The sequence below is a fragment of the Peromyscus maniculatus genome, chromosome 1, assembly GCF_049852395.1.
Source record: "Peromyscus maniculatus bairdii isolate BWxNUB_F1_BW_parent chromosome 1, HU_Pman_BW_mat_3.1, whole genome shotgun sequence".
Lineage (NCBI taxonomy): Eukaryota > Metazoa > Chordata > Mammalia > Rodentia > Cricetidae > Peromyscus > Peromyscus maniculatus.
Genome location: NC_134852.1, coordinates 133,701,965 through 133,846,143, shown reverse-complemented (window position 1 = coordinate 133,846,143; position 144,179 = coordinate 133,701,965). Strand labels below are relative to the sequence as shown.

At 42.7% G+C, this 144,179-nt stretch overlaps 1 long non-coding RNA gene across 2 annotated transcripts; it reads right to left on the bottom strand.

The window, feature by feature from the left end:
- Positions 1-59,140: 59,140 nt before the first annotated feature.
- LOC121831542 (uncharacterized) lies at positions 59,141-142,757 on the bottom strand. Of its 2 annotated transcripts, XR_013044736.1 has the most exons (5): positions 142,689-142,757; positions 104,375-104,441; positions 85,911-85,973; positions 84,620-84,732; positions 59,142-62,392 (listed from the first exon to the last, which is right to left on the bottom strand). It is a non-coding gene; the product is annotated as an uncharacterized LOC121831542 (long non-coding RNA). The 2 variants fall into 2 exon arrangements; XR_013044739.1 differs by lacking the exon at positions 84,620-84,732 and having other exon boundaries at positions 59,141-62,395.
- Positions 142,758-144,179: the final 1,422 nt, after the last annotated feature.

Genomic DNA, 144,179 nt, shown 5'->3' with positions numbered 1-144,179 from the left:
CTGGCTGAAGTGTGAGTGGCTGACTCCTGCAGGTATCAGTAACAGATGGAACCAGCTAATTATGTCTCCTCCATGTGAACAGAGATGAAGCTGTTAATTGCTAATTGTACACGTCTCCTGTTTCCCACCACAGGGTATCGGGCTGAGGCCACTTCCCAAAGCGAACACAAACATGGCCCCTGCTCATGGTCTGAAGAAACATGAGAGCAATTGGATAACTGCACCTCAGGCCCTTCTCAAGGGTTGTCAACCAGCAAGACTACTGGAGAGAAGATACTGGGAGTGAGCGCCAGCTCCCATCTTTTGAAACCACAAGGACCCAGTCAATGAGGCCCCACTAATGGAACTCAGTGCATGTAGCAAAGCCCATTCCCCATCAGTAACTGGCATCTGGTCCTTGTTTCCAGTTTACCTTGAGGTGACTCGCCTCTTTGGAATGCTTACAATATTGAAGGGTCTCTGAACACCAGCCAGCATGCACTTCTGGAGAAAACACTGGTAGGGGTTGTTTTCTAGAATATTCTTCCATCTTCCAAGTGAAAAGAATGTACAGGAGTGACCACAAATTTTTCATCTAATCAGTGCCTCCATTAGAGAGCTGTTCTTGCTCTTTTCTCAATAGATGATTTGGACAGATGGCCAAGACATACCTTTAATGTGCCAGAGCACTTCATTCCCATAACCAAAAGGACTGACTCAATGGTGGTCATAGGACCCATGGTCATCCAATCAGAGGCACCCTGAAGTTTTTGATGGAATTCTTAAGAAAGGCTATATTCATTGAAATTGCTGACCTGGACATACTGTGGTTTTCATTCATACTTCCTCCTTCTCCTCACCTCCCTCCCCTTTTCTCTCCTGTGTCCATTCCTCTACACACACACACACACACACACACACACACACACACACACACCTCACAGATGCTGCTGATACCCAGAAGCACATCTACTGCCTACAGCTATAACCTCTCTTCTTCACCCAAAAGCCTTCTCTGGTAGTCCAGAAAAGCTCTTTTGCAAGGCTAAGGAAGTTGATGCATTCAAGCAACTGTCAGCCAATGGGAAGTGGAAAACAGTAAAGAAATCCGCAAGTGACCTTACCTGCAATGGGACAGTCCCAGGCATACTTCACACAGTTGCTAAGGTCTCAGTACAACTTGCCTGCCATGTCCACCTGCTGATGAATACATCTATTGAGTTTTCCCTCATCTCTAGCTCACTCTTCTTATTTCCTCCATCTTGCTTCCTAAGAGCACCTTCTGTGTTATTTCAGCTTTTGAGGAGCAATTGTCCACATGAGAATGAGCTCTTTACTGCAGAAATTCCCATTCTCATGATGGATAAGGAGATGGTGTGAGAGAAGGCAGGATGGCTTGCCTTTAGAACACAGTAGAGGATTCACACTGTGAAGGGGAGGGGGAAGTAGGAATAGTTGGGCAAGACTTTAAACAGCTCTAGGACAAGTTTAGCCAGGACACTGAAAGGATCTCAAACCAAAGCCACTGGCCAGTTTTCGGTTCTCTAACACCTTGAAAGAATGTGTCTGCTTTGATGGTCTCACCGTGCTCACTTAATAGCAGAGGGCAGCCAGTGATGAATATGTCTCTGGCCTGAATGTGGCAGTGGACCCAGAATGGTAAGGGTAGAGCTGTCAGTCAATTGTGCTTCCTGCACAGAATGTCTGGACACTATACTTCCCTGACTACGGCATCTCCCAAGTGACTACTGTTTGAAAGATCTGCTGCGGAGAGGGGGAGATAGGAGCAGTGGTAGTGGGTGATGGGGATGGTAAAAGTGGGTAGACAACACAAGCTAAGATGTTAAGGATACCTAGGAATGAATCCCTTGTAGATGAAGGCAAAACCAACAGCTGTCATTTAAGTACCTGGATTCAAACACTCATGCTACCAAATAGTAAGTTTCATGTCAAAGTTAAATAATTTTATACTTTTCTGCTTTTTGTCTATGGCTTTTGTCTTTGTGGTTGATATTTAAATTAGATGGACACAGATCTGTAACAATGACAATGAAAATGGTGCGGACTAATCCAGATATCCTAGGTCTTAATTTTTCTAGTATTGAACTGAACTTTGTGTTTACTTCCTTTATAACTGGAAAGCTGGCCTTTATGGAGGTTGACATCTTTACACTTGTATTATGATAAGTCTTGATGGTCAACTTTCTCTTTGTTCAGATTATCTAGCATGTGGTCCAGCTCCTTAATTATGATGAAATACATGCTATTCATCCATGGATGAGAACCTGGCTAATCACTCCATCCTAATGACTCATGAAACAGATTTTAGATATTAAGTAGAAGGTTAACATGAACCTCAGAACCGTGTTCAAATGCTCAAGACTCTGCTATGTTGGAAAGCAAAATTTTACTCCATTTTTCTTGAGATAGTGTCCTATATTTTCTCTGTTTCACATTTCAGCTGAATAAAGGAGCAATTTAGACTCCCTGCTGTTCTCTCACAGTACAGTGCTTGCTGACCACTTTCTAATCTGACTTCCATCACTCTATGTAGGTCTACTGGCAAGAAAGATTTAAATGGGCAGGCACATGGGAAGGTAAAGTAAAGGGGAGGTAGCTAAGGGACCGCTAACACTAATGATGTTTGGGAAATCCATATGGAAATCTACTATTGTATGTGTTCACACACACACACACACACACACACACACACACACACACATTTCATTGCCTTTACCTTACACAAGGAGCTAGTGCTCCTCCAAGAAGCCATAATGTAGTGAATAAAAAGACTGGTGTTAGATGTGGGCTACCTACATTTGAGTTGTTGATCAAAACGTTTCCAGAGATTCCATAAAAAAAAAAAAAAAAAAAAAAAAAAAAAAAAAAAAAAAAAAAAAAAACAGGCTATTGCCACTGCTTTTGGTTGCTGAAAAGCACTTGATGGTAAGACATCACATGCTTTGACCATAGGACATGGAAAATCATGCTGGTGCTGACCTATAAGCGTCCCCTCCCTACTAGCTATCTTTTATAATGCCAGAAGGTGCTACGCAGGGTTGTTGGGGGGGAAAGGCCATCAATAGTCTTAGTCAACTGTGAACCCCACAAGCTACAAAAATGACTAGCTTGGCAAAATGTGCCCCCTGGTGCAAGAGTGGCATGAAGGTCATGCGGGTACTCAACAGCTTTCTTTTTTTAATTATTATTATTCATTAATTTTATACCCCAACCAATTTCCCCTCTCCTCCCACCCTCTCACTCACCTCCCTTCTACCCCCTCCAATCCACTCCTCCTCCATTTCTGTTCAGAAAGGGGCAGGTGTCTCATGGGTATCAACAAAGCATGACACATCAAGTTGTGTAAGACTAAGCACCTCTCCTTGTACTAAGACTGAGCAAGGCAATCCAGTATGAGGACTAGGTTCCCAAGAGCCAGCCAAAACATTAGGGACAGGCCTTGATCCCATTGTCAGGAGTCCCACAAGTAGACCAAGCTACACAACTGTCACATATATGTAGAGGACTTAAGTTGCTCCCATGAAGGCTCCCTGGTTATCAACAGTCTTAAAAACTGCTCCATAGGAAAGAACTTATGCCTGTACTGTATACTTGCCCAAGGTCCCATGGCTGAGGAGACCACAGATCCTATGGGAGACTCTACTACTATTATTTGGCTAAATGAACTTAGTATCAAATTGCCTTCTAAATACTTATCTCTGTACTCATAGGTTAGACCAATTCCCAGTCCTCATCAGAGAAGCTTGTTTGTGTAGTGGAGGGAGGTTAATACAGAGACCCACAAATGGTCAAAGTGTGAAGAATAAGTGATGGTGGAATGCTCAACCCTAAGACACTAAGTGGGACATCTATATTGCACTCCTTCCCACAAGGCTCAAGGTACATAGTAGGGGGAGGGAGTGGAAGATAATAAGAGCCAGCAAATGGGAAGGATTACTACAAAATGGTTTCTTCTGGACATGATAGAACTGCTTCATTCCTGAACTCACAACAGCTATGGTTGTCTGAACAAGATGGAGCCAGTCAACATGCCATCGTGGATGGGGAAGAGGTTTAGGAAGCTGCACACCTAACTAGTAGCCATTGATAGTTGATGATTGCTGAGGAAGAAAGACTCACTTTAGTTTTCTTCAAGGGTATGGCCTCTAGTAGGTTGTCCATGCTTCAGAGATGGTCCTTCCATCCATGCACTTATGAGCACCACTAATTACACTCAGTGAGTAATTAAAAACAAATAAGAGGAAGACATGAAGTTGGGAAGGGTTCAGGAAGAGTAACTGGGGGGAACTGGAGATAGATATGATCAAATTACATTATATACATGTATGAAATTCTCAAACAATAAATAAGTTTAAAAAGTGTAATCCCTGAACTCCATGTAGCCAAAACCAATGTGTACATTTCTCTCTGTAAATATTTTATTCATATGTGTTCATTGAGCTTTTTAATGGGGTTAAGTGTGGTTTTCCACACACACTGAAATACACACCGGTGAACTCTTGACTTTCCTGTGTACTTAACAGTATGAGGCAGACAAGAAAAGAAGTCAAGGAATTGGAGTCCATTGTCCATGTCTGGTTTCAAAATATAGCTAAAGAGGCAAACTAGTTTAGAAATCAAAGGACACCCTCTTCTTGGTCAATTTTGGAAACATCAACTCTACATAAAGAAAGGTCTTTCCCCAAGGATTCTATATGTAACCAACTAAGGATACAAGAGAAATGTCTTCTTTCAAGTCCACACAGAATCTTCCTGTTTGGGTCAGTATAGCCAAACACAGATCCCATTTCAATTTACAGAGGGCCAGCAACAGTCACAAGGCATCACACAGTCCATGACTTCTGACTGGAAGACCACCAGGAGTAAATAGGAGAGCACATAGTTCTCTGGGTTTTGTTTTCTTTCTTTGGGCTGTTGGATAGATTTGCCATATGGTTGTGAGAAACCAAAGTACATTTCTCCCAGTGCCCGAAGAGGACAGAAGCCACATGATACACAATGTCATTCTGCTCTGAGGCACATGCTTTCAGATTTGTCTCCTATAAAATAAGGACTACTGGTTCTAAACTGGTATTTGTTTGTCTTTTACACAGAACCATTTGCCTCAGGGCTCTGCCCTTGGTACAGAACTGAAAACATGCAGGTCTTGAACTTCCTGCTGTCCATGGCACTTAAAAGAAGCTGGTGTGGGGAAGTCAGGGAGGGAAGCTGCTGTGGGTGGCAAGAACATTGTTCTTGTGGAGAAGAGAAGGCTGGGTGAGAAAAAAAAAAAAAGCTGACTGGTCCTCCTCAGTCCCAGGAGTGAGGGTTATACAGGCCTTAAAATTCACAGAGATTGGCTCCAGTTTACAGTTCAGTTTCTAAATTTAACAAATAAATAAATAAACAAATAAACAAACCTCTGAAGGTAAGGCCAGGACCAATGTTAATGAAGCTATGAAGCTCAATTGTCTTAGAATTTCTCTTGATTAACCAGCAACCCTGCCATTTGCCCATTTGTGGGGCGATCCGCATGTAGGGGGGATGGCCTAATTTACAGTGAGCTGCATTTAAGTAATTTTGCTCTAATGAGCCCATATTTGATAGGCCTGCTGTTCTGTGACAGCTTCTACTGCTGTGATAAAACACCACAACCGAGAGCAACGTGAGGGGGAGGAGGGCTTATTTCCCTTACACTTCTACATCATAGTGCATCATCCAAGGAAGCCAGGGCAGGAACTTAAGGCAGGAACCTGTAGGCAGGAGCTGATGCAGAAGCCATGGAGGAGTGCTGCTTACTGGCTTGCCCCTCATGGTTTGCTCAGCCTGCTTTCTTATAACACCTAGGACCACCAGCCCAGGGATGGCACATGAATCATTAATCAAGAAAAGAAATCCCTTACAGGCTTGCCCATAGGCCAGTCTGGTGAGGATATTTTCTCAATTAAGGTTCGCTCTTCCCAAATGATTCTGGCTTGTGTCAAGTTGGCATAAAACTAACCAGCACCTTAGACAAAACTAAGCAGAAACTTAGACAGACACAGGGCACAAAAAGGTACTGGTAGAGGTTTCAAGCTGTGATATAACCAGAGGAACAATGTATTTGTGTTTCTGGCCTCAGTTTCCCCATCTGCAACATAAAGGGGATAGACTCAATGGCCTATGAGTATTATTATTCCATGGGATAACCCTATAACATGGGTGACAGATGGGATAAAAGTTTAATCCCTGCAGTCATCAGACAAACCAGGAAGGTCTCAAGGTATGCTAGGCCCTTCACCTTGGTCATCTCAAACACGAGAACCCTCTTACGTTTATCCCAAAGTGCTATTCAAGTTATAACATGTTTTCAAGTAATCTATGGCATGACAAAGATGGGAAACATAAAGAAATCAGATCATTTGAAAAGTCATGTCAACTTTTATTGAGTGCTTACTACATACTTGTTTCTGTTATAAGTACTTTTCCCAAGTTTACCTCATTTTATCCCTGTAACAATGTGCTGTATGGAGCATTATTTCAATTCTTCAGACAAGGAAACTAGGACACCTCCCCGCAAAAAAAGTCAAGTAACTAATTCATAACTAATAAATGGCCCTCGGGATGTAAGGCCTGGTACTCTGGTTAGAGATATGTGTTTTTGATAGTACACCCCACCACATTTAACAATGGGTTATGATGAATTCTGTAACACTCAAACACAAGCCTACATCCTGTGAATATAAGAAAGAAAGACTTATGACCTCCGAGGAGAACTGACAGGGACTTTATAGAAAACCCTAGATACTGGCTGATGGGAACAACATCAACCAGAGTTTAAAATAATATTTTGGAGCCGGGCGGTGGTGGCGCACGCCTTTAATCCCAGCACTCGGGAGGCAGAGCCAGGCGGATCTCTGTGAGTTCGAGGCCAGCCTGGGCTACCAAGTGAGCTCCAGGAAAGGCGCAAAGCTACGCAGAGAAACCCTGTCTCGAAAAACCAAAAAATAATAATAATAATAATAATAATAATAATAATAATATTTTGGAAAACAATAGGTAAAAGTGTTTGCCTTGATTGATAATCATTACAGCCCTAATATACTTACCAGTTAGAATAAGTGACTTGTTGATGATGACATGTCTGCAAGACCTTAGATTTCCAAGCCAGACCTACTAAGTCCTAAATGAATGAAGACCTAGCATTCAGTCACTCACTGCTCCAGCCTCATTTTGTGTGTCTACACGGTTGACGTCTCCATGTGACGATTAATCTGCATTTTGTTTTTAGGTTTCTGAGATGTGGGTTGATTTATCTTTTGATTAGCTTATTTTTCAAAAATGTATGAGAAATTTTATTCAGAATTGGGCAAATTGAAAAGGTACAGAATATCTTGTTCTGATTTCAAGCTCAATTTTGTGTGTGTGTGTGTGTGTGTGTGTGTGTGTGTGTGTGTGTGTGTGTGCAGTGCACATGCATTTTTTTAAACAGGGTTTTGAGTCAGGAGTTCACTGAATGGCTAGACTGGCTAGCCAGTGAGATCCAGAAGCCTATCTGGCTCTAACTTCCCAGTGCTATGGTTACAGGTGGACACTGCCATGCACAGTTTTTATGTGGGTACTTGGGATGCACACTGCCATGCACAACTTTTATGTGGGTACTTGGGATACAAACTCAGGTCTTCATGCCTGCATGGCAGAGACTCCGCCTACCAAGTCATCTTCCCGCTATCAAACTCAATACTTTAGTCCAATGTGTGAAGACTTCGAAAATGAACCCCACTTGTCTCTTCACCTCACTTGCCATCATTTCCTCTGACAATCCTAGTCCTCAGCTATTCCTCATTTCCATTCTTCTCACCATGCTGCATTCCAGGCTCCCAGAAGGTTCTGTAATTTTTACATGTTATCTATTCTATGCAACAGTGTCTTTCTGCTACACACAGAGATGGCTAATACAACAGCACAAAATGATATTTATAGAGAAGAAAGCTTTCCACGATCCACATATATCTAAATATATGGTATACACCTACCTCTGGATATGTGTCTATCTGTGTGTCTGTGTATACATACATATGTATCTTAGCACAGAGGCTGAGAAAGAACCAATTGATATCTGTTGGATTAACCTCCCTACAAAAGTGCAAGCAGTGAGAAGAAAGTAAAATATTGCTCAAAAAGGGAACTTAAGAACTGAGGCTTTAAGGATGGGGAAGATAAAAACATAAAGTGAGACTGAAAATCCTGCTGAACTCTCACAGAAATCTGCTCAATGGAAAGCAACTGAGAAAGAAAGAGAAAGGAAGACACATTTCCCCCTAACGCAAGCCTTGGGCAGAAAGGAAGCCTGCTTGGATGCTTCTGAGAAAGTGCAATCCTAATAACAAAGTGAGAAGAGTTTAGCTTTGAAGCAGAGGATCCAAAGCAAAAGAAGAGTTAAAATATTTATAAGTTTGAAAGCAAGTGGTACGCTATGTCCTAACCAATGGGCCATGCAGTGTGGGAGCCACTCTCTGGAGCCAGGATTTTGAAGCTCTGTGTGAGAAGGCAGGATGTGCACATGTATGGACTAAGGCACAATCTCTGGTAAAACTGAACACTCTCCTCCATCATTGTACACATTTGTCCTTGCTGTCCCCAGCAAATCCTTTGTCTGTTAAGCTTTAAAAAAACCCGAAAGAAAAAAGAGAGAGCAAGAGAAAGAAACAGGAATGAGAAACCCTATTTAACCAAGTTTCAGAAGTCGTCTTCCAATAATTGACTTGGATCAAGGCAAGCTGCCTCCTCTTTGCCAAGGTCATGGGTGACTGTTAGCTGGACCATGGATAAGAAGGCAGGATGGCGATGAAGCGGTGAGTGGCTTTTCTCAATCATGGCTGCATTAAAACCATTTTTAAAGAGACCACTTTCCCTATGGAATGCTTAATAATCTTCAGGGCCACGCAGATGACAACTAAGATTACAAATTCAAAGGGGAATCCACAAAAAACCAACCTGCCTGGCCCCAGCAATTCTGCAGCCATCCATTGCAGAGAAGGCACCTGGGAAAACAGTGCTCAATAAAAGTAAAAGAGAAAACCAGCCTCCGTGGTACTTTGTTGGTAGAATAAATAAATGCAAATGAGGAGCATTTAGTGGGATGTAATTGCAGAAGAGCCAGCCCAATGATCTGGTACATTCTATGTAGCCCAGCCTTCACCCCCCATTGATAAATGAGCTAGCATGGAAAAGGATAAATAATGTCATTTCAGAGTTTACAGTGTCCCAGGGGTTCTGACAATATTTGATTTCACTTCATTTTCACACACACACACACACACACACACACACACACACACACACACACCAAAAAAAATCAAATAGCCTTAGTTAGTTCTTGAGAAGTAAGTCTCAGAAAACTTCTCCCCACACAGCAAGGTCACTCAGCCAGGAAGCTGAGTCTGGATTTGAACACAGGTCTTCACTGAAAGAATGCTCAGCCTCTATGTGTTATATTGTCTATACTCCTGGCTGAATAATGAAAGCATAAAAGTAAAAAGCCTCAGCAAACTTAACAGTCTGGAAGAGAAAGAAGCCCACTGTGAATCACATGACAACGCAGTATACTGAATCTAAAAGTCCTACTAGAAACAAAGAAGGAGCCTATCGTCAGAGGGACTGTGTCCCAAGAGAGTGCTGGAAGGAGGTGGCTCCACCTTACAAGGTGTTCTTGGTTTTTCTTGTTTTTTAGTAATGTGCTGTGTTGTTGTTTTGGTTTTTTGAGACACAGTCTGTTGATCTATCCCAGACTGGTCTGACTCTCAAGATATTCCTGGCCTCAGCCCACTCCCCTTCCCCGCGCCCCTAGGTTCTGAACTGCTACAGAGCACCACTATTCCCAGCATGTGGGAAGTTGTAGCCTCTATCTTTGTGCCAGTTTTAACAAATGGAGAAGAAAATTAGTGCCATATAACATCTGAGAATTTACTGTGAACAAAATCAAACGCAAAAGTAGAAGAAAGAAGACAGAGACACAGGTAGACAGTCTTCCTCCTCAGCGTGGACCCTGGATCTCCATTGAAAGGATAACAAGAAAGAACACCCACATGTGTGCAAGCTTGGAGTGACCACACCCACTGGTGCCAGCCACCTACTCACATCGTGGATGCTAATGCACATGATTAGTGTACACTTTTCTCTAACAGTTCGGGAGCCCTCAGGAGACAACAGTATTAGGAGAATCCTCCCAATCTCCCAGAGTACCAGGAAACAGAAGCCACAGAGGTGCTGTTGTTGAGGAAATGAGATGCTCAGAATAGCTAACACCCTGGGAAATGTGGAGGTTAAGAACTGTATCAGGAGACAGCTTTTCCACTAAACGTCTACCAGGGAATGCTGTGGCACATCCTAGGCCAGTTCTTGGGCTCTGACCAAGATCCTCCACCATTCTTTTTTGCCTGCCAGGGGTCTTAGAAACTCAATGACCCTAGAATGTGTGCTGCTATCTGTGTGGACAGCTCCTCTCTCGTTGGAAGGCTCTTCCCAATCATTTAAGGCAGAGTAGAAGAGGCAGAGAAAATGGAGAGCTGCCTCCCTATCTCCTCAAACCTCTGCCTACTGGGATCTTCTCGCTTGGTTGAAATTCTGTCCTTCTTACTCCCAAATTCATCTCCCAAGTGGAATACCAGAATCAACCAGCTCATTTCCCATTTACTACGATTTTCTAGCAAAGAAACATTTTTAACCTCTTAAACCCAATGTGTCCTCATTTGAAAAGGAATAATTTCCATTAGCTTTTCCAGTACCTTCTGTAAAGCACCTCACATAGAGGCTGAAATCAACCTCCACTTATTGCATCATGATTCTAGGCTGGCAGTTGGGGCCTAGCTAATCTCAGGAGCTCTTCTGGTCTTAGTGAGCATCCCTCATGCAGCTGGAGTCAGCCACTAGTTGGAGGGGACTGGCTGGCTGGAAGCAAAGACAGACATTATCCAGCAGGGTGGTCTGGGCTTGTTCCCATAGCAGCCCAGACTTCAAAAAGCAGCGGGAAGCCACGTCCCATCACAGAAGCTCTTCCAAGTCTCTCTTCTCATCATGACTCTCAGTCTCCCATCAGCAAAACAGTCACATGATCAAGCCCAGCATCATGAGTGTGGGAAGGTGTCCACCAAAAGAAATGAATATGGAGCAACCAGACAAAGAGTGCCGGGCATACGCAAATGTGAACCATTACTAAAATCAACCCACTACCAGGATAATTGCAGGGTTTTTGTAAAGAACAAATAATAAATGAATGAAAGAGAAGTTAAGCACAGTTTCTGATCTATTGTAAAGACTCAATAAATAGTTACCCACAATCATGGTTTGTGGGGAGTGGGAAGACTGCTCCGATTCCCATAAATGAAAGAAGACTTCCATTTCCATTTTACAGAGGTAAACAGCTAGAGAGGAATTATGTAAATTGTGTGCAATGTATCTGGCTGATTGTCATGTTTCTCTATGCTAGGGTTTTCCAATATCACGTTCTGAAAGGGGGATCATAATCTCCATTTGTCTCACACACTTAAAGAGAGTCTATGAGCACATGATGGAGCATATCCATGTGATGTAGCTGTGCATCCATTAGCATTGTGTCGCTGTTTATTGAGCACTTACTATGGTCAGGAACATCACATGCATTATTTTATTGTAAACCCTGATCTTCGTGGCTAAAATGTCTTTCTCTGAGAAGCTAGGTGATTTGTCTGAGGTCACACAGGTGGCAAATGGCTGAGCCAGGCTTCCAGCAGCTTCCATGCTGCTCTCTCCTGCTGCAAAACTTGGAGACACCTGGGGTTTTCATAGCTGGGTTGGGGTGATGCCTTTGAAGGTTCCTAAACAACCTGTAACTTCCAGGACAGCTCCCCTGACAATGAAGAATTATCTGGCCAAGACGTAACTCCCATGAGGACTAGAGATGCAGCCTAGTGCAGTGGTCTAGTTAGTAGGTTCCCAGTCATGATATTTGACTCCACTTCCTAAGTGATGACATGAAGCTAGTCCTCCAATGTCCTCATGCTTACAGTTTGCTCACCTATGATGTGGGATTTGCAACAAACTACCACCACCCCTTTCTCCCAGGGAATGCTTGTGGAGGTTAAACAAGTCCTTGCACGGTTTGGCATTTAGCATAAGCTTACAAATGTTGCTGTTGGTGCATTAGAAAGTCATTCACAATGGAACCCCTCTCTACCACACCCTCTGCACACATCCTCCCAGCTCTGCTCAGGCTCATATATGTGGTGACTGAGAGCTTTAAATCCAGATGCCTTGGGGTTCCTGATCCCAGTTGCTAATTTGAAGTTCAAGTACTGGGGTTCTAAGTCTTCTAAGTCAAGGTCAGCATGAAATGAATTTTTGTCTTTAATACTTGAAGTGGACCTTGGACGTTGATACAATCTATTCACGGAGGAGGCTTTGGAGGATTAATTCAATTACCCAAAGACCTAGCTAGTAAGTGGGGAGTTAGACCTTAAACAAGACTTCAAAGCCAGTGCTTGCCTCTTTTCAAGGATCACAAGTAGACTTAGAGACTGCAATTCCATCTAAGGAATTTGAGTACAGAAATTAAATACTGACTGTACTGCTAAGTAGCAGACATACCTTGACAAAGTAGCATGATCTCTCATTTAAAAAAAAAAAGGGCCTCAATCTGACTAACTCAGTGTGACTCAGAGACCCAGATTAGTGCATCTAAAACCCTCAGCAGGGAAGCTTCCTTCTTCAGCACATGGTCAAGGTGCAGAGAATAAGAGACTGTAGAATTCCCAGCCAGAAATCAGATATCCATTTCATGCCCCTTCCTACCAAGGCCCAAGGTTCATTGCAGAAGTGAGCATAGACACAACTGATGACTTCAGGGAAACAGTATTTTCCAGACACGGCAGCAAAGCAACGGCACATACTGCCTCAGAGCTCTTGTGAAAGCATGTATAAGACCTGCCTAAGCTCTTAAGCCAGACAAAATTCCAGCATGGAGAGGGGAAGTGGGCACAGAGTCTCACCTCTAGCAGAGGACCTACTGATAACTGGTGGCTGCTGGGAGAGGTAGAGTCCAGTCATTTTCTTTAAGAGTATAGCCACCTGGTAGGGTCACCATGATCCAGTGGGATGCCACACCTCCAAGAACACATAGGCAGCAGAAAATGGATGTAACTGTTTGGGAGGGGAGAGAAAGGGGGAAGAGAAAGGGGGAAGAGAAAGGGGGAGATAGAGGGAGAGAACACAGTTTGGTGGATAGGGAAATGGCGTTGGATCTGGGAGGAGTTGGGGGGAAGTAATATGATCAGAATAGATGGTACAAACTTCTCAAAGAACTATTTTTAAGTACTCCAATCTTGTTGATGATTTATATCAGTCAATAATTAAGATACACAGCATTAAGGGAATATAGAACAACTCTCGCGGAGTAGAGTTCTTTTTCAAATGCCTCAGAAAATACCGACAGAGCCATGCATGGTGGCATACATTTTAACCCTAGCACTCAGGCCATAGAAGCAGGCAGATCTCAGTGAGTTTGAGGCAAGCCTCATCTACATAGTTCCAGGCCAACTGGGACTATACAAAGAGACCTCATCCACCCCCCCCCCAAAAAAAAAAACAAGAAAAAGAAAATCACATATGTGCTGTGAGATGGTCTGTAAGTCAAATTGCTCTCATTGGTCAATAAATAAAACACTGATTGGCCAGTGGTCAGGCAGGAAGTATAGGCGGGACTAACAGAGAGGAGAACTGAAAGAACAGGAAGAGGAAGGGAGACACTGCCAGCCGCTGCCATGACCAGCAGCATGTGAAGATGCTGGTAAGCCATGAGCCATGTGGCAAGGTATAGATTTATAGAAATGGATTAATATAAGATATAAGAGCAGTTAGCAGGAAGCCTGCCATGGCCATATAGTCTAGTCTGTAAGCAATTTAAGTCTCTGTGTGTTTACTTGGTTGGGTCTGAGCTGCTGCGGGACTGGCGGGTTAGAGAGATTTGTCCTGACTATGGGCCAGGCAGGACCAGAAAACTCTAGCTACACATATGCAGTTATGCATGCTTTTGAAGGGCATGCAGATGGTCTTTTAGCCATCCTTGAAATTCCTCCATCACAAACATGATCTTGCCCAAACATGGGGTTTATGGATCAGGGTTGATGGCCAGGTATGTGTCTACACGATGCCATGTGGACACCCACAGAAAAATCCTAGCCATTCTGCTACCTCTGTGTCATAGTACAGGACTGTGAGAGAATAGGAGAGGTCATTTGATAGGGTTATTGTCTATGTTTTGTCAGTTCAACAACCACCTCAGCATCCTTAAGAAACTAATATACCCAGCCTGCTCTCTGCTGGGGAAATCTCTGACCTCTGAGCTGTTCCTTAAAAGCTGCAGGTAGATTTCACTTATTCCATCTTCCCCTCTCAATCCTCTCTGGCTTTCTATTACTGTGTCAACATGGATGAGGCATGGCTCTCAAAGCAGAAAACCACTAGCTGTGGATGGCTCCTAGTGGGGTGACTCTGAAGAAATTACTGAAATTGCCAGGCAATGATGACTTCATTTGTAAGAAGTGAAACTAATAATATCCATGTCTGGGCTAATGTGAGGCTCAGATTGGTCTAGTTCACATTAAAGTATTTTGGAATGGGGATAATGCATAATGCCTTATTATGACTTCTTATTTTGTGTATTGCCTTTAGCATCATTGCTAAGCTGAGAGCTGATAAAAGCTGTCTATGTTTCATCGTAGAATGTCACAGCAAACAATCCTAAAACATAAGAGCCATGCAGGGAGAAAGGAGAAGAAGCATAAAGAGGTTAAATAATGTACTCAAGTCAGCAAATGCCCAAACTAAGACTAGAACTTGTATCTATCATGGTCCAAGTTCCAGTTCTTACACAGTAACACAAAATATCTGATGTAAAAAAAAAAAACAGTAAAGAAACAAAATTGTTAGTACAACACAGCTGCTCTTTCTGTTGAGCTCTAGGAAAAAACTGATCAGTGGTGAAGCAGACAGCTAATGTGTACCATCCAACCAACAAATGGCAAAATTATTTACAGTCCCCACAACAGCCCTCTAAGGTAAATATTTTATATCCCCTTTGATAGATTAGAAAGTTGAGGTTCAGTCATCTGAGAGGTAAGTCTCTGAATAACACAACTAGCAAATCAAAGAAACAAGACTGGAGTTTGTGTACCCTGGGACCCGATTCCTGCCATCTTTTCCATGATTCCGGTTGCACCGGAAGCTTGGTGTAGCCATTTATCCATTGTGTGACAAGTCGTTGAGTTATTTGACCTCTCTGAGGCTCAACGTCTACACGGGTAAAAGAAAGGGATATTTTGATCAAAATGAACAACAGATTAAAAATATGATTGCTGTGAATGTATTCGTATAGCAAACACTCAGTAAACCACTGTTTGGCTTCATATATTACATTACCTTAAAACACTAATGCTTCACTGTTGTGTTGTGAATATAAGTTACACACTTATATTTAAACCTACAAGCAAGCTGAAGTCATGGTCCTGTCTTTTGAACTATGACACAGAGATAGTGGTAAATAGAAACACTGGCTCAGACACCGTCTACGTAAAAGCCAAAGGTTGGAGCACACACTTGGAATCCTAGCACTAAGGGGACTGATGCTGGGATTCTGGCCCCAAACTATTCTCCAAAGTGAGATCCTGTCTCAAAACACCACGCACACAGACACACAGAGAGAGAGAGAGAGAGAGAGAGAGAGAGAGAGAGAGAGAGAGAGAGAGAGAGAGAGAGAGAGAGAGATTTGGGGATACAGCCCAGTCTTTTAATTTCAAATTTCTATTGCACTATTGTAGGCGTTGAATACAATACACACCACCTTTTACCTCATTTATCTATTTAACACCTATAAATTTACCCCTCAAATTTGTAAGTGAAAGATTAGTTCAACTCTATTTTCCATTAGGGATCACCTTCAAAGACCAAAAAAAAATCAGCTTTCTACTGGGTAAATGCAGACTTTTCTAAGATGTGTAAATTGTTCATTTCACAGGTACTATTGAGCACCTACTGTGTGCTAAGAAATGTGCTAAATACTGGGGAAACAGAGCACATGGCCCTGTGTTCTCTGCCTTTTCCATATCTGGGGAAACATCCAAGTAGAGTGTAGGATTATGTGTGCCACCAAATAAGTATATGGGAAAATTAAGCCACCAAACTCAGAGGGCCAGGAAACATCCATGGAAAGTGATGTCTGAGCTGAGGTGTGAATGATGAATAGATGTTTACCAGGAGTTCTTCAGAAGACATTTCAAAAGTTTGTGGCAGGGATGACAGTTATGTCCAGAAATATAAAAAGTCACCATCTCTCTCCAGATATAAAAGATGGAGCTAAGAGTTGAAGTAGGGGTGAGAGTTCAGAGGGCTGTGTAGGATGTGCCAAGGAACACTTGGAATCCCTTGGAGAATCACTAAGGTTTAAAAGAGAAAAAAAAGATGGGCTGGGGAGATGCCTCACTGGTTACAACATTTGTGACACAAGTATGAAGATCTAATTTTGGGTCCCCAGCACTCACATAAATGCTGGGTTGGCATGGCAGCCCCGCTGTAATTCTAGCCCCTGAAAGCATTGACAGGATGCCAGAGCAATCTACCTGTAGAGACAAGCCATATAGCTGAGTTGGGGTTTAATTGAGATCCTGCCTCAACAAGTGCAGTGGAAGAGCAGCTAAGAATGGTTCTTGACATCAACCTCAGGTCTCCTCATTCATTTACACACGTGTACACATATGCGTGCGCGTGCACACACACATACACACACAAAAAATGGGAAATATAAAATAAAACAGAAGTAATTAATTAAAACTTTAAAAGTGAGCAAATCCATTTATTGATGAACCTTCTTCTAGTGTTTTAGAAACATAGCTGTGGCTGACCTTTGGATAGATAAACTAGAGGAAGGGAAAGAGTGGACCAAATAAGGTGGGAGGTAAAGAAGATGACAAGTTCCTGAAATATCTTGGAAGGAGCATGCATGGTGCTTAGCAAACTACACAGTTAGACTGGACATAGCTTCAGCTCTGTGATGGCAAAAGAGTAGAGCCTGCCTCTGCCTGAGCTAACCTGGGTCTTAGAAAGCCACCACAGATGTGTCCTGGTGGAGGTAACTTGGAGGATCCCGCACAGAAATCAATTCAGACTATTTAACATCTTTCTATCAGCATACCAGACAAACCTCACGAAGGAAGGACCTACACAAAATGCTATAATGGCCAGTGAGGTCTCTATTAACACTGTTGTAGCAACAGAGCCAATAACAGCCCACAGTAAACTCTTTGGGTTGGAAAGTGGCTAAATTGGACTCCTGACAGCTTCAAACTCAAAGGCTGAGGCTGCATCTCAAACAGAAGAGGGAGAATTGTCTAAATGCTTCAATTCTTGTAATTGAAGCAATTGTACATCATCTCACATGCCAGCTTCCTGACAGGATAACCAGTTTGAGCTGAGTGTGGGAATTCAATTATGTATCTTCTGTCTGCATCTTTGAAAGAAAACAGCCCAGCCAGCCTGTCAAATATCTAGCATGTTTGCCTGTTGGAAATTGCTATCTCCTCCTGACACAGGAAATGTCTCTGCAGAAGAGAAACCTATTATATTTCACATAGCTCACATAACCCTATTACAAAACTTGACAAAGAAAACCACAAAAAAGAAAACTACAGACCAATTTCAACTATGAATATAAATGCAAAATCCTTAAATAAAATATAAGCATGTGAAATACTGCAGTGAACACCAGAAGCTGCTACATTAAAAATTGAAACAGAACAAGTATGCCCGCTAAGAGCCTAATTACTCAACATTGCCTTGGACTGTCTGGCCAATGCAATAAGACAAGAAACATAAATAAATAAAGGGTATAATTATTGAAAAGAAAGTGGCAACATTTCTCATTTGCATATATGATTATCTACCTGGAATTCAAGCAAATGAACCAACAATATTTTATAAAGTTGTCTCATCTTAAACTTAATCTAAAGAATTATTCAGAGAGTTCAGAGTCAAAGATTCATGACAAAATGTGTCTCATCTCAGCATTATTCTTATTAGTGAGAAAAATGAAAATAATCTGTCTTTAACAATGAATGTATGATCCCACACATTGCATCAGATCCAGATGTTGAAATGAACAACCCTTAAAATTATTTTTAAAAAATATTTAACAACATAGAGAAATGTATACATATTATCAGAACACAAAAAAAATTCAGACCTATCACTTGATTTGTTATTTATAAAATAAGCAAACAGAGCGCGCGCGCGCGCGCGCACACACACACACACACACACACACACACACACACACACACACACAAGCTCACCTATTTACACAGGAAACACACTGGGAGGAAATGGGAAAGTGGTAACCTGGCTGTCACCAGGTGAGGTCTTTTAACTTATATTAACCAGTCTGACCAATTGTACTGTGGGTGTGCTGTAAAGTAAGCTATAAACTGTCTAGGATTGGATGCATTGTTGTTGAAGATACCCGGTAGTCTATTTCTGATATAAATATGGTAATCTTCTATAAAAGCCTGATATTTTGATGTAGAAAAGTATCTGTAGTATCACTGAGGTTTAAAGACTTAGGCTGCCATACAACACTAGCAACTAGCTTCACTTAGATTTGGGAGGCATCTGGCCTTCATGAACACAGACCTCAAACTCATCAGCTGACAAAACTTTTCTCTTTCTTGGTTACCACTGCATCCCAGTGCATTGCATGACTCATTGTTTTTACACTTACTTTCTCCTCTGGGTCTCTCTGGTCAACACTTCTCAAAGTGCCACAGCATGGTAGCACCTGAGATAAGTTTTCAGGTAGATGTATCCTCTTGTAGGTCTATTTAGAACCATATGGATTCACAAATTATATAGTCTAGGTTTACAGGTGTCCTTCTATAATTAGTTCATCATTTGAATCTTCCCCTTTTAGATGATATAGCCATCCCAACATAGACACCAACCCAGTAGAGCAATACCAAGGGTCAGGTCTAGAAGAGCTAATTGGGTTAGGATGTTTCATTTTATTTTTTTTATTAAGAAAATTTTTCCATTCATTTTACACACCAAAGATCCCCCTCTTCCCTCCTCCCACCCCCCACCCCCAGCCTCTCCCCCAACCCACCCCCCACTCCCTTCCCCGACAAAAAGGCAAGTGGGAACTCATGAAAGTTGGATCAATGGCTATGGAGCCTGCATGGGACTGGACTAGGCCCTCTGCATGGCAAGACAATTGTGTAGCTTGATTTGCTTGGGGGGCCCCTGGTGGTAAATCAGAATCCATCCCTATTGCATGAGGGGGCTTTTTGGAGCCCACTACCTATGATAGTGGGCTACACCTACCTGCTTCAAGGCTACACTACCTACACCTCGTGTAGCCTTGAAGCAGGGAGAAGGGCTTGGACTTGCCCCTACTGGATATGCCTCCCCATGGGAGGCTTTATTACTGAAGGTAGCCTGAAGTGGGAAGATCCTGAGGCCCAATAGCACCAAAGTGAGAGTTAAACAGAGATGTCAGGTGTGAGTATCAATCCACCAAAACAAAGCAAGTCCACAAACTGGAAATAAAGACAGGCATAGGAGAGTCAGAAATGAGGAGGAAAAGACTAGACACATGAATGATATTCAGAATAGCTGGAACTGCAGGGATTAGCTGTGGACGGGCAGGCTGTGACAGACTAAAGCAGAGGGCATAGGAACACAGCTCAGATGTCAGGATCCAAACAACCACGGAAGGGTATAGCAGGCCAGCTAGACAGCACATCCTCATACAAGGAGGCAGCAGGTACTGATCCCTTCTGTGGTGGGTAGCCTTGCTTTTTGACTTAGTTGAATTTAGAGGTAACTAGAAGATGTATAAAGCACACTTTTTGGTGAGTCTATGAAGCCTTCCCAGAGAAAAGAAACCTCAATCTGGGTGGCACCACCCAATATGGAATAAGGTTCTCCTCTCCTCTCTTCCCCTCCCTTCTCTCCTCTCATCCCCTCCCCTCTCACCTCTCCTCACCTCTCCCCTCCCCTCTCCTCACCTCTCCTCCCTTCCCCTCTCCTCCCCTCCCCTCTCCTCCCCTCCCCTCTTCTCCCCTTCACTCTCCTCCCCCATCTTCTCCTCTCCTTCTTGGCTACCATGAGGTGAGCAGTTTGCTTTGCCTCACCTTTACCGTAATGCCCTGCCTCACGACAGCCGGTAAACAACAGAGCAAGCCAACTGTAGTCTAAAACCTCTGCAACCATGAACCAAAATAAATGTCCTCCTTTTAAATTGTCCCTCTCAGAGTTTAGCACAGCAATGAGAAATTTGTCTAACATGCATTAATTCCTACCAGGTGGACTGCTGGCCACAGCTACAAGATATGTTGACTTTATTTTTAGGAAAAGAAAAGCTAGGTATCAAATTTTTTGTGCAAAATATCCTATTTCAAAACAATGCTAACCAATTTTTCAGTGTTATAGAAGCCACATTTCCAGGCTGAATTTGATCAACAGGCAGCAACTCCTGGTTTCTAATGAATAGTTATAAGGTCTAAAGAGTTGAGAAATTGATTTTGGTAGCAATCACAACCTCCATCTTTCTCAGCATAAGAGACTTTCCATGGCAGGAGTTCAGAAAGGAGGCATTATGCTTCCTTCTAATCTTTCTTGTGCTTTTTTCCTACCCCAGGGAGAGGGCAATGGGAGAAAGTTACCTACTACTCCTAACTCCCACCTATTTCTCCTGTCCCTTGGAATCTGGTCAGTCCCCACAGTGAATACATGGATGCCTCAGGAGAGCAGTTTGAAAGACCTGGAAACACAGATGCAAAACTGCAGAAATCCAAATGCCTTCACCACTATTATAGGGACCCACTTTAAAGGCAGATCTGCACTATAATTGAGAAATATGTCTTAGTATGAACCTCCATGGGATCCAAACAATACCAGTTAAGAGAAATTAACCGATGAAATGCCTCACTGATGATTGAGATTTGTGTGCTTTCAAATTTACCTTTGTAGCTCAACTTTCCCTGTAGCTATTGGCCAGTGCATGATTTATCTCAGAAGTCTTCCAGTATGTTTGCAGCATCTTAAAAAGTACAAAGTATGTATCTAGGTGCTATGGGCATGAGTAAATAGCAATCTAGAAAACAAAAATGCATGCTTTACCTGAAAACATTTCCAAAATGAGAAACAAGTTTGACCTGAGGTGACATTAAGAAAGATACAAAGGCTAAAGATGTAGATTAGTGGAAGAGTGTCTATCTAGCATGCACAAGGCCTTGGGTTCAACCCCCAAGAAAAGAGGGACTTCTGGGAGGAAGGAGGGAGGGAGGGAGTGATGAGTAAGGAAAGGAGGGAGGGATGAGTGAGGGAAAGAGGAAGGGAGGGAAGGGGTAGAGAGAGGAAAGGATTTTAAAACACTCTCTATCAGTAGACTCCTGAAACACTGGTTTGTGCTCTCTCTAAACCTAGATGTGGCCATGTGATTGTGTTCTGGCCAATGAGGTATTAGCCCATCCCTCCAGGAAAGCTGCTTGCAGGAGCCTGACTCATCTTTTTTGTCTTCCTTTTTGCATTCTTCATCCCCAAAGTACAGACCTGATGCTTAAAGATCAAGAGGGAATCTTGGACCCTGCTGTGATCTTAATGTCAAAATCCAGACTTAGACTAGTTCATATTTACCTGAGAGCTAAAGGCAGCTGGGTCAGTTCTGAAGAAGCTCTTCACAGGTGGCCTCCAGACATCTTTGGCGTGAGACAGAAACTTGTCTTCTCCCATCCAAGGGCCAATTGGACCTGCTTGGCTTCCCAGATCAGAGATCGGACACTTTCTAGGGTGGAATGACTATGGATGAAACTTCTCTTCTTAAATCAACTTGACTTTTAGTTCCCTGATTCATCCAGCAAAACCTAAACCTAACTGATGGAGAAACTGCATAAAATATGTGTTTGATTTGACTACAAATGTCCCTTAATCGTTTAAGGAATATTTCTAAATAAACCCTCTTGGGAGATTCATGCTATGTAGAACTGAGGTTGTCTGATTTGAGAACCTGTCATAGTTAATTACAACGCTGGATGCTGAGTCTGTGGAGGAAGGAATGAAGGGCAAATAAGAGAAAATCTTTTCTGCTGGGTTAAGAAATAAGGGTTCTTTTACAACATAAGAAGACCGGAAATGCTGCATTCTGCATGTACATGGTTCTTCTGTTTTCCTTTTTTCCTGGAAGCTTTGATCACGTGGTCTCTGAAAAAAATAGAGCAGGAAAGATATAGATTGTGAAATTGTAGGAATGCGCTAATGGAGCAAGGGAAAGTGAGGCAGTGGGAGAGAAAATCTCAGTAGTGTGCTCAAAGCTGAGAAAAACCCCAGGAATGAGCTGATAAGGACTGTGGGAGCTCTGGTGGCAAGCCTGCCTGTTTGATGGAAATCTCGGTCGGTCCTGGAAGCTTGGATTGCAGGTAATGATTAACAGTGAATTACAGTGTTTGTAGAGACGGGCTCTGCGACTCCAACAGCCTAATATCACCACCTAGTGGCTACTCACCTCAATTGCAGGAGTGAAAACAGAAAAGGCACAGAACAAGAACAGTCTATTCTATTCATTCATTTATTTATAATTTATTTATTTATATGTGGTTGTGATATGTGCGTGTGCTTGTGGTGTGTGTAGGTCAGAGAACAAAGTTGGGTGTCTTCCTCTATCGCTGTTCACCTTGTTTTCTGACACAGCTTTGGGGCAGAGATCCCTCCCCACTGGATCCACAAGTCTCCGCCCACTCCTCACCCCGCCCATCACCGGGGTTACAGACACACATAACTTCACCATCTTTTGTGTAAGTGCTGCGGATCCTACCAGGCCCTTGACTAGTACAGCAAGCATTTTACCCATTGAACCTCCTTCCCAGCCCTTCTTTTTCCTTTTCCTCAACGCTCTTCTCTGTTATGCTCGGGAAATAGGTCAGCATGGCAAACAAGTTCCACCCCCATCTATCCAGATAACAAGGTTCATTTTGTTTATGCTTAATGTATCGTCAACTTGACACAATCTAGAATCACCGGTGAAGAGAGGTGATTCTGTGACGAGAATCAATGGCAGATTGTCCACATTAATTGACCTGTGGGTATTTCTGTGAAGAAAACTAGCAAGCAAGCAAGCAAAGATGCGTGTGTTCTCTCTGTTCTTGACTCGGGATGTGATATGACTAACTGCTTGAGCCCCTGCCTTGACTTCCCCACTGTTACATGGAATTGTAAGTCCAACCAACCTTCTTCCCTGTGATGGTTCTTCCTGGTTGTCAACTTGACTACATTTGTAATTAACTAAAGCCCAAGTGGTTGAACACACCTGGAGCGGACTTTTCTTGATTGCATCATTTAAGGTGGGAAGACCCACCCTAAATCTGGACCATACCTTCTAGTGGCAGCTTATATAAAGGACACAGAAGAAGGAAGTTTTTGCTTTTTGTCTGCTTGCCCTCACTCTTGCTGGCAAGTTCAAGTTCATTCCTTCACTGGTATTAGAGCCTACTTCTTTAGGATTCTGATGCATACTAAAGACCAGCTGGGACATCCAGCCTTGTGGATGGAACTATTATTGGTTTCTTAGACTTTCCATTGGAAAACAGCCATTGCTGAACTAGCCAGACCATAATTTGTAAAGTAATCTGGAGATGATGGATGGATGGATGGATGGATGGATGGATGGATATGACCCTGTAGTTGCACTTAAGGTATGATTATGGTTTGCAGAGCCTTTACACATACCATCTCTGCTGATTAGTGAGTGTGTGTATGTGAATTAATTAGACTTTCATGACTGTAACAGACTGTCTAATTTACTTTTGTGTTACTGTGACCAAACTACCTAATAGAAGCAAATTACAGGAGGAAGATTTACTTGGGCTCACGGTTCTCAAACGTTTTAGTACAGCATGGTGGCAGGGTATTACAGAACAGAGATGCTCTGTCCCAGTGGCCACATGGGGCCTTGGCCTATGGAACAGGGACTGCCTGTGCTCAGTGTGGGTGTTTCTCCCTTAGGTACTGTCCCAGATGTCAGTTCTCTCTGAAGAAACTTCATGGCACTTCTACAAGTATGACTTTACTGATCTTTTCAGCATCTCAATACAATCAAGTTCACAAGCAAGATTAACCATTACACTACATTGTCAAGGAAATGTAGAAAGCCAAGGCTGACAGAAGTTGAATGATGAACTAAATATTATGTCATTTATGCTCTTAAATTTACTATTGTATAATCCCATCTTTGTTTCTATTAATCCAGTGTTGACTAAACAGTAAGTGAAGAGGGGTTTGGTTCTGTTTTGCCGATCAGGAATCATTTTATTCTCTAATGTATTCTCTAAGGATAAGACAAGGAAAAGACTAAATCCCATCCAGGATGACTCTTGTGGCACATTGATAACAACAAGGCATTGGCTTCACTACTGACAGATCAGTATTATCCGACAAGTGAACGTACTTTCTGCTTGCTGCAATGATGCGCAATCCCCTGCAGGAAGTTCAGTGTGGTTTAAATCCTCAGACAATCATCTTTTCTTCTAGCCATTTAGTCTAAGATTATTATTTTTATGAAATGAGAAATGTCTTTTTCATCACTGCTCACAGAAAAACTGCTGAAAGATCTACTCATTACAAAACCATTTGTCTATTTCCTTGGCCCATCTAAGTCAAGTGTATTGTGAAATGAAGCATTAGAAGTGGATCCCAGAAAGACTGGCGACCAAGCCTGGAGTCAGAGCATGCTGTGCATGTGAGACAGCTTCAGCATCAACACTTATAACGCTTTTCTATGTGAGGCACTGTGGTTCTTTGATAGGAATGCCCCCCAGAGACTCGTGTGTGGGAATGCTTGACCCATAGGGAGTGGCATTATTAGGAGGTGTGGCCTTTTTGGAGTAGGTGTGGACTTGTTGGAGGAAGTGTGTCACTGTGGAGGTGGGCTTTGAGGTCTCATACATGTTCAAGTCACACCCAACGTGGGACAGTTTTTCCCTGTTGCCTGTTGATCAAGATGTAGAACTCTCCAGCACCACGTCCACCTGCATGCCACCATGTCCTGCCATGATGATAATGGACTAAACCTCTGAAACTATAAGCCAGCACCAATTAAATGTTTTCCTGTGTAAGAGTTGCTGTGGCCATGGTGTCTATTCACAGCAAAAGGAACCCTAACTAAGAGAGTCATATAATTTGATCTTTGCAAAATCCAACACAAATCACTTGTTTATGTCTAAGAAAACCGATACTGAGGGAGTTAAATATCTTATTCAAAATAAGACTAAGCAAAGCTGGAAATTAATCCAGGTCATTGTTTCACTGTAATCTTATTCTGCAGTGTCACACTGAATTAAAACATCTATATAGTGTCTGATAAAGTATAAAATCAAAGACAGAGCAAGCACATTCCCACAAGGAAGTTCTGGAATGAGTTTTGCTTCTGAGTTACTTGTTGGTACTGCTATGTCAGCTGAAACATAGGGTATGTTAGCCATGGAGTTGGTAAAATGCTATTTTGTTTGTTAAGTTTCTTTCTATTTTTTACATTCTTTTGAGAAGTTAATACTAGAGAATTACATTTACCTCATTTTAACCCCACTTTCTGCCACCTCCAACTCCTCCCATGTCCCCCTCACTCCCTCTCAAATTTATGACCTCTTCTTTTATTACTATTGTTGTATGTGAGCTACACTAAATGGACTCAGCAGATTGCTTATATGTGTGTATTTGTGTATATGTGTGTGTATGCTGAGTCCATTTAGTGTATTTATATATACATATGTGTGTGTGTGTGTGTGTGTGTAACACAAAATCTAATAGGTCTTTTAATAAAATCTCCCAGGAGCCTGATATTGGGGTAAATGCTGAAAGATCAGAGAGACAAAGGAACAAGCCACTACCATGTCTCACCTTGCCAACTCCACAAATCCTCTCACTGAATGTCTCTGAGTCCTCAGCCAAAAGGTCTCCAGCCGAAAAGCCTTTAGCCAACAGGGCTTCAGTTGAAAAAGTGTCCTCAACCAAAAGGCTTCGGCCAAAAGAGGGTTTAGTTCCTGTCTCCTCACGCCTTATATACCTTTCTCCCCCTAGTCATATTACTTCCTTCCTAGTCCTGGGATTAAAGGTGTATGACTCCCAAGTACTGGGATTAAAGGTGTGCCACTACTGCCTGGCCTCTGTGTTTAATCAGAACAATGGCTTGTTCTGTTTTCTGATCTTCAGGCAAATTTCATTAGGGTACACAATATATCACTACATATGTATGAGTGTGTGCATATACAGAGTGCATTTAGTGTTGCTTGTATGTATATGTGTTTAGGGCTGACCATTTGGGACTGGATAGCTTGTGAGAGGGATACTGACTTTTCCTCTCTTCAGAGTCGTTAATTGCCTATGACTCTTCATCTAAGGTTGGAGCCTTGTGAGATTCCCCCATGCAGGCTGGCATGTCAACTTGTGTTGTCATTGCGCAGGTCTTGTTTAAGCAACTGTGTAAGATTTCCTTGTCGCCCGTAGAAGACACTGTCTCTGAGCAGTTGTCCTCTGGTTCCCACAGTCTTTCTGCTCCTTTCCCATGATGCTCCCTGAGCCTTAAGTATGGGGGTCGTGTTGTAGACGTATCAATTAGGGTTTCAAAGTGTAGAGCACTAGCAGTGAGGTAAAATACTATTTCTGGTGGATCTGTGACAGTATTTGTAGGAGATATTAACATTTAAATCAGTGGACTGGGTAAAGAATATATGCCTTGCCAAGGTGAGAAAATGTTGTCTAATTCACTGAAGTCCCCATGTAGAAGCAAAAGGCAGAGAGGGAATTCTCCATCTTCATGTGCTGTGATGACTATCTTCTGCTTTTGGGCATCAATCAGCTCCTGGTTCTCGGGTCTTGAGACTCATACTGAACCCCACCACCAGAGCTCAAGATTGTCAGACCATAGATCAGAGGACCTCTTAACCTCCGTAAGTATGTGAGACAATTTTCCTAATAACCATCTTCTTATATAGCTTATCTGGCTTTCATGTACTTATTATCCAACATGTTCTATTTCACTGGAGATTTCCAAGTACACCCATGCTACAGAGACTATTTCAGTGACACTAACAGTGAAAGAATTCACTTTTAGAATCAAACCACCTATTAACTGAATGACCAGGATATCATTAATAAACAATAAACCAATAGACTCCGAGCATGGGAAGGTATATGAACCATCACTAAGTATCTGTGGGTGTGTAATTAGCACAATGTTCCTGAAATATAGCAGGAGCTATGTGGAAATATGGGTTCAAGGATTCCAAATATGTTCATATCAAGAGCTTCTGTACTAAATGTAGCAGTTGTCTCAATAAAATTTGAAAGCTCCCAATGGAATCCAAGCTAGCAGTGACAATTAAATTAGTATCATCATAACTCACCCCATGACCACATCTATTTCAAGCAGCTGGCTTTATTTATGAATCAGACAGCAGCTATATTCACTGTGTTTATGAGAGAGGGATCTGTGTTTATGAGACTTCATAGATGTAACCTCTTCTGACCTTTTCTAGGAGACACAACCTCACAGCAAATTTCCCGTTCCTCTGGCTCTTACAATCTTTCTGTCCACTCTTCCTCTATGATTCCTGAGCCTTAGGTACAGGGGTTGTGTTGTAGGTGTACAAGTTGGGACTGGGTGCCTCATGATCTCTGGTTTTCTACATTTTGATCAGATGTGGTTTTCTGTAATGGTCTCTCTGTTGCAAGGAGAAGTGGAGAAACAGGCAGAGAAATCTCTATTTAAAAATCACTATTGATGAATTGCCTATTCTAAGATGACAGCAGAGCCTTAATTAGCAAGCTAGAAGTTTGAAAAGGATGAGGACAAGAAGGCTGCTGAATACAGTGGAGGAAACAGGCACTGGGTGATTGTTTATGCTTCTAGTAAAGGGCTAATCCAGACACTACTTCCACTTACCATGCGGATTCTCAATGTATAAATATTTAATTAGACAGAAGTGAAAGTTCATTCTCAGCACATTTAAATTCCCTCTCCCACATGCCCATGAACCACCTCCCGGACCCTTCCTTCCCCGGGGACTCCGCTATCCCCAAGGGTGTTCTCTTGTTTCCAGTGCAAACCTCAAGTACAGATGCTGTGCGTGGGTTTCTCTTGAGAAATTCTCTTCTTTGTTGTGATGCTTAGTATGGGAGAAGTTCATTTACCTGGAACTTGTAGTACAGGCCAGCCTTACAATAATTAACTCACTCCCTGTGAGTGGCTTGGCTTCATTAGGAATCAGAAACCATCAATACTCATTGCATTTACTTTCTCCCAATACATCTACAGGCAGGAAAGAGAGAAGGGGAAATACAGAAGCGTACAGAAAACATGCTTTTATTTCTGAAATATCTATTGCAATAGTTAATTATGTTTCTCCTTGCTGGGTGAAATGTTCCCCATATAGTTGATAAAATACTGTTTCTGGTAAGTCTGTGAAGATTATTCTGGATGAGATTAGCATTTACATAAGTGATTGAGTAAAAACCAGACATACACACACACACACACACACACACACACACACACACACACACACACACACACACACACAGATGGGAGAGGAGGGAGGGTTCTAGCAGGTAAAGTTAGGTGACTTTAAGTTTTACCACACAGAATAAGAGGTAAGAGATATTTTTGAAAAAACATTCACTACAGTTATCAGAAGGTATTTTGGAAAATTATTATGAAAATTGAAACTGTCCAGAAATGCAGCCATGGGGGTGTGTGAGAGCACCAGGGGCAGCCAGACATGCAGGGGCAGGCTGCTAGAGCACAAGCCCTGTACTAACCTTTAAAAGCACACAGGTGAAAACCAGCCACATTTATATTTTATACATAACATTTGGCACCTAAGTTCAAACTACTGTAGGACATCCAAGTTAAAAATAAACCACTTTAAGAAACATTTTAGTGACCGAAGAAATAAAGCCTACTACAGTTTGGAATTTATGTTGGCTTTTCCTACATGCCTTTTATTAGCACAGCCTATGAGTATACGGTCACAGTAAAATTCCTGTACGTGGTGGTTCCCACCATCTTAAACACAGTTTATTGATTTTCATCTGACCACCTGAGTCAAGTTGTGTGACTGAATTATTGGTTTTTGGAAATTGAAAATAAGATTAAGATCTCAGAGGATGGTTAATGGGCACACGAGTGCAGCTGGGCAGGAGGCATCGCTCCTAACATGTCTTAGCACAGTCAGAAGATAACAATTAATTGAATATCTCAGTATGGCTAGTTGAGAAGATTTTAGATGTCTTCAAGCACATAGTAATAATGTACATCTGAGGTAACAGGTGTGCTGACTATCTGATCTTTGCCTTCTGCTCACACATTGAAATTCCATAATGTGCTCTATAAATATGCATAGCACTTATGTGCCCATTCCAAATATATTAAAGATAAAACCAAGTAAGAACAATAAGTATCTTCTACAAATGTTGAGTCTCCCCTCTCTAAGTGGATGGTGGGAACTACTGGCCCTGATTACTGTCAACAACAATCCTAGTTGTCCATTACAATGTGAACATAAAACTCTCAGAAGGCCGGGCCTACAGTCATCTGAAGGTTTGAATGGGACTGAACAATCTTCTTCCAACAGGAATGCTAGCAGGAGGCTTCAGCTCCTTATCACATGGCCCTGCTTTCAGAAATATTGGGCATCCTCATGACAGAGTTTCCACCAGAACAAGTATTTCAAGAGGGAAGAGGAAGAAGCCACCATGCTTTGTATGTGCCGTCTCAGTCAAAAACCATCCCTCTGAAATATCCTAATCATTGCAAGTAAGTCATTAAGTCCAGCCCACACTTAATGGGGGAAAAACAGGCTCTATCTTTAGTTTGTGTGTTTGATATTGGGTGTAACGTAGCCTAGACTGATCTCAAGCTTGTAACCTAGCCAGGGATGACTTTGAGCCCCTTGTCCTCCTGCTTCTGCCTTCAAAGTACTAGAATCACAGGCATCTGGCAACACACACAGAGAGACTCTGCCTTTTGAAGAAAGAATTCACAGAGAGTCCTGGTGGGGTATGTCTGTGATCCTATCACTTGGGAGTCTAAGCCAAAAGGACTCAAGTTCAAGGGCAGTTGGGCTACACAACCAGTCTCTGACTCGAAAACGGATATTGTCAAAGAATTTGAGAAAGTATTTTGATGTCCAGTACCAAAGCAAATACACAGAAAGAGAAGTAAGTGAGACAGGACTGCCTGGGTTTCTAGGCTGTGGTCTTACTGTGAGACTCAATTGCATCCATGCTACTGGAGTGGTTGTGTGAAACAGAAGTATACTCTTAAAAATACATTTTCTCAACATAGCATTGGCTCATTGCTATGTTGAGACACATTGATCAATGGAACAGAATTGAAGACCCAGACATAAGTCCACACATCTATGGACACCTCATTTTTTTGACAAAGAAACCAAAAGTATACCCAGAGAAAAAAGACAGCATCTTCAACAAATTGTGCTGTTCAAACTGGATGGCTGTGTATAGAAGAATGCAAATATATCCTTATTTATGACCCTGTACAAAACTCAACACTAAATGGATCAAGGACCTTAACTTAAAAACCAGATACCAATTACACACCAAATATAGGGTTTGTATCTTAAGTATATAAAAAACTTAAAAAAAAAACTTGGCATCAAGGAAACAAATAGCCCTGCTTTAAAATGGGGTACAGAACTAAAGAGAGTTCTCAAAATATGAAACTCAAATGGCTAAGAAGCACTTTTTTGAAATGTTCAACATCTTTAGTCATCAGGGAAATGCAAATCAAAACTACTTTGAGATTTCATCTTACACCAGTCAGAATGGCCAAGATCAATAAAACAAATTACATCTCAGGGTGGGAAGTATGTGGGAAAAGGGCAACACTCAGCCGTTGCTGGTGAGAGTACAAACTTGCACGGCCATGGTGGAAATCAGTGTGGCACTTCCTCAGGAAGCTGTAGATGTACAGCTGTACCACTCTTGAGCATAGACCCAAAGGATTCTACATCCTACTGCAGAGATAATCGCCCATCCATGCTCATCATCACTCTATTCATAATAGCCAGAAAATAGAAACAACCTTGATATCTGTCAATGTATAAATGGATAATGAAAGTGTGGTATGTTTACAGAGTAGAATATTATTCAGCTATTAAAAAAGCAAAATTATGAAATTCACAGGTAAGTGGGTGGAGCCAGAAAAAAATCATTATCAATGAGGTAACTCAGACACAAAAACACAAATATCATCCTATTCTCTTATATGTGGATGTTAGCTTTTCAGCCTTCAGTATGCATTCTATAATCTGTATAACCATAGAGGCTTGGCATAGAGTAAGGGACTGAGTTGGCGGAGGATATCCTGAGGAAGAGGAAATAGAATATGTAGTTATGTAGAGGCAGGAGGGAAACTAGAGCAAGAGGATTAAACAAGAGGAGAAGGGTCAGGGAGGGAAGGAGATGCCCAACACTAAGGGCCATTTCAGGGGTCACATGGAAACCTACTACTGTAGAAGTGCATATATATATATATATATATCTTATACATATAAATCTCATGAATATGTGTGAAAGAAACCTAAATGGGGTCACCAAATAATGGAGGAGACAGTGCCCAGCAAGACATCTTTTGTGAAACCAGTGTCAGGAATAGGTTATATCTAATTGAGTTGTTGGCCAAATGAACCTCACGGGAAACCCCAAATATCTCAGGCTCTTGATTGCTCTCCACAATGGTAAGGCCCTAATACTGAAGACAGCACTCATATTCTCACTGAACGCAGAGAAGTCAAGCTGGTGCCCAACTAGAAACTTTAACTCCTGCTAACTAATGTTAATGGTACTAGAAAGTCCTCTGTATGCTATAGAAGAAGAAAGTTAACCACCAACCCAGCTACCAACCCTGCAATCTACAATGGTGACCTGCTTGCAAACTATGCTGCTGCGGTAGTGGCACAAAGGTTGTGAGAGTAACCAACCACTCTCTGCTTGGATTAAAGACCCGCTCCATAAGATGCAACTCCATAAGCCTGACACTGCTCCGGGGGCCAAGAACCTTACATTCAACATGCCATATCCTAGTGGGAAACCAAATGACGCTGTTGTGCTAAAGGAACACAGCAATATAATGACTCCTCAAGGTATTCTGCTACACCTACAGATCAGTGTCTTGCTCAACCTTCATCAGAGACATGTATAGATGGGAACTAAAACAGAAACCCAAAACCGAACAATGGGAAGAGAGTGAAAGACCTTGGAGCACTCAATTTTAAATGGAATGTATTTGTGGAACCCCTTCCTCTCATGGCTTAGGAAAAGTCAGAGGGTAAGGATGGCCCCAAGTAGACAGTGTCTTCCAGACCCAGCAGGAGTGATGCACATATGAACTCACAAGGACTATGGCAGTATGCTCAGGTCTGCAGAGGTTCAAGCCAGACAGAGTTCCTGCAAGGGAGGTCAGGGGGAATTGGATGTGAGCTCCCATTCCTAACCAAAAAGCTATCTCCAACCGACACCCACTTGCAAAGGAAAAATTTGTTTTCTTTAATGGAGTTTCACTGGGTATAATAACCACACTTAAAGGTAGGACCGATGCCCAGGAATTGATGGCCAACACAAAAATGAACACAATGCTATTTTTGGAGGTATTTTTTGTCTCATTAAAAAAAATTACTTTGCTTGGGCATTGTTGTCTTACTGGTCTTTTGTACATGATGGTTTCTGATTATGTTTTTTTTTAATGTGTTGTTTCTTGCACATAGATATGTTGTCTTCCCTAAATTGTCATGGGCTTTCATTTATTCTCAACCCATAAAATCTAGACCATAACATGGATTCACCCAGTTAAAAGTTCCAATACTCCTGATAACTGTTTAGGCCACGCTGCTCTCTGATGGAGACTCTCATGCTATTTCAGCCCTGGACACTCCCTCATCATTTATCCTCCCCCTGGTGATTTCACCCACCAAAGACTTTCAAGAGCTACAGGTGCCAATGCCCTGTTGTTGCTCTCTTCAGACCTTCTCTGGACTCTGCTGAGCGCCAAAGGAGAAAGAATAAACAATAAACACTTAGTAAGGATGCAAAAGCATCCTGAAAGCATCCGCCCCACCGGGTAATGAATGCACATGGCTTCTGAGTGACATATCTCCCTGAAACTAAAGCTATACAGAGCTAAAGCCATACAGAGGTGACCCGAGGCTACTGAAGCTAATTTTTAAAAATTAATGTTTAATGAGTAACCTTAGTCATATCTCAAATGCATGCTTCTGCAGTTACCTTCGACTTCATGGCACTGCATTATAAAATATGTTGGCCAGGGGATAATGCAGTCGCCAGGCCCCACCGAGGGAGCAACGGAGGGAATAGTAGTAGTTACATGGCTGATGTAAGAGTAAACCTTGCCCAATCACTTTACCTGTGGAGAGGCTGTGGGTTCTGCGGTGACTGAAAAAAGCAATTAGATACTAAATGGTTTGTCGGTGTGGCTTTTGTTCTTTCCACGGCAAAGAAATGTTCTGGTGGACGTGGGGCTTTGAGCCACTGAAATGGGCACGTTTAGGGTAAAGCAAGGAAATCACCTCTATTCTTTTCCAAAGCCACTGAGAAATATTTCTCAAGTGGGAAAGAAAATAGCTGATATTTGTATTTATTTGTGTTTATATTTGCAGTCCTGTGGTGCTCCTGACAGTATGCATAGCGCTCCTATATTCCCTACAAACCTACAGAAAAAGTATTCGTAGTGGATACTGAAAGCCCAGATCAAAGCCAGTGCACCCCAATTGCTGGGAACACAAGTGGCTGGAAGCTCACAGCTGGACCTCTCACTAGACACTGCCCTTCAGCTATGGGGATCTTCCTCATTCAATGTTACACACGCACCCAGGAAATGGTACACAGCCAACTGTGGGTTGGGGTGAGTTCACAGACTCAGCCATTCTTTTTCAAATAGAGACTTTGCCAATGGGCCATCCCAGCTTTGGACGTCCTATCCAAGCTACAAAGGACAGCCACACTGCAGGCCAGGTGACCCCCCCACCTACATAATCCTGCAAATCTCATTTCTGTGCAAGCACAGCTTCCCCAGTAAGATTTAGCTTGTGCCTCATCTCAAAGTTTGTTTCTAGAATCCAATTTAAAGTGATTCTATCACCTCCATTAGCCAGATGCCAAATGGAGCCCCCCAGAGAGTTCATCCCAATATCTAGGGTGCTGTGGGATGGTCTGTATGTCAAATGCTCTGATTGGTCAATAAATAAAACACTGATTGGCCAGTGGCCAGGCAGGAAGTATAGGTGGGACTAACAGAGAGGAGAACTGAGAGAATAGGAAGGCAGGAGTCACTGCCAGCCACCACCATGACAAGCAGCATGTGAAGACGCCGGTAAGCCATGAGCCACGTGGCAAGTTACAGATTTATGGAAATGGATTAATTTAAGCTATAAGAACAGTTAGCAAGAAGCCTGCCATGGCCATACAGTTTGTAAGCAATATAAGTCTCTGTGTTTATTTGGTTGGGTCAGAGCGGCTGTGGGACTGGCGGGTGACAAAGATTTGTCCTGACTGTGGGCAAGGCAGGAAAACTCTAGCTACACTAGGGCCCATAGCTTATAGTGGAGCTCTGCCTTGGCCTGTTGCTTTCAAAAGTTGTTCCCAAAGCGTCTTTTGCAATCACGTGTCCCATGCCTTTTTTCCATTTTCCAAATTTCTATCTACAAGGCATCCTGAGGCTCAGATCTGAGAATTCTTTCAACTTCCTTGCAGAAGTCATGAATTTATTGTAGTATGAATTTATTGTGATTTGTAACAATGTGAGTCTGTCCCTAGAAGAATCCTTCTCTATGGAAATGGGTACAGTTTTTTCTGTCCCGCGCTTGGAGCTCTTGCCTGAGAACCTGCCTGCCGTCCCTGTGGCCACGACACCCTCCTTCCACGCATTTGACTAGCACATAGTGCTGCATGTTTTACAGCTTTTTCAGAAAACCTGTGTGTGCCGTCCACCGCAGTAAACCATCTCTGGGTACCAAAGGCGGGCTAAGGTTGGGGAGCAGGCATAAAACAGAAGAGGCCAGCCTGGACAGCAATGTCTAGTCCCAGCTTCTATGAACACAGTTCATTCAAGTCTGAGCCACAGGGATCAGGGCTAGTGGTGTCTGGGGAGCCACAGATTTATCGAGTGAGAATGGCATCTCCAGGCTTTGCATTTCTAACATAGCAACCAGCAGAGTGATTTATTAGACTGACCTCGTGGATCTATATCAGACAAATCTCACCTTCACATTAGGATCAGAAATTTCATTTATACACTTTCTATAACTGCCTTTGTGCACCAATATGTTAGAGTATGGAAAGAAGAGATGCTTGAGCGGCCTTACCTCCATTTTAAAGTCTAGTGATTATTTTTCATTTATTCTTATTTTTAAATTACAGAAAGAGTAAATCAATAGTAGATTTTCAGACCCTACAAAAGGAAGGGAAATGATAGTACAGTTACATTGTTACTCATAGTGTGTCTCAAATCCTCCTCTTTGGGGTGTTATCACTGCTTACCCATTTAGAGCATGTTCTTGTAGAATTGTCTCCATGTGTATAGTTACACACTCATACACACAAGCACACTCTCACACACACACATACTCACATACACACACACACAAGCAAATTCATACACATATGCACACTCACACACACACAAGCATTCCCATGCATGCAAGCACACTCATACACACACATACTCACTCACGCAAGCACACTCATGTACAGAAGCATGCTTGCACACATGTGTACACTCACACACTTATATATACATGCTCATATGCATAAGCACACTCAGGCACACAGAAGCAAAGCCATAAACATTTATATATGCAAGCACACTCACACACACAAATTCATACTCATACACACATGCATACTCACTCACATATGCACAATCATACACACATAAGCACATGGACATAGTTGTGATGTAGTGTGACTGTGTTATACAGACTTCTATTGTGTGGAGTAGTACATGATAGGTTGGTTTCTCACCTAATATGTACAACCCAAAGCCACCACGTAATTGCCAACTACACTATAGTGAAGTATACCATGAACAGCTTCAAGAGCTTTCTATCTATTAACACATCCCCTTTCTGTGCTTGGCTTATAGAGTGGAAAGCTGGAAGTGCCACTAGCCCTACTCAGTGACACACAAAGAATGACAATGCTGGGAGTTGACCTTGACCAGTCTCCAGAAGATTCTTCTCCTGCACTGGGGAGCATTGCTATAACCAGTTATACTAGGGAGCTGGAGAGCTCCTAAGACGGGGTGACACCTGTCTACAAGGTCTGTCCCCAAAATCTGAGATCTCCAGATGGTAATTTCAGACAGGCTGTTCTGGGTGGCTTCAGAGATTGACCTAACTGGGGTTACCAGAGAATGATGAATGGATAGACAAACATACAGATAAGCTGGAATCAGATGGGCTGTGCTTGCTTTGATGGAGGGCTCCAACTGTATGTAGCTCTGAGCCTCAGTGCATTTATTTTATACATCTGGATGGAGGAGTTGAGTTTATGCTATACAACTGAAAAGGAGACAGGCTTAGCCAATCTCTGTAGGAGCACTCTTTGTAGCTTGGCTGTTCTGAGAGTGACTCTTAGTAGACCTTATTGCTTACTCTAGAAGGGAGGGGCCTAGTAAATTTCGTCAAATTTAGGGGATTCCTGAAGCTATTTTTATTTGTTTACCTTCTGGCTTAAGGAGCTTCCCCAAGGGATGGATCTTAGAGGAAACTGCTATGTAAGAGAGACCACGGTGTGGAGGCAGGGAAGGAGCTCTAGAGAGGGGAATAATACAACAGAGGTGCTATGAAGAGAAAATGAGGGAGGACTTTGTCAGGGAGCAGAATGGATGGCACTACTTAGGGAGAAGGAGGAATGAAGAACATTAAGGATGACTGAACAAGCCATAGGAAAACATTACTTTATGTTTACTTAAAAACACATACATAATATTTTATTAACGAACACCTCAGTACCAGGCATGAGAAACTTCACTGTGAGCTCTTGGTCTTGGGAGTCCAAAAGACTCTCAAAAGGCTATTAACATTGCCTTTGGTTGCCTCCAAGATCTTGAAGGTGAGACCCTACTGCTGAAGACATCATGTAATTCAGACACAGGACTTGGAAGAATCAAGTGACAACTGATCTGGAAGCCCCTCCTCCCTGAGGACTAGGCCTCATAGTATCCAAAAGGGTTTTGCAATCTGTCAAGGAGAAAACACAATTAAAAGACCTACCCAGCTGAAAAGCCTATGAGCCACAACAGTGACCAGCATGACAAGATATATCCAAAGATGCAGTCATGGCATTTATATCTCGAAGACAACCAACAGCCACCTAACTGGACCCATTCAGTGAGAGAAATTCATGCCTAACACTATAAATCCAGTCAAGCATTAATGGTTGTTGAGGTCATGGACCCTAAAGGACAGCCTACTGCCGTCATTTTCCTAAATCAGAGTAATTCTCAACTGCATTCTAAATATCTATCCCTATATCCATGCATAAGTACAGATTTCACCTGCTCAAAGAAGCCTCTCTCTACATGATACTGACACCATCATAGAAAACCACAACTGGACAACATGAGGAAACCAAGTGACCATGTGGTGACGAAGCCCCAGCATGCATGCACAACACACCCTCGACACCTAAGACTCCAGGAGAATTGAAGATCAGGGGATGGAAAGACAGAAAGAGACAGAGGAGCAAGGCTTCTGCCACAAGACAATGTCTTCCATATATGACAAGGTGCTGCCTTCATGAAATCTTAGCCATATGGTCACCTAAACCTGACTGGCACAATGACAACACCAGTTGACATGCAGGCATGGAGGAAATTTCACAAAGGCTCACCCCTAGATGAAGAGCTGAAAGTAGCTAATAGCTGCTAAAAGAGGGAGAATCAGTCTTCTCCAGGGATGAGTGTTCTGATAGATTATCCTGTCCCTAAACACAAAAACATATGAGCAATGCTAAATAGACCCAGCACATTTCACACACACACACACACACACACACACACACGTATGTATGTATGTATGTATGTATGTATACATATATATTCATACATACATGTCTTTCTTTGTATTCCCTCCTCTACCTTGTCCTAATATCCCCCACCCCCATTTAACCACTCCAGATTCATGATTCTCCTTTTCCCCTTTATATCACTACCCAGTTAGCTCCATTTATTGGAGAACGGTGCTAATAATGCTGAAGTTGTGAGTTTAACCCCTGTAAGGGTCATAAAGCTCACCTTTTCTTTTCATCTTATCGTCACATTATTATTATAATTACATACATTGTTGTTACATATATGGAATTATAATAACTAAGGAGGAGAGATAGTCAAAGGTGGGCATGGGAGAAGCTGGTGAGAAATAGATGGTGATGTAAAAAACGGTGTACAGTACTCGTCTATGAAATTCTTTAAAAATAATAAAATACATGTGTCATGGTCTTTTAATTGCAAACATAGTAGCCCTTCAACAAATGGTGCAATGGATAATGAATTATGCAGGGTGGGTGGTAGATCCCTAGATACAGGGATGCAGGGATAAACAACTGACTAGACCTTAGCATTATTAGCTTCCTAAAATATAACTCTGTGGTGGTATTCTAATTTTACTGAAATGTGATTTTGATTGTATGTTAATAAATAAAGTTGCCTGGGGGTCAGAGCTATTAGAGCCATAGAAAGAGTGTGGTGATGGTGGCACACGTCTTTAATCCCATAGATCTCTGTGTGTTCAGGGATACAGCCAGCATTGGAGACATATGCCTTTAAGACCTAGGGGGCTGTACATTCAGACAGTGACGAGGCAGTCACGTATTTGGGTTTACAACCAATGAGAAGGCAGAATGACTTGGAAACAATTTACACACAGGAAATAGCTCTCTTTTGAGAAGCTGGGACACAGCAGGAGGAAGGGTGAGATTTTAGCTCTGAGCTCTGACCTCTTGGCTTTCTCTTTTACATTGTTTCTGTGTTTCTTATTTAATAAGACAGTTGGATACATCTACATAACTCTCTCTCTCTCTCTCTCTCTCTCTGTGTGTGTGTGTGTGTGTGTGTGTGTGTGTGTGTGTGTGTGTGTGTGTGATTTAAATGAAGTTACCCTATAATGTGGCAACAAAGCCCCTGCAAGGCATCACAGGCCAGGAATGGGTTTTCGGCTTTGGACTTGCTGGCCACTGAGGTTCCTTCCATAGATGCCCCCAAACATTACAGGCTATTGCCAATGCTACTGGTTACCTTTCAGAACTTGATGGTAAGGCTCTGTCACTGAAGACACTATGTATTTGAGTCACAGAACATGGAGAAATCAAGCTGGTACTCACATAGAAGCTCCATCCCTATTAGACGGTTTGCATAGTGCTGGAAGGTGCTATGCACATCTTTAAGAAGAAAAGTAATCATCCCTTTTGTGAACCCTAGGAACTGCAATAGCAATCAGGCTGGAAAGATATGCCCACTGGTTCAATAGTGGCACATATATTATGGGAGTATCTAACCACTCTGATTAGATTTAAGGACTGCTATATGAGATGGAAACTCTACTTAGATGTAGGTATCAGGCCAAGAGCTTAGCATGTCACCAAGCTAGACAGGTCATAGGCCCTAGGAAAAATCTTACTACTATTCCTCTCTTGAAGGGACATAGTATCAAAGCAAATCCTAAGGAATTCTCATTATACCCATAGACAGTGTATCTCTTCAACCTTGGCAGAGAAGCTTCTTTTTGCAGTTGTGTCTTTCTTAAGTAGGTTGCATTTAACTCACAGAGGTTGTGACACGATGCAGAATACCTGCTCAAGCTCAAGCCAGAGCAAATTCCATCATTGAGAAGTCACTGATAACTGTGGGCAGAGGGAGACAGAGCTTTCTTTAAGCATGTGGCCCCCCAGTAAGGTGAACACTCTGTAGTTGAATAGTCACAGTAAGGTAAACACTCTGTAGTTGGATAGTCACATGCCCAAGAGTTTACAGGGAGTACTAATTCTTTTTAAATGAGGACACACAGTTTGGTAAGTATGGAATGGGAGGTGGATCTGGGAGAACATGGAGTAGCAGGCAAACATGATCAAAATGCAATGTATGAAATTCTCAAACAAAATAACAAAAATATATTCTAAAAAAATAGAATATGGAAGGAAACAAAATTAAAGCCACATTTAAAAGAAAATAAAAGAAAGAAAAGGTTATAAAAGCCGAAGAAACTGCCTTGTGTCCCCTAAATGACAGCTTGTCCTCATTCTTAGGTCCACAGCTCTCCCTCAGTTCTGCAGCACCAACCTTCCTGACTTCCACATCTGATGGCCTTTTGACCCCTGACCCCTGTAATCCAGAGGTCACGTTTCTGTCAGTCACATCTTAGACCCTTGCCTTCTTTCCTGTGTGCTTCCTTTCTGGTTTTCTTCCACCTCTTCATTTTTCTTTATTAATTTTGCATCATTTTCTTTCTTAATTAAAAACATATTACTTATTCATTATAACCAATGGAATAATGCAAAAAATAAATGTGCAAATAAATGCTCTGAGTTTCCTCTTCCATCCCTACCTCTCTGGTAGAGCTACCTGGAGTGTGCTTCTACCTCTTATCATAGTCACAGAAACATGTTACAAACACACAATCCCATATGGAAAGGCTATTTTAGTAATGTGTGCTTACAAAAGTGGGACTGTGTTATACACTCCTCTCTGTGGCTAAGTAGCCTTCCCTCATATGAGGGTAGCCCAGTTTGTTCATATTAAACCAATGACTACAGCGTCTTCCATGGAGCACATACAGGACTGCCTCCTATCAAAGAATATTCAGGAGGGTTCCATTCCTTACCCCCCCCCCAAGAAATAAGTTTATAACAAACATCCTTGAAACTCTATCTTTGCAAAGAGAGATGCTTTTATTTACATCAACTGATCCATAAAGCAGGGCTGCTAGGCAAGGAGTGTGTGTGGTTTATTTCTAACAGCTATTTAAGTGCTCCCAGTATTATTGGTTGTATTTTATCTTCATACTAGCAATATATGGATGTATTTCTTTCCTAACATTTTGTCAGCGTGAGGTGGCTTCTGTCTCCTGTTCTCTTTCCAGTTAGACACTGCTTTCTCATCCAGCTTCATGTGCATCTCTCTGAGCACCCTCTAACCCATCAGCCATGTGGATGACAGCTTTGGGGAGGGAGGGACCAGCACAGAGCCTTCCCCCCGCCCGTTCTGCTGCCTTGTTTTCTGTTTCGTGTGAAATCTTTGCATATTGGGAGCACTGATATTTTTTCCTTGCTTGGGTGTTACAAAACTATCCCCAGTTTGACTCTGACTTCTTGGATTTTTTTTTTTTTTTTTTTTTTTGAGACAAGGCCTGACGCTGCAGTCCTCGACTAGCCTGGAACTTACTATATAGACCAGGCTGGCCTCGAATTCACAGAGAATTCTACCTACCTCTACCTCCTGGTGCTGGGGTTAAAGTCATGGGCCACCACACTGGCCTTTTCATTTATTTTTAACAGAACAAATTAACTTTCCAGCCAGAGAGAGGGCCAGCAAACAGAAAGCCAAGTTTCCTTTTACCTGGGCTGCACCAGATGGTGTCACCCAGATTTAGGGCGGGTCTTCCTACTTCAGACGATCTGATCAAGAAAATCCCTAGCCGGGCGGTGGTGGCGCCATGCCTTTAATCCTAGCACTTGGGAGGCAGAGGCAGGTGGATCTCTGAGTTCGAGACCAGCCTGCTCTACAGAGTGAGATCCAGGAAAGGCGCAAAGCTACACAGAGAAACCCTGTCTTGAAAAAAATCAGAAAAAAGAAAAAGAAAAAGAAAATCCCTCACATGAGTGCCCAGTGGTTTGTCTTTTAGTTGGTTTCAGATGCAGTCCTCACACCAATCTACAGTATTTTGTTGTAACATTACAAAATAAAGACAGCAGCAAATTAAAACATACTAGTTTTTTTTTTTTTTTTTTGGTTTTTCGAGACAGGGTTTCTCTGTGTAGCTTTGCGCTTTTCCTGGAACTCACTTGGTAGCCCAGGCTGGCCTCGAACTCACAGAGATCCGCCTGGCTCTGCCTCCCGAGTGCTGGGATTAAAGGCGTGCGCCACCACCGCCCGGTAACATACTAGCTTTAATACTAAAAATACATACTAGTTAGTCCCACCAAGGAAGACAGCATCCACTAGCCAAGGGTTTTAAAAAAAAAAAAAATGCAGGATATTATTTCCAAAAGAAAAAGAGAAAATATGTTTTGGCAAGAAAAAAGAAAAGGGTTGCTTCCTGATTCGGGGAGGTCTTAGCTTTCTCTGTGCAGACAGCACACTTTAGAATCGTCACCCAGTAGCAGGCGGTAGTGGTACACGCCTTTAATGCCAGCACTCGGGAGGCAGAGGCATGCGGATCTCTGTGAGTTCAAGGCTAGCCTGGGCTACAGAGTGAGTTCCAGGAAAGGCACAAAGCTACACAGAGAAACCCTGTCTCAAAAAGCTGGAAGAAAAAAAAAAGAAAGAAAGAAAGAAAAAGAAAAAAAGGAATCGTCATTGTCTGGCCAACAAAGCCAATATGAATCAATTCCTCTCCTAAATCCTCAAGGCCAGAGTGAGACCCTGAAAGTCAAATCTGAAAAAGAGACTTTAATACACAGTGGGAGGGCCACAGGGCAGCTGTAAATCAGGTGGCATTACCACTGTCGAGGGACAGGTGGAATGGATCTCTCATCCTCCACGAAGAGTAGACATCAAATTGTTCATCACCATGCTGGCCTCAGATCACTCAGGGGCACGTTCTGGATACCGAGTAGCCTGAGACAGTGTCTAGTCTTGAAGGCCACTCAGAGCACAGAATGTACAAAAGAATCCATGCCAATGAGAGCGCAGGGCGATAAAATCTGAGCTCAAGGAACCAGGCTCTGAAGACCCAAGGATTTAAGGCTGCCCTGCTTCTGCCTGAATATTCAATGCATGGGAACACGAACTGCCAGACAGTCCCCTGAAGAAACCTCCAATCCAACCCAAAAGAACGCAGTGCCTTCTGCTCACCTGGCCCTCAGTATTGCAGAAATGCTAATGGCGCAGGCTCCAGAGGGTTCACATACTGACTTACACCACGTAACCCTTGTGGAGCGGCACATGCCGCCTCTTTAAGTCCACCACCCACAGGTGAAAAGCCCTGGGGAGGGGTAGATTCTAAAAAGTCCCCGAATTCAAAACCTGGACTTGTTATAAGGGAAGTGCTACACTGAATGATAACAAATTGGAATGATTTGTAGGCGCACCCTGCTGCAGCCCCCATCACGGCACAGATGCCCAGAGGCTCCCCAGCGTGCTTTGCCTGGCATTGTTCACCTTGCATCCTGCTCCTGTAATGTGTAGTTCAGCCCACAGTGACTGTGTCTGTGCTGATTATTGGCAGACTTTTCTCTCCTGTCATTGTTCCCTAAACAATACAGTATAACAACTATTAACATAGCATTTACATCGCATTATGTACCATAGGTAATCCAGCAGTGATTGAAAAGCACATGAAGCACATGCATAGGCTATATGCAAATATTCTGTTTCACATGAAGGACTTGAACATCTGCAGACTTTGACACCTGCGGGGATCCTGCAGCCAACCACTGCAGCTACCAGGGACACCTGTATGAGCCGCACTTGGTTATTCATAAACATGCACTGAGCTGTTTTTGTGTAAAGTCTGTATCAAGTTCTTCTTTGTGGGGGCTGCTCTAGTCCCATATGTCAATTGCTTTTGCCTGTCTGTGAGCAAATATCTGACAGAAATAACTTAAGGGAGAACATGCTTGGTTGGGCTCACAGCTTCAGGGGATTTGGATTCATCATGGCAGAGAAAGCAGGGGAGATGGTTTCATCCATGGCCTTAGGAGTATGAGGGGACAGTTGTTCGCAAACCAGAAAGCAGAATCTGCATCCAGAACCCGGAGCTGACCTAAACTTATGCGTCACGCCCCTTGTGACCTACTTCTACCAACCAGGTCCCATCTCCTAGAGGCCTTCAAAGTGGTGCCACTAGCCAAGATATGACATACAGAGCATGAACCTACAAGGAACATTGCAGACTCAAACCACATCAGCTGGTTTGGATTCATGTGGCTATACTTATCTGTCATTTCTCAGGGATGTCCTAGGCACCTACAGTAATTGCAAGCATGCAGGGGAGCCAGCCCACCTACCTAGCGCAGCCCAAGCTTCTGTGTGAATCAGTTTCACTCACATCCAATGACCAAAGAACCATCAAGAGGCAGAGAATAAACCCCACCCACCATGAGGCCATAGCAGTGAATGTATAATACCATTACAAAGAAGAACGTGGAGCCAGTGACACAATCAGTCACAGCCTGAATAATGGGAGACAGCAAGGCTCACACAGAGTATTCCACAGCAGGAGAAGATAAGTGGTAAATGAAAAGACGAGCAACGAGCCAGCCTACAGAGGTCACCAGCAGCTTGCACACATTATAAAGGACTCTCTTGTAGTCTCTACTCTGGTAAATACCTACTCCTACACAGAATAAGGCTGAGCTATGGATGTACATCAACTGGACAAGAGGATCCGACATGCTCTCTGTGCCTTTTCTCTTTGTTCTCAGGTCATCGTCATGCCTACAGTGAGTGACAGAGTAGCCATCAAGAGAACAATTATAAGCAAAAAATAGGGACAGCAACTGAAGAAAATGAAAAGCGTGAGAATATGCTTGCTACAGTGTAGATGTGTATTCTGGACTCTCCTGCAAATGAGGGGGAGGAGGTGGAGAAGAGAAGATAGAAGAAAGGACCTCAGGGCATTGGCCCATGCTTTTCCCACCAGATCTCCACAGGTGACGCCTCCCTATATTTCATCTCTAGTTAAATTGCTGCCTCCTCAAACTTACCCAGACACCTCTGCTCCCATCCCAAGCTGCCCTACGCAAGTCATGTTGTAGTGTAACACACAGTTATCATCATTGCATTTGTTAGCATCTGTAGTTTAGCTATACTTTTCCTTTTTGTTTACCTAAATACTTATTATCGGTCCTCCTCACTAGAAAGGATTCAGGTAGTGGTGTCTTCAAAAGTGCCTGGAACATGACAAGGGTTCAGAATAATTGTTGAGTGGATGAATTGCAAGAAGGGAGACAGTGGGGATACTGGAAGGGAAGAAGAAACAGAGAAACAAGAGAAGTAGCAGAAAGAAACAATACTGGGGCAAATGTAAATGGAATACAAAAAAAAAGATAAGGTAAAAAAAAACAAACCCTTAAGATGAATTGCACTGGGGAATCAATGGGTTAAAATCAACAGCTGCTGCCTTGACGATCCAGATCTGAATAAGGTGACTGGGGGGGGGAGGTGCTTAACAAGGGGCTTGGGCCTCATTTGCAATCCTTTATCCATCAAAACCTGACCAGGAGGCTCTGGGCTGGAAATTGCTGCACAATTTACATTCTTGGTCCGTGCTGGAAACTGTTTCAGCAATAGCTTGGAATTGGCCCTGCAGGAAGGAGAGGCCAAAGGACAAGCTGTTTCTTGTAAATAAATAATAATAAATTACCATGTCTGAATATTCGCAAGCTCCCTCTGCGGCTTGCGGTGCCAGTCTGGATTAGGGTTCTTGGTGACACTGCCCGGACCTGGGCCTCCAAGGTCCTGTTTGCCTACACATCCTCTTACATTTTAATTCTGGAAAATTACCACCTGTACTCCAACCATTTTTTTTTTCTCCTTCTGAGATCCCTAGAGGAATTCTAGTCCCTAGATCCCTTCTCCCCTTTTCTTCTATAGATCTCTTACTCTCAGATACTTTCTGGAGAGTTCCTTCAGTTCATTAGTTTGTCCTTTGGCTTCTGCTCATCCTGTCATCGGCTATCTCCACAGGCAAGATGGTGTTCATTTTAGCAACAAGCTTCATGCCCCAAAATCTCCAATTGGTTCATAGTTTTTATTCCTCCTTCATGTTCCTAATAGGTGATCTCCTTCAATCTATCTGTTTACCTGATTTCATTTTTTTCCTGAAAAAATGTGTCTGAGTGGGTGTTTTGTTTTCCACGTATGTCTGCAGACCTAGTGCCCACCAAAGCCAAAAGAGGGGGTCGGATACCCTGAAGCTGGAGTTTCAGACAGTTGCTGGGCAAACCCAGGTCCTCTAGAAGAGCAGCCAGTGCTCTTAACTTCTGCATAACCTCCCTAGACCCCTGATTTTTATTTTAAATTATGTCTAACATCACATCCATTTCCTGTCACACACACAAAAAAAAAAGTTAAGTGTTTTGATATTTCTCCCATAAATTCATTCTTTTGGAACTGTGTTACACCTTCGCTACGCTTAATGAGGAAGGAGAACAGAATGAATTGATGACAAGTCCCTGGTCCTGCCTGCTTTGTACTACTGGTGTGCTGCGCTACAGGTCAGAGAGCCTCGTATAATCATTCAGACACACTGTTTCCTTTCCATCTCTGTAATACTCTAGTATAATAAAAAATATTCGTGGTGTTAGGTTAGGATTGATGGAGGTGACAAGGAATTAAAAGAAAGCTGACAGTCATCTCCAGAAGCAGAATTATTCCTTTAATCAGAACAACTGAAGTGCCCCAGTGGACGTAGAGATTGTGTGTGCATGGAACAGGGGGCTTGGGGTTACATAGGCCAGAAAGGGAGAACTTCGGGATGGAAGGGTCCATCTGCAGGTCAGGTCCCCTGCAGTCTGGAGGTGGCAGGTGCCAGCAGGTTTGGTGCCCGGAGCTCCTTAGCTTCCACAGATGTCACCAGTCAAGTCGGCTTTCCTCCCAGAGCCTCGTAGTGCACCTGAGGCTGTTAGGTCATTAACCTTCACACTGGGTCTTCATCTTCATCTCAGGAATAGAACTCTTGAAATTGTAGGGTTCCTTGGGAAAGATCAGAGAACAGACTATTTCCTTATTTATTACAAGCCTTTTTCCATCACAGCTGAGTTTGTTAGTGGAGTGAGCCTTGGTTTGTCATTAAATATCTTGAGAGGGATGACTGAGTGTCAGAGGATCAATGGAGCTCACCTTTCAACCTCCAGGCTTATAAGAGAGCTTAGAGGTTCAGTTAATTACCAATGACCGATGAATTGGTCAATGATGTCTACTTAAAGGAACCTCCATAACAATACCTAAACGATGGGGTTCATAGAGACTGCAGGTTGGTGAAGACATGGAGACATGCAGGGAGAACATGGGTGCCCTGTCCCCTCTCCCACACCTTGCCCTATGTACCCCTTCCATGTGACTATTCACACGTGATACCTGATATGCGTATGTGAAGTGCAACCTTGAGTTTGGCAAGCCACTCTGGCAAGTTTGCCAAACCCAAGGAAGTCATCATGAGAGCCCTCGACTTATACACAGTTGGTCCAGAGTACAATAGGTCCCCAGACGTGGCACTTTAATTTGTGATATTGACCCTAACCACAGATAGATAATGTAAAATCTGAACATAGAATTGGATGTCTAGAGATCTGAAGAATAGGTTGATGTAAAACACACACACACACACACACACACACACACGGACGGACGGACGGACAGACGGAAGGACGGTTAGAGATTTGGTGAATGAAAATGGCAGCTCTTCTGGAAAGGGACCAGATCCAAAGCTTCAGATAATTCTGCCCTCTCTGGGCTCACTCCCTCTTTGGGGATCAGCTGTAGAGCAGCCAGCTCACTTAAGTTCTTGAAAATCAGCTCCTCACCCCACACCCGGCTCTCACCTGCCTCGCTGCCAATCCAGTTGCCTCACTGGAGCATTAGGATAAAATGTGACTTTCCTACCCAGCAAGAACAGGAAGGATGTGTGTTTAAAAGTGCTCACACTGCCTGTTTGCCATCCATGGTGCCTGAACACTCAAGTCTTTTCCCCCTCTCCAAGTGATCTTCAAAGCTACTTAAATTCTAGGACTCATGAACCTCTCTCTCCTTCCGGCACCATTTTCAGGGTTACACTGAAGAAGTCAACATCTTTCCTGGTTTTCCATCTTGACTCATTGTCTATACTTCATGCACAGGCAATTGTGTACATAAACACACACACACGTACATATAGACACAGCATGATATTTGTGGTTCCATATAATGTATTTGTAAGATGAATTTTCTTGAAATTGTGCAACAATGGATATTCACGTTTTAAATTTTGATAGAAATTGCTCAGGTGCCCTTCAAGCCAATGTATCAAATTTCACTGTCAATCTTGGTACCAATTACCCTGCAAAAACTACACATACACGTGGGCTATTTCAAAGCCTTTTGATGTTTACAAGAAAATATAGAGAGAAGATGATATTGTTCTTTCAATTTGTAATACTTTAGTAAAGGGGAAGATTGGGTTTCTTTTTCATGTGCATATGGTAAAACATTTCTTATATTTTTTAAAAGAGGGCTTGACCAAAATATCCTTCCTCAAAGCAATTTGGTAAGTAATCTATGGAATATCCAGGTTACAGAAAGAAAAAGTAACATCCTTTAATAAATACAAGGAAACAAGTACCTTGCTGGCTATGACTTTTAAAATATGAATTAAAATGGGCTGGAGAAATAGTGACTCCCAGAGGACCCAGGGTTCAATCCCCAGCACCAACATGGAAGCTCACAAGCGCCCACAACTCCAGCTCCATGATATCTGATGCCCTCTGTTGACCTTCATGGGCACCAGGCATGCACGTGGTACACATGCATGCAGGCAGGCAAGCCTCTGTTGACCACCATGGGCACCAGGCATGCATGTGGTACACATGCATGCAGGCAGGCAGGCAAGACACCACTATACATAAAGTAAGATCAATGAATCTAAACAATGTTTACTACGAACTAAACAGCCCAAGTGGCGCCACTGTTTTTCACCTCACACAACTGAGCGTCACATACTTAAAATTCAAACAGTCCCTGAAGTTGGCCAGACCCTAGCTCTGTTTCTTAGCACAACCTCCCCTTCCAGGTCCCAGAAACCTGACTGGGGCAGTGGAAGAATGACAGAAAGGACAGACACAAGTACAAGGAAGTTGAGATCAGGCAGGCTATATGCTCTCTGAGGGAGTGCCACCAAATACACCACAACCCAGAACCTCCTTACACTCATTTTGGGGTTGGGGGGGAAGCTTTGCCAGTTTCCCCTGGGTCCAAGGCCTTGATCTTTGACACGGACAGCTCATGGCAAACAATGCATTCACTCACGACTCCATCTGTTTTCACACAGTCACTCAAGGCTCCCCCCAGGAATTTGCTCTAAATTTCACACACAAGTGATAGCCTCCATTGTACGCCAGCACTCAAGGCTCTACTTTTCTTGTGTTTTAATTCCTCAAACTATTTTAGGAATATCTTTAAGAGTTTTTTCTGCACCAAGTATTTTCTTCAAACTTCCTCAGAACTTGACCTTCATGGGCCCTTAATTCTCAGTAAAAACAAGGCAGAAGAAGAAAAGAATTCATGAATTTCCACTTGCCAATGCATAGTGCACAGACATTCAACACACAAGATATCACCCAGCATCCTAATTTTGGACTGTGAAGTAGTGAGATTATTTGGGAAACAGTTCCCAGAAACAACAGTCATGGAACGGCACTGACAAGGTAGACAAAGTACATACACCTCACTTCTCTACAGCAATAGTAACCTATGAGTGAGTAGTCGTTGCACTTTGGAATATTGTCTCTGTGAGGCATGGGAAGCTGGGATCTCTGTGCACTCTACCTTTCTTAGTCCACTAAGATTTACCCAGGAGTCTTCTGACTCAATCAGAAGACTCTTCCACACTCTTCCATGACTTCAGAATGTGTAGAAGTAGGGAATGTGTGGTGGTCCCTTCAAGTGCAATGTTCCATAAGAACTGCCCCCTCAACAAAAGCTGAAGCAGGAAGCAGGCCAAGGTTGTGGTGCCTGAAGCATCAGTATAAAAAGGGGGCCATCTACTGCATACTATGAGTCTGCCCACTGTTCATCTCATCTCACAGTGGCTTGCAGGCAAGGACAAGTTTCTTCAGCTCTACTGCGGCTTCCCTTTTCCAACATCATTTCTCCTAAGGCTACTGAGAGCATTGATAATAGAAACATCTCTGTAACATCGTGATATTACAAGAAATATGGATTTGATCTTTGTCCCAGGTTCCTGGCACATAAGTCCTAAAGCCTTTGCAAATTCCTAAATGATAGAGATAAGGAGAGCATCTTTTGTTGGACATAATAAGCCTCTTCCAACCTTAGCTGTTTTTGTTAATGAGGTGGCTTTTGGTAGATACTTCTGTAGTTTCAGAATGGAGATTGACTGTCGGTAAGTAGAGGGTTGGAATTTTCAATTCCACTGTCCTGTAACCTTCAGCAATACGACAGGAACTTGAGACTGAATTCAGCACTACCAACACCAATGATTTGATCAACCATGCCTATGAGAACTCCACAAAACCCTTAACAAAATGACCCAGGGAACTGTGTGTTGGTGAACATCCCCGTGTTCTAGAAAGTTGAGTAAGGACAGATACTAGTTCTACATATCTCATCACCTGATGGTTCATATGTAGCTCGTCTATTAAACCACTGATGCTAAGTAAACTGTGTCCCAGAGTTCTGTGAGGTAGCATGGCAAGCTATCAAACCTAAGAGTTTAGTCATGGGAACCTCTGATTTTTTAGCTAAGTCATGCAAAAATGGGGTAGCATCAGATACTTGTGATTGGCAACTCAAGCTAAAGAGAGGTTCAGCTTTGTGGGCCTGAGCCCCTAACCTACTGGGTTTGATGCTAACTCCTGTATGTTAGTGTCAGTAATTATGGTACATCCTGTTGGTGTCCACAGAGAGATAGAGAATGGGTTGGTGTTGGAAACTCATAAATTCGGTTTTAGAAGTACTCTTGGAGTTTTAAAAATTACAGATCATAGTAGTAATCATAGCAATCTGCAGCTGAGATGTGTCTTTTCTAGGTTTTATTCTGGAAAATTCTCCTGGATGTCCTGGGATGAATTGCTTTTCTTGACCTCAAGTCCTGTTCTAAGGGCACCAGCTAAAGTTCTACCACAATTACAAGTATATGGCCCACCTCTACTGAAACCACTTGTGGTTAATGAGTAAGATGATGGAACTCAATTTTAAAATTCCCCCAACATCTATGCATGCTTATTGTATTAGTGACCTTTCTGTTGCTGTGATTGAACTCCACCACCATCATCAACTTATGAAAGAATGAGTTTTTGTTTGCTTACAGTTCATGAAGGATCAGAGTTCATCACAGTGGGGAGACACAGCATCAAGTGCCAGGCACTGCAGCAGGAATACAAAGCTGAGTGGTCACATCTTTAACCACAAGCAAGGAGTAAAATGAGTGAACATGAAATGGGCTGAGGCTATGAGCTCTCAATGCCTGCCTCTAGTGACGTACTTCCCACAACAAGGCCACACCTGCTAAACCTCCCCAAATAACAGCCACCGACTGGGGACCAGGTATTCAAGAGCTGAGCCTATGAGGGACATTCCCATTGAAACCACCACACTAGTCTCCCAGTTACGAACATCATCTCTTTTCAAAAGTTGAACATGGCCATGGGCATCAGGAAAACAAAATAATATGTCTCTCATATAGAACTGAACTGAAAAACATCATGGGATTTCCTCTACAGTCTAGAACCAGATACCTGTGTGATCCACTGTTGTGATTAGATCTGAAATGTCCATACACCTCCATGTTGTGAACACAGACTCTCCACCTTGTGGCATCTTTTGAAGCTATGGAACCTTTAGGAGGTAGGGTCTGGCATAGACGTAGGCAGCTCCCACCTGCACAGACTGAGCCATTCCAACCGCCATGTTTTGACCACCATAGTGGGTTGAGACCCTCTGAAACCATGAGCCAACATAAATCTTTTCTCCCTTGTGTTGTTTCTGCCAAGTGTTTGGGTCCGAACAATGAGAGGAGTGACTTACACCTCTGATGAGTTTGCAAGCTGGAAGCACTATGGCAAACACAGAAAAGGCTACCTAGTTTCTACAAGGGTGAATAAATGTTGAACTTTGCTGCCCTTGGAAACAGATAGGTCTAAAGAAGAAAAGAAGAGAGCCATGAGGAAGGGAGCAAGTGAGTGATGGTGGAAGAAGAAAGTCACAGACAGAGAGGAAGAACACTGTAAGAGGTGTCCATGTGAACACCCAGTGAGAAGTAAGCCAAGCTCTGCCCCAGTGAACCAGCCTCCTCCTCGTGCTTCTGAGAAAGCAGAGGCTCTGGGAGAACTGCCTCCTGGATGAATAAAGTGGACTGTGGAGAAGATTGGAATGGTGCCCGTCTAAACCCACCACTGATTTCTTTTAGGCCTGGACCCTCTGCTTCTGAGATGTCTCCTAAGTTTATTAGGGTACAAAACATATTGGGGAACATAATATCACCACATTTCCCTTTTTTGTCTAAAATTTTAAAAAGAGGCTTTTTCGGTGTCAACTGAAGGCTTCCCATCCAGAGAACATATCATGGATGTCTGAAATGCCAGGAAGCCAGGAATGAAACCTTGGCAACTGCTCTCCCTTCTCTCCTACATCCATGAAAAACAGCACCTGTTCACTGCTTAGAGGAGCCTGGGCCTGCCAGGGCGTCTCCGGGCATCTGTATCCATCTGCCCTGACACGAAGCTGCCCTGACGTGAAGCACACAGGCTGCTTCTGAGAAATGAAATCATTTGCTGCATGCCTGTTTTGTGGTAGGAATTTGTCACAGCTGCTGGAATACTCAAATTCTTATCACAGCCTTGGTGCCTTTGGGAAACCTAACCACAAAATGAGTTAATTTTAACTGCATCTTGCAGGGAATATACCTATTTTTAGCAATTATCTTTGGAGTTGCTGAAACAAAAGCTTCTGAAAATTAATGATTTTCACCAAGGTACTGGCTTCTTTATATGCAGAACTGAGCTACACAAGATTAAAGTGAAGTTAGGCAGTCCGTGTTAAGGGAAAGCTAGTTTTTACAAGAAGAAAATACACAGAGAGGAGAGGTATACCATTTCAGAAAGAACTATAGAGTCAGAAAATGAGCCAAATCCTGTGTCATCATGAGTAAATCACTTCCCCTTTCTGATTCTCAACACTTACACTTTTCAGTGGAGAGATTATGTCATGAAAACTAAGTTTTATTAAGAATTAACTTCGCCGGGTGGTGGTGGCACACGCCTTTAATCCCTACACTCAGGAGGCAGAGCTAGGCAGATCTCTATGTGTTTGAGGCCAGCCTGGGCTACAGAGTGAGTTCCAGGAAAGGCACAAAGCTACACAGAGAAACCCTGTCTCAAAAAAAAAAAAAAAAAAAACTCAGAATTTCTATCCATGAGAGCTAGGGATAGCCATTTATAAGAATGTGGTCTCAGGGCTGGAGAGATGGCTCAGTGGTTAAGAGTACTGGCTGTTCTTCCAGAGGACCTGGGTTCAATTCCCAGCACCCACATGGCAGCTCATGACTGTCTATAATTCCAGTACCAGGGGATCTGACACCTTCACACCAATGCACATAAAATAAAGTTTAAAAAATGTATTTGCTAGTAAAAGTATAAAATTCAATGTTTTATACTTTGGGGAAAAAAGAATGTGGCCTCATGGTTAGTTTTGTTTATGAAATGAGGCATCTCAAACTAACCTAGTCTTTCATTTTCATTCTTTTACCATGATAAAATACCCTGACAAAAAAAGTATCACAGAGTATAAGGGGTTTATTCATTCTGCAATTCCAGATTATAGTCCATCATCTCAGAAAGATAAGGCAAAAAACTTCAAACAGCTTGTCACATCACATCTACTGTGAAGAGTAGAGATACATGAATATGCTTGCTTGTGCTTAGCTTGACTTTTCTACTTTTATATAGTTCAGGACTCCCTGCCTAGAGAATGGTGCCACCCACCGTGGGTTGTCTTCCCAAATGAATTACTTAAAACAATCTCCAAAGACTAAACTACAGAGGCAAATCTCAATGATACTCTCTTCCCAAGTGATTCTAGGTTGTTTCAAGTTGACAATTAAAACTAACCATCACTAGGTAAGAAAAATAGTAACTACTTTGGATAAGAAATAAGCAGAAATTTGATATTAAATTAGCTAGAAGGAAAGAGAAGAAAATCAGTCAAGAGGGAAGGGATCTAAAGTAGGACAAGGAGATGAAGCAAGAGAGCCAGGGGGCAGTCAATGGGCTGGAGAGGATGGTTGTCACTTCTGGGATGAAGCAGCCAAAATCACGTGCACAATTTCCTCCCATTATCAGCACTAAAGAGTCATGATCCCTCTGGAACATGAAAACCTACAGTACTGTTAGCTATGGCACCTGAGTGACTGTCTCATGCCAACCCTTCATCATTAATCATTACATGACTGCAATAAATAAACTCTCTGTCTAAGGCATTGCAAGATGCAGAAGCTGTGTGTTATAGCATATAAGCTATTTTCTTCTAGGCTCCTTTCTGACTCCTAGTATGTCTACTGTGAATGAGATTGGAGCTTGCACTGGCTCCCTCTGCCACTTTCACTGCTCTGCTCTGTGCCCCTGGAGGGCAAATACATCTATGGTCTGAATTGCCAGGTGCTGGTGTATCCTCTACTGGCTAAAGGGTTTAGCCAATGGGAGGCATCAGCAATTCCTAGAGAACTCAGAAGGGAAAACCAGGTATTTCTTCCTGACCCCCAGCTGGTTGACCAGGAAGCACCCTGGTTGACCTGCCTACTGCTGCCTTGCCCACTTCCACTGCTCATTAGCCTGCTGGCAACACTGGTTTTTCCTCCTTCCCTTCTCCCTAGGAGCTAACAGCTCAGCACTGTGGCTCTCTCCAGGTGCTTCAGAAACTTGCCTCAGATCTTAATCCTGCCATTCTTTTCCCAGGGGGACTCAGGTTTATAAGACTAACACCAATTTTATTTAAATTTCAAATAACAAGTTGAATCCAGTATGCTGAAGATCTTAGGAACATCCAGGCGGTTAAAACATCTGGAATACATTACTTCAAAAAATGTGTCATGTAAAAGTCTGGAAATAAGAAGTATGCTATACATATGGATCCAAATCTCAAAGAAATAAAGCCTTGGTTTCAATGAGACACCCCAGCATTGCACATCTGTCCATTTTATACTTGTTTTGATTGAACTGACTGTCTTCAGTTGAATTGGGCCATAAATCAAGGACTCTGGAGTACATCTTGAAATAAACCTCTTGGGGATTTCATCCTGGTTGTAACAGAAGCTTTTCAGGATGTGATTGGAAGGACACTGATGCCACACTCAACTCCTAAGGACCTACTGTCTACATCCCAAAGAGAGCCCATATAAGAAAGGCACATATCTATCCAAGGCTCCCTCTCAGATACCCATGAAGCCTCACATAGAATCTAAGAATACCCATCTTCCTTCATCTTGACCCCCTCCCAGATGCTGAGTCAGGAACCTGTACTGTGTTGTCAGCACCAAATGGGAGTGACAAAACCGTAACACTGTGACATGTCTTATTGGCATGAGCTAAATTCCAAATTGTGATTGATGAGGTAAAAGCAAAATTGAGAAAGAATGCCATCATTTCTAAGTTAACCCAAGAAGTAAAGCTAAATGTTGACATGACACAGAACCTCAGAACAGACACAGGATACTAGGACACAAAAGCATGTTAATTGGTGAAGAAAGATGTCTGTCTGCATGAGGTGTCTCAAGAGTGCACTGCTCAGGTTGAATGCTGCGTGAATGCTGCTCCCTGAAGATCAGTGTGCAGGGCATTAAACACATTCATCGTCTCAAGGATATTAGAGAAGTTCATGTTATAATTGAAACCTGAAATGACCCCCACAAGTTCACATTTAGGATGCTGGTTCCCAAGTTGCTGGTTTTATTTGAAAAGGCTGTAGAATCCTTAGGAGACAGGATCAAATGGAGGAAGCAGATCACTTGTGCAAGTCCTTGGGAAGACATTATCCTTTCCCACTTCCAGGCTCACTCTACTTCTTGGTCTACCATGATGTGAACAACCTTCCACACGTGTCCCACCGCCATGATCTGAGCTTCTGCTCCACACCCTTCCTGCCATGATGAACTCAAGCCATGAACGATAATAAATCTTTCCTACCTTAAATTGTATCTACCAGGGACTGTGATCACAGTGACACAAAAGTCACTAATGTGGTACACTTTTGCAGTTCTTTAGAAAGCCTCATGTCTACCAACTAGCTTTTTGCAGGCATTTTTTTTTTTGTCCATTTTTAAAGTTTATGGCTCTTGGGTGCAGATCTGTTTCAGATTGGACTCTCCTATCATAGAGAGTAATCCTAAGAGGCTCTGCCACATCATCATATGGCCATCTACAGAGGATGTTTAATAGAGATTGCTCAACATTGTAGCACCCAATGTGGCCAGAGAGAGGAAAAAAAAGAAAAAATCTTGCAGATATGATATGTTTTATGGTTCAAATGAGATGCCCCGCCTCCGTAGTCTCAGGCATTTGAATGACTAGTCCCCACTCTTTGAGGGGGCTTAGGAGTATGACCTTGTAGTGGAAGTGTGCCACTGGAGCTGGGCTTTGAGATTTAAAGACTTGCATTCTCTGAGTTTGCTCTCTGCCTTGTGCTCTTGGTTCAGGATGTGAGCTCTCAGCTTTCTGCTCCAGCTACCAGGCCTGCCATCTTCCAGCCCTGATGAACTCTATCCCTCTGGAACCATATGCTAAATAAACTTCCTTCCATAAGTTGCCTTGGTCATAGTTTTATCACAGCAACAGAAAATTAATGAATACAATGTGAATATAAAGTATTTCCCTCAGAAGGCTGTGTCCTCAGCTAGGGAATCCAATCACTGCCAGGTGAATCCTGAAGACTCTGACCTAATCAATGGATTGGTCCATTGATGGAATCAAATCTTCATGGCATTATTGAGGCAGGGTGGGAACTTTCAGAGGTGGAACTTAGTTGGAATGAGGAGGTCTCTGGGAGGCTTGTTCTTGGAGTTCTATCCTGTCCTGGGCCCCTTCTTCTGTGTCAGTTTCCTGGACACCATGGGACATCAACTTTGCTTCTTCACAGCTTGCTATCACGAAACCTTAGAATGAGCTGCCATGGAAAGAAAGCTCTGAAACTCTGAGCCAAATCAAATCTTTCCTCTTTTTAAATTATTTGTCTCAGGTATTTGTCACAGTAGAGGAAATCTGAATACAAGACCTTCTGACAGAACTAATAAACAGAAATCATGGTGTGAACTCCCCCCCCCCCCGCAAGCCCTCTCTATCCCTAGATTCAGATTATTGATCAGCTACTGAGAACCAACATGTAGAACAACTAACTGAAAGTTTAGAGTCTATAGCCGCATCCCCAGTCTGTCACGTTGTAACAGTGACCTTCGGACAGATCATTCCGCTCCCATATCTCAGGTTCCCTGTCTCTGAGGTGGGAAGAGCAACACACTTTCGTTATTAAGGTGTTTGTGTAACAAATGGGTTGTCGTGTTTGGACACTGAAGGGATGAGCAGCAAGAGCACACAGCAAGAGCCGAACACACATCTGTTGTTCTCATTCTCATCCTGACTAACAAGGAACCCGCAGCTAACCGATCTAAATGCAATCCCTTGCTTCCTTTTCTGCTCCTCACACTGAGGCACTGATTCTGTTAACCATTTCAGCATCTTCCCAGGAACCAAAATCCAGTTTCCTCAGCCTTCTCTCTCACCTCTCCCTTTCTCCAGAGTCAGAAAAACCAAAAGCAGATGTTTCTGGGTTGTGGCATCTTTTCCTCTTCTTCTCCATACACCTCCACCATAGATCCTTCCTGCTCTAGATGACTAAAAGAGTTCAAGGATCCATTTCCCTGTTTTCTCTCTCAGCCTGAAGCCACATACCCACCCCTGTCCTGCCCTCCACATTAGTGCCACAATTATCTCCCCGAAACACAGGTCTGTATTAGGCAGGCTAAGTTAGGCTAGGCTGTATAACAAACAAACCCTAAACAAACAAAACTTTGTGAGGAAAAAAATGAAATTATTTTACAGATTTTTGCAAACATGCAACTTAATAGAAAGAGTTGGATTCTCATGTTGCTTCTACAGTCAGTTTGTTGTGATATGTTGCTTTAGTTGAAGGGAATGAAGAGGATTCAGCCTCACAGAGATGTGTAATTAAAAGAGAAGTGTTATAATTAATGTTTTCAGATGGCTGTGGAGGAAATTCTACCAGAATTTGACAAGTGCTTATTTTCTTAAAGGCTATTTTCAGTGTAGAATATTAAGTCTTGTGAATGAACTTTCATATTCTGCTATATCACAAGATAATATATTAAACTGTCTTGCAACCTGATGGATGCTCTGTGTGATTGGCAACGTCATTCACTGGTCATCTAGGGAATGTTGATTCACTGAGTTATGAAAATCTTCCAAATGCTGGCACGCTTTCTTATATATTTTTTTTTTAATCACAACAATCAATGCCCTAATTTCATCCAAAATATCTCTAGAAACGGGGAGGAGGCTGTTATACTAACTGCAGCGGATATGCTTCAAACTGTAGTTTTGCCCTGGAAGACAGATTTTACTCATGACAATATACACTGCTTCACTTTCTTAAAGTGCCAGGCTCTTTTCAGCCATTCTCCAAAAGAAAGTTATACACCAGATACTTATGTCAAAAACCATTGTTCGTCTCTCAGTCGTGTTTTCAAGGTAAAGTGCTGTCAGATGTTTTTTACAGCCTACTGAGTCCAAGTAGTGCTGACCATATGTGGGGCCATCCACTGGAACGTGGCAACCCACCGCTGGCCACACCCACAAAGAAAAATGACCATCCCTCCCCAGCAGTCATCAGCTGCCAATAATCCTTCAGCTAGGAGTGGGGCCGGAAGAAAAAGCAAGTAGCTTATTAAATATAGCTACATTTTCCAAAACAAATGATTTCATGGGAAGGACAGCAATGCTGAACATTTTGACAGTTCTCCTTAGCACTTGGCTTGGCACTCACCTGCCTAAGTACCTTTTCTCAAGACAACCACCATACTGGGTTTGCAGCAGGATGCTATACACACGCCATTTCGTCACACAGAATGGAGAAAGACAGTTATACTCAAGGCCTGGGGTTTTTTTAATAATGATTTTTACTGCTCCACCAAGGGCACTTATAAACCAGTGTTCTTTTCTACTCAAGTGTGCAATAACCAGGCACATAATGACTGCCGACAGAGAAGGTTCGAGCCTTGATCCGTGACAAGTGTCAGTCTTGCTGTGACATGGTTTCTGTTCCCTTGTAAATTTCTTCCTTATCTTTTTGATCCTTCTTGCTTGAGTTGGGAATGTTTCCCACAGGTCATGGTTCAGGCATGTGGTCACATGGTTATGTTATATTTGGGGAGATCATGAAGCCTTTGGGACTGTGGTCTAGCAAGCAGAGGCAGGTCTCTGGGGACAAGGCTTGAAAGTGAACCCATAACTGGCTCCAGCTGAGAGTTCTGTTTTCTGACCCAGAGGTGTGAACATGCTGCAGGCTGCTGCTTCCCGTGGCCATGCCTTCCCCACCATGAGGGACTTGGTTCCTGAAAACTGTGAGCCCAAGACATTTATCCACTGAGTGCTCCAGTCAGGTGTTTGATGACAACGACGAGAAACCTGAATAATACAGTGAGGCACTGAGCAGATCCCGGGGATAGCCTGGGGTTGGTGTTCCATCTTCTGAGATTCACTGATCTGCCATACTGTGATTAATGCAGCAATGTATTACAGTATACACTATATAATGTGGCAGTGGCCTCTCCTCACCACAGTGGTGCTACTGTGGTTAATACAGCAGGGTTCTGTCATACACAGTTGATAATGTAGTAATGGCTCCTCCTCAGTGGTTCTGCTCTCAGGGCCAGTCCACAATCCAGAGACAGTTGTAGAGAAATTCTGACAAAGTAAGTAACCACCTTACTTTTCATTTTTATTTAATTTTTTAAACATTGTGCTGCATTTTATCAAATAACCATCAATGATAAACTAGGATGTTTTAAGTTCATAATTTCCAAATGAGAAAAAGAAACCCACAAGCTCCTTTTCTAACCTGGCAAATATCCATAAAATCATTGTCTTTAGTTTGCTTTAAGTATTTTATGTATTATTATTTCGGGTGGGGTGATGTGGGGGTGTGCTCACCAAGGCGCATGGGTGAAGATCAGAGGATAGCTTCACGGAGTCAGTTCTCTCTGTCTACCACGGGTTCCAGGGACCAAACTCACACGTGCGTGGGAAGCCCGTCTACCCAGTAAGCCTTCTCACTGGCTCCATCCGTACTGTCCTGACCACTGCAGGATATCCAGAATGTCCAATCCTTCACACTTGTTCTTTTACAGCCTTGTTCTGACTTTCTGGTTCCTTTACCTTTCTGTGTAAACTTTATGGTAATGGTGCCTACATTTGAGGATTGTAAAGAAATCTTAAATTAATATCTTCATCATGTTGAGGCTTTCCAGTGATAAACGTAACACGGCTCCGTGATTATGTAAACTTCATTTGATTTCTTCCATGAGCATTGTATTAGTTACTTTCCCATTGCTGCCAGTACCATTTTAAGGGAGAGTTGGTTCTGGCTTACAGTTCCAGGGGAATACAGTCTACCATGGCAGGGAAGTCCAGTGGTAGGAGAAGGAGGCTGCCTAGTCATGCTGCATCCACACTCAGGAAGCAGAGAGAGCAGAAACTGGGGCCGAGTTAAAAAGCCTCATGGCCCACCCCTGGTGACTGACTTCCTCCAGGGAGGCTCCGCCTCCTAAAGGTCCCACAACCTTTCGAGCATCACTAGCAGGGCACAAAGTGTTCAAACATGATCATATGTGGAACATTTCACATTCAAACCACAACAAACATCATGTGCTTTTCAGCATACAAGTCCTATGCACGTTTTGTTGGGTTTGCACTATGTGAGTAGCGCTCACAAATGGCCCATGTGTGTGATGACAGAATAAGCTGTTGGAATCTTATTTCCTGCAACCTTGCTGACTCACTTACTAGTGTGATGGCTGTGTTGGTAGGTTCCGTGAGCTTTCCTGTGTGTCTTCTGAAGATGGGGACCATTTGATATCTTCCTTTCTATATTGGTTTTTCCTCACTGTGACAAATATCCAAGAGAAATAACCTAAAGAGGAAAGATGGATCTGGGTTCATGGTTTTACAGGTCTCAGTCTGTGGTCAGTTGATGGCACTGTCAGAGGCCTGAGGTGAGGAATAGTGTGGCTGTAGGAGAACGATACAGCAAAGCAGCTCACCCTGGTGGCCAGGAAGCAGAGACAGACAAGAGGAAGAAGCTGGGACAAGGGACATCCCCCAAGAACTTACCTCAGTGGCCTACATCCTTCAGCTAGGCTCACCCCTACAGTCTCTGTCACCACCCAGCACAGTGCCACCAGCAGGGAACCACACCTTCAACACATGACCCTGTGAGTCAGGTTTCACAATCAAGACATCACACTTTTTGACTGCATTTATTCCCTTTTCCTGCCTCTACTCAAGCTAAAATTTTCGTCATTATTTGGGTTTCTAGTTTGATTCCTGGCTGGAAGACACACTGTTGTTTCTATCTCTTAAGTTTGTTTTATGGATCAGGATATGGTCCACGTTGGTCTGTATTCCATGAGCACTTGAGAAGTCTATGTTTGAAAGAGAGGACTATAAATATTGATGAGATCACGTTGGTTGGTGATGCTCTTGACTTTTTGCACATCCTTCTAATTGTCTATCTAATTGTTGAAGCAATTGCTAGAGAAGACTTCGGGGGCAATGGTAACTTCCTCTGCTACTCCTTTGAGTTCACTCAGTTGCTTACGCACATATTTGAGCATTTGGAGCTCCGTTGTTTGATGGTAGAACACTGAAGATTGCTGTCTTTTGGATTAACTCATTTAACACTGTGTAAGGCCCAACTCTGGCGATTCTCTGTTCTGCAGTTTGTTTCACCTGGTATTGCTGGATCCACTCCAACTTTCCTTTAACTTGGCCATTGCTGTCTTGTTTTGTTTGGGGCAGTACAGTAGACTAAACCCAGACCTTCCTGAATGTTAAAAAAGCACTCCATCATGGAGCTCTGCCCCCAGCCCTTGCTCATTTATGAGTCTGAGACAGAGCCTTACTAAATTACTAAAGTTGGCTTTGAAATCATTCTGTAGTAGGGGTCAACCTTGAACTTGTGATCCTCCTGCTTCAACCATCCAAACGCTGAAATTACAGGCCTATGCCCCCATTTCTGGCTTCATCATTTGTTGCATCCAACTTCCCAGCTGATCCTGTTTCCTCAGACTGGAAGCCTCTGTGTCCTCATATCGGAATGGCTCTCAGCTGAACCGTGCTGCTGAGAAAAAAAAAAAGCTTGTAACTAAATTATACAAGAAAAACTATCCAATAAGTATATATAATATATACAGTCAAGAATTACATTTAACGATGTTGAGTCCATTAACATTTGACAGATTCAGATTAAAAAACTTCAATATATATATATATGTGTGTGTGTGTGTGTGTGTGTATTAACAATGTCCAGTCCAGTAACATTTGGCAAACTCAGACAAAAAATGTTCATTAATTATCTTATTTAAAACACGTAGTTCCTTTTTAAAAGTAGATTCCATAATCTCCCTTTTTATTTTATCATACCCATATTTTCTCTTTTTTCTTTTCATAATAGGTTCAGTAGTCTACCTTTTGTCAGTTTTATATCTTCCCCTTTTTCTTTTCAGTGTAGATTCAGTGATCTACCCATTTGTCCTATTATTTCTTTATCTTTTTTCTCAGAGTAGATTCAATTATCTACCTCAAATCTATATTCTCTTTTTTTCTTTTTCTTTCTTTTTTCTCAAACAAAAACTCTGAATCTAATCTCCTTGTTCAGCTTTTTTCTTGACCATTAACAATTAACAACTTGTAACCAACCATTATAAAACAATAACAATATCCATAACTCATTAAACGACCAAAAAACTCCCCACCCCACCTCTTGGGAATGTGGGTGTCATTTTCTTAAAATTACTTCCCACTTTCTAGGGGTGAAGACATCTTTGAGGAATCCTGAAAAGAAAAATTTTGGGTTAATTGTCAAGTCCTGTATCATTTGTCCAGTCGCTGCAAAATGAGAAAGTGCAGAGCTTGTTTCAAGTCCTTGTTCAAGTAGTCTGTCAGGCTGGATCATCTCAGCAAGCCATTTCAAAATTGTCCTGAATAGTTTGTAGTCCAAAGTCGATCTTTCTGTGGTGTTAATCAGCTTAATGGCTTTACCATAGTCCATGTGGAATCATCTTTGTGGAGTCCGGTCTTCCTTTTGAAGATTTCAAAGTCACTGTTAGGCGTGGTCATGGTTCCCTAAAGATTTTTTTTTTTTTTTTGTGCCTCCTCTGTGGTTTGGAGCAATCATAGTAATCTGATAAATGTCTGTCTCTTGGAACCATGAATGTTCTTCCCTAGAAGAGAAAATCTTCACAGCAATTTCTCCCCACCATTTGTCTTGCCAAATTTTTCCAAACTGACCTTTGCCAATGCTTTCTTGTAATGCGATGGTCCTGGCAATTCTTCTCTGAACCAGCAGAGGTAAACCCTTCGTCCCAGGTAGCAACATCACTGCAGTCACCAACATGATGAGAAGCAGCCGGCAAGTTGGAGCAGGAGCCACTGCCTCCATGGTCCCACTGCCGTTTGTGGCTAGACCCCGGCCGAAGCTTCTCCTAAGCAAGCCTCCTAGGCCAGCCTCAAACTTGGGATCCTCCTGCTTCTGCCTCCTTCAGTAAATCCTACCGGCGTGTGCTACCTCAACCGGCTTAGGGAGCTGGGGTCTGAGTTGGGGCCCACAAGGCCACAAGCAAGCAGCTTTTTCATGAGTTCATACCACGAACGTTGGGCGCCAGATGTTGCATGAATCTTAAAAGTTCTGGCCAACTTCTCAGCTGATCTTGTTTCCTCAGACTGGAAGCCTCTCTGTCCTCATATCCATTGAATGGCTCTCAGCTGGAACTGTGCTGCTCAAAATCTAAAAGCTTAACCAACCAAATGCTTCTAGTTTCTGGTCCTCACGCCTTATATATCTTTCTGCTTTCTGCCTCACTCCCTGAGATTAAAGGCTCGATTTCTGGGATTAAAGGCATGAGTAACCATGCCTGTCTGTATCCTTGAACATATGGATTTCTGCCTTTGGAATGCTAGGATTAAAGGCGTGTGCTACCACTACCTATCCTCTATGTTTAATATTGTGGCTGTTCTGTCTCTGACCCCAGATAAGTTTATTAGGGTGCACAATATTTTGAGGAACACAATACCACCTCAATCATTTCTTTCTTTCAAAACATTTTGGGGCCTGGCTCACTAGTAGAGGGCTTGTTTAGCATGTATAAGACCCTAGGTTCAATACCCACTCAACCCACCCCACCCCAAGAAAAACAAGGGGGAAAAAACACTTTCTAGTCCTGCCCCATCTTTCTGTGACACTTACCATGTAAATGTCAAGGGTTTGTTTTAGTAACACTCCACAGACCCCTGAGGCTCTTTTTCCTTATATGGATTCACTAACTCTTCCACCTCTCTCCCAATTCTGCCAGCAGCTCTCCACTGAGCTTTTCTCTCGTGTTGTGACTCTGAGGCAGTACTATTTCCCCTTGGTTCTTCCTGTGACCTCTCCTTTCTCACTTCTATTGTTTCCTTTTGAGCATGTGTGTTACTGTTGAAGTATTTTTTTTATGAGAGACACCTCAATTTTTAGCTAATAATTCTGACATCTCTGTATTTTGATCCTACTATAGACTGGTTGTACTTTTCATTTAGTTTAAAATCTTCAATGTTCTTAGCAACACGTGTGATTTTCAACTGCAGCCTCAATGTTCTTGTGCTATGATGACTTCAGCTCCTATTTAGACCTGTGGCTTTTATTTAAAATCCTTCCACTTGCCTCTCAGGCCATGAATGACAGCACTCCACCTCATTTTCACCAGACCGAGGAAGGATTGCAGGTCCCCCATTCAATCTCTATGGGTGTCCTCATAGACCATTCCTACTTACTGTCATTACTGTTGAGGAGAGACATTTCTGCTTCTCACGTGATCTCCTCAGGCAATCTGCTGAGACTGTCTTTATTACCTCCAGCAATAAAGGCCATAGCACCCAAGGAGAAGTCTAGCACTACCACCTCTTATGGTTTAAATGTATCCCCTCCAAAATTCATGGGTTATCAGTGTGTAAGGTCCTCAAGTGATGATTAGACCATAAAGGGTCCCCCCTCATTAGTATCATAAAGGCCCTTGAGAAGAGGCTTCACCTGGCACTTCGCTGGCTTGCCTTCCTTCTTCCATGGAGCATGCAGACCAGTGTGTTCTCTCTGACAACCTCAGATGACCTGCCCCTCACCAGGCTATGATTAGACACATCTGATCTTTATAAATTACCTGGTATTAGATTTTTGTTATGAAACCAGGAACAGCCATTTCTGCCAGTGGGAGTGGAGTCCAGGCTCTTCACAAGGCCTCCACTAATACTCCAGGATTTTGATGAAGGCTCTTCCATCCCTGAGTCCATGCCAGTGGGGCCTGGGCATCATGCTAATGTCTTATAAAGTAGGGTCTTGCTCCTCACTCAGGCTTTGCTGGTGCAGTTGGCAAATAGGTCACACTGTTTGAAAGGTTTAGGCTGCAGAAAAGGGAACTTTGGTCTAGAGTTTTCTCTGGAAGGAAGTTTATTTCTGTACAGGATACAGAAAGAGTGAGTACTTAGTGGGCTCTTTTTATCCATCTCCCACTGGTATTTCTAGTCATGGGTTCTTCAGCACCAAGGCTAGCATGTGATGCCTATCCTTGTAACCCATCGATGAGTGCAGTTCCCACACTCATCAAAGAAGCTGTCCTTCCATCTGACTTATTCTGTTGGGAAAACTTATTACCCTGCATGTATGTGTTTGAAAGAGGGGTGCATTTCTGGTTCAACCACCTTATGTCCCTTCTGCTAGTACATGCTGTGGATAGAATTAACCAGATGCATATCTCGCCTGTTGTGGTCTTTGCTGAACTGGAGACTGTATCTAAGTGGAAAATAAAAGAGATGCTTCAGAAACCAAAAGAAGAAGAAGAAGAAGAAGAAGAAGAAGAAGAAGAAGAAGAAGAAGAAGAAGAAGAAGAAGAAGAAGAAGAAGAAGAAGAAGAAGAAGCTGTCCTTCGCAGCACATGGAGGACATCACAGAAATCCACAACTGGTCGGAACACAGAAGACAACTAGCTGTGGGACACCCATCTCCAGATGATGCATCTACAACACACCCCCTACACCGAAGGCTCTGAAGAGCGAGAGGAAAGATAATAAAAGACAGGACCAAGATGGCTACTGGGGAGACAGTGTCTTCTATATGGGAGAAGGAGGTTGTGTACATACATTCTCAACAATACAGCTGCCTAAATAAGACCTGTATAATGATACCAGTTGACATGACACTGTGGATAGGTGATCTTTCACAAGGCTTCACTCTTTGGTGAAGAGCTACAGGCTATTAATGGCCACTAAAAGGGGGAGAATTAATCTTCTCCTGGGATGAGTCCCCTGATAGGTTATCCAATCCCAAGTTGTCATCCCTAAACATATTACATACAAATAACACTAAATGGACTCAGCAGTGTGCGTGCGTGTGTGTGTGTGTGTGTGTGTGTGTGTGTGTGTGTGTGTGTGTGTGTGTGTATGCACGTGGCTGGTGGGGTACAAGTACGTATGTGATGGCAGGCATGCAGAGGTCTGTGGTCTGTTCTCTCCTTCTACCATTTGGGTTCTGGGAATCAAACTTAGGTCATCAGACTTGGCAGCAAGTACCCCTACCCCTGAGACATCTCCACAGTCCACATACTTAGCAGGAGAAAGAATGTAGCCTGCGACTGTCTCAGAGACAAGAGCCCCGAAACCAGTCAGGTCCAAACAAAAAGATTACCTGCATTACCAAAACAAAAAGTCACCTCTTGCCATTTGGAGTCCATCCTTCTGTTTGTTTTGCTTTGTCGTTTTGTTTTGTTTTGTGATGAGATCTTGGTGTGTAGCCTAGAATTCATGACCCTCCACCCTCAGCCTCCCTGTGACCCTCCCAGTGCCTCACCTGGCCCCTTTTTCTCCATACTAATTTAAAGAGAGAAAAGAGGGATGGAAGAAAAAAGGGAAGGAGTGAAAAAGACAAAGAGGAAGAGAGAGGGGGGAGAAGTGGAGAGGAGGAGAGAGAGAGGGGGAAAGATTTTGTTGTTGATTTTTACCAGAACAAAACTATACTACACACATTCTCAGCAATTTGCTTTGTCCCTTAATAGCATATAACAGGCATCCCTTCAGTGTGAAAAAAAAAAAAAGAAAGAAATCATAGGTTTAACTTTTTTTCTCCTTAACTACTTAATATTTCATAGTAAGAAAGGGCCATGTTTATTTAAGCTCTTCCATTTTATTGTCTTAACAAATACGTACATTTATTATATAAGGGAGACTGCCAAAAGAAGAACAGCCCAGGACAAACACACCGTGTATTTTTAAGCTGAACACGGCATGGAGACAAAGCTAAAAAGGCCCATGACAATTTGCATTTCCACTGTGGTACATGAGAATGCAAGCTGCTGTCGGCATTCCCGCAGTTCTGGAAGCTCCCCCTCATTTGCAGTTTTCGCCAACCTTTGAAGGCTTAAAAGTCCCCCATTTTTAATTAATGCCTGTTTACTGGCCTCCTGATCTCTGCCCATGCCACCCTCCACTTTTCTGCTGGGCATTGCTATGCTGCTCACCCGAGCACTTAGCACCCAACTCTATCTGTCAAATGTATTTCAAATACCCTCTCTCCGTCTAACTCCAACCGAGGGCCAGAGTGTTTTCACAGACATTTTCCTTATCATACTTGCCACGTTGGATTGTCCTTGCCTAATGATTGTTGTCCCTGCTAACAGCTCTGCTTTTTAAGGTAAGAATCGCCCACCCGAGTTTGATGCCCATCCTGAGTGACAGTGCACAAACAGTAAGCACTCAAGGGTTCCTGAACTAGCTGGTGAATATCTGTCTCAATAAACAAGGCTCATCTGCGTGCCCCTTCCCGGTGCCACCCTGAGTGACGCATTAATGACAAGTGTTCCATCAAGCGTCAGTGTGACCTGCACAATTACAACCTGAAGCAAGGAGCATAGGAAAGCGACAGCACCTCGTTCCTGTGGCTAAGCTGTGGTCACAAGGAAGGACAAGAAAATTGCACCATCTGCCTGGACTTGGATGGAAAGGCCTGGCTCGCCCAGAGCGTCGCATGGGATACATGGGAGTGTGCATACTTGTGATTTCAGGGGATGAAGGTGATTTTCATGTTATGTGTCACTTGTGGAACCATCTATCGTTGCAGTTGGCTCAAAGCCTTTATGCCAAGTTACTTGCTGCTAGGGGAGAATCAGATAAAGAAGGAAGAAATCATTTCTCCTGAGTTTCAAGGACTCTCTCCAAAGCAGGAAAAACCAGGCTACTGTAGGGTTTGCCATTACCACCAAAATGAAGCATGACAGAGATTTAGAGCTAAACAGAGGACAAGAAGCGGAAGGAGGCATGGAAGGAAATGGGGGGTTGGTGTGCACGTGGTGTTGAGGAGACATGTCGGGACAGCACTAGAGAGAGAAGAAAGGATAGCATCTCCAAGCCAGACGAACGTCGGTGCCAGTCTTGCCCATTATGGTCTCTTACCAATCAGTGTCAAGTCCCATGGACTCACACCTACAGGCACAAGCCACCATACACCTCTCTGGAACGTTGCCACAGGTGATCTTCCCGAGTCCCATTCCACCCCTGGCTGCTTCTGCACCCTTGACTGTTCTTGTCAACATTACAGGCTAAGTTGAAGAGTTTGTTGAGGCTGGATTCTTGGATGCAACCTTAGGTACAATAGGCTTCTTCCTCATACCTAGAGGCTACCTTATGGAGCCAGAATACGAATCCAACTTTGCCCTGGCTCCACCTGCTTAATGATCCCTGTTTCCCAGACCCCATGATACCAGAAGGACCAGCTGTCCTCACCAGCCAATCCCAGAGGGGTGGAGCCTGGACATTAAAACATGGTCTCCTGTTGGAATGGACTGTTGCCAGGGCTCAGGGTCATGTGGCTCTCATGGCAGCCTCTGTAACAACAATGCACCTTGAGCACGGCGGGGGTGGGGGGTGGGGGGGGAGTGGCACTAGGCAGCGTCCCCACTCAGCAGAAATATGTTTAATATCTACTTGAAAAGCAGAATGAAAGAGACGCTAATCATAATATTTTCTAGCCATGAGAGTGTCTAATTTAAAATATGAATGAATTATATTTTTTAAGTCACAAGACAAAAATGGGAACTCAAGAAGGTTGAAGCATATGCCATTGTCTAAATTAGGAAAAGTCACTATTTCAAGAACATGACATTGTTCCTTAAATTCATACATGAACCTATTGTACATGGCTAAAATTGAATCCCAATAATTTTGAAACTTAGTAATTTGATTATATATATGAATACAATCACAAGTGTGTGCATGTATGCATACACACACACACACACACACACACACACACACACACACACACAGCCAAGATCTTAAGAGAAAAGAATGGTGTCATAGTATCACATACCACAACATATAATAAAGATGTAATAATAAAACAATATGGCGCCAGCCCAGGAATCAGCCAATAGATAAATAGAACGTAATTTAAGAATCCGGAAATGGAAGAAAGCAAGTAGGGATCTTCAAATCTTCGCTCTCCCTCCTCTCCTTCAAATCCAATCCCCCAGTCTCAGCCCCAGCCCCATAGCAGGCCACCTGCTGTGGTACCCCCTTCCTTTCTTCCCCCATCTCCAGCAGATCACACAGATCTTCTCCTGCAGCCTCCCTTACCACCCCATCCCTTCATCTCAGCCTCCACTTTGCACAGGCACTCCCTGGGAACTCACTGGCCATGCCACCATGGGGGAAGATAGGCCAGAGAAGTCTTAGGCTGTCTTCAGATCTGCAATCTTCCTCCTGTCCTCCAAATCCAATCCCCTGATCTCATCCCCAGCTCTGGAACAGACTGCTTTCTGTGGCCTGTACTCCCTCACTGCCCCCTTTCACAGGGGACTAAGCAGATCCTGGTGGCACACTCTGCTTTCCTTCCTCCTGTGGAACTCCTCAGCCCCCCACTTCTGGTTTCATCCCCATTCCCTAGTGTCAGCTTCCAATGCCTCATATGGTGGTTTGAATAGGAATGGCCCCCTAGACTCCTGTGTTTGAATACTTGGTCCATAGGGAGTGGCACTATTAGGAGGTATGGCCTAGGAGGTAGATGTGGCTTTGTTAGAGGAAATGTGTCATTAAGGAGTGGGCTTCAAGGTCTCTGAAGCTCAAGCCATTCACTTCTGCTGTCTGTGGATCAAGATGTAGAGCTCTCAGCTCCTTCTCCAGCACCATGTCTTCCTATACATATGATAGTCATATGATAATGGACTAAATCTCTGAAACTATAAGCAAGCCCCAATTAAATGTTTTCCTTTATAAGAGTTGGTATGGTCACAGTGTCTCTTCACAGCAATATAAACCCTAACTAAAACACCTAGAAAGATATTCAAGCCAGGAACCAGTCAGAATGGCCAAGGTCAATAAAACAAATGATGGCTCAGTCTGTTGAGGATGTGGAATAAGGGAAACACTCCTCACTTACTGGTGGGAATGCAAACTTGTACAGCAATTATGGAAACCAGTGTGGCAGTCCTTCAGAAAGACAGGAATCCATCCACCTTCAAGATCCAGCTATAGAATATAGCTAAAAGATGCTTCATCCTATTACAGAGACTCTTGCTCAACCATGTTCGCTGATGCTGTATTAATAATAGCCAGAAATTGGAAACAACCCAGATGTCTGTCAATGGATAAATGGATAAAGAAAATGTGGTACATTTACACAATAGAATATTATTTGGCCATTAAAAAATGAAATCATAAAATTCACAGGTAAATGGATGGAACTAGAAAAAAAATCATCCTGAGTGATGTAACCCAGACCCAGAAAGACAAACAGGGTATTACTCACTTATATGTGGATGTTAGGCTAGGTAGAGACAAAGGGACTAGGGGGAAGGATGGATCTCCCTAGGAAAGGTAAATAAAATAGATAGTTACGGATGGACAATGGGAGACATGGACTGGTAATATCAAACAGTAATGGGGAGGGGACAAGAGGATGAGGGAGGGAGTATGGGGAGGAACAGCTAAAAGTAAGGGCCATTTGAGGGGTCATTTGGAAATCTAACACAATAGAAGCTTCCTAAAATATACACATATATGAAGGCAATCTAAATGAAATAGCAAAGTAACAGGGGAGACAGAGCCCCAGCTGGACATCTTTCATCACCAAGTGAAGTTTCTAGGGCCTGAAATGGGTTATATCCAACCAAGTTCTTGGCCAAAGGAATCCCATGGGAACCCCCAAACAATGAAAGTGGTCGCCAGCGTCATTGGTGGCCCCCTTAAACTGACAGTAAGACTCTACTGCTGCAGGTAACAGCTACACAGCTTGTTGAACATGGGGAAGTCAAGTTGGTGTCTACCGAGAGCCTTCACCCCTACCCATGATACTAGAAGATACTCTGCATGCTACCAAAGGAGGAACATAAATACCGACTCGGCCACATACCCTCTGATCTACAATGGTGACCTGTTTGCAAACTACAGTGGTACAATAGTGCCACCAAGCTTCTGGGAGTAACCAACCAATATCTGATTTGCATTAAGGCCCACTCCATGAGATGGAACTCATACACAAAGCTGAGACTGGATAGGCCTAGGGGACTAGAGCAAAAACCACACACTCCTGCTCTGCTAAAGGAACACAGCAGTAAAATGACTCCTTACGACATCCCGCTGTACTCATAGATCAGTGCCTTGCTCAGTCGTCATCAGAGACAGTGCCTTCCTGCAGCTGATGGGAACAAGTACAGAGAAAAACAATTCACAGACACCTTGGAACTCTCAGTCCTAAATGGGAGTCTCTATCAAATTATTCCCCTCACGACTCAGGGAACCCTGTACAAGAGGAGGCAGAAACAGCCGAAGAGCCACATGGGATGAAGAACACCCAGGGAATCAAGGCTTAAACACAGCATGACCAACACTCATAAGGACTCACAAAGAGTGAGTGCATGTGGCAGCATGCACAGGGCCTGCACGGGTCTGTAGATGTAGTCCTAGGGCTGAAAGAAGTAGACACATGCCCCCATCTCTAAACCAGAACTTAACTCCAAATGATAACCACTTGCAAATGAGGGACTGGATTTCTCCAAGGGAGTCTCAAGAGGGAAACAAACCACTCTTAAGAGTCGGCCCCGTGCCCAGTAGTACACAGTAATAGATGACCAACACAAATCAAACTCAGTGGCATCTTTGGCGGTTCATGTCTCATAATGGTGTGGCGGGGCTTTTCTTTTGTCTTGTTTTAAACTTGCAGGTCCTTTACATATATATTGTGGCTTCTGGTTTTGTGTTTTTAAGGGATTCCTCTGTGTGTGAGCATGTTTCTGTGTCTACATGCATTTCTTGTGCTATATCTTTGGTTCTTTTTCTTCTTTGGATGCTTTGTCCTATTCTGATTTGTTTGTTTTTATTTATCTTATTCTATTATTATTCCTTAGATGCCTCTCTGCTTTCTAACAACAGACAGAAAGGGTGTGGATCTAGATGGGAGGGGAGATGGAGAGTAATGAGAAGTGGGGAAGGAAACCATGATCAGAAGATATTGTATGAAAAAAAATCTATGTTCATTTTCTTTTAGACCAATAGTATTTGCTTTTACCCTAAGTCTCTGGACTATCTATTCTCTAGTTCTTGGTCACTCAAGCAGTGTCAGATATGGGTTTCATCTCATGGAATTTTCAATTTTAAAAAAAGGAAAAAAAATCATAAAAACAAAAACCACAATAAACTTACTATAAATCCTCAGGTTTATTTCTGTACATAACCCTGTTCAAAAAGTTCACTAGGCCAGGCAGTGGTGGTGCACACCTTTAATCCCAGCACTGGGGAGGCAGAGCCAGGCAGATCTCTGTGAGTTTGAGGTCAGCCTGGTCTACAGAGTGAGATCCAGGACAGGCACCAAAACTACACAGAGAAACCCTGTCTCGAAAAAAAAAAAAAAAAAAGTTCATTAGTGGTAAGGTACTTGTCTACATGTGCAAGGCCCTGTGTCTAATCTTCAGCGCTACACAAACCAACAAATGAAGAATTCTGTAGGGAATGGAGTGCCATACCTTCCCTTGACACACATTCAGTGAGAAACAATCGTGTCTGCCCCGAAATTGTGCCCTTCTACTTGCTTCTCAATGTAAATTTGTGTGCTAATCCTCAGTACTGACCAACTGTCTTTCTTGAGATATATTACACTTTTAAAAAGCAGCAAAATCTAGACAGATACTCTTGAAAAGCCAAAGCTACAGCGATAAAGAAGAGAACAGTAGCTGCATGGGCGGAAGTAGATGTGACAGCAAAGAAGCAGACTGGAAAAGTAGGAGGTGATAGAACTTTTCTGAATCCTGTATTTTGGGTGGCCTCAAACTCATAATCCTCCTGCCTCTGCCTCCTCAGTGCTGGGATTACAGGCAGATACTGCCATGCCTTCCTTACTTTTTCAATAATTTGGGGACATTTTTTAAAATTTTAACCTGATTTATTACCTGTATGTTTGAGGAGCATGCATGCCACAGTGGTCATGTGGAGGTCAGAGGACAGCTAGCTTTTGGAGTTGGTTCTCTCCTTCCATCGTAGGTTCTTGGTTTCAAACTCAAGTCATCAGAAGCACTGAGCCACCTTGCTGGCCCTGAGAATGTTTTTTAATGCAATAAATTCTGATCACAGTTCCCCTCCCACAACTCCTCCCAGATCCTCCCCCACCCACCTAACTCCATGTTCTCTCTCTCTCTCTCTCTCTCTCTCTCTCTCTCTCTCTCTCTCTCTCTCTCTCTCTCTCTCTCAGAAAATACAAACCAACCAGAATTAAAACACACATACTGAAAAAGAAAGAGAGAGAGAAGGGAAGGGAGGGAAGGACGGAGGGAGGGAGGGAGGGGGGGAGGGAGGGAGAAAAGAAAGAAAGAAAGAAAGGAAGGAAGGAAGGAAGGAAGGAAGGAAGGAAGGAAGGAAGGAAGGAAGGAAGGAAGGAAGGAAGGAAGGAAGGAAGGAAGGACATGGACATAAAACCAGAAGCCATAATACACAAGCAAAAGACCAATAAGACAAAAAATGCCCAAACAGTATGAGACAAAGGGTCTATAAAGATGCTACCAGGTTCACTTGGTATTGACCATCTACTGTGGACCTGGGGTCTATCTTAAGTGTGGTTAATATACCCAGCGAGTCTCTACTGAAGAAAACTAATTTTTCCTTTGAAAGTGGATGTCAATTGGAGCTAGCTTTATGGTTAGGGATGGGAGCCTGTGTCCATTTCCTCATGTCAGAATTAGGGCCCCAATGTAAGAGGCCCTGGAAATCTTTAAGTGAATTATTTTGCTGTGTGAACCCTACAGAAAGTTAATTATTGTGAAGTGAACACATCACTCAGGACTCAGTACAGAGCCTCCTCCTGCCCCCTGCTAAGTCTTAGCCCTTTCCCTTCTCTCTGGAAATAATGGCAATACTGATTTCTAAAATCACAAATTTGTTTTGCCCGTTTTTGAAAACTTTATAAATGAATCTCACAGCTATGATGCATTATGTATTCTTTTGCATTTAACTTCTTTAACTCAACAATATGCTCATGGAATACATTAATTCCCAACACTTAGTTCCTTCTTATTTTGCTGTGATATTTCATTGTACAGATAATAGTTTTTTAAAAAAAAATTCTACTTTTGATGGAAATTTGGCTGTCCACTTTTGGAGTATTATAAATAATGTGTCTGTAAGGGACAGAAAAGAACCTAGAAATAGATGTCATAATTTAACATCTGATAAAAGTGAAATTCCTTAATAAGGGTGTCCAATATCAGGTTAGTTCATAAAATTAAATACATTTAAAATCTTCAGGGGAAAGTGGAATTTCTCATTGGCAAGAGCAAGAATGTATTAGTCAATAAGTGATGTTATGGTACAATCCTCTATTCATTCAGAAAAAAAATTAGGGTAAATTCCAATCTTATACCACACACAAAAATCAATGGAAACTTAATTGAAATCTAAATAGAAAAAATAAGCACTAAATGTACCGTAACACATTCATCTATTACAACACCTCAAGAGATAACTATTTTATCATTTTGAAGATGCAGATGCTGAGTCTCAGAGAGACTATGTAGCTTACCTGAGGTCACACGAGGCCCCACACAGGGAGTTCAGAAGACACTCACAGACACTTTGTGCTCTAGGTATAAGTGAATTACCATTAAGTGTGTTTACTCAACCCAGCTATCAATTCTTTTTTTTTTTTGCAGAGTTAAAAATCCAGAGAGCAGAGAGCAGTAGCCAAAAGCTGAGACCGCCTTCTTACCACCCACTGCTGCTGCCGTCCTTCCCCTGAGAAAGAGGTCTACTTCCTGTATGTCTGTCTTTTTACTGACTTTCTGTTCTGCCTTCTCGTTGGTTGTAAACCCAACCAAATGACCTCCTTGTCACTGCCTGTCTATACAGACCTCCAGGTCTCTATGGTTGGTATTGAGATTAAAGGTGTGTGTCTCTAGGCTGGCTGTATCCTTGAACACACAGAGATCTGCCTGTCATGTAATCAGGATTAAGGGCATGTGTTACCACTGCCAGACTTCTGCTAAATGGCTTGCTATTAGCCCTGACCCCCAGGCAATTTTATTTATTAACATACAAATAAAATCACATTTCAGCACAAATAAAATATCACCATATTTCCCCCTTCTATTCTAATAAAAAGAAAAAAAAAGTTATAACTAATATAAGAAAAACTATATACAATATATACAAGCAATAAATACTTAAACAATGTCTAGTCCATTTGCATTTGACAAACTCAGAGAAAATATTCCATTATCTATCTTATTTTTGTCAGTCCAAAATGTACCTGATTCACTTTTAAAAACATCAACTATTTCCAAAATTTGAAATCCTGAATCATGACAGGACACTAGTGGAATTCAGGTGTTTCTGGTACATGGACTGCTCTCACCAAATGTGAGGTTGAACTGTTGACCTTGTGTATATCCTACTTCACAAATGAGTCTCTCAGATACACTAAGCCTATAGGCTGAAGATGATGCCCCAACACTGTGGAGAAACCTCGGGTGACTGTCCAGGCAGCTGGTTGTTTCTGTCAACTCACATTTTTTTGATGAGGTTTTTTGTTTTATTTTGTTTTGTTTTGTTTTGTTTTGTTTTCTGAGTTTTTTGCTTGCGTGCACTTCCTGTTTTTATTTTTGTTAAGTAATATTATTTCCTTCTTGGGTCTCTGAGGGAGCTGAAGATTAGATAGTTATAGTTACTTAAAGATTAGATAGTTATAGTTTTCCTTGTTAAGAATTTTAGAAAAGAAACCCACTAAAGAGGAGTAAGTATATAAATTTGAAAGACATTATAAGATAGTTCTGTTAGTAATATAAGTTAGGATAGAAAGTGAATCAGCTATCAACTCTTAACAAATAATCATCTCTGCCCACCTGAAGCACAGCCAGACCTCCAGGAAACAACTCTAAGTTCAAAATAAAACTCACATAAAAACTTCTAGTCTCACAACCTGAACCCCCCAGCAAGTGCCATCCGTTTTCTGAACAATGCCATAGAGAAGAGATTCGTGCCATCAGAACAGGTGATCCAGTGCTGTAACTGCATGTGTTGTGACATAATGGTGATGTCCTGAGGAAAAATTAGTAGGTGCCTCCCAAAAGTTAGCCTGGGCCCTGGCTACCAATTTCATCTCTTCCTTTCAAGGAGTTTCCTCCCCCAAAGAATGAGAGTTCAGTCACTGCATGCTTTTCCCAACCAGGACTGCTGGGGGTTTAACACATATTAAGCATCTGCATGTGGGACTATATTAGGAATGCTGTAAAGAACACAGGAAAGCACATTTTAGTTCACTTCATGGTAACATAATAAAATACATGAGGCCAGGTACTTAAGAGAAAATGGTTCTATTTGCTCACAGGTTTGGAGGCTGACAGTCCACAGGCTGGTGGCCATTTCCATTTGGCCGTCTATCACAACATGGTGTTGGCATCATCTTAAATGACTGAAAGAGAGATAAAGCAGTCACGTGTTGACCGATTCGGGGGGGGGGGCTATCTTGCTCTCCTTATAACAACTGCTCTCACAGGAACTAGCTCCCTCCACAAGGATAGCATTAATCCCTCACAAGTGCAATGCCTTCATTACCTATTCATCTTGCACTGGGAAGGTTCCACTACCTCTCAGAGCCACCACACTGGGGACCAGGCTTTCAACATGTGAACATTCAGGGGACACACTCAAACCATCCTCAAACCCTAGCAGGATGAGATGAGCTTTCTCCACCTCCTATAGCATCCTCCACAGCTAAGGCTTCCCAGCCTCTTCTGTGCCTAGTTCTTCAATATTTTTTGGCAGTGCTGTGGTTTGAACTCTAGGACCTTGAGCTTGCTAGCAAACACTGCCACTGAGCCACATCCCAAGCTCTTCCCCCAATCCCTTTCAAAGCACTGCTGCTCTTTGTCTTCCTCCTAGTCCTTATCATTTCCAAGGCTCTGTCTGTCCCATGCACTCCATTTTCTCCAGTCACTCCCTCATGTTCCACGTTCCGAACAGCTCCCCTCACATCTCTTCATTCCGTTGCAGAAATCAGAAAACAGATAGCCTCTTTGGAAAGTGTGGCTCTAGAACTCCAGGCAGAACCAGCATGAGAACCAGAGAGGGCTTGAAATATTCTGCAAGTCTGAGTTGCTGAAGTGAAATGTTCATGGGACAGGAGTAAAGAGAGATAGAGGCTTGAGATATGAACATCAGCAGAACTACGAAGGATCCGGTATTCTACACTGAAGGGAACTGAGCATATCCAATGAATAACAAATTCACTGAAAAAGATGCAGCGGGAAATGCTAGCCCTTTCCTCCACTAATGTGTAAGGTACAACAGAAGGACATATGACTACCTCCTGTCTTTAAACCCCAGAAGATGTCAGGGATCCCAGACCTTCTGCTGCAGATGACTACAGGACATACAGCTCAGGTGATCAGAACACTGCCTAGTGGCCTCTACTCCCCCAGGAAAATCAGGGAGCCATATTTGTCAAGCAATGCCTGTGTGCTGCTTACGGACACACATCGGAACTTCAAACCCTCAGCAGAACTCAGAACCTCCAGAATGCTCTTCCAGGTTCATTCCTAAGACTAATGGGATTCTCAGCTCCTATCTGTTTTTAGAACAAGCTTACTCAGACCAATGGTGAGCACTGTTCTCACATCCTGTCCATCCTTACCCCCATACAGCCTCTGCCATACATTTGAGAGCTTGGAAAGTGATGTGCATTTCTCTAAATATCTCTCTCACTCCCTGTTTCCTTTACTAATTCTTCCTTTTCTCCATTTTTCTTTCCCTCTTTCTCTCCTTCACCCTTTTTATTCTTTCTTCCTCTTGTAAAAACTTGTACACAAAAATTTGACCCATTTCCCATCAATAAAAAATATACACAAAGCATCATTATTTTAATACCATAATGTACATGATGATTATTATCCTAAATAATCAACATCTAAGACTGCTGCATCCAACAAAACTGCTATTTGTTATAAATTGATGAAAGATCTAACTTATTTAAAAAATATATAAGATCTACAGTTTTTGATCCAGAAATAAAGCATAGACTTGACATATTGAATATTACATAAAGTAAAATCCAGGATCAATAAAATTTGAATGGACAATATCTAATCAATACATCAAATTTTGTTTCTGGGTTTAAGTGGAAAAGAATGTGCCCAAATGAAAATGATTTCAGTAGAGTTAACATTTTTAGAAATGGTCTAACTGTGCTATGTAGAAAATTGATCAAGAGATTAAATTGACTTAATGGAATCACTCTGGCAAATATTGTCTGGATGGAAAGTCCATCTAGGTTGATATATTTCTAATTAAAATTGTTAAATTCAAAATGTTCTTGGAGCCAAAAGAGCAGGAGAAATTGTTCTCAAAGTCAAAAAGGAAGGGTCAACATACTGAGGTCAAAATGTCCTGTAACATGACAGTGTAGACACCATGCCAGGTCACATCAGATTGTCTTTCAACTTCTAAAAGAAAGAAGAAAAAGGACAACTATGTGATTCCATAGAAGTAAACCAGTTGTACAAGGATTCATGGACTGTGCAAGCACCTGAAATATTAGCAAAAACAGAGGCAAGGGAAGAGGGAAAATGGCCTCCATAAAGTGATGACCACAGTAGAATTTATCCAGAGGACTACTGTGAGGAACAAATGAGAAAATCTTTCCAAGGAGCTCAGCTCTGGGCACAGTAGGAGCACACCAAATAATCGTTATGCTGGATGTCAGAAATGGCAGGAGGGTTTGAGGAACTGAAGAAGGGTTGTACATTAGTCATGAGATTAGGCTAGCCTTAGAGAACTTCATTGCGTTCCTAGCCTCTTCCAAATTCAATTCCGACCAGTTCTGCTCACTTCCCAGGGCTCACCCTGGTGTGCACACATGCCCTTGAGCCTTGCTCTATCTCTGCCTTTCTCACCCTCACCTGGAAAATATTTATGTGTCCTTCAAAACCCAAACTAATGTCATTCCCTCTATGAATTTTCTGTTGGCTCTTCTGCCAAGCTCCCAGGGCCTTTGATCCATATTTTATCACCTCACATTATCAGAGTTTGTTGCTATTTCCCCCATTACATAAAGAGAAGCTCAGTTTCACTTGGACTTTTGAGCTCCTGACACCGAGGGGACACCCAGCGAATGTTCAGGGGAGCTAGCTTTACTAATAATTACCAAACTGGTCTAAATCTTTCCTCTGGAAAAATTCCTTCCCACAATCTAGCCTATTTTGCAAACAGAATTAGATTGTATTTTCTTTGCCTAGGAACACTTCTGGTGGGCAAGAGATGCTTTGGTGAAATGCCAATTTAATGCTAATGGAAGGTTCTGGAACATTTCGCCTGGAAAGGGTTATGGCTGGTGGGTTTCTAAGAAATCTTAAACAACAGAGATCTTATTACTCGCACAGTCAAGGAGATTCAGGCATTGTCCCCCTTGACAGCCACAGAAGCCCTGGGCGGTTCTACCACATTAGCTTTTAGAATGATTTGATGATAGAAATAGATTCTACACCAACTCACACTTGTAGCAGGGGAACATTTTGAGATTTTAACATGTTGAGAGATTACAACAATAAGTGTACTTTTGTTCTCTTAAATTTGATATTCTCTCTCTCTCTCTCTCTCTCTCTCTCTCTCTCTCTCTCTCTCTCTCTCTCTCTCTCTCTCTGCAACCAAGCCTTTATTTTCTCTTTCTTCAAAGTATTTGCAATGCTGATAGTGATGCTAAGCTTCCTGGAGGATGATGGGAGATTGGCAGGTGCTCAAAGATAAGATTCCACCAGAAAGGGGAAAAATAGGATTTCAGTGGTAGGGTTAACACAGTTGTTAATACACAGCCCAACAAAACTATCAGAGCTATGGAGAATGACTGTAGCGAGCCCAGAGGGCTGGACCACTGGCACACTAGACGTTCGGCCCCAGTGAAACTGTTCATCCCTAGACATACAATGACACCTGAGCTTCCACAGTTCTAGGTACTATGTGATTTATTACTTAAAAGAAATTAAAGCAAGATGAAAAGGTACATTTCCAAATATTTCTTTCCACTACTGTAAACTAAGAGAGCAAAATCACGGGCATATGCATGCATGCACACACACACACATACAGATAATACAGAGTGATTACCAGCTGTCCCAGTTGAGGATTCAGTGTGGAACTTACAAATAATAAAATAATAATAATAATGACATTTCCTGCATGTTGGCTGTGGACTCATGGCTATGTCATTAAAAGATTTTGATGGTGAATATGACATGTGGAGCCTGACCTCTTCCACTGAAATGCTACCAGAACATCCTCTTTGTGAAGAGACTTGCCTACAACATCTCAAGGCTTGGAAACTGGGGAATCAAAACTCGGTCTTACTTGAGAATGGATCCAGTCTGTATAATGTTACTTCAATGTATGTGTCTGGGGCTAAGCATTGGTACTGAATAACAAACTGGTGTGCTCTTCCCTGGGGAAGACTATTTCTCCCACTCCTGGCAACCCTTGGTTATTTACAGTTCTTCATGTAGGGCTGAGGTCTCATGGACTTTCATCTGTCCACTTGGGCATGTCTATTGTTGCTGTCCTGATTCAGCTCATGATTAAGCAGTCACGTTGGTGAGACTTTATGAGTGTAGCTTCTGGCATTACTAGGAGACACAATCTCACAGTCTGATCCTCTGGCTCTTAAAATCTTTCCATCCCTCTTCTGCAGTATTCTCTGGATAGTGGGGACAGGACTTAATTTATAGATGTATCTATTGGGACTGAGATCCACAACTCTACATTTTGATTGGTTGTGGGTTTCTGTAGGTGTCTCCATCTGTTGGGGAAAAAAAGACTTTCCTTGATGAGGGGTGAAGACTACACTTATCTGTGAATATAAAGACAAATGTTTAGATTGTTGTTAGGGATTATGCTGGCTTAGTAAGAAGTGGTTGTAGGTTCTCCTCCAAGATCCATGACTTCACTGGCCCTGGGTAGTTGGCTATGTTTCCAATACCAGGCAAGACCTTCTTGTTGAGTGGGTCTTAAGTCCAATTAGAGAGCTGTTGGTCCAAGGGATGCATGCCACCAGTGCATCCTTAGGGTTATCTTGACATGCTCATCATTATGGTACACAGGTATCATAGATGGGTAGAACTGGCAATTGTTTTTTACAAGTAGAATAGTAAAGTTCCAAGCTTCTGATGCTTTCATAAACCAATATAGTTTATTTAGTTAACAAATATATATCTAGTGCTGGTTAGGCATTATGCTAGGCTCTACTGATGCCAGAGGGAGCATTATATATATGTTAAATATGTGTATATATACATATGCATATACATAATATCTATCCTGCCCTTTCCCATTGCCTGCATATACAAACCTGTGGTTTGGAGCTGGTGGCTAGATCATTGAGAGCTTTCTATATGTTATAAAAGCCTCATGTGCCAAAGCAGTGTGCCAGCAAACTCCTCTGAAGTAGGTCTTCTGAAACCCACTTAAAAGACTCTTGTACCCATCTTAGTACATGGTATCTTGTTTCATGGCTCCCAAAGCTATTGACATGTGATTGGGAAAAGCCCTGGGAAATTTTCTAATACATTACTGTCCAGACCCTACTCCAGACCAATCAACTCAGAAGATGAGGATTGGCCAGATGTGGGAAGATATGAAACAAGATCCCAGTTCAGGTTCCTGGACCACACCTCAAGACTGTCATTTAACTTCTCTGCCTGGGGCCTCATCAGGAGTTTGTGGAGACCTCTAGGATTCCAAGCAGTAGCTTGGTGACTTTTACAGCAGCAAGCTGTCTCCAGAGCAACAGCAGCCCCAGGCAGATTTCCAGGGCTACAATGTGCAGGTGTCAGGGACACCTTGGGTGGGGCCCCAACAGAGCATTTTACCAAATTCCCTGGATGATTCTGAAACATGTTAGAGTTTGTGAAACACTGATCATATAGTGTCTCTCCAGAAATCTGAGGCTGATTCTTGATTCTTCATGCTCATGTCATCCTAGACACTTTCAGTTAAACCTGTCTGTCTACTCTACTTCAAAATCCCGCGCCCACCACCACCTCTTTCTTTTCTCTCTGTCACTATCCTGGAGCAAGAGGCCATGTCTCTTTCCTGGGGTGTTATGACAAAATCTCAAAACAAGTGTTCCCTTTCTAGTTAGGATTTAAATAACAGGTTTCACTTTGATGTTGCCATCGTGTACATCATCGCATTTGGCTCAAATTCACCACCGCCACCCCTACCTTCCCTTGTTATCATTTTTTCTAGTCTCGGTCTCTCTTCCCCACTCGTCCAGCATTAAACAGACGTTCTTGATAGTAGCCACACACAATAGCCTGGCTACTGTGCAGAGTTACTAAGTGAATGGCAGGCACAGCTGGACACCTGAGTTCTTTAGAAACTATACCAGGGAATAAAATGTATAACCTAAGATCAGGGATATGACTCACTCAATAAGTAAAGGCACCTGCCACCATGACCTTGAGTTCAATCCCTGAGTATCACATGGTGGAAGGAGAGAAGTGACTCAAATTGTACTCTGATCTCCACATATGCACTGTGTGTGTGTGTGTGTGTGTGTGTGTGTATACATACACAATAAATTAATGAGTTAAATAAATATAAATAAAGGTAATAACAAAATTTTAAATGTGTAACCCAGGCAGAAACACTGTCTGATGTGCTCATCTCTTCCCACTCTGCCCTTCTAGAAGGGTTGCTTCCAGGGAACCACCCCTGTGCTGCCATTCACACAGCAGTCACATAAGTGATGACGCCTGCTGAAGGTCCTTAGGGACTTGCACTGGGGTAATGCTGCCCAGGCACGTTTTCCTCACACAGCAGGAGGGAGAATCTTCTCAAAACATAAATGCTCTCCCCTACTTGAAGCTTTAAATGCCTTACTATGTGGCCTGGTCCATTTTCTGTTTCTGTAAGATAATACCACAGACTGTAATTTATGAGCAGAAAGATTCACTTCTGATAGTCCTGAAGGCTAGGAACTCGAGAGCATGGGTTTGGCATTTGGTAAGGCTTTCTCTGTGTGTTGAAGGAGCAAACACAGAGTCCATGGGAGGAAATGAGGCTCATTCCTTCTTTCAGGAACCCACTCTGGGGATGAGGGCATTAATACAGAAGCACTCCCATGACCTGTTCACCTCTTTAAGGTCCCATCTCTTAAGACGGTCACAATACCAGTTACATTTCAACAGAAGTTTTTGAGGGGCACCCAGAGGAACAGCCATCTCCTTACCAGGATCTGACACCTTCCTTGATAACTGACTCTCCAATAAGGTCATGATTCAGTTCCTCAGACCCATGGAGCCCTGTCCCGCCCCAAGTCTTCATGAAACTTACTCACTTTTCAGAAAATATTTTCCCCACTGGTCACATGACTGACAGCTCCTTCTTTGGGTATCAGCTCCAGTTTCCTCTCCAGTATTACTGACCACATTATCCAAGATGAGAGAAGGAGAGAGAGAGAGAACCGGGAATATGGCGCTCCACTTTAAAAACCGGCTGGGGGCGTGGCCAGGTCACGTCACTACTCCTCACCTGTGTGTAGATCACATGGTCACGTTGCGCGCTTACGTGGCCATGTAACGTCACGAATCCTGGTCACGCGAGACGCCTTGACCCGGAAATGGCTATCTTGACTTGGAATTGGCTAGGCGGAAGTGTCCGCCTAGTATATGCAACCGTGGGAGCGTGTTATGAACCCTTCATTGGCACCCTTTTCATCTCCCCAAGTTATTCTCTTTTTTCATCTTTTCCACTTTATTTCCAGATGGTTATTCTTTTATCTCAGGCTCGTGGCTATAATTACCTTTACAGAATTTACCATAACTTGTCTATCTCTCTGTGTCTCATTCTCTCTCCTCCTCCTCTTCTTCCCTCTTTTCCAGTCTAGACTGAAAGATCTGTGGAGTTGATGGTAATCTGTTTTAAGCACATGCACACAGCAGAAATGTATTAAGAGTATTAACTGTATCTCCTATTACTAAGCAGGTAAAACTAATAACAGATGTTGATTGGCACTCAGGTGAAAGAAGCCCTTGTGTACATTAGTGGGAATGCACATTGATAAACCTGACAGAGGTTCTAAAGGAAACTAAAAACAGTACTGCCACATAAATGACAGTTCCTCCTCTGCATTAACAGTTCCACCCTCTTCCCAAAGCTGACTTTACTCCATGCTCATTACAATGCCTTTCAGAAGACCTAAGATGAAGAAATAACATAAATGTCCATCTACAGTGAAATTAATAAAGACACTATTGTGTGCATATAAACACTAGAATTACTCAGCTTTTACAAACAATGCCGGGGGCTGGAGAGATGGCTCAGAGATGAAGAGCACTGACTGCTTTTCCAGAGGTCCTGAGTTCAATTCCCAGCAACCACATGGTGGCTCACAACCATCTGTAATGAGATTTGATGCCCTCTTCTGGCCTGCAGTCATATATGCTATATACATAATAAATAAATAAATCTTTTTTTAAAAATGCCAGGAGCTGGGCAATGGTGGTACATGCCTTTAATCCCAGCACTCAGAAGACAGAGGCAGGTGGATCTCTGTGAGCTCAAGGCCAGCCTGGTCTATAGAGCTAGTTCCAAGAGAACCAGGGCTACACAAAGAAACCCTCTTTCAAAAAAACAAAACAAAACAAAACAAAAAAAAAAAAAACCTGTTGGGCTGAAGAGATGGCTCAGCAGTTAAGACCACTTGACTGGAGTCCCACAATCTCCTGAAGAATATACCTTACTAATTGGAAGACCTCCTGTCAGGCTCTACCTCTTAAAGGTCCCACTTCCTCCCAGTAGTAATACTCTGTGACCAAGACTTCAAACTGCAAGTTTTGGGTGTTCTTGCCATCCAATTCATCCAACAGATACAAAATTTCAGTGACACAAGTTAACCCCTGGCTTCTTTGTGTCTAATTACAATGTTGCATTGGACATTTGCAAATTTGTCAAGAGGAAAGAGCTCATGTTAAGATGTTCTTACCATAATAAAAATAACAAATAAGTACATCAAAACTAATTACATATTTTTTAAATTGTCAAATCCATCAACCACAAAATCCAGAAAAAATGTAACATTTCTGTTTCTTTACCTGTTTGTCTGCATATGCTTTGATTGCCTCCTCATATGTTGTCAATTTTGAAAACATAATTTTCTATGGAGCAACAGAAAGATTATTCATATTTTCCTTTATAATGATTGATTAACATTCATTTTTATTCAAAGCTGGGAAGAAGGCTCAGTCAGTAATGTGTTTGCTGCACAAGCCTGAAGACCTGAGTTGTTAAGATCCCCTGCATCCATTTGCAAGTTAGACACTGTGTGTGTGTGTGTGTGTGTGTGTGTGTGTGTGTGTGTGTGTGTGTGTGTAATCCCAACATTGGCAAGAGACAGAGAGACAGATTCCTCAGGCTCACTGGACAGCCGGTCTAACCAAATTGTGGCTCTAGGTTCAAAGAGAGATCCTGTCTTAAAAAACAAGATGGATGATTGAGGAAGACACCTGATGCTGACTTTTGGTCTTCACATGCATGGGTAAGCATATGCACATGCACCACATGCACACACACACACACACACACACACACACACACACACACACACTTACACTATCAGATACATATGCTACACACATACAAATACAAACACACTTTTTCTACATTTATTTATGTAGTGTGTGTGTGTGTGTGTGTGTGTGTGTGTGTCCACAGCATACTTGTGAAGGTCAGAGGTCTGGACACCACTCATGGGTATCTGTTCTTTCCTTTCTACCATGTGGGTCCTGAGAACAGTTTATCGGGCCTGGCAGAAAAGCTTCTACCCACTGAGTCATTTCACTGGACCAGGTTTAGTTTGATTGTTTATTAAAGCTTCATAATTTATTTGTAATGTCAAGTGCCTGTTTGAAATGTTTGTAAGTCAGAAACCCTGTTAAATCCCATCAATATGTGAGCAACAGTGCTTGGAAGACTTCCAAAACCAGCTTTGGGTTAGCACATTTTCAACTCTCCATCTTGCCCACTCCCATGTTCTGGTGCTGGATACTGAAGGACATATCCCCTACCCTGTTACATCACATCACTGTATGGATTATCACATCACAAAAGCCAATGTGGAAGTCATCATTTCCCTCATGAGATGCCTGGTGATAATTTATCTGTACACAGAAGTGACTGCAAACCGCTCAGGAGAGTCAAACTGGAAGGTGTCCACAACTCTACTCAGGTACAAAGTCAGGCTGTGCATTCTTCAGTGCTATTCAACACTAAGGTGATATAAGGGAAGATAAGGACAAGCCAAAGGGTAGAGAGATGTCAGTCTTCAAAATACTTCTGTACACTTTGCAAAGGGTCCAGAGTTAGGAACCTTGGAGCTTAAGCAGCAACATCTTTGTGTGTCAAGATAAAAGACAAGATAAAATAAAGACAAGATTTGCTCAAAATGGACTCATGTTTCCTATTCTAATGTCCAGCATCCTTATTGCCTTTTGGTTTTGGTTTTGCTACAAAGACCCTTTTTCCAGATAATGAGACATCGTTCAGTATGACTTGGAGTGAGCATGTGGACTACACATGGACAGTCTAAGAGCACCCCCTTTTCCTCATTTCAGTGGCCTCTCAAGGTCAGATACACAATATTAGGAAGGTCATTTGGAGTTTTCTGTGGCATTTGACATGGATCTGTGAGGATGCTGTGCTTTTTGCTATTGGGGACTCAATCTTAGAGACTCAGGGATGTCCCTACTCCATTTGAGATAAAGATTGTAGTTGGGGTGTTTTCTTTCTCTGCATGAAGCCTTTTCCTAGACAGGAGAGAAATTGTGCATCTTTGAAGGAATGGAAACTATGGTTTAACAAGGTATCCAAGCTTGCCTGAGGCTCCCCGCTCCACACACAGGCACTGAGAAGACTTGGTCCTCAGTCTGATATCAGACTATGCTCCAGTCCAAGCAACATCAAGAGGGCATAGAGCATGGTTCCTGGGTCCTTTGCAACATTCTCACACTCCCCGTGGGGTGGTTTCTCCTGTGACATTTTTATTTTCTCTTAAAAAGCTTAATAATTTTGTAATGTAACTCGTGTGTGTGTGTGTGTGTGTGTGTGTGTGTGTGTGTGTGTGTGTGTGGTTTTTTTTTTTTTTCTGAGAGAAGGCCCAGAATTATACTCCTTGGCCATTTTTTCCTGTGGTATGATTTGGACTTCTTATGCCATTGTGTTAGTTTTCCATCACTGCGACAAGCACTTTAAAGGTCTCACTTAGAATGGGGGAGCTTCAGCTGAGTTCATGTTTTCAAAGGTTTCAGTCTGTCTGCTGCTCCATCCCTTCAGGCCTGAGCTGAGGCAGAGCATCATGATTGTATGAGGTGTCAGAGGCTGCTCATGTCATGGCAGGAAAGAAGCAGAGGATGAAGAAGGTGTAGAGGGCATGGAGCATCTTCTCTCCAGTGACCTACATCCTCCCACTAAGTTCCACCTCTCACCTGTCCCCACCTCTTCACAATGCCATCATACTACAATCCATCAATGGAGTGATCCGATTAGGCCATGGCCCTGGAAATCCAATCACTTCCTATAAGCCCGTCACCTGGCAACCAAGCCCACAGTACAGCCTGAGAGGTACCATCCATGCTCATACCATATACTCATTTAACAAAAGCACAAGAATAGCAAGTTTCAATGTGAGACAAGCCAAAGAGAAACAGATTATCTGGCCTGACATGTGGAGTATTCAGAATCCAGGATAATTCCTGGTCATAATCCCACTTAACAAACATAATTTAAAAAAAGAAATTTCAAAACTAGAGAAAAAGGCTAAGGGTGTGATAAATGGTTGCCTAGTGGTTACAAAGTTCTGGTATTGAGACAGAAAGAAAGAAAGAAAGAAAGAAAGAAAGAAAGAAAGAAAGAAAGAAAGAAAGAAAGAAAGAAAGAAAGAAAGAAAGAAAGAAAGAAAGAAAGAAAGAAAGAAAGAAGAAAGGAAGGAAGGAAGCTTACAGCTCAGCTTGGCAGTTCAAGTGCCCCACCCTCTTCCACTCCCATCTCCGCAGTCCTTCTCGTAAGAGAGAAGATACCAGAGAATTACTCCCAGAATGGTTTCGTCAGAGGTTGGGAAGACTGAAGGTAGCATAGAGGTGTATTATGCATTGGGCAAGTAGAAAAGCGATTAGAAAGTCCAGGCTTTAAACAGGTGTTAAACCAAAAGAAGGTTGTGGAGCAGCTCCCTGGTGAAGAACATGGCTAGCATGCATGAGAGCCTGGGCCAGCACCAAATAAAATATTCTGTGATTTAAGCCGTGTGTGTGTGTGTGTGTGTGTGTGTGTGTGTGTGTGTGTGTTGTTGTTGTTGTTGTTGCTGCTGTTGTTGTTGTTTTCTGGAAACAATGCCTCACTCTGTAGCCCAGGCTGACCTATAACTCACAATGTAGCCCAGGTTACCCTAGAATTCACAGTACTTCTCCTGCCTCAGCCGCCCAAGTCTTAGGGTTAAAGGAGTGAGACTGTGCCCAGCTAAAGATTCGCTGACTTGTGACGCCTCTGATATGAGGGTTGTGACCTTAGAGCTGTAGAAAAGAAACGTAATCCCAGGTCAACCTTTCTTCTACAAATGAATGGCCATTACATAATCACAGAAGCTTGGGTTTGTGTTCAACTTTTAGTGTCCCTGTGCAGGCGAAAACAACTTGACGGTGTTTGAAGAACGCTAAGTGGGTGCTGCGTGGGTGACAGGAAAGTGAGAGCATCGCGGTAAAGTGAGGAAGAGGAGGCCAACAGAGGCGGAAGGAAAAGTGAAAGGAAACACTCACACCCTCACCTTACGAAACTGAGGAAAACAGCAATGATGAGATGAGAAACGAGAGCGGGATCTGGGTGTGAGCTGTGCTGCTGGAAGTTCCAAGATACCTTTAAAAGGCACCAAGTTCGGGGAAGAGGAGGAGAGGGTCCATGCACCTGAACTAAATCTTCATCTTTCATAGGAAGCAAGAATTCTTTCCCTGAACAAAATTCCCTGAAGTAGGTAAAAGACAAAAATAGATGTAAATACATGACTGAGACTTTGGGTAGCGAAGAAATGGTTAAAAAGATGCCGTCCCCAGAGAGAAGTCTGCAGGTGGGGTGAAGGGTGTGGCTTCTAGTCAGCAACTGCTTCGATGCCCTGAGACTTGTCACCATGTACATCTATTGCTCTGATCAAATTTCTTAATTTTAATAGATAAAATTCTGGAAACAGGCTCTCTGAATCAATGACAATGTGTTGACAATATTTTTTGAATGGTGTTAAACAAGAAGAATGGGCCTGGTTTAATAGTGCCCTGGGGAGCGATGGTATCCCCCACAATTCAATTCCGTAAACATTTATTGAGTAAATAGATTCCCTGTGACAGCACCTCTGCTAAGCCATGGAAGGATGAAAAAAAAATGAATCAGCCATAGTTCCTGCCCCCAGGAGCTTATAGGAAAGTAAGAGAAAAACATGAGCTCACAAGATAAGGCAGAATATTCAGACTACAGTTCCACCAAAACACAGTTGGGCTGGAAGAGGGTTGACAACCCGACTTATGAGGAGTAGGGAGGTACAGCTGATGCTCCCCGTGCCCATCCCAGCATATGCTGACAGTGTCCCACTGAGGACTGCTGTGACCTCACATGCCAGGAAGACCTAGATAGGTACTTTATCAGTTGACGCTGGACTCCGTATCTCATGGTTACTGGAAGGCTATGGAGTTCCCATATGGCTCCAGGATGGTGGTCTTTTTCAAAAGAATTACCTTATGAGTGAAGACCTTAAAAATGGGTAGTATTTGTGCAAATAAAAATCAAGGAGCAGAACAGCACAGACAGAAAACACAAAACTAGATAGAAAAGAGAAATATGCTATTTCCTTTTAGAGTTTCCAATGGCTTCTCCATTTCTCTTGTGCTGGAGATAACCCAGTGGTTAGGAGGACTGACTGCCATTGCAGAGGAACTGGGTTTGATTCCCAGAACCCACATGTCTCTCACAACTGTCTGTAGCTGTAGTTCCAGAGGATCCAACACCCTCTTCCGACCTCCCTGGACACTAAGCACACAATTGGTACAGATACACATGTAGGCAAAATACCCATACACACAAAATAAATATCCTTTTTAAAATTGTATGACTACCTCACAATTATTTGACTCATGTCTATTTTCCCCATCTGATGAATTCATGAAACTAAACTAGGAATTATCTCGTGTATTACTACAGCCCTAGAAAAGCCCATTTTCTATAAGATGCTTTAAGAGTCAAGCTGGGATGGAGCTCAGTTGGTAGAGTGCTGGTCTAGTATACTTAATGCTGGATCCAGTCCTCAGCAGCATATAAACTGGGCTTGATGATGCACACTTGTAACCCCAGCACTCAGAAGGTGGAGACAGGAAGATCAGAAGTTCAAGGTCCTCCTTGGCCATATAGAGTTCTGAGGCAGCCTGGGTTACAGACAACCTTTTTAAAAACAGATTGAAATCTTCAAATGGTAAGCAGTTTTTAGATCATGGGGAGGGGGGTGGCGGGTCCTGATGATAATGAAGAGGAAGAGAGGAAGGAAGGGGGAGAGAGTGACAGAGGGAGGGGGAGGAGGGGAGGGCAGCTCTACTGACTGTGCCCCTCCCTGCCTGCAGTTAACACATGATGTCTGAGGTCCAGCAAGCGTCATGGAGGTGTGAAGGTAAGAACTACACACTGAACAGGGCAACCAGAGAGAGTTTAAATTCAAGTACCAATGCCAACTCTGAACTTCCCACCTTTAGAGTCTCAGTATTTGAGAAATAGGGGATACCTGTTGGGCTAAGCACCTATACTCGGATTTCTGTCCACAATCTTAATTGATAAACTCTCCTGAGCGAGCTTATAGTGTCTGTTTTTTAGAACCAAAACTGTCACATCTAGCACTTCCTCCATCTCCCCGCCTACTTAGCTACAAAACATTTTCACTTCTACAATCTTCTTCCCAGAAAAAGCAAATCTTGCCCTCTTCCAGCTGCCCCCACATTCTAGACCCCACGTCTGCCCCTCAAGCTCCAGCTGTTCTCCCAGGCTATGCCCGGTGTCCTTCCCCAGGGCCCGGCCCTGCCCCTACTCCCGCTCTGCCTAACACTTCATACCAAACGGAGTGCCCGTCACTGTCAGTCAGTCTCGCCCTCTACACCATCACTCTTTATTACCTTCACACAGTTCTCTTCTTCTTCAAGAAAGTTTCATCCAGAATCATCCCACATCAAATTTCTATTTCATTCCCTTTCATTCACTCCTTAAACGATTTCGTCCCAGTACGCCACTAAAAATGGCTCTTGTCGAGGTTGACAAGGACGCAGCTCGCGTGTGCACCCCAGTCAGCCTCTCCCTCGCTGCTTACAGAGATGTCACACGCTGGGCTGGGCACAGGCTGCCCTGTTTTCTCTCCTACCCTCCTCCACCGTTTTCACTTGGATCTTTTACGTGTAAACTTTAGGTTTCTGCTCACCCATCATGTTTTCATGCTTTCCCGGAACAATGCTACCTCCTGTCTCGGGTAAGCTCTCTGTGGCTCCGAAGTTTCCTTGACTCTAGAGGGAGATTAATAATCTCTGTCTTAGAGAATGTTTTGAAAATGGAGGGAGTCATATCTTTAAACACTATGCTTGCTAAGCACATAGTACTACTTACATAAATGTTTGTTCAGGTAACAAATAAATAATTCACTTCTGGAAATTACTCTTGTTCTACAATTATCTGACAATATTGAAATTGCCATTTGTCTCATCCTCCATATTGGTAGCTTTCAGCTTTGGTCTCACAGTAGAACTACTTGGGGGGTATAATTATTCTGATCTGAAATGTCCCCCCAAAAGGCTTGGACCCTAGTGTAACAATGTTCAGAGGTGGTGCAATTGGAAGGTGACTGGATCATAAGGTCTGTAATTCCATCAATGAATTAATCCATAGCTCATCATGAGGTTGTGGAAATTAATAACTTAATAGTTTGGGGGCATGTTATGAACTTTGAGAAGCAGGGCTTCATTGGAGGAGGCGGGTCTCCGGAGGGTGCCTCTGAAGAGTATTTTTTGTAATCAACCCTTCCTCTCTTCCTTGCCCCTCCCTCTCTCTGTTTGCTTCCTGGCCAACGTCCTGGCTCCACAGCCTGCCTTGATAGTCTGCTTTTCCCACAGCCCCAGAAACAACACAACCAAGTGGCCATGAACTGAAAATGCTGAACCCATAGGCAAGATTAATCTTTTCTCCTTTAAGTAGATTCTCTTGGGTGTTTTGTCATGGTGATGGAAACCTGACATAGAAGACTTTGAAAATTTATGATCCCTAGACCACACCAGACAAATGAAGTCAATATCTCTAAGAATTGTGCCGGGAATAAGTCTCTCTCTCTTTCTCTCTCTCTCTCTCTCTCTCTCTCTCTCTCTCTCTCTCTCTCTCTCTCTCTCTCTCTCTCACACACACACACACACACACACACACACACACACACACACACATTCTCACAAATACAAATAGGATACAAATCCTTGTATAACTAAGTAAAACCTACAACTCCAATCTCATTAAATCTATGCCCTGGCTGCACCTTAAATGATCTGAATGTCATAGATGCATGCCAGGCCCCACAGAGATCACTCTTAGAATTCCTGGAAATGGAGTTGGCACTGCCATGGCTATGAAGCGCCCATTGTGCTGCAGCCAGGGTATGCAAACCTCAGTCCACACAGCCAAGCACAGCTTGTCATCTGTTTTTATTTTTAAAAAAATTTCTTAGGAACACAGACACACTTATTCACTTACAAATGCCTATGGCTGCTTCTCTGCCACCACGCCAGATTAAGTAGTTGTGACAGAAACGTTCTGGACTAGAAAGCTAACACAGCTGCCTCAAACCCTAACTTCACTGTGGCATTCATAACAATACTGACATGATGGTTTGAATAATAATATAGTTCTATACTCTTTAAGGAGTGAAACTATTTGATAAGGATTAGGAGGTGTGGCCTTGCTGGAGGAAGCCCACTGAGGGGTGGGCTTTGAAGTTTCAAAAGCTCATACCACCAGCCCACACCCCACCCGACTCAGTGTGTGTGTGTGTGTGTGTGTGTGTGTGTGTGTGTGTGTGTGTGTGCCAATGGATCAGGATGTAGCTCTCAGCTGCTGTTCCAAAGCCAGCATGCATGTCTCTGTGCTCCCCATCATGATGATAATGGACTAAGCCTCTGAAACTGTAAGCAAACTCACAATTAAATGTTTTCTCTTTTAAGAGTTGCCTTGGGAGAAGTGGATGAGATCTACATGAGTGGACTGGGGGGCGTGGCAGAGGGTGAGGAGTGGGGATGAGAACATAGGGAAATGGGAGGGTCAAGCTGGAACAGGGACAGAGTGGGAGGGCAGTGAGGAAGATACCATGATAGATGAGGACATCATGGGAATAGGAAGAGGCAGGCAGGGTGCTGAGGAGGCTCTCAGGAATCCACAAGGTTGACCCCACCTTAATCTGCTGGCAGTGGTCCAAAGGGTGCCTGGGCCAGTCTACTCTGGTGACCAGCCTAGTGAATAACCTAGTTGTCATCATAGATCCTTTGTCCAGTGACCAATAAAGGCATATATAGAGATCCATGGCCAGGCACCAGGCTGAGCTCCGGGAATCCAATTGATGAGAGAGAGGAGAGATACTGTAGGTGAGGGACATCGAGATCATGATGGGAGGTCGTGCAGAGATGACTGGCCACAGTAGTGGAAGCCCAGGAACTGTGGACTGGTGGCTGTGGAGCCCCCATGGGACTGGACTAGGCCCTCTGGATATGGAAGACGGTTGTTTGGCTCAAACTGTTTGGGAGGCACCCAGGCAGGGGGATCGGGATCTGTCCCTGGTCTATGGGCAGGCTTCTGGAACCCAGTGCCTGTAGTGTGACACCTTGCACAGCCTTGGTGCAGTGAGAAGGGACTTGGACCTGCCTAGGCTCAGTGTGCCAGGCTCTGCTGACTCCCCATGGGAGACCTTGATTTGGGGGATGTGGGGATGCAGGGTGGCTTGGGAAAGAGGGCTGGGGATGGGAGGAAGGAGGAGAGGGATCTGTGGATAGTATGTGGAATGAGTAGAAAATTTCTTAATAAAGAAAAATGAAAAAAGAGTTGCCTTGGTCGTGGTGTCTCTTCACAGCAATAGAACAGTCACTAAGACAACTAGTATATGGAAAAATATTTTTCAACTTTAATCTCCCTATTTTTTCTTTCCCATATATTACCTGCTTTAAAAAGGGAAAACAGGGATGGGAGTGGCCAGTCAAGATCTGATCTGCATTAAAACCCACTCCATGAGATGGAACCCATACCCAGTGCTGCTTGGGTAGCCAAGAACCTGAGACTAGATAGGCCAGGGACCTAGGGGAAAATCAAAGACCACTGTTCTGCTAAAGGAATATGGCAATAAAATGACTCCTAATGACATCCTACTATACTCATAGATCTATGCCTCGCTCAGCCATCATCAGAAAAATCTTCCTCCTACAGCAGATGGGAACAAATACAGAGATCTACAGCCAGACAATGTGCAGAATGAGAGACCTTGGAACATTCAGTCCTAAATGGGATGTCTCCAACAAATCCCTCCCTGCCTCCCAGGCCTCAGGGAACCCCTCAGAAGAGGAGGCAGAAAGAGTGTAAGAGCCAGATGGGATAGAGGATATCAATAAAACAATGCCTTCTAAACACAAGACCAACACACATATGAACTCACAGAGACTTAGACGGTATGCACAGCACCCGCACTGTTCTGAACCACATGGAGTCCTACAGCTGAGAGAAGTGGATGCACACCCCCATCCCTAACCCAGAAGCCATCTCTAATTGATAATCATTTGCAAATGAGGGCTAGGTTTTCTCCAAGGGAATCCCACTCAGGAAAAAAAAAAAAAAAACACTCTTAAGGGTGGGCGCCATGCCAGCAGTAGATGACCAATGCAAAACGAACTCAGTGGCATCCTTGGAGGTTCTTTGTCACATAATGCTATGTAGGGCACGTATTTTAGCCTTACAGGTCCTTCGTGTGTATATCATAACTGCCGGCTTTGTGTTTAAGGGATTCCTGAGTGTGTGAGCATGTGTATCTCCGCACCTATGCGTTTCTTATGCTTTTTCTTTGGCTCTTTTTCTTCTGTTTGTTTAGTCCTACTCTGAGTTGTTTGTTTTTGTTTTATATTATTTTTTACTACTCCTTAGATGCCTGTTTTTTTCCAATGATAGACAGAAAAAGTGTGGATCCAGACAAAAGGGGAGGTAGAAAGGAGCTGGAAGGAGTACAGGGAAGGGAAACCATAACCAAAATGTATTGTATGAAAAAAATCCATATTCAATAAAAGAAAAAAGACAGAGTCTCACTATTATAGCCCAGGCTGGGTTCTAACTTGAGATCCTCCTGCCTCTGTCTCCCAATGCTGGTATTATAGGCATGCACACCCATTCCTGGTCAACTGAGATCCACTCTGAGCTTTGTTTTATGGTTCAATACAATAAAATCAACAGGATGTGGAGACAATGCCCTTTCTGGCCTGTTTCACTGTCTTCAAGACACTTCATCAAGACAAGGTTCATTTCACTACCCCTCCAGTAAGTGGCTGCAAGGAAAGATTACTCTCTGCTTCTCCAATGAGCCTTGCTCCTCTGGGAGACTTGACTGCCTGCCTTTAATTACCATAAGTTCACCTGGTGATTTTCATGGGGCTTTCTGGCCCCTCCCTCATACAACCAGAGAATAGGTGCCTTCCAGACTACTCTCCCCTTAAAAAATAAAAGCTAAAAGGATTTTACTGTCTATCTCTTTTCCTCTCAAGTGTCTCGTTTCTGCAAAGAAAACAGAAGTCTCAACTCGCTTGGCTCCAGGTAACCCTTCTTCAGCCTGTGAGTATGTTCCAAGGAAACAGCTCCTGTGCCTACTTCATATTTCCAAACTTTGTCACAAATGCAAATGCATGGATTTGAAAGGTGATACAGAGAAAAGAGATAGAGGTTAATATGGATCTTGAGCTGGACCTTCATCAGGCTCCATCTTCTCCCTGAGGCTGAAATGGCCCTTTTAGTTGTGTGGTGTAATTTTCTTTCTACCCACCTCCTGCTGCTGCTGGGGATCCTAGATCTAGCTCTTGGAGTGTTCCCAGGCACTCAACTCCCAACTCATACTGATTCCTTGGGAATGTCAGTTCTTGTGCAGAATAAATAGGACTCCTCAATTCTTGTGTTTTTTGTTTTGTTTTGTTTTGTTTGTTTTGTTTTACAATGGAGTGCTTTCAGGGACGAATTCAGTGATTGCAGATGCCTCTTTGAACAGCACAATTCAGACAGAACCTATTAAATCCCACCAACCCCCATCCCTCCTCTCCGATATCCTAGTTAGCTTCCTCTTGCTGTGATAGACACCATGACCAAAATCAACTTGGGAAGGAATGGATATATTCCACTCTAGGGCTTGGAATCCATCATGAAAGAAAGTTAGGGCAGGACTTTAAGGCCTGGAGACAGAAACTAAAGCAGAGGCAGTAGAGGAACGCTGCTGGCTTTCCCTACACAGCTCAGAGTACTTTCTTATACAACCTAGGACCAGCTGCCCAGGCATGGTACAGCCCTCAGTGGGCTGAGCCCTCCCACCTCAATCCTAATGAAAAAATGCCCTACAGATCTGCATATAAACCAATGTATGGAGATATTTTCTCACTTGAGATTCTCTCTTCCCAGATGACCCAGTTTGTGTCAAGTTCACACACACACACACACACACACACACACACACACACACACACACACACACACATACATACAAATCAGCATACTGAGTCTTACCAACACTAGGCTCGTGGGTTTCTGAGGGCCATTGCTTGTGTCCTAGAGAAAGAGATGAAGGTCCAACAAGGGTCACTTACATAATTGTGCTGGCCACAGCGTATATGACATCACTTTTTGAGCAGCTAAAAGCTTTGTCAAGTCTGAACATCAAGGAGAGAGCTTTTGGCTTGCCCAGCACCCTCAGGTTAATGGTGTTAATGGCTCTGACCTATCGGGCTGTTCCAGTAACAACCTGACAGTCACTCTTTGTCTTTCACCCAGGTCCCCACATCCCATCCTTTCCTGAGACTGGCCTCCCATGTCCTGTCAACTGTGCTTAACTCCATACTGCTCCGATAACCCATAACCAGGCCTGGTGGCCCAGGACTGTAACCCCAGCTACTTAGAGGCTAAGGTAGGAAGACTGCAATTTCAAGGCCACCTGGAGAGATTTAGTGAGGTTCTGTCTCAAAATAAGAAGCAAAATAAAAATCAGCATTAGAGTGATTGCCTCGCATCTGCATAGGGTTCAATCCTCATTACCACAAAAGAAAAAGAATTAAATCCCCATCACTCTCCCTGCTTCACTGCTCTCCACCTTCTACCCAGCAGCCACTTGTCTTCTGGAGTGGAAATCCCCTCAAGACACCACACTGCGTCAAATCATTGACAGGTTCTCCTGCTGAGTAAAGTCCCATCCCCTTTCCTTAGTCTATAAGCTCTAGTCCTGGGGTGGGGGTGGGGTCAGGGTTTCTCAACCCGGTACCTGGACTCTTAGAGATGGATCATTCTTGTGGCAGAGCATCCCATGCATTGTAGTATGTTTAGCAGCATCCATGACCTGGACCACTGGATGCTAAACTCACCTGACGCCAACCCTCAGCCTCTACCTGTGACACTACTTGGGTGTTAATTGTCATTCCCACTGCTGTGACCCAATACTGAATTAACTCTAAGGAGGAAGGATTCATTGTAGACCACGGTTTCAGAGAGTCCAGGCCATGGTGGGTAGGCCCCAAGGGCTTGGGCAGAATGTCATCATGGTGGGAGGGTGTGGCAAGACTGCTCTTCAGGTCTTGCCTCACAAGAGGAACTGGCAGGAAATACAGGAAGGAGCCAGGGCAAGTCATATCCCCAAGTACACCCCTCCACTGGCCTACTTCCTCCAAAGGCTCCATCTCTTACCCTTCATTATCATCCAATATGCCATCATAACATGAATCAGTCAAGGGACTGATCCATTCATTAGTTCAAAGTCCTCACATCTGGCAGTGTATAATCCAGAACTATATCATCTCCTGGCAGGGGGTGGGGGTCTCTCAATCCAGTCAAGTTGACAGCCAGATCAACTACAACAGCTTCTATGTTCCAACCCCATTATCTCACCTCCAAGCTTGCTTCAAACTTACCTCTCCTGTCCTTTTTCTCCCATGATTCTTCTCCTAAACCCACCGGTAACCAGTTCCTTCCTCAAAGGTGGTCATCCCAACCCTCCTGACTGAAGTACATCCTTCACCCTCCCACACACCCCTCCATTCTGTTCTCCTCTGCCTGCCTCGTCTTTCCTCTTCACAGCACTGACTGCCACCTGAAGCTACTCAAGTGACTTTCTTGCTTCTCTCAGTGATTCTGCCTAAGACTACAAGGGTTTGGAGACCTTGTGCTTCCTGCTTTCTGCTGTTTTCTCCATGCCTGGCTACATACAGTAAGTATTCAATAAATAGCTCCTACTTTAAGACTCCTAATTGTTACTAAGGAAGACATGAGCCCCCCGGTTAAACCTATCACTTAGCCCTTACGAGCCAGACATCGTCCTGAGAGCCTTGACATACGGACTTAACATTTACAGTAACCCTTATCCTGGTTATTTTGTAGGTGAGGACACTGAGGTGTAGACAGGCTGTTTAGTTCTCACTTGTCCTGCCGCTGTGGCTCAGCCTGTGGTCTAGCCAAAACCTCAATCGATTAGTTGCATCGTTTTGCCCTCTTCCCTCAGTCAGAGTTCTCTGAAAGCACAGCCACTCTGCTTAGACAGCGTTGGTGCTCAGTAAAGTCAATAAATGAGTGAATAAATAAATAAATAAATGTTAAATGATGGCTTGGCGAATGCATAGCATTAGAGTTTATGTTGGCCACAGCCTTACCCAGGATCCCTTTCTAGGCCCCCATGCAATAGGAACCAAAAGAGAAGCTGCTGTTAGTTAGAAAGGCAGTCTTGCTGGGCTCAAGTCCAAGTTCTGCCTTTCACTGGCTATGTGACCTTGGGCAAGTAACTAAGCTCTCTGACCCTCAGTGCTCTCATCTCTAAAATGGGGATAATGGTTATGTCCCCCTTACAGGGTCTCTGCAGAGACTGAGATCACAATCCACTTGAGTGCTGTGGACACAGCTCCACAGACAAGGTGACTATCTCGCAAGCAGAAGAACCTGACTTTGATCCCCAGCAGCGCTCATGTGAAAATCCAGATTTGGTGATGCACACTTACCCTCAGCACTGGAAGACAGAGACAGGAGGCTGCCTGATTCTCTGCCCTGCACACACATATGTACACATGCATACACACATGCACATAAAAAGAACACACATATAAAACTACTTAGATACTTGATGAAGAGAAACCGTGTGTGTGTGTGTGTGTGTGTGTGTGTGTGTGTGTGTGTGTCTATGTGTGTCTGTATCTGTGTGTGTGTCTATGTGTGTGGTTGTTTGTTTGTTTGTTTGTTTGTGTTGCTACTGTCTCACTGGCTAAGGACTTTGGGGGAAAACAACTTAGGCAAAATACTTAATTTCAGATGCCCCCCATCCTGTTACCCCAACTGAGGCAAAAAAAAAGACCCACGGAACTTTGCATAAGGGACTTTTTCTCCCTAAAGCTATTTTCCTACAGTTATCATAAATCTGATTATATCTTGGGCCCAAGCAGGGAACTCCTTCTGTAGTAGTAACCTTTAATAGCCCAGAACAATATAATTGCCACCTCTTAGCATTCTCCTCTCCAGGGTAAATAATTCTAATGCCTTTAATGCCTACTTGCCTTTCCCATTTTCTGATCTTTTGCATTCATTGTTCTCGGTTTGGAAATAGAGCCAAATGAAGAAGGAGGAGAGCTGCTGTTGTCATGGCAACTGCAAAGGGACAGACAACCCAGTTCGGATGAAATAAGAAAAGTTGAGGGCTCCTTTTTATTTTTTTTCTTTCCCTTTCTGGCTGAAAACATCTCACCGCTTTGAACGGGAGGCATGTGACTGACACTGTCAGTCTCGAACGGTGCCTCCTGGTCCCCCACCCTCCTCACTCCCACAGAGAGGGGAATTGTCAAAGTGTGATGAGAGAAGGTGCTTGGTGACACCTCTATTGAAAAGCGTTCCCCATTTTAGTTTCCGTCTTAGGGCTCAGTTCTGTGTTCACCTGACACAGTTCACAGTGGCATTCCCCTTGCCTACCTTGATTTTCATTAGACTCCAGAGCACTGATCACTTTCTATGGACCAGGGATGGCATTCATTCATTAGCTTATAAATCTTTTTAAACTGTATGACTAGAACAGCATTAAACAGCAACTTGAATAATCTACATACACAGTCCATTCTTGCCACCATGGACATACTCAGTTACATGTTTAAGACAGACAGAATTCCACCATAACAGGCTCACATTCCAGGATGCAGGTATTAACGACTGCCTTGCCTCTCAGTTTTTATCATTCATCTAGTGGGTCTTTTTTTCCAGTGCTGTATTTTCAGGCTTTAACATTGCTTTGTCGTTACATCTTACACATAACATGCAAATTTTTGTCCAACCAAGCTCAGTGACAGTTTAATCGAGTGGTTAAGAGCAAGGGCTGGAGCTCTGAAAAGCCTGGTTTGAGCCTGACTTCTGCACATTGAGCACACGGTTCAATCCCTCCCAGCCTTCAGTTTCATGTCTTTCTTATGAAACTGAAAAGAGGAGCATTCAGAGTTAATTTTTCGCCTGGGAGGCAGAGGCAGGTGGATCTCTGTGAGTCCGAGGCCAGCCTGGTCTACAGTGTGAGTTCCAGGACAAGCTCCAAAGCTACACAGAGAAACCCTGTCTTGAAAAACAAACAAACAAAAAAAAACAAAAACAAAAACAAAAGAGTTTATTGTTGGCTCTGAATGAATTTATCCATTGAAAGTGGCTAGTACAGCATTTATATCATGACTAATACTCAGTAAATTGTGGCTACATTGTCCACATTTTTAAGCAAGAGTTTCACTCATATTTACTCTAAATACTAATATTTCATTTAATTTGCCACCATGATTCATATTTGCTATCATTATGCTTTCTTGACCTTTTATATTCTTTTTCTAATTTCTGTGGGATTGATGGTATTTTCTTTTCATATTAAGTTGTTCTTTGATAATTTCATATACTTATAATACATTCTGATCATCCCTCTCATCCCCTCCTCCCCACAGGTCTTTTGCCATATTCACGTCTTTTTGTTGGTTTTGTGACCTGCTGAGTTTAACCAGGGCCGTCTGTGTGACCATGGGTTTGCCTCTGTCCATTGAAGATTGGTGAGCTCAATAACAGGCACATAGGTGACCCCTGACCCCCAACTTCCAGACTATCAGTCCCTTGAATACCTCCCCTTTGATGATATTTTCTTTGCTAACTTTTCCTAGTTGTTCTGGGGACGGACGGACGGACGGGGACACACACACACACACACACACACACACACACACACACACACACACACACACACACTTCTTCTAGTGTTATCCTTAAGTTGACCCCAAATTATATATTCTTCTCTCCTCAGCAGTAGTTAATCAACATCTAGACCTTAGTAAGACCAGGCGTATTTCCTCTTGCCTCACAGTGTAAACTCATAATTCCTTACTGGAAACAGCTGGGCTTTCATTCCAAATTGTTCCCAGATGTGTTGGACTTACTGGTTTGTAGAGCCCAACACTGGGTTTTGTTTTTGTTTGTAGGATCTCAGATTTTTTTTCTTTCATTTATTTCCAGTTTGTGGGAATACATCCTTAATTAATGCTTGTAGAGAAGAACCCTGAGCAATAAAATTCTTAAACACTTGTGTATATGAAAACTTCTTTACATTCTCCACATGTGATTAATGGTTTAACTGACAGAGAATTTCAGGTATAAAATAATTTTTTTCTTAGAATTCTGAATGCTATTTTCTCCTCATTCTCATTATTGCTGCTGAGAACTCTGGTGCCAATTCAGTTCTCTTTATAGTCACAAAACCCTGTTTCTTCCTCCTGAAAAATTCAGGATGCTTTCTTTATTCTTAGGGTTTAACCTAACCTATCAGCGTGGGATTTGTGGGCACCTCCCTGCATTCTGGGCGTCTGTCTCAAGCTCTGGAAGCCTCCCATCATTTCTATCATTGTTCCCTCTGGTCTCTTCTCAACTCCTTCTCAACTGTCATTAGACTGATTTTGTAACATAACGAAAAGTCCATCCTCCCACATTCTAGCCCATGACTTATATTTGACGTTTCTCTATCTTTTCATTCTGCACTCTGGAAGAGCTCTTTGTGCCAAGGTTTCTAACATGGTTCTCAGTGGCTCTTACTGGTGACTCATGTCCTGTGATGATACCTCAACATCCTAGGCCTCCAGTTCTATTTTGCTTAGCAGGTTTTTAGAGTTCTGATGGCATCTTTGATCTCTAAATACCACTGAGTACTGATAATTTCTTCCTTCCCTCTTGAACTCAGTTTTCAGCTGGTAATTTTTGCATTTTGTGACTTGGGCATTTCTCTTCTGATTTGGGGTTTTTTGCAAGAGTTTGGTGTGATGGTTAATTGTGGTTGTCGATTTAATTTACCTGGAGAGGAGGAACTTCTGTAGAGAATTTACCTCCATCAGATTGGTCTAAAGGCATGTCTGTGGGGGTATTTTATTAATTGTAAATAGAGGAGGGCCCAGCCTACTGTGATCCCTGGGTAGGTGGGCTTGGGATGTATAAGAAAAGTAGCTGAGCAAGACAGGGGGAGCAAACCAGTAACCAGCATTCTTCCATGGTCTCTGCTTGAGTTAACTGCATCCAGGTTCCTGCTCTGGCTTCCCTTGATGACTGTACTGTAACTTACAAGAGAAAATAAACCCTTTCTTCTCTAAGTCGGCTTTGATCAGAGTTTTATCACAGCAAGAGAAAGCAAACTAGAACATTTGGGGGGAGGTTTCTTGTATTTTATAAAAATAACAAGTTTGTGGGCAAATATTTGGTGGTAGACTGGATTTCTATTTGCCTGGAAGAGTGAGAAATCCTGTCCTAAGGGAATAAGGTAGAGATCAATAAAACAAGACACTCTATGTCCTCCTCTGGCCAGCATCTGCACATGCATGTACACACACACACACACACACACACACACACACACACACACACACACACACGCGCGCGCGCGCCAAATCCTTGTAAACATCTCTACTGCAGCTTTGTGAGACTCTAAACAAAAGACATGCCTAAGCTATGGCAAGGCTTGTAACCACAGAAACTGGGAGAATAAATATGCATTGTCTTAAACTGCTGATTTTTTTTTTTTATCACTAATGCCCCATGTGCCTCCTGAGCATAGATTCCCTGCTTCTTGACTGTAATCCATTTCTCTATACCCACTGGCTACTTGGAGTGCTTCCTCACAGTTCATACAAATGGACTCCCCCCATGCATACATTCTCATACATATGATCATATGCACAAGTGCTCACTTAGATGTATACGCCCATGCACATACCTTAGAGAAGTGTCCTTCAGCTTTATCCAGAGATCTCAAATCTTTTGTGCTATGCAAAGCCCTAAGACTGAAACAAAATCAAGTAAAACCAATGGCCATTTTCATGGTTTAAAATAGATGCAAAATTCCTGAATAAAATATTAGTAAGTCAAGTTCAATGAAACATAAAAGAATAAGTCAAGAGTAGATTTTTTTAGAAATGCAAAAATAATGAATTATTTATTAAATTCATGAGGGGATTCACTTAGTGTGTGAGAAGGTAGCATCCCAGAGTCCAGTTATGCCCCAGTAGATGCAAACTCCAGGCCAGCTCCCACAGACCCAGAACCTGAGACCAACCTCTGTAGGTCCAGGTTCCACCCGAGTGTCTGCTAAGATCCAAGCAGCAAGTCTGCCCCAGTGGACCTGGGGTTCGTGCCCATCTCTGCACACACAGGTACCAAGCAAACCTACCTGCAGACTTCACTGGCCATTCTGCCCAGAATATCTAGGTGAGATGACTGGTCAAAGCTGCTGAAGGAGATGCCAACTACACACAACCCCAAGGTGACCTCTGCATACCAGTTAAAACCCAGAAAAAGTCAAGCAATAACAAATGTCGGTGGGGATGTGAAGACAAACTGTTGCTCACTTCTGTTGGGAACATAGATTTATAAAGTCTCTATGCAACATGGGAGAGGGGCTCCTCAAAAGTGTAGAGAGAATTACCATGTAAACCAGAACACTGTTTCTGAGTCCATGTCCAAAGGATTTGAAATTATCATCTCAGAGAGAGCTACACTATAGAGTTCACTGCAGCATTTTTCAGAATTGCCAAGATGAGAAATCATCTAATGGTCCAGGAATAGATGGATGGATGGATGGATGGATGGATGGATGGATGGATGGATGGATGGATGGATGGATAGATGATGAAAATGTAATGGACAGATTGAGATATTCATATCTATCATAAATAGATAGATGATAGAGTATTTGTCTGCCTTTTAAAAGACAAGTTTTTTGTAATGTGCAGTACAAATACACCTGGAACATTATACTAAGCTAAATAAGCCAGAAACAGAAAGAAATGCTGTGTAACCTCACGTGTGACATCTAAGCAGGTTGAGTTCGTAGACATGAGCATAGTAACTGCTGACAAGGCCTGGGATGGTGGAATAGGGAGATCTTAATGAAGAAGTTTTAGTTATGCATTCTTATGATCTAATGTACAGTTAGTACACATGCATCTAGACTACAGATTTACTAAGTGAGTCTTGAATATTTACCCCCCCAATAGAAGGTCCCTATGCAAACTGATGAACAAATTTTAGGCCATAATCCATAACCCATAATCATCTCATAATATACACATATTAAGACATCACACTATATACCTCAAGTGTGTGTGTGTGTGTGTGTGTTGTCAATTATATTCCAAAAAACTCTGGGAAAGAGGAAAACAAAAAATACAATTTAAATGTTACATAAATGGAATCATACCATTCAGGATTTCTTTGTGTTATCTTTTTTCATTGAGTATAATAACTCTCTAGACACATCCAAGTTGTACGTGTATGGATTTCCATTGCCAAGGTGTATTCTGTGGTTTGGAGTTCAAATCAAACCATAATCTGCTTAACTGTTCACCTGTTGAAGGACAACTAAGCTCTTTCTAATCTAACAGTTCAATATCCAGAAATGAACCTTTGAACACAGTGACATGGGCAAAGAAGTTTTGCATGCAGCCAAGAAATAGACAAAACCCAAGGTTCACCATGGGAGACCTGATTAAAACCAGCTACTGGACTCGCATACCACGTGTAGCTATGGGAAGTGACTTCGTGTTTATGACTGAGTTACAAAAGAGGAACTAGAGTGGGCTCCTTCTGTGCTTAAAAGAAGTGTGAAGACATCAAAGAAGACACAGAGAACATTGTTCCTGCTTATACTATTTGGAAGGTCTATACTCCTGCCCAGTGTTTTTCCTTATATTTCATGGCATTGACTAGGCAGCCACTGGAATTGCAAACACGGGTAATCAAAGCAGGTGACTAAATAACTTGAGACAATGTTCCTAATATGCTTCATGTATTGTGCAACCTTGGTTGTATATTTTTAGGGTGGATACTTTTTTACTTTTTCTCTTCTGAGTCCTGTAGCATCACAGGCAGGGTTTGCCTCCCTTCAGTCTGTAAATCAGGTGATGTTCACAGGTAGTTCATACTGATTCCCAAGCTTGAGTTACTCACATAAATCCTACTTGATCGAGATGCATTATGATTTTAATGTGCCACTAGATTCAATTACTCAGTATCTTATCAAATTGTTTCCTCCTGTATTAGCCTGTAATTTTATTTTCTTGTCTTTGTATCAGGAATAAACTGGCCTTATAAAATAAGAGAGGTAGTCTCTACATTTTTCTCTGCTTTAAAATGTAAGGTGAATCAGGCTCTTTCCTGGGATCGGAGAGAACCTGCCTATAACTACTAAGGGCTTGTGCTCTGGACAACAGAAAGAAAGGGCAGATTGGTAGATGGTCCTTTAACTGCCATCTCTATTTTTTATGAGTGTTTTCTATTGGTTTTTCTTGGGCCAATTTTGGAAATTTATATTTTCCTTGACATTTTTGTCCATTTCATCTGAGGTTTTCAAATGAATTGGTATAAAGTTATATAGTTGAATCACATCATCCATACATTTATTATATGTGGATTTTCAACTATACATGCTCCATTAAATGTTTTATATATATATATATATTTTAAGGGAGAGAGGGAGACTAGCGTTTTAAAGCATGTGGGCCATCTCTCCTGATATTCCAATTAGAGGAACAGTGACTCAACAGAGCAACGTGAACAGGCTGATCACAGCCTCGGCTGAGGCTCTCACCACCTCAAGGGTGAATGTGTAGTTTAAAGGCATTTCTCACATAAGCTAGTCTAATTTAGAAAGTGGTGATGAGAGTCAAAGATGACCAGAAGCCAGGGTTTCTAGAGCATCTCCTCCACCCTCAGCACACACATGCCTCCAAAGACGTCCCCATGGACATTCCCATCACAGGCGGCGTTTGTCTTACCTTCTGACTTCAGCTGATTTGTTGTGCGAAGCATTCCCCAGTTCTCTGAAAATGCCTCTGTACCCCAGACCAGTCTGCCCTTGCCATGACCATCCTAACAAACAACTTGTGTGTTTTGACATTCTATCAAAAATCCAACTCTGGCTTTTATTGATCTCAAGCTTCCTATATTTTGTTTATTTCTGCTTCTATTTTTATTAACTTTCTATCTATTTTATTCGGGTTTGATTTTTATTTCTTTCCTTATCCATTGAAGCTGTGGTGTGGTTTAGAATTTCAGAGGGACATTTAGAAGCATTTTGTAAGTATATACTTCCTGAACAAACCCATTCTTCAGAATCTACCCTAGAGAAGAATTCACACATTACCAAACATTTTCTTTTTAAAATTTTTATTATCATTGTATGTGTATGGATATTTTACCTGTGTGTACGTCTGTGCACCATATGTACAGTGGCCACAGAGGCTAGCAGAGGGTGACACATCCTCTGGAACTGAAGTTGCAAATGGCTGTGAGCCTCCATGTAGGTGCTGGGAATCAAACACAAGTCCTCTGGAAGAGCTGATCGTAACCACTGAGCCATCTCTTCAGCACCTAAACATCTTCTAAAACTATTGTTTGTTAACAAAAACAGAAAACCCTAAAAATACATCAATGTGAATCTAAAATTTAAAAATCTGTTTATTTGTATGTATATGTATGTGCATGTGAACATGTGCACAAGCATGTTTATAGAGGCCATAATAGAATTTACAGGAGTCAGTTCTTTTTCTGTCAATCGAGTTCTAGGAATCGAATTCAGGTCATCAGTCCTGGCAGCAAGCACCTTTATTCACTGAGCCAACTTACTGACCCATTAATATGAATATAACTTATTGACCTAATCTAGAATGAAACTACAGAGCAGTATACAGCTGACATAAAGGGAGAGGCAACACCCCACAGATGATGTACCACTGTTCCTCCAAATGGTCCTTAAACCACTTACTGAATAATCTGCTTCTTCTCCCACATCCCTGCACTCTCTCTGTAATGTACTAAATCCTCATCCATCCTTGGGTGGACTTCTTCATGCTGTTCCATGCCATTGATCTATCAGTCTATCCCTCCAGCTGCGGCTACTATAAATTTCATTGTTTTATAACACATCGTAATATATGATGCAGGTTAGTTCTCATTATTCTTATTCCAGAGAACATTCCTGGTAATTGCTCCAAGTCTTAAGGACAAAACAGTATTGAGGTTTGATTTGAAACTGCATTGAATGTATAGATTTATTTAGTGAGAGCTGACATCTTTACAGCCTAGAGTCTTCTTACCCAAGTGCAAAGTTTGACACCCCATTGATTCAAATCTCCTTTTATGGCCCCCAATAGAGGTTTATAGTTTCATTCATATAGACCCCGCATGTTGCCTGTTAGGCTTATCTGGAGATATTTTATGAGTATTGTGTCATACACATGTGGAGTTCAGAATGCCAAAACCAAACTTTTAATCCACTTCTTCAAATAGGTCCCTTTGCCAGATCACAATTCACCTGCCACAGATGTCAGGGGTCCAAAGTCATCCTCAAGCCTCCTCAACTTCATTTCAACTCCTGAACAAACAAAACCATACAGAGAACACACCTTGGACCAGTGGGCGTCTCTTCTGTTCTGCTCTGTCCAAACCACTGTCACTTATCAGACCATTTAACTGCTCTGAGTCTTTGTATCTCTTCCACCCATCTATCCTTTACATGACAGCATCGTCTTTAAGTAAACTGATACTTGAACGTCCATGTTTAAATGCTTCCAACTGCTTTGCATGACACTTAGGACCCAACACCTTTAGCTAGACCAAGAAGGCTCTACGGACTGATACAGCCCTTCTCTTTCTCTTCAGCCTTCTACCCCACCACTTTCCTTCTCATTCATGACATCTAAGCCCACTGGGCTCAATTCAGATGACCAGCTGTGGTTGATAAGATCATTGATTAACCTCCACTTTCTCCATGTAAAAGAATTATATGCCTTGTTTCATCCATGTTGGAAACATCCTATGATTAGCTTTGACCAATGGAATATAAACAAGCATGAATGAAACAGAGGCTCTATGTGTACTTCCATGTTTTGGCTTAGCCTCCTGAATTTATGCCATATGGCAGACAAACTCACTCTGAGTAACAGTGGAACATCCCTAAACGCACCCGAAGCTAAGCGTCGCTGACCCCAAGCAACCCATTCATTCTTTCACCGAACAATAACTGATTATTGTTTAATGACTGGGTTTTACAATTGTTCATTACACAGCATTAATTAGAGCAACATCTTTGTCCAAATTTCCAAAAGCTAAGCACTTTCTATATTCTTACAAGAAACTTAGCTATCTAGCACGTTCCCTGCACTAAGTCTCTTGTAATCAAAGTCTGCACTCACAGCTGGAGCACAGTGCTTGTGCTAAGGGAGCCACACTGATTAATCTAGACAATCAAATCATTGAGGCAAACAGCATGAAGGAGAGGTGGGAGGTCGAACAAACAGAGGGGCTGGCACCAAACAACACAGAGCTAATTCCAGAATCTGGATTGAGTAAGGTTAATACACTAAGGGATGGTGAGTAGATATATATCCTGAAATTAAAATGAAGCTGACAGAAAAAAAAACTGAGATCTTGTAAGTTGAAAAAAATCTTTCCTACAGTTAAATACGCTATAAAAAGTTAAGCAATGGGACAAATGCATTAGACCACTGTAGATACTGGACAACTGACTAACTCTCCAGAATCTCCTACTTTTCCATCCTCTCCTGCCCTCAGAGGGAAGCTCTGGAAAGTTCAGAAGCAGCTGACAAGTGAGGTAAGAGAGAAGCCTGAATGAACAAAGTGGGAAGTGGGTCTCAAGCCTCTGTCCTGCTTAGTAGTGTGTGTGTGTGTGTGTGTGTGTGTGTGTGTGTGTGTGTGTGTGTCACAAGCTAGAGTCATCTGGGAAAAGGGAACCCCAGTTGAGAAGATGCCTCCATCAAATTGGCCTCTGGGCAAGTCTTGGGTGTGTTTTCTTTTATTAATTATTGATGTATTAGGGAACAACTCATTACAAGTGGTACCACCCCTGGACAGGTGGGCCTGGGTTGTATAAGAAATAAATCTGGGCCCTGCACCTCTCCTGGGCAGCACAGTAGAGCTGACCCTGTTGGCACAGGTGTGTGGGGGTGACCATGGGAGAGCTGTTCCCATTACTCATCCGTCATGTGGCAGCAGGGGTCGGGGAGAGATGCCCCATCCATCAATGCCTGAGGCAGGTGGAAGAGCTGACCCTGAGGTCATAGAGCAGGAGAGCTGTCCCTGCCCCTCATCAGCTGCAGCACTCAGGAAAGTGGCCCCTACACCTCACCTGAGCAACAGAGTAGAGCTGACCCTGAAGGTGTACATGCGGGAGAACCAACCCTGAGGACGTGAAAGCCAGAGAACTTGCTTGTTACTGCAAGGGGTGAACTAGCAGGGCAATGCTGGAGAGCTCACCCTGGTGGCAAAAACAGGGGAGAGCTGGCGGGCTGACCAACCCTGAAACTACCCAGGCCCAGAAGCAGGGTTATATGTTGGCCACCCCAACATCCAGCCTATCTGTGATCTGCGGGAGCACAGGTGGGGGCAGGGTGCACAGTCCTGCGGACCCAGGGCTTCAGGATCTCCACAGCACAGGGCAGCAACAGGATGTCCAGGAAGAGACCCAGTGAGGGCTCAGCATCGATGGTGCAGCAGAGACCAGGGGCCTCAAATCAGACCAGTGTGATTCTTTGCGATGAACGCCTGCGTGTAAAAATGTATAGATAGCCGGGCGGTGTTGGCGCACACCTTTAATCCCAGCACTCGAGAGGCAGAAGCAGGCGGATCTCTGTGAGTTCGAGGCCAGCCTGGGCTACCAAGTGAGTCCCAGGTAAGGCTCAAAACTACACAGAGAAACCCTGTCTCGAAAAATAAAAAAAAAAAAAAAATGTATGGATGAAGGGGTTTGCTGTGTGACTCACCGTCACACTGCAGCTTCCATGATGATTCTCCACTTCTTTTTTTCCTTTTTTTTTTCTTTTAAATTTTATTTTGTTTTATTGAGGTTGGGGGAAGATGAGTGGGACCAAGAGGCATGCTGTGAAAGACACAAAGAATAAATAAAAAGAAAACTTAAAAAAAAAGAAATGAAAAATAAATAAATCTGAACAAGTGATGGAAGCAAGCCAGTAAGCCGCATTATCCCATGGCCTCTGTTTCAGTTCCTACCTCCAGGTTCCTGCCTGCTTGAGTCGCAGCCTTGGCTTCTGCCAGTGATGGACAGTGATCAGGATGTGTGAGCTAAATAAACCCTCTCCTTCCCAAGATACTTCTGGCTGTGGTGTTTATCTCAGCAACAGAAAGCAAAAATATAAGCTCACTCCCCACAGGGAGCTGCCAGCCCAAAGCACACCCTCACCCAGGAAGAAGGCTTCTCACCTCCCTTCCAAAGACCTGTAACTGAAATTTGAAGTTTATATGTATTTACTGAAATGAGACTTTCTCTATGGTTTGAAGTGACTGAAAAACTGAGTGACTAATAATGACCTGGAAAATCCCGGGCTCCCTGGGGATTTCATTCAGAACCAATTTGAACATACACTGTGGTATGAAAATAAAACTGCTGAATGATTGCCCCTGGAGTCCAGCTGACTGCAGCGAACAGCTCGCCTGGGTTCTCAGACTGTACAGGACGTTATAGCAGAGACTCACAGGGAGGTTCTTAAAAATAGACCTGTTGTAGAATATTATTTTAAGGGATGTTACTTTTGTTTATGTTCCATTTGTTTAACTCTGTGAAGCTGTGTTGCTGTGTCTGTCTAAACCACCCGATGGTGTAGTAAAGAACTGAATGGCCAGAGGAGATCGGGCGCGTTCAGGGTGGTATGGCCGTAGACTGCTGGCAATGGCTGAGAGACAGCCGGGACTGACCTACTCTGGTGATGGGATGGCCAAACACCCTAATAGTTGTGCCAGAAACCCCATCCAAGGACTGAGGAATCTGGATGCAGACATCCATGGCTAGGCCCCAGGTGGAGCTCCGGGAGTCTAATTAGTGAGAAAGGAGGGTTTATGTGAGCGAGAATTGTTGAAACCAAGGTTGGATAAAGCACAAGGACAAATAGCCAAACGAATGGAAACACATGAACTATGAACCAAAGGCTGAGGGGCCCCCAACTGGATCAGGCCCTCTGAATAGGTGAGACAGTTGATTGGCTTGATCTGTTTGGGAGGCATCTAGGCAGTGGTACCAGGTCCTGGGCTCATTGCATGAGTTAGCTGTTTGAAACCTGGGACTTATGCAAGGATGCTTGGCTCAGTCTGGGAGGAGGGGACTGGACCTGCCTGGACTGAGTCTATCAGGTCGATCTTAGTCCTCAGGGGAGACCCTGCTCTGGAGGTGGTGGGAATGGGGGGTGGGCTGGGGGGGGAAGGGGAGGAGGCAGGAAGGGGGAGAACAAGGGAATCTGTGGCTGTTATGTAGAGCTGAATAGTATTGTAAAATAAAATAAAATAAAAATAATTGAATGGCCAGTAGCAAGGCAGGAGAAAGGATAGGCAGGGTTGGTAGGCAGAGAGAATATATAGAAGGAGAAACTGGGAAAGGGAAAGAAAGGAGTAGCCAGGGAAGGAAGAGGATATCAGGAGCCAGCTACCCAGCCACTCAGCTACACAGCAAGCCACAGAGTAAGAGTAAGATTTATAGTTGTAAGAGAAGGGGAAAAGCCCAGAGGCAAAAGATAGATGGGATAAGTAAAGCTGACTAGAAATAAGCCAAACTAAGGCATTCATAATTAAGAATAAGCCTCCATGTGTGTGATTTACTTGGGAGCTGGGTGGCAGGCCCCCCCCCCCCAAAGAGTAAAAACAACAACATAGACCCAGAAGCTAGACATGATGGTATATGCCTTCAGTCCAGAACTTGGGAGAGGCAGGAAAATCTCTAGAGTTCAAGGACAGCTTGGTCTACCTGAGTTTCAGGCCAGCCAAAAATACATAGTAAGATCTCCTGCCTTAAAAAAAAATAAAAATAAAAAGTTTTCAGAGCCTCCAACTGTTGTATTTTGCTCTTTTGGGGGGTCTGCAACCCAGCTCCCAAATAAATCACACATGGAGGCTTATTCTTAATTATAAACACCTGGCCTTAGCTTGGCTTATTTCTTGCCAGCTTTCCTTAACTTTAACCCATCTGTCTTTTGCCTCTGGGCTTTTCCTGTTCTCTTACTTCTGTAAATCTTACTCTTACTCTGTGGCCTGCTGTGTAGCTCAGTGACTGGCCCCTGGAATCCTCCTCCTTCTCTGGCTACTTCTTTTCTCCTCTCAGATTTCTCCTTATATATATTCTCTCTGCCTGCCAGCCCCACCTTTCCTTTCTCCTGCCTTGCTATGGCTGTTCAGTTCTTTGTTAGACTGTCAGGTGGTTTAGACAGGCACAATAACACAGATTCACAGGGTTAAACAAATGCAATATAAACAAAAGTAACACACCTTAAAATAATAGTCTACAACATCCAACCCCAGAGAGAGTTATCTCCTAACCCCTTCAGTGACCTTCTCTGTATCTCACTGCAAGCTTCACACTGCTCTGGACAACCTCCATCTTCATGCTACAGTCTGGGTGCTCAATGTCCCCCAGAGGGCCATGTGTTGAAGACTTGGACCCTAGGAGCTGCTAATGGTTGATAATGGCACCTTTAAATCAGAGGGCTTTAGGTTGACGGAGATAAGCTGTGAAAGGGACATAAACCGTAACCTATTCTTTCTCACTTTTTGCTTCCTGGCTCAAGATTCTCCATTTTCCCTGCCACACACTTCCTGTCGATGCCACTCAGTGCTCTCAGCAATGTGGACACGTGGTGTTGAACTGGAACCTCCAGAACTATGTTCTAATAAACGCTTCCTCTTTCTACACTGATTATCTCCAATACTTTATGATTACAACACAAAGCTAACTTATATAGTCTTGCAATTTCATTTACTTTGCATAGCTCTCCTACATTCTCTTCTGAGTTTCTCTATTTATTTAGGACACCTTAAATGAGCCTTAAAATTTGACTTTCTGGTGAAAAATGTGGATTTTGGAATAAAATAGCCCGGAGCTCAGGTCTCGGTTTTCTCACTTATTCTCTGTGTGACTTTTTAACCAACTAATTTAAGCTCTCCAAGGCTTGTTTTGCCTCTCTATAGTATAGATGGAATTTCATGGTGTCTAGAACCTTTTCAATAATCCAGTTGGGAAAAATAGGCAGGTACATGAATTAATTAATTAAAGGTGGCCATAGGTTGACAATTGGTGGCCGTGGGTGGTGGGCTTATAAGGGAACATTATACCACTGTCTCTGGGTATATTTAAAATCTCCATATTACAAAGCCTGGAAAATTTAATTGAAATAAGAATGCACCATCCAAAAACAAGTAGTAAAAAATACTATGTATCTTTTAAAAGAAATAGAAATTGCCAAATATTTTTAATGATTGGTTTCATTAATAAATTTTAATGTGAATTTTATAATAAGGGTGTCTTTGAAGTGAACAGGTAAAATTAAGTAATACATATAAAGAATTGTCCTTTCTCTGCCATATACTTCTCATTGTTAGCTATTGCCATTTTTTTAATTCTTTATTAGTTCTAAGAAAAGTTTTTACAATGTTTTGACAGTATCAACTCCTACCAGATCCAACCCTCTTCCCCATGCACCCAACTTTGTATCCCCTTTCAAAAAAAAGTCTAATTTGTGCTGCCCATGTACTCTGGATGTGTGGCTATCCACTGGCATGCAGTCAACCTAACAGAAGCCACACTCTTAAAGAAAACTGACTCTGCCTCTCCCAACAGCTATCAGTTATCAGTAGCTCTTCAGCTAGTGATGGAATTTGGTGCCTACATTCCTCCCCTGAGTCTGAGATGCTGTCTGGCTTGGCCTTGTGCAGTTCTTGTACATGCTGTCACAATCACTATGAGTTCATATGTGTAACTGTCCTGTTCTATCCAGAAAACACTGTTTTCTTGTAGGCATGCACTGCCTCTGGCTCTTATAATCTGTCTGCCCTGTCTTATAATGATCTCTGAGCCTTGGCAGGAAGGAATGTGATGCAGGTGGCCCATTCAGGACTGATAATTCTCTGCACCTTGACCAGTCGTGGTTCTCTGTGTTAATTGACACCTCCTGGAATTAGAAGTTTCTCTGGTAAAGGTTGAGAGATGCATTAATTTATGGGTATGACAATAAGTCATTAGGGGTTGGTTTAATACTGTGTTCATTTAGCAAAATCATAGTAGGTTCTCCCCTAGGGCTTATGAGCTGTCTAGCCATAGGCTCTTGGTCCTAATAATGGTTCCAGATATGGGTTTGTCTCATTGATTGGGACTTAAGTCCGATCAGAAAATAATTGGTTATGCCCATGACATTCATGCCAGTGTTGCAGCATCAGGCACATCTTGCCAGGCTGGTTATTATTGTAGCTTGCAGGGTTAGTAGATGAGAAAGATTGATGATTATTTTTCTTCCTGTGGTAATATGCATAGCACCTTCCAGCACTATGAAAGCTAGTCAAGAGCACTGTAGCTTCTGGTAACCTTGAAATAGAAACAAACAAATTAGCAACACAAAGAAGCAATGAATTAGGGAGTTGGTTGGTTAACAAGATTGACAAAACTTTAGCTAAATTTCCAAAAGTTGGGGGAGGACCTAATCTAACAAAATTGGAGATGAAAGTGGAGACATTATAATAGATAATGAGGAAATTCAGTGAATCATAAGATTATACTTTAAAAAGATCTGTATTCCCCCAAAACTGGAAAAAAAATTACCACTATAATATCTAGTCTATTTGTACTTGGCAAAATTAAAGAAAATGTTCTATCTGTTTTATATTTGTGTGTCTAAGTTTTCATATCTAAAAACTGGAAATTTTAAACCATATGGGTGAGTTTCTAGAAATATTTGATCTACCAAAGCTAAATAAAGAAGAAATAAATAACTCAAATGAACCCATAACATCCAGTGAGATAGAGGTAGTAATTTAAAAATCTCTCAACTGAAAATGCCCCAGGGTCAGATGGATTCAATGTAGAATTCTACCAGATCTTCAAATAATTATCACCAATCCTACTCAAATTAACCCATAAAATAGAAAATAAAGGAACATTTCTAAACTCCTTTTTGAAGCCAATATTAACTTAATATCAAAACCAGACAATGACCTAACAAAAAAGGAAATTACAGACTAATATACAGACACAAAAATTCTAAATGAAATACTTGCAAACTGAATTCAAGAATGCATCAAAAATATAAGTCATGATCAAGTTGGCTTCATCCCAGAAATGGATGGTTATATGAAATATATATACATATATATGTGTGTGTGTGTATATGTATATGTAATTAAATAAATTTAACCACCACATAAATAAACTCAATGACAGAAACCACATGATCACCTAATTAGAAGCAAGGAAGGCCTTTGACAAACTCCAACATCAATTCATGATAAGAGTCCTAGAGAGTCTAGCAATCCAGGGAACATTACCCCAATATAATAAAGGCAATATACTAAATGTAGAAAAACTCAAATAATTTCCATTAAAATCAGGAACAAGAAGTGGATATCCAGTCTCTCCATTCCTGTTCAATAGAGTGCTTTGCTGTGGAATGGTCTTTCTGTATGCTCTGAATGTGTATTGCTCTCATTGTTTGATAATAAAGCTGTTTTGACCTATGGCAAAGCAGGATAAGGTTAGGCACAAGAATCAAACTAAGGACTCAGAGGAAGAGGAACAGAGTCAGAGGAGATCCCACAAACCATCCAAGAAGCAGGATGCTGGAGGACCAGTAAGCCACGTACCACATGGCAAAAAAAAAAAAAAATAGATTAATAGGAATGTATTAATTTAAATGTAAGAGCTAGTTAATAATAAGCCTGGACCATCAGCCAAGCATTTATAATTAACATAAGCCTCTGTGTGGTAATTTGGAAAGCAACTGCTGGGTACTTGAGAACAGACGGTCAGGAGAGGATGCTTCATTTATAGTGCTTGAAGTCTTAGTCACAAAAAAAAAAATTAAGAGAAAGAGGATATAAATAGGAAAGAAAACTCTCAAGGTATCCTTATTTGCAGATGATAGGATGATCCTATACATAAAAGACCCCAATCCACCAGGAAACTCCTACAGCTGATAACACATTCAGTACAGTATTGGAACACAAAATTAACACACAAAAATCAATAGATTTCTTATAAACCAACAACAAACACAACCAATAGATCAGAGAAACAACACCATTCATAATAGCCTTAAAAAATAAAGGATAATGAGTCTAGAGATATTACTCGGGGATTAGGAGCAGCTGTTGCTCCTACAGAGGACCTGTGTTCCATTGTGAGCATCTAGATGGCGTTTTACAACTATCCATAAGTCCAATTTAAAGGGATCTGATGCCCTCTTCTGACCTCTACAGGCACCAAGAATAAATGTAGCACACAGACATACATGCAGGCAAAACACATATAAAATAAAATAAATAATTTTTAATAATGTATTTATTTTTATTTTAAGTGCATTGATGTTTTGCCTGCATGTATGTCTGTGTGAGGGTGTCAGATTCGTAAAACTGGAGTTACAGACAGTTGTGAGCTGCCATGTGGGTGCTGGGAATTGAAGCCAGTGGTCTTAACCCCAGAGCCATCTCTCCAACCCCCAAGTATTGTTGTTGTGGTGGTGGTTGGTTGGTTGGTTGGTTGGTTGGTTGGTTTTGGTTTTTTTTTTTTTTAAAGACAGGATTTCTCTGTGTAGCCCTGGCTGTCCTGGAACTCTATCTCTGTAAACCAGGCTGGCCTCATACTCAACAAAGATCTGCCTGACTCTCCTCCTAAGTGCTATGATTAAAGGCATGTGCCACCAATGCCCAAATAATTTTAATACATATATTTGATTAATTTAATTAATAATTTAATAGTATAAAATAACTTAAATAATAATTTAATTAATATATATTTGAATAAATCTAACTAATGAGGCAAAAGGCTTGTACAATGAAACTTGAAGACTCTGGAAAGGGATGTTATTGTTTCTTTCTATCAGGCAGTCTATATGCTGTATTACCTTCCATCTCTGTTTTCAAGACAGTCTTGCTGTACAGCCTCAGGCCAGCCTCAAACTCACTATACTGCCTAAGCTGGCCTTGGGCTCATGATCCTCCTGCCTCTGTGTATGCCACCATGACCCATCTACACTGTGAATTCCTAGGAGGAGAATCACTGTTTGTCTCTGTCATGCCCACAGTGTCTGATACATGTGCTTGGCCCAAGCTAGCTACTTAGTAAATATTTGTAGAATCAGTCTTCTTTATTCAACAAACATTTGCACAGCATGTAACTGTGTGATTGACAGTATTCTAAGAACTCCACAAATACAAGTCTATTTAAGCAGAAGCTAACCCAGTGAGGATTTCCACCCTAAAGGTGAGAGGACAGGAGCTGCAAGATATTGAACATATCCAGGGTAATGCAATAGGAAGGGGCAGTGTTGGAGTTCAGACATAGGCATGCTCTTGACACAGAACAGAGTCCGTGCACTTCATCATTTCTAGGCTGCTTCTTATTTATTAATGTAATCTTAACTCTACCCATCTTTTCTTCTGTGATCTGCAGAGGGTGAAGTTGTGACTGAAGCAAAACATGAGAGTAGAGATTTGGTGTGTTAGAACTGGCTCCTATGACTCTATAGGGTCTATACACTCTATAGAAGTGACTCTCCTATAGAGAGCCACTATGCATACCTTCAGTGACACAATACTGTTAGCTTCAAGGTGGACATGTTGGGAGTGTTTATACCAGAGAAAGTGGCAAGCACTACAGTAAGAGGGTTTTCATTTTTCCAGTAAGTTAATTGTCAAATATCTCCCAAAATACCCCTAAGTCCATCCCAAGTGATCTTGAACATCAAAATCTATTAGTTGTCTATTTTAGTAGACAGGCTCCTGGTGCATGGCTTGAAGAGTGCTCTCTTAAAGGGGTATGGGGAGAGAAATGAATGAATGTATGCATGCATGAATGCATCAATGAATTCTCCTGAAGGGACCTCTAATGTGAACTCCTAAAGGAGAAGCATTACAAGCAATTTTGGTAATTGCAGCTTTTCAGGTGGCAAATGAAAGAAGCATCCCCTACAGACTAGAGTCAAGAACTGAAGCATCATTAGTCAATCATTGACATCTCTTCATGAAGCTCAGTAAATAGACATTTTTCAGAAGACTTGGCAAGAAGCCAACTTCTTCAACAACCTTCCCCTTTGAACAGGGAGAGTAAGGAAAATCCTGAAGAATTTCTCCTATACAAGATATAAATGTGAGCAGAAGGCTGCCCTGCTGCTTCAGCACATGAGAAGCTGGTGTCACTCTGACTTCAGCATGGCTTCCACCAGAACTGTCCCAGATGTCTGGGTCTGGACAGGAAGTAATGACAGGATATAGAGTAGACAGTCCAAGTTATCTGTGAGAGTGGACCAAATACTCTGTCTCTTCACCTGATGTACAACAATATAGGCAGCAAAAACACATTTGAAAAGTATAAGAATAAGTTTTGGTATATGATTCTTTAAAAAGCTTGAGGGACCTGCAGAGATTCCTCAATTCATTTTGAACTTTGCAGGTACCACTCTTGGGGAAGTCACTTTGCAGAGAGTCCTTGATTTACTGTCGTTCAACTTGGAATTTTTCAACCTTAGGATTAAGCATCGTCACTATACAGTCAGTAGCAACTGTATTTCCAATCAGTTTTGGTCTTTTCCCAATAAGCCACAAAATCACAAGGATTCCAACTGTGTGATGTACTGTGTTGACAGGCTATGGTATGTGGTAGATTAAGAGGACTAAATGCACAGATGACTTATACTATTTTCAACATATAGTACGTTTACAGGAAAATAACACATTGTAAGTCAAGGAGCATCTGTACCAACTTGCTGAGTATTTTAAATGTGTTCTTTAGAAAGCCTGAGAAAATGTGAGTATGTTTTTAAGAACATCTATTATCACAGCAGTATGATAGTAACTCAGCTGCCTCCAGAGTCTACCCAACTCCAATGCCCAGCACCTAGTATGGCCCACAAATATGTAGTTGCTGGGTGAGCTCAGTGGAGTTATTGGAAGGGGATTTTATGAGAATCTGCTTTGTACCCTTCTCCATATTGCTCAAAACGGTGCCTTGAGAGAGCCCAACACTGGGGTGGTTAAGCCAGGAGATTATTAGTCCAGAGCCAGCTGGGACTAAAGAGTGAGTCCAGGTCAGTCTGCATGGTATCTTGTGTCAGGAAAGAGAGTTGAAAGAAGAGGAGGGATAAAGTGGAAGATAGAGAAGAGGGGAGGGGAAGGGGAAATAAAGGAAGGAGAGAGGCAGAAGGAAGAAAGGATGGAGAGAAAGACTCAAGAGCAAGGAGGGAGAGAGGGAGGAGAAAAGAAGGAACAGACAGAGGGAGAAAGAAGAGGAAGTGAACAAAGGAGAAAGGAAGGGAAGTAGAGAGGGGGAGAAAAGTAGTGAAAGAAGGGAAGAGGAAGGAAGGGACAGAAGGAAGGAGGAAGGGAGGGAAAGATGGGAAGAGGAGAGGAGAGGAAAGAAGAGAGGAGAGGAGAGGAAACTTGACTTGTGAGAGCTGAAATCTTCTCTTATTAAAAGACAGGGTGCAAAGAATTCAAACTGAGCAGGATGCTACAGGCATGAACACTAATAAAGAAATTAAAAAGTGTACTGGCTGGTTTTTTGTGTCACCTTTTCACAAGTTAGAGTCATCAGAGGAAGGAACTTCAGTTGAGGAAATGCCTCAATGAGATCCAGCTGTAAGGCACTTTCTCATTTACTGATCAATGCGGGAGGGCCCAGCCAATTGTGTGTGGTACCATCCCCTGGGCTGGTGGGCCTGAGTTCTATAAGAAAGCAGGCTGAGGAAGCCAGGGGAAGCAAGCCAGTAAGCAGTACCCCTTCATGGGCCTCTACATCAGCTCCTGCCTCTGGGATCCTGCCCTGTTTGAGTTCCTGTCCTGACTTCCTTCAGTGATGAACAGCAATGCTGAAGTATAAGCCTAATAAACCCTTTCCTCCCCAACTTGCTTTATGGTCATGGTGTTTCATCACAGCAATAGAAACCCTAACTAATACAAGAAGTAAAGCAATCCCTTTTCATTGATATATGAAAGCAAGTCACTGAAACTTCTTGTGGAACTTGAAGACACTCACCAGTGAGGACTTAACTTAGAGACATTTAGAAGTTCAAACCATGAGATCTGCACCTCATTGGACATAACTTCTTGAATATTGTGAGAATCAATATTCTCCCAAGTCCTAGAAGCACAATTAGGAGCAAATTAAATGCTAACCACCAACCCAAACTCTATAAAACTCTTGATATGCTCAACTATATCAAGGAATTTGGCTTGAGGACTTTTGATCAGTGTTTATAGCCATGGTCAGCTAACTATTAATTATTTAAGATTTATTTTTGTCTGCATAACTGACTAGGGTTTGCAATAGAATCCCAAGATTCTAAAAGTCTCTGACCATCTATCTCCCTCTCTACTTCCTTTCTCCCAAGGTTGGATTTTAGCCAATGTGACCCTCCAATATGACCTTCCCATTAATTAAGACCATGACTGGGGTACCACCTTCTCTCTGGGGAACTTTGAGTTGTGACAGTCAGGACAGAGCTGTGAAGTACAGGAAGGTGGCGGCTAGAAACAACTTGGGAGTCCTGGATTACAATTTGTTCCTCTGGGCTCCCGATGGCTTGGCAGACTCTGCTTCTGGCAGTCTTGAGTTCTAGTTGTCACTTTTTTTTTGTCTTATGTGAAAAGTCCCAGTATCCTTTCTAGAAGATCTTTCTTGGCTTCATTGGTTTGCCCTAATGGAACATGGGTTTCTTTTACCTGTCATCAAAGGGAGGTGAGTTTTCATCCCTAGAGAAATCCTCACTCAAAGGACCAACCAGGAGAGCACAAGACACCAGCCTCTTTTACCTGATCAGTATAAAGCAGAGCCATGTTCTGTGCTCAAGTAACTTCTTGAATCCCAGCCTTAAAATCTGCCTTGATTCAGACATTTGAGTCTGAGCATATTCCATCCCTGATGTGATACAGTTTCCTCTTCTAGGGTTGTGTTTGTCTAGGACCACATTTCTAGGTTTTTGTGAGATACTAAGGAGCCCCTCAAGATATCTAGGTTTCTTTCTGCTAAGGTGACAGTTCCTCCTATCTTGAGTTCTCAAACATAAGCAGACTTAGGAACATCCAGAAACCAAGCATGGTCGCACAGGTCTGTCATCCCAGAGTTTTGGGGGCTGTCTTAGTTAGGGTTTCTATTGCTGTGATGAAACACCATGACCATAAAGCATGATGGCGAAGAAAGGGTTTACTTGGCTTACACTTCAGAATTGCTGTTCATCAATGAAGGAAGTCAGGACAGGAACTCAAACAGGGCAGGATCCTGGAGGCAGGAGCTGATGCAGAGGCCATGGAGGAGTGCTCTTTATTGGCTTGCTTCCCCTGGCCCACTTAGCCTGCTTTCTTATAAAACCCAGGACCACCCATCCAGGGATTGTACTACACACAATTAGCTGGGCCCTCCCCCATTGATCACTAAATGAGAAAATGCCTTACAGCTGGATCTCACTGAGGCATTTCCTCAGCTGAGGCTCCTTCCTCTGATGAGTCTAGCTTGTGTCAAGTTGACACACAAAACCAGCCAGTACAGGAGCTGAGGAACTACACAGTGAGATGGTGAGATTCTGTAAAGAAAAAAAAACACTAGGGGCTGAGGAGCTAGATTGGTTGTAACAGGCTTGCCACAAAAGCATGAGAACCTCAATTTAGTTTCCATAATTTGTAATTAAAAATAAAAGCACAGAGGCACACACCTATAATTCCAGTACTGGGAAGGCAGAGACAGGAGGATCCCTTGGGTTCAATGACCAACTACCCCATCTCAGTTAGGGTTCCTATTGTGATAAACACCATGACTAATGTAACTTGGGAAGAAAAGGTCTTATTTCATTTCACAGCTTACAGTTCATCAGGAAGTAAAGTCAGGGAAAGGACTCAAGGCAGAACCTGAAGCAGATGCTCTGGGGAAAATCTGCTCACTGGCTTGCTCTCTAGGCTGTTCACCCTGCTTCCTTACATGCCCAGAACCACCTATCTAGGGGTAGTACTGCTCACAGCTGGCTGGACCCTCACACATCAATCATTAATCAAGAAAATGCCCTACGAACTTTCTGCAGGCAATCTGAGGGAGGTATTTTCTCGATTGTTCTTCTTCCCAGATAACTCTTGTCTTGAAAAGTACCAACCAGGGCACAGTCTAACCAAACCCACAAGCTTCAGGTTCAGTGGGAGAACCAGTCTCAAAAACAAAGGTGGAGAAAATTGATGAAGATATCGCGATATTTACCTCCGGCCTCTATGTACATGCGAACATGTGAGAGAGACATGGAGGGAGGAGAGGAGGGAGAGAGGGAATTTTCTATGTGACACATTTGATGCTCCTGTATCTATTTCAAAATACAGAGGTGGAGATGGCTAGGATCTGAGAGCTGTCTCACTGTGAGACTTAGGAGCCGGGCCAAATGACATTTAATCTTTACATGTGGTCATAATTTCATTCTTCAAATGAGAAACGGAGTACACAACACTTAGTGACTTTCCCAAGCTCCGAGACTGGCAAGTAAGTAGGGCTGCAATTATAACCCAAGTCCCCTGACACATGAGAAATTAGTTGTTCCCTCACATCTCTGCCTGCCTGGTTCAAGTCCTGCCTCCACCCTGACCATGTAATCTAAGACACTCCCTGCACCTCCCTGTGATCAGTCTCCTCCTCTGTAAAATAAATTTATATAGATTCAGCATCACAGTGTTATTCTAAAGACTGAACACATAACCCACCAGGAGAACTTAATGAAATGCCTGGCAGACAATGCATACTTGAAAACCATGAGCTATTAAGCGGGGAGGGGATATGCTTTCCTGCCTTCTGACAGAGGGGCCTCCATCACCTTCACTTATCCTACAAACACTCACAGTGACAGTACTACTAAAACAGAGGTTATAGAGGGTGCGCAGAGTCCTTGAAGAAATGAGGTAAGGAGGGGTGTGTCCGCAGAGAGAAGACTGATGTGGATTAAGGGAAGAATGCAGAAGGAGTTATATACAACACAATCTAGGGGATGGGTAGCTCATTTTTAAAGCCAAGTCAAAGCACATAACTTATGCTCAGAATAATCCAATGTTTTTCCATCTTGCTGAGAGCAGAAACCAGTCACTGCACTGTCTGCAAAATCCCCATGTATTTTGACCCTTTTTCTTTTTCCTCCTGACTCTTCTCCAGCCACTCTAGCCTTATAGCCTTTGATATAATCTTAGGGCCCTTGCATCTACTTCCTCCTTCTCTATCCACATGGCTTGTGCCATCACCTCTGCCATTCTGGGTTCAAATAGCACCTCCTTAATGAAATATCCCATATACATCTTTTCTATCGTATCACCCTCTCCTCTCACTCCTCACTCCTTTCTGAACTTATTTCAATGCATTGTATGTATTGCCTTCTGATACAGACTGTCTCCCCAGGTACGATGAAGGCCCATGGGGTTCAGAACTTTTGCTTCTATTTACTATTACACTCCTGGTGTCAAGAAAGAATAGTACCTCCCACTTGATAAACACTAAATGGGTGAATTCACTCATGCAATGTTTAAAGCAAAAAGAGAAGTTGCCGAGAGAGAGAATGCAAGAAGTTGTGCGTGTTAGGATAAGGTGATGGAACCTCAGAGTAAATCTGAGAAGAGCCACAAAGATCTGGTCAGAACATGGTCTGATCATATTTCATGCTCTGGGGTGATCTATCTAGCTGAAGTGTGAAGAGGATATATATAGAACTTCTACTTGAAGTTGAAGAGAGCTCAGAAGGGCAAAATATCTACTTCACAGTTGAAGGCTGAGACCCTGATGAGATGCTATGAAAGGCTTAAAGAAAATTGTGACCATGGAATTTGGAGGGCAAAAATCAGTGGGCCTGACATCTAAAGTGAAAATCTATGGGACATGGTGCCTGGCTGGCATAAGCAAATGTCTAAAGTGGATGTAGATGCCTTCACTGGTTCTTTGGTTTCTGTCCTGAACAAATGGGTCAATATACTGTCAGATAAAGAATGTGAGTGGCAGATGAGGGAAGGGGCATAAATATATTTTTATATGTTGATTTTCATGTGCCTATATAAATGTAGACAGTTATGTTTGATGTTCAGTGGAGAACTTGTGAATGGTATCATTGTGGCAAAAGAAAGTACTAAAATTATAGGTCCTGAAATATGTGATGGAAGTTATATGTATGTGCCAAAACACAGAGGCCAGAGATCAACTTTGATTGTCTTCCTCAATCATTCTCCAAGATATTTTTAATTATTTTTTAATCTTTGACAATGTTATAAATGCATTTTGATCATATGCACCCCTATAACTCTCTCACCCTTCTCCAGATTTAATCTTTGACAATGTTACGAATGGATTTTGATCATATGCACCCCTATAACTCTCTCACCCTTTTCCCTTTCCCATTGACCTCTTCTTGCCAATAAGTTCGCTTCCTACTGTAATGTTGTGTTTAGGTGTACATGCATGATCCATAGAGTTTAAGTTCATTTCCTACTGTAACATTGTGCTTATGTGTGCATGTATGATCCACAGATTGTAGTGATGGTTTTTGCATGCGCATATTTAGGTGACTATTTGCTGGATGCGCAGGTAGCAGTAACTATACCACTGAAGAAAATGGCTCTTCTTTCCTTGGTATCCATTAACTGCCAATGAGATCCTCAGGGAGTGACAGGGCCTCCCAAACCCATCTCCCATCCACTATGAAATGCTGAAGGACCCAAACTTGTGCAGATCGTGTGTGGGTAACCAGAGCTGCTGTGTGCTCAAGTATAGTCATCATGTCATGTCTAGAAGACAGTGTCCTATAATACTCCTCCCATCCTTCAGCTTTTACATCTTTCCTCTGCCTTTTCCATGGTGTTCATGAACTGTGGAGGGGGTGATAAATGTGTCCAGTTTGTGACTGAGTTACTTATTCTCAGCCCTTTGCCCAGTTATGAATCTCTACATTAACTGCTGCCCATTGCAAAAAAAGAAGTTTCTCAGTCAAACATAGTGGCATAGTCTTTAATCTCAGCACTCAGGAATCAGAAGCAGGTGGATCTCTGTGAGTTCAAGACCAGCCTGATCTATATATCTGGTTCCAGACCAGCCAAGTGACATAGAGACCCTGTCTAAAAATAAAAAAAAAAGCAAAATTTTCTCTGGCCACAGCTGAGAATAGCACTAATTTGTGAGTATGAACATAAATACTTAAAAGGCAGTTTGCCAACACAGCAGAACAGCAAAATAAACTAGTAGTTTCACCTAGGATGTATTCCTACCCATGGAGTATTGACTAAGTTTACAATACCGAGTTGGAGTTATCTATTATGAAGTGGGCTTTACATCCAATTAACAAATGATTGGTTTTCCTTGAACCATGCCACTATTGTATCAGAGGGCACTGGAAGGCCTAGCAAGTCAATAGTGTAGCTTTCCATGTCCACATCTGTGTGCAACCATTGATAACTTTTCTACCCTGTCAACCTATATAATACCTTCCAGGGTCATGAAAGCTTGCCAAGAGGAAGGCAGCTTTCGGTTCAATTCCATCTTGCCTTCTCTATGTCCTCCAACTGAAGTATATTCCACCTTGTTTTTGAGGCAGGGTCTCTCACTGCTTTTGCTAGACTGGCTATTCAGCAAGCCACAGGGTCTCTTCTCTCCAAGTGCTGGGGTTAAAGGTTTGTACTGTCATGCCCAGCCTTTCTATGAGAGTGCTTGGGGTTGGATTTAGGTCTTCATGCTTGTGCAGGAAGCACTTCACTGGCTAAGCCATCTCCTCAGCCCCTAAGGTCCTCACGTTTTCATGCAGTGGCATCCAGGAATCAAATGTGGAAGGCAGAAGACATACTCTGATAGGAGTGTAGATGGGAAATATTTTAACCTTCTCCCTGTTCATCTCCTTGCCCACTCTCTCCTTCTGCTTCTCCCTCTTTCCTCTTCCTCTCCTTCTACATTCAGGTAGAACTTAGAACAGGTTAGCCTGTGTGGTGGTCTGAATGAGAACGGCCCCCATAGACTCATATATTTGAATGCTTGGTCCCCAGTTGGTGGAACTACTTGGGAAGGATTAGGAAGTGTAGCTTAATTAGAAGAGGTATGTCATGAGGGTGGGCTTTGAGGTTTCAAAAGATTCATACCATTCCCAGATAGCTCTCGCTGTGTCTCATAGTTGTGTTTCAGGATGTAAATTCTGGCTATTGCTCTAGCACTGCTGCCTGCCTGCCTGCCTGCTGCCATGCTCCCTGCCATGATGGTCATGGACTCTAACCTCTGCAACCATGAGCCCCAAATTAAATGTTTTCTTTTATAATTTTCCTTGGTCATGATGTTTTGTTATGGCAATAGAAAATTAGCTAAGACACCTTAGAAATCCAATAGGGTGACTGACCCTGAAGAAGAGCAAGTTTAGCACAGTTATTTACCTATTTTGTGGGTTATTTAGTCTTATGGGCTTACCTAGAAACCTAATCACTTCCCATATAATACCATTTCCTTGGTGAAATGTATAAATCCATCATAAGCTGAGAACTGCTGATGTTATAGGATAATAAACCTCCATATCAGCCCATGTTTTCAGAATTCCAGCCATGCATTGTGAATTCTTACACATGAAAGACCAACTGTTTCAGAAACATGAGTAAAGTGTGTTTCTGACTCCCAAATGCATTGTCAATGCTGAGAGCATGGGTCATAGGCATAGCATTGTTGAGATGCTAAGATAGAAAGATCCTTGGAGGAAAGAATAGAGAAAAGATACAACTGAACTTTCAACAAATGCCTGGCAATGTGCTACAAAGCTTGGTGAATATACACAGTCTAGAATTCATAGGAGGATTTAAATGAAATAATTGGCCACAGGACTTGGGGTACTTTGGGTTCTGGCAAAAACTCAAACTTAATTTTAAAAGGACAATGTCATGGTCTCATATCTATACAGTAATTAGTACCTACTCCAGATTCAGGCATAATGAAGTCCAAGATTCAGGTGATAGGAGCTGGACTCAACATCTTGATCTCTTGGCTTTGCTTTCTCAATGCTTTACCAAGCAAGACCCTTCACAGAAGAAACCTGGCTTCCAACAGTCTCAGTTTTATTGCACATGAAGGACCACTCAATAACAAAACATGCCTGTTTTCCAGTCATCTCAATCACAGAAATAACAAGGTCTAGTTGGAGAAGTAGGTTCAATATCATCCTAAATTAACACTGCCTTCAGGCAGAGGGAATGGAATCCCTAGTAGCCACATTGAGATCACACAACTACCTAAAAAATAATAACCGGTTTTATTGTGGAAGAAAGGAGTGATTCCCCCAGGAAGATAAGGATTATGCTATTAAAATGAAGAACAGATGTTCAACCAGCAAGAATAGCAGCTGTCTCACAGGAATCTGGTTGGAGAAATCCTTCCCTGGCGCTACTAAACCAGGCTCATTTTTCTCTCCATATGATAGGCTACCCAGAGAAGCAGTGACTTTTACAAAAGAGGGCTGCTTTGTGGGATGCCAACCACAGACAGTGGACGAGCCACACATCTGCCTCCCTGAGAACAGGAAGGTTTGCAGCAGAATCAGCACAGGCTGAAGCATGGGAAAGGTGACGTGCTCTGTGGTCTGCCCATGTATAATTAGGCGTATGGCTCTTCATAGGATACATGTTCAGAAGATGGCATCATGAGCACGGTCTGTGGATGGAGTTTTGATGTCACACACCTACCTGTGCAGCCCAAGTAACAGGGTTAGGAACTTCAACTGATCTGAGCTAGACAAGGCTGTCTCCAAACCCATTTTTAAAACATTACCAAGGTGATCATACACCACAAATGCTATCCACAGTAAAGTTAAAGCTAGCAGGGGTCTATCATGTGATTGTTCAGCTAAGCCACTTCTAAAAATCAGTGAGGAAAGCAAGCAACTAAGGTGAAGCTAGAGAGATTAATCCCATTTCCGCTGGGTTCTGAGAGACAGAACACACTTTGCTTTTCAGGCTTTCATTAGGGAGAAGAGTGACTGAAGTCTCTTATAAGAGAAAGAAATCTTGAATTTGTGACATTTTGGAGAGCTGGTTACATTTTGTGGTTCCTGTCTCAACAGAGAGCCTGTTGGAGTAAGCTATGGGCCTGTGGTGCTCAAAGAATCAAAGAAGATTACACTAGAAGTGCAGAGAGGACAGACGTTGGCTGGAGACAAGTTTACGGAGCTCAGACCTCTGAGCCCCACCCACTCTCTCCGGCCACAGTGCTGAACAAGCTGGGTCTGATACGCAGCCTCCCCCACTCTTTGCTGTCATTTTGGTCTCTGCTGTTACTCTGCAGAATAGCTGAAAAAGAACAAAGGAAAACTTGAGTTCGGCAATTCTCAAGATTGAGGTGTGTTGTAGCTTGAATGTTTAGATAGCCTCCAAAACTTAATTCCCAAGGCAACAGCATTGCAGGAGGGGGCGAGGACTATGGAATGAGAGTGCCACACTCATGGATGTGATTAGTCCTGAGATGGGCAGCTAGTCTTTGTTGCCCTTCTACCTTCACTGTGTGAGGACAGCATCCATGGGCTCAGGAAGGAAGTAGAGAACTGTCCTCAACACAAACTGAGATATAGACCTAGGAGTCTTGACCTAGGACTTTCCATCCTCCACAATTTCTATTCTTTATAAATTCCTTAGTCTACAGAATTTTGTGATAGGTACACGAGAAGACTAAAGCAGGGTGCAAGAAAGAAACTACACTTCTGAATCTTGAAGGTATGTCTATCCAAAGTCTTTCCTGGTCTTCACTAGTCTCATGACAAGATTCCTCAACCCTTAGGTTCCATTGCTAAGAGAAAAAGTATTAGACTACTCATGTGGGGAATGAATGAGAGAATCACTTTGCATGGTAGTAAAGAAGATAAGTTGGGGGAAATATGTACTAGGGTTGGGCCCAGATCAGCCAATAGCCAAGCAACCGGCCAGTTTCACAAAGCAAGACTAAGGCAAAAATTCCCACTAAAGCTTCATGGATCAGCCAGGTGGTGGTGGTGCACGCCTTTAATCCCAGCATTCGGGAGGCAGAGGCAGGCAGATCTCTGTGAGTTCAAGGCCAGCCTGGGTTACAGAGCGAGATCCAAGATAGGCTTCAAAGCTACAGAGAAACCCTGTCTCAAAAAAACAAAAACAAACAAACAAAACAAAAAGCTACATGGATCCCAGAAAGGGCTCAAGACGGAAATGTCACAGGTAAAACCAGAAAGTCTTGAGTAGATCCCAAGAGAAGCCAAATACAAAAAACCACACTACACTACACAAAGCAGAGCCCAGATCCCCAATCCAGCTGTTTTACTACTACTGCTACACCCAGGTGTGGAAAGGGTGCTAGTCAATCTGATGAGGGAATTCAAGCTCATGCTCAACAGGAATTCATGAGAAGAGAATGCACAATAAAAGCCAAGGGGCACACAATTGATCCAAGTGGATTCATTTAGATAATACATGGAACTTTAGAGTAGAGCCAAGGCTTAGACATTGCTTCATAAATCTGAAATATGTAGACTTCCAAGTTCAACATCTGATATCAACCAATAATATGTTCAAAAACCTCCCTAGGCCCCATTCTTTTGGTGCCTGCTTTATAGCCTTGTGTCAAAATGATGCTTTTCAATGCATTCTTTATTAAGCCTGTTTCTTGACTTATGACTTGTCAACAGAGTGGGCTACTGCCTCTTAAAACACAGAACCAGCTTTTCTAAAGCCCATCCTTGAACCTGCATAGCTGTAGGAAAGGTTTTTCTGCTCGTGGATAGTTTTTTCTTCTGGTGTCAACCATCTATTCTCTCAATCTATGTTTCTTGTCATGCCTGAAGCATTTGTGCCTTATTAAGCCTTTCATTATAATCAGCTGCCCTTCACTTGCTAGGCCCTGAAAGAGCTTTGCCTCAATCATATATGAATTACAAGTGCCCTTTTGGCCATGGATCAAGTTATCTTTGGGGTGCCCTATGTTAATGAGAACACTTCAAAATGCTCATTTGTAATGAGCCAAAAGTTGACAGAGTAATAGCAATACTACTTTGAATGGACTGTTGAGGAGGCGGAATGAGTGACCAAGAAAGAGCATGGCTAGGAAAGGAACATAAAGTGACCAAAATCATTGAAAGAGGAAGAAAAAAAGGGAAGGAGAGAAAGCACAGGCAGGTGATCGCCAATAGGAGTGGTATTGGGCTGGATAAGAACTAGAAAAGGATTAACTGCCTTCTGTCTTGGCAGTGATGTAACAGAAAACAACATAAGACCGAATGTTGGGGGTTGCTGTTTAGAGTGAAGGGCATGATGAGGCTTGTAAAATGCTTTGTGTCTAGGAGAAAGTCAAGCAGCACAAATACAAGAAAATAAAACAAGACGATTATAAATTCTGCACAGTGGGAAGAAGTAAATTTTCCGGGGGGGGGGGGGGGGGCGGGGAGGAAGCATAGTCATATCGCATCTTTGGTTTGTTTCTGACTCCACAGTTGTTGATGACATAAAGGTCATCTCATCATATTAGAGAATAGAAGGTAAGTAGTGATGAAGAACGGAGCCCTCCCCCATTATTTTAGGATGTAAATAGATAATACCTGAAGCCAGTACATCAGGAGCACATTACATCACCATGTACTATCTATGTCCATAGATGTTCAGGGCTGGCAAAGGAAGAAAGTAATTTCATAACACACAGATAACCTCTGTTGTTAATGTAAAAATAGAGAGATACAAGAGCATGTAGCCCTGTGGGAAGGAACATGGGCAATGTACTTTTGAGGAAGGAAAGGGGGAGTTATTGGGAGCTAGGATCTAAAAACAATAGCTTGTATTTTCTTCTCTCCTTTTAAACTGGTTTTTATTAGAAAAATCAAGCATTAAAAACAGCAAATCAAGAATATTTGACTCTATATTACTGAAAATAAGCTTACTAGTAGTAATTGTGGTTGTTATAAAAAACAAATATCCATATCTTTTCACTATTTGTGTATATAATAGACTTTATAATGCCTTGAAATATTTAGTAGTGTTAGGCAATAATAACTTAATTCACTGTGAATATTAAGGATTAAAAATGCTGTATGTTCAATTTCAGTATCTGTTCATGTTGTAAAATTCTTCCAACTGCTTCTCTTTATACCACATGAAAAAAACAAATAAATAAATGAGGAAGATGATTACATGCTTTTTTTTTAGTGTGCTTGTCTTAGTTACTTTTCAAAATGCTGTGACAAAGCACCATGAACAAAGCAACTTATAGAAGAAATAGTTTATAGGGGGCTTACAGTTTCAGGGGATAAGCCCACGACCAATATGGCAACAGGCAAGCAGGTGTGGCACTGGAGCAGTAGCTGAGAGCTTACATCTTTAGCCACAAGAAGAAGACAAGCAGGGGGTGGGGTGGAAAATGGTGTGGGCTTTGGAAACCTCAAAGCCTGCTCCCCCGTGACACACCTCCTAATACCTCCCAAACAGTTTCATCATCTGGGGACCAAGTACTCAAGCATGAGCCTGTAGTGGCCATTCCCATTCAAACCATCATCCGTAACTCAGCGAGTTAAAAATGGTTGCCTCCAGAGACCAGAAAAGGAAGGTAGAGAAGATTGAAGCTTTTCATGTACTCCAGTTAATGCTATTTAATTTCTTTTAGTTACCATGAGACTAAGAATCCAAGTTTTACTAAGTGTCTAAATGTTGCAAAGTACATCTGGTTTAACTTAACTATCTATCACAACAACAAAAGCACTTCTCTAATACCAGATGCTGTTCTAACTCATTCATCTTTGTAACAAACTTAGAAAGTAGCTAGTCTTACTTTTCCCAGTTAGTAGGTTAGGAAACTGGGGCACAAGAGATGAATAACTTGGTCCAGAGCATGTACATGAGTGGGGTGCTGGGACCTGAGCTTAGGCAGCCAGATTCTGAAGTCTGTGTTCCTAACCTCTGTACTATGTTGTGTTTGCTGACAAAGTCAAGGCATAGATATTTATCCACCTCAGGGATGAGGAAACATGCAAAGAGTAAAGACCAAAGCCATTTTTGTAAGATCTCAGAGACAAAATACTATGAAATTTAGTTTGACCATAGGTTTAATTTGTTTTTGACATCCAAGTTTGGTGTCTCTTTTACACCATGCAGTCTGCATTTAAAAACATGCAGTAATTGGAAACAAGAGGAAAACATCCATCCATATAATACTCATCAAGGTATGTTAAGAGCTCTGGTCATTGCAATAAGATAAGAAAAGCAAATAAAAAGCTTATTAATCAAAAAGGAAGAAACAAAGCAGTCCATATTTGCAGATGACATGATGGTCTACCAGAAAGCCCAAGGAATCTCTCAAAAGCAAGTGAACTAATGAATGGGTTCAAGAGACACAAAAAGATCAATCATAGGCCTGTATGTCTATATACACAAAAACTAATTATCTACCTGTTAACAATGATCACATGGAAATGGAAACTTAAAACATACTATAATTTATAATTGCTCAAAAAAATGAAGCACCAAGCTATAAACCTAAATATGTACATGTGTTATCTTGAAAACTATTAAACCAAAAATTAAATAAAAAAGTGGGGGCATGTTCCCTGAGTAGACCCCTCATTATAGTAAAGATCTTGATTCCACTAAAGTTTATAATACATGTTTAATATAATTTTACTCAAATCTCAGCAAGATTTTTATAAAATCAAAATTGTCCCAAAATGAGCAAAGGAGTTAAGTCACTAAAATGATTTTGAATTAGATAAACTAAGGAATCACGGCACCTGTGATGGTTGGATATATATATATAGCTACAGTAATCCTGTGTGTGAACAAGAGCAGAGGGATCGACCATGTGAACAATGGGAAAAACTAATATCTGTCCATCTGGAAACTGAAAGTTAAGCCAGAGTGAGGTACCACCACACATTGATTAAAGCAGCAAAATAGGGAAGTATGACAACACCAAATTCTGGCAAGGACGTGGAAGGGCTGGTTTCTTAAACGTTTTATAGTGTAAAAGGGTATAAGCACTCTGAATAGTAGATGATGCCTTCCTGAAAAATAAAATATAGGGGACTGATGAGATAGTCCAGTCAATGAACTTCGTGCTGCCCAATCATGAGGACCCAGAACCCACATTAAAAGCTGGGTGACATGGCAACATTGGAAAGGCAAAGAACAGGATTCCTGGGTTTCACTGGCTGGCCAGCTTAACTGAACCAGGGAGCCCAGGTTCCAGAAAGAGACTGTGTCTCAAAAAATAAGGTGGATCACTCCTGGGGGATGACACCAAAGGGTGGCCTCTAACCTCCATATTCACACACACACACACACACACACACACACACACACACACACACACACACACACATGCAACTACACACAATAGATAAGAAAGAAAAATAAATTAAATTTTTAAAATAAAATATGTACCTCCTGAATGACCCTGCAATTGTACTCCTGGAGGTTTATTTTCTAAAAATTAAAATTTATCCCCACTTGAAAACCTCTACACAATTATTCCTAACAACTTTATGATGACAGCTCCAAACCAGAAACAATCAGAATGCTCCTCAGTGTGTGAAACTTCAACAAACAGCGCTACATGCATGCCCTCAACAATACCACTCCACAATGAAAATCAATAAACTATTGATACAATTTAAACAGCTCTCAAGGGCATTGCACTGGACAAAAGAAAGAGCTACTCTCAAAAGGATGCATGTTTTATAATTCCACTTAAGTAACATTCTCAAAAACATAAAATTTCAGAAATGGCAAGAACACCAGTGGCTGCTGTGAGTTAAGGATGGTGGCGGTGGATTGTGAGTGTGACTGGAAAACTGTAAGGGGCAAGGCTCCTTTCCTGGACCATTGCTCCCTCTGAATTCACTTCTCCACATTGGACTAATGCTTCTTAAACACTGTGAGCCAGGTATTTGAACGGTTACTAGAGGTGAGGTTGCAAGATAAAATAAAGAACTTCACAGATACAATAATTTGTAAAAGTATGTCCTATGCCAGTCTTGAAACATACTTGGACCAAATTCTTATCCACTGTTTATGTGAAATTCAAATCTAACTGACTGTCTTGGATTTTGTTGTTGCTGCTGTTCCTGGTTTGGTGTTACTTATTTTGCTACATCTGGAATTCTCAGTCTTCATCCTCATCAAATTCATAATCTGGTTGGTTGAACAGGAATAGAATAATTCCAGAAAGCCAAGAGACAAAGTGAGAATAACATTTCCTAGTGGAGACCATGAAGGAATGGCTTTAGACAAGAGACTCCAGGAAGATGATCTTCAACATGCTGAGACCCAGAGCAAGAGGCTTATCAAACCCAGAGTGAGAGTGACCAAAGGCAAAAGAACTCAAGGGCTTTCCTAAAGGAGTGGTTTGAAAAGAAGGTCAGGATATTTGAAGCCACAAAGGTAAGATAAAGGAATGGACAGAGAGAGGACTTAGAGAGAAAGAATAAACTAAAATCCCTTGGACATGAGACATAGTAAAGTATTTTGCACTAGGAAACAACGAAAGGAAAATGAAATTATCTCATTGCTTTTTTTTTTTTTTTTTTGAAAAATCACTAACAAAATGCTTTGAACAAGAGCAAAGATTAACACAAGGAAAGTTTATGAGAGGTCACTGAAGTAAATAACCTGATTGGTTAATAAAGAAGAGGGGATGGTGAAGACAACTGTAACTAAAGCTGTAGCAAGAAACAGGAAAAGCACAGATGACTCTGGAAGCAAAGTTAGCAAGACCTAGTGATAGAAAACAGAGGAGGGACTGGAGAGATGACTCAGCAGTTAAGAGCACTTAGGACTTGGGTTCAATTCCCAGCACCAGCATGTAATTACATCACAATTATGTGTAACTTCAGTTCCAAGGGATCTGATGCCCTCTTCTGGCTCCTATGGGCACTGCATGCACATGGTTCACATACAGTATGCAAATAGTCATACAAATAAAACAAAAATAAATCTTGAGAGAGAGAGAGAGAGAGAGAGAGAGAGAGAGAGAGAGAGAGAGAGAGAGAACAGGAGGAGGGGAAGAGAAGGGTCAGAGACAGCTCCAAGGTCTTTGACCTGAGAAGTTGGAAGAAGGGCACTGCTAATGGGTAACATGGAAATTTTAATAAGAGAAATCACTTGGCAGAGAAGAGTTGGGCAATCAGTGTCTCAGTGCTGAACATGTTGAGAAATAAATTCCCAGAGACAAACAAGAAAAAATGTCAGATAGATTCTTTGACACCCAGAAAGGAGGTCTGGGATTGAGGCAGTATCATCCAGTTTTCACATCACGATAGAGGCAGTATCATCCTGCTGTGGGATGTCTTTCTGTACACTGTGAATAGGTGGTGCTGATTGGTTAATAAAGAAGCTGCTCTAGCCTATGGCGAGTCAGGTTATAGCCAGGCAGGAAATCCAGAAGAGAGACAGGAAGAGGAAGGGCCGAGTCAGGAGTCACCAGCCAGATGTAGAGGAAGCAAGATGAGAATGTCTAACTGAGAAAAGGTACCAAGCCATGTGGCTAAACATAGATAAGAATCATGGGTTAATTTAAGTGTAAGAGCTAGTCAGTAATAAGCCTTAGCTAATGGCCGAGCAGTTATAATTAATATAAGCTTCTGAGTGATTATTTTATAAGCAGGCCATGAGACTGAGGGGGCTTGGTGGAACCCGAGAAACATTCTGACTGCATCATCAAGTTTTCACATCACTGTAACCAAACTGACTTAAATGGAGAAAGGTTTGCTTGCAACCATAGTTTCAGAGGGTTCAGTCCATGATGTTTGCCTCACGAGCTTGGGAAGAACATCATATCATGGCAGTAGGAGCATGCAACAGAGGTCAACTGTTCACATCACATCATGGTAGCTGGAAAGCAAAGAGCAAGAGGAACAGACTAGGACCCCTTCAAAGACATACATATAATGACCTGCTTCCTCTACATATGCCTGGCTTCCTACCTAGTGATGGCATCATATTATAATGTAGAGAGAGATGGAGACACTTGTCCATTGAAATGCACTCTTGCTCTTTCTGGGAGATGTGCATCCCGCAGTCCACATTGTTAATTGAGATAACCACCACAGAGGTAAAAAAATAAATAAATAAAAATAAATAAATAAATAAATTTTAAAAGAAGACAGTTACTAGAACATAGATCAATTGCTCTTGTGTCTGGCTACTCAATAAGTTACCTAAGGAATTTTTTTTTTTTTTTGGAAAGTGTCTTACTCTATACCTCTGGCTGGCCTGGAACTCACTATGTATCCCAAGCTGGCCTCAAACTCACAGAGACTGGCCTGCTTCTGCCTCCCTGGTGCTGATATTAAAGGCATGCACCACCATATCTAGCTCTAGGGAATTTCTTTAAAGTATTTCTGCCCAAGTTCTCCTGACTCTGGAAGTTGGAAAACCAGCATCAGACCTTCTAAGGAACACTCAGAGACCATCAGGACCAGACATGATTCTTGAAACCTAGGGAGGAGGCATTATTTAAAAAATATAAATAATATCTCTGCAGGTATATTGGGATAAATGAATGAATGGATGCCTTGGTATGACAACCCTTTGAGAGACATTGACTGATGGGCAAACACTAGATGAAGTAACATCATCATCTAAATGAAAACTACCATTCCCATCCTAGTACAACATCTCTTACATGTGCCCACTAAAGAAAGGACCTAAAGAAAACACTTATCCAGAATCTCTTATACTTAACAAGAGTTAGGAAAAAAAACTTTATATTTGTGAAAATTAAACATATTAATACCCACTACTCTTAGCTGAGTGCCTAGAGATTCATTATTTCATCACCACCATCATCACCACCACTACCATCATCTTTACAACTATCACTTAAATAGTACACCCTACATACTCTATCATGTTCCAAACACTCTGCCTCTGTTGAGAGCTAGGGTGGTCCTGGTCTTTCCCTCGGGCCCTGATGTATAGAGAAGGAACTTAATTCTTTGTCTAAACTCAGGTGCATAATTGGAAGGGCCAGTAATGGCCTGGGACCAGGGCCTTGGAGAAGCTGCAGCTTCAGATCCTCAGAACTCTTCCCACCCTAAGAGGCTACAGTTATCAATCCCAAGGCTCCTTGTACATGGTCAATGACACACTTGAGATACCCTGTGTTCCCTTTGTACAACATTGTTTGATTAGCTTCTTTCTGATTTTGTCCCATTATATGATAGCTTTCTACTGGCTGTTCCATTTTTCCCCCTAAAAATGTTGTGATAATTCTGTACTTCTTAACAAGATATGTTTGGCATAAGACATGGCATGTTTGGCATGTGAGAGACCTCCTGACTCTAGATTTCCTATATTCTTTTTCTTCTAATCCCCTGGCCCTCCCCTTAGGACCCTGTCACTGAAAAGTGTCCTGCTGGGCCAGGTCAGCTACTTATTCAGTTAGCATTCAAGAAAACTTGGCTGCTGCTTATTATTGTTGTTAGTTCTGAATAGTTTGGCCTCAGCAATGGGCATTAAGAGATGTGAATGTCAGTCTGGCATCTAGAACCAGTGTTCTAGGGAGATTATTGATGTTCCATGAAGTATCTGGAGGAAGCAAGAGAAGGAGGAAAGGTGTCTTTAAAGCAGACTTAGAACTTCCAGAACCTAGGCCGGCACTAGGGCCCTTTGTGGGTGGCAAGACTTCCTTGCTCTTCCTCACAGTGAGATTTGAATTCCACCAGTGAAGACTGAGCCATGGGTGGGTTCAGAGATGCATTTGAGGCATCTAGACATAGAGACCTCACATGGGATCTTCAACTCACCCATTGTTTACTGACTACACATAGACACCAGTACACTTAAAGCATCTCTTTGACTCTGAGAGTAGAGATGGTTCTCACAGTATCCAAGTGAGGAAACTGAGGCTTGGTGGGGCTAAGTAACTTGTCCAAACGCTCACCAGTTACCATCAGAGTGATTGGTTCTAAAAGAGTGAGACAGTTAAAGGAGGGAGGGAGAGGGGGTAGGAGTTGGGGGAGAGGTCTTGAAGGTTGAAGGTGCTTGTTTGGTGTGGTTTGAGTTTGTCCTCCAAGAGGGCAGTGTGTGCTGAAGGCTTGATCTCCCATATGGTATTAAAGAGTATGGAAACCCTAAGAGGTGGAGCCTAGCGGGAGGTGGCTGGGCCTTGGGGATGTCACTATTGGAAGGGATTATAGCTGCTCTTGTAGAGTGAGTTAATTACATCCAGAGCCAGTTAATCCACGCTGATCAACATTTTTTTAATATAAGGAAGGGTACTTATGAATGAATTTAAAGAATTCAAAATCAAAAGTCTGCAAGGTGACTCAGTGAGTAAAGGTGCTTGCCACACAAGCCTGGTGACCTTGAATTCCACCCCTAGAGGCCCTCCCCCATGCAAGGTATGTGGAGAGAACCAACTCTATAGAGTTGACCTCTGACCTCCACCCCATCTTCTCTCCCCCTCCCTCCTTCCCTCTTCAGCTCTCTCAATCTCCTAGAACCAGTCTAGATCCGGAAGTGAGTTTCACAGACATGATAAATCCCCTGACATTTTAAGTAAAATCTCATATTTATGAGCATTCTTGTTTGGTTTTTGTTTTTTCCAGACAGGGTTTCTCTGTGTAGCTTTGTGCCTTTCCTGGATCTCGCTCTGTAGACCAGACTGGCCTCGATCTCACAAAGATCCGCCTGCCTCTGCCTCCCGAGTGCTGGGATTAAAGGCGTGTGCCACCACCGCCCGGCTTTTTATGAGCATTCTTATGGGGAATGGGTCAATGTTTTTCATCTCCGAGTTTCTCTGAGAGTTCAGTGTTCCATTAAAGAAAATTAAAATTAAAAGGAAAAATTGTCAGAGAATGTAACCTTCATAGAGTTCCCTGGACCTATCATGTCTCAAGAATCGAGTTATTTCTTATAAAGAACACATAAAAGGGGAGAAAACGTAAAGTGATTTGTTCTGACCCTGTTCCCATTCACCCTGTGCCCTGGGAGGAAATGCCCTGCCTTAGGAAACATAAACATCACCATTCTTCTCCTGCTGCTAGCCCTCCCATCCATCACCTCAGGCAGGCTCTGGGCAGCAGCAGCCAGCTTCCTTTTCTGCTCCTCATGACCCTCTCTATCAGATGCCAGGGTCTGGATGGGGCCAGCTTATTGACAAGAATGAGATTGTCCTAAAGGAGCCGAAGAGCCTCTGCACCAGCAGAGGGGATGTCACCAGAGATCACCAGTTCTGTGAAAGACGGCCCAACAGAGTGCCCACGCTCACTCGAGTCTAGCAACTGTTACCGTGGCTCCTCAAGAGCTAGGTCTGTAATCTGGACTTGTGGGACCCCTTGAATCCTTTAGGGAGGTTACAGTTCCTCTGTGGAGAGAAGTGAGATGGGAGCAATCAGTGCACCTAGCTGAGGTCAGCCAAGGGTCAGGCAGGCAGCTCTGCTGATTCTGGGCAGTTTGCCCACATGCCTGGGTATCGGTTAGCTTCTGCACATCTGGACCGGCCTCTGATGGATAGCTAACTTGCTTCTGCTCAGCTCCAAGTGTCTATCCACTAGCACACTAGTGTGGACACGTTCTTATGGCAGTGGCCTAGGTCCCTGAGAAAGCCAGCACCAGCCTGCAAATTTCAAGCCCCAGCATGCATTTCACCTGCTACTGCACCTCAACCAAAGCAAGTTGCAGGGAGGGGCAGCCCCACGTCGAGGGCAGGGGTTAATGTCCTTCCCACAGCAGGAGGGCATAACAATCTGTGTAAGAGCCCACACTGAGGTCAGCTTCTGCCCATTGCCAATTATGCCACCTTAAGGATGTCTTTTGAATAAAAGATAGCTTTTGTTATTGGACTGGTTAGTGCATTTTAAACGTGGTAAAACACAGCCGGTGCTATAGTGAAGAAATGGGCATCTTTGGTGATTTGGTTATGGTTTCGGTGCCCCCCCATCCCAGGGCCCATGAGTTGGGAGTTTGATTACCAGGTTGGAAGAATTAGAAGATACAGTGGGATTTTTAAGAGGTGGGACTCAGGTCCTGGTATAGTGGTACATATACCTTAATTCCGGGACCAGGAAGGCTGAGGCAGGAGGCCTGGGAGTTCCAGGCTAGCTGTGGCTACACAGTGAGGTCCTGCATTAAATAATAATAATAATAATAATAATAATAATAATAGAGCTGACACTTAGTGGGAGGTCCTTTGGTCCATGAGGTGCCTGCCCCTAAATTCTCATGAGCAGGTTGATGTAGAGGGGTCAACCCTGGCCTCACTTTCCTGAACCTCCCATCTCATAATGTGACATTCTCCTTCATATGTTTTCGTCATGGGGTTATGCAACCACAGCGGGCCCCTCATGCACAGCAAGCCCCCTACTAGAGTCTGAATCAAAAACCAAGACCTGCCCTACCTTGGATTCTAAGCTGCTAAACAGACCTTTTTCTTTTTCTGTAGCAACGCAAACTGACTAATAGAGCATCTTAATGTGCTAATGGAAAGATTTTTGTTACATTCTTAGAAGCAGTTGAATCTTATTTGCTGTGACATGTTGCAAATAAAAGGACCTGAAAATCTCCTCCTGTGTGCACCTGCTTCACACGTGACTTAGTACCTCCTCCCCTCCAGGACTCCAGGTTAGCCATGGGACCAGCTGAGGCCACAGAGATGTTATAGCCAACACAGACAAGAACCACTTGAACAGCTCTTGGATGCCAGGAATGGCCTCTCTTGCCATGTTTGGAAGCCTGGGGCCACTATGTAAACACTTCCCAGCCAGACTACCAGAAGACAAAAGCCCCATGGAGGAAATCTGAGGGGTCTCGGCAGGCCTGGTGGCTAACTGTAGAGGAATAAGCAAATCCAGTTGAGACCAGTCTGTAGCTAGAGTTTTCCTGCCTTGCCCACAGTCAGTACAAATCTCTGTCACCCGCCAGTCCCACAGCCGCTCAGACCCAACCAAGTAAACACAGAGACTTATATTGCTTACAAACTGTATGGCCGTGGCAGGCTTCTTGCTAACTGTTCTTATAGCTTAAATTAATCCATTTCCACAAATCTATACCTTGCCACGTGGCTGGTGGCTTACCGGAGTCTTCACATGCTGCTGGTCATGGCGGCGTCTCTCCGCCTCCGCCTTCCGCTTCCCATAATTCTCTTCTTTCCTTGTCCCACCTACTTCCTGCCTGGCCACTGGCCAATCAGTGTTTTATTTATTGACCAATCAGAGCAATTTGACATACAGACCGTCCCACAGCACCAGTCGATTCTGGTCTACATCAGAAATGCCACCCAACTGAGGCCAGCCCAAACTGCCAAATCCTAGAATCAAGAGCTCATTAGAGATGCCAGTCTATTCCACCATATTCTCCCTTACAGGGCCGATGTCTTTCATGAGTAGAGCTGTGATGTGGCTCCATTCAACAAATACTTATTCGAGCCCTCCCTGCTCACCAGGAGGCTGTCCTAGGCGTTGGAGAGCAGATGGAGAAATGTGCCGGGAATGGCTCTGACTTAGGAAGTTTACGTTCTGGGCTAAGCAGCTTCTCTTTTCAGCCATAAAGTGCAATCACTTGTGGAAGCAAGAAAGGTAAGGACGGAGAAAAGAAATAGTAATGTGCCGGGTGGCGGCGGCGGCGGCGGCGGCGGCGGCGGCGGCGGCGGCGCCCGCCTTTAATCCCAGCACTCGGGAAGCAGAGGCAGGCGGATCTCTGTGAGTTCGAGGCCAGTCTGGTCTACTCCAGGGAAGGCGAAAAGCTACACAGAGAAACTCTGTCTCGAAAAACCAAAACCGAAAAAAAAGAAAAAAAAAAAAGTAATGTATAGTTCCCTGCCCTGCTGCCTTTCAAATGAAGATGCAGAGAATTGAAAAGGGTTAATTTTGGGTGGCGGGGAATAAAGTTCAGACTTAAGGTCTGTGACTTAAGATCTCACACAGGTAAGGGAATGAGCCTCATGATATCTAAGGGAATAGCCTTCCAGTGTGAGAAAACCTCAAAGCAAAGCTCTCAGAGGTTGGCTGGAGCCCGTGGCGAATACAAGACTTCCTTCAGTCAGAGAGGCGAAAGGGAAGCCGATTGTATGAGGACCTAGAGCCCCACGTGGAGTTTTATAGGTTCGGGTGGAGTTCTAATTTTCTGACTCTGTTGCTGTACAATCTTTCAAGAAGGTAATTTTAAGTCCACGGACCCCAAGTCAGCAGTGGTCCGGAGCTGCTCGCGCTGATTCTTTCTGTGCCTCGCAAATGTCCCTGGTGGCAGCAGCGTTGGTGTAGCCGGAGCCTTTTGGCGGGGAGGCGGGTGCTGCCATTTTTGAGCATAGGCTGCCCTCTGCTGTTAATTTTTAGATTAGCACCCACAGTCTCACTGTCCCAGTCAGTACGTGATCAGTTATCAGATCATCAATGTCTGGGGAAGGCCCAGGAACACAAAACACTGGGAGAAAGCATGTTCCAAACCGTCACAGATTCATTGCCATCTGAATGTTACCCTTTTAAATGTGTAAAGACTTTTTGTGGCTCTGGGGTTGAACCCAGGGCCTTCTGCATACTAACCAAGTGTTCTACCTCTGAGCTGTATCC